The sequence below is a fragment of the Adiantum capillus-veneris genome, chromosome 21, assembly GCF_014529385.1.
Source record: "Adiantum capillus-veneris isolate H3 chromosome 21, ASM1452938v2, whole genome shotgun sequence".
Taxonomy (NCBI): domain Eukaryota; kingdom Viridiplantae; phylum Streptophyta; class Polypodiopsida; order Polypodiales; family Pteridaceae; genus Adiantum; species Adiantum capillus-veneris.
The window spans coordinates 82,204,760-82,348,938 of NC_140951.1; the positions used below are offsets into that span (position 1 = coordinate 82,204,760).

General features: G+C 43.6%; 2 protein-coding genes and 2 pseudogenes across 8 annotated transcripts; 1 reads left to right on the forward strand and 3 right to left on the reverse strand.

The window, feature by feature from the left end:
- Window positions 1-6,510: 6,510 nt before the first annotated feature.
- LOC147431241 (uncharacterized) lies at window positions 6,511-7,094 on the reverse strand (annotated as a pseudogene).
- Window positions 7,095-8,403: 1,309 nt separating this feature from the next.
- On the forward strand, window positions 8,404-9,210 carry LOC147431242 (uncharacterized). The gene is made up of 3 exons (XM_086493644.1): window positions 8,404-8,485; window positions 8,600-8,803; window positions 8,870-9,210. The coding sequence occupies exons 1-3, from the start codon at window positions 8,404-8,406 to the stop codon at window positions 9,208-9,210; spliced, it is 627 nt and encodes a 208-aa protein (XP_086349770.1).
- Window positions 9,211-25,723: 16,513 nt separating this feature from the next.
- Window positions 25,724-44,324, reverse strand: LOC147431243 (GDSL esterase/lipase At1g09390-like; annotated as a pseudogene).
- A 7,337-nt stretch (window positions 44,325-51,661) lies between these two features.
- EMB2757 (Transducin/WD40 repeat-like superfamily protein) lies at window positions 51,662-118,404 on the reverse strand. 7 transcript variants are annotated; one of them, XM_086493852.1, is made up of 14 exons: window positions 118,080-118,381; window positions 117,744-117,824; window positions 117,143-117,211; window positions 77,966-78,022; window positions 77,683-77,828; window positions 77,544-77,605; window positions 77,017-77,107; window positions 76,440-76,506; window positions 76,272-76,354; window positions 76,105-76,196; window positions 54,386-54,492; window positions 54,248-54,311; window positions 52,105-52,269; window positions 51,662-51,968 (listed from the first exon to the last, which is right to left on the reverse strand). In XM_086493852.1, exons 1-13 carry the CDS (start codon window positions 118,184-118,186, stop codon window positions 52,153-52,155), a joined length of 1,143 nt encoding a protein of 380 aa, XP_086349978.1. In that variant the 5' UTR covers window positions 118,187-118,381; the 3' UTR covers window positions 51,662-51,968; window positions 52,105-52,152. The 7 variants fall into 7 exon arrangements, with proteins under 7 accessions (XP_086349978.1, XP_086349982.1, XP_086349981.1 ...); XM_086493853.1 differs by having other exon boundaries at window positions 51,703-51,968; window positions 52,075-52,269; window positions 77,692-77,828; window positions 118,080-118,380; XM_086493851.1 differs by having other exon boundaries at window positions 51,703-51,968; window positions 52,075-52,269; window positions 118,080-118,379.
- Window positions 118,405-144,179: the final 25,775 nt, after the last annotated feature.

Sequence of the window (144,179 nt, forward strand, 5' to 3'; positions counted from 1 at the left end):
AATCCAGTTCGGCATTTCTTTTCCATCTAGTGTCGACAGTTTTACTGCTCCGCTGGACGATATTTCTTGGATCAAATAAGGCCCCATTCCCCTTTTCTTTAGCTTTTTGGCATGCTATTTAAGGGTGTATACTAAGACATAGTCGCCCGTTTTAAAGTCCTTGTTCTTGACATGTTTGTCAAAAAACTCTTTCTGTTGTCTTTTTTTTGCATATATGGCCGCTACAGCATTGAGTCATAACTCATCTAATTTTTCAAGGTCCTCTAACCGTTCTGAAAGTTCATGCCCCGTCCAGTCCAATTGTTTGTATACCCTTAGTGTGGGGATCAAAAATTCAATAGGCAATATTGCATTTAACCCATATACCATATTAAATGGTGTAGCATTGGGTGTTGTTTCATATGCAACTCGATAAGCCCACAATGCCGAATAAAGCATCTGATCCCAATCTGTTCTTGTTTCACTAACCAGTTTCGTAAGAACCGTGCACAATATTTTGTTGGTCGCTTCCGCTTGGCCATTGGCTTGTGGATGATAGGGTGCAGATTTGCGATGAATTACCATAAACTCATTTAAGAGATGTTGGATAACTTCATTTACAAAGTGTGTCCCTCTATCACTCACCAGCTCGATTGGAAGGCCATAACGTGTAAACACATATTCATATAAGAATTGTGCCGTGGTTCTAGCATCTGCTTTTGTTGTGGCTTTTGCTTCCACCCATTTGGTCATGTAATCCGTGGCCACTATGATATATTGTGCTTGTGAACGATACGCTGGTGGAGTGATAGGACCAAAAAAGTCCAATCTCCATTTAGCGAATGCTCGAGCACTCATCATTGGTCTTAAGGGCATTTCGTCTCTTTTAACTGGTACCTTAGTGCATTGACATTCATCACACCTTTTCACGAATTCTGTTGCATCTTGAATCATGGTCGACCACCATATACCTGCAACCATAATGATTTTCACGGTTCTCTCTGCTGAAAAATGACCTCCTGCTATGCCTGCATGAGCTTGTTCCAATAATGAGGAACTAACCTCAACTAGTCATCAGTTTCTCTTTTATACAATTGGTCACTAATGAGGGTATACCTATTCGCCTCAATTTGTAAATCCTTTTGTCTGGCTTTGGACCAATCTCCTGGTAACTCCTTATTAGTCAAATATTCCACAATAGCATGACTCCATGCGGGTTCTACTGTCACTTGGTATAATGTGGCATAATCCACAGTGATATTGGATGTGCAAAAGTCGCATTTCCTGATGTAATTTGCTACATCTCCTGCCATTCCTGGCCAATACACTCCAAGTCTTCTTAATTGTTCATACATCATTTGATTTCCTCTATGGAATCCCCCTGTTTGTGTGTGGGCCTCCTCTAGATACGCTTCATACTCCTATGGGCCTATACACAACCTTAGAATCCCATCGTTTCCATGATGGTACATTCTTCCCGCAAGCATTGTATAATTTCGTGCTTGTCTAACGTCTTCCACCGTGTGTTTGTCGTCAAGATTCATTCCATATGTAAGCAGCAGAATAATTTTCTCTGACCATTTCGGTACCTTCTCTATATTAAACAGGTATGCGTCTGGGAGATCATCATCTACTCCGGTAGCTTTTTCGCCATGTAGTAATCGAGAAAGGTGGTCTGCTCTTTGATGAGTTTTTCCTTTCTTAACTACTACCGTAAAATCAAACTCCAGCAACACAATGAACCATCTTACAATTCGTCCCGTGTTACAAGGTTTGTTTACGAAGTACAAGAGTGCCTGATGATCCACAAAGAATGTGAATTTGTTCGTGAGTAAGTATGCCGAAATTTCTTTACCGCATATATCATACCCAATCCTTCTCTTTCAATGGTAGTATAATTCTTTTCTACACTGTTGAGTTGTCTACTAGCATAACTGATTGGAAAATCCGTCTAACCCTCATCTAGTTGTGCTAATATATAGCCTATTGCAAATGTCGAAGCATCTACATGTACATGGAAGATCTTTGACCAATCTGGTGCTTTTAGAATTAGTGCAGATACCAGTGCATCTTTTAGTTTCTGGAATGACTCCTCACATTCATTTGTCCAAATGAAGAGCGTGATTAGACTATACAAGGGTTTTGCTATTACAGCGTACATGTAGATAAAACGTCGATAGTATCCACAATGTCCCATAAATACTTGTACCTCTCGTACAGTGTTTGGTCTTGGCAATTCTATGATCACCTTTACCTTGTCTTCATCAATGGTAATTCCATTAGCCGACACTATGTGGCCTAAGATTTTACCTTGTCGTACCATGAATACACATTTTTCTGGGTTGAGGCAAATCCTATACGTTCTGCATTTTTCGAATATCTTTCTCAGATGATCTATATGGTCTTCTCTCAATAGAGAATAGACACACAAGTCGTCCATGTAAATATCCAAGAATTTTCGCAAGTATTCTTTAAAAGCGTGTGTCATTAATCTCTGAAACGTGGTTGGATCATTGGTCAAGCCAAATGGCATTACCCTAAACGCATATATGCCCCATTCTGTTGCAAATGCTGTTTTGTATTGATCTTCTAGTTTGACCCCCAATTGGTTATAACCAGAGAATCCGTCCATAAAGCTATAGGCTTCCTTGCCTGCTACTCGTTCCAGGACGTGTTCAATGATAGGAAGAGGGTAGTTTTCCCTTATTGTTGCTGCGTTTACCTTCTTGAGATTTACACACACTCATAATTTCCCGTTTTTCTTGGGTACCACCACTATCGAGGACACCCAGTCCGTGTGTTCTATCTCATAAATAAATTCATCCTCCATAAGTTTGTCTATATCCTCTTTTATCCTTTTGGCGAATGTCTCATTATAGGTGTATGGATGTTGTTTGTTACGCTTTACATCAAACTTCAGAGGGATTGAATGTTCACAAATGTTAGGATCCACTCCCTTCAAATCTTTGTACGACCATGCAAATACATCTCGAAATTCCTTAAGTGTTTTGATCAGTAAGTCCTCTTCTTCTCTACCTAGATTTGTGGCAATGTAAGCAGGTCGAGGATTTTCTCCTGGCTCTGCTAAGTCTATTTTCTTGGCGTTCTCTGGCCCATCATAGGACTCGTTTGATTTAGGCTCCCTCATTGGTTGCTGAACCACCAATCTTCTTTCTTGAATGGTGTACTTACAATAGTGAGGAGGTACATCTATCTTTTTACTCCCATCACTAGCGCTCGTTCCATCGCTACTTTCCATTTCAGTTGTCCATACATTTTTAATTTTTTGTTTCAACTCATTGTATCTCGTTTTCCGTTCAATTTTCGTCATAATTGGACTACCATAGACATTCAGTTTTTCTGTTGCAACTCTTTTTTTTTGCTTTGCTGGTTTTCTTAGGTTTCAACAGTCTGGACTTAAATCCTGAGTCTTCAACAACCTTAAGAAATCTTCCTGACACTTTATCCTCAGCACAATCAACAGCATGAATATTCATAAGGAAATGTGTCTTACCCTTAAACTCCGGCATGGGTTTCAGCCTGGTTGGTGGACTGATATGGTGTCGTTTACTCTTGTATCTTTTTTGGCGTCTCCCACTTTGGTTTGGGAAATTGTAGAAGACGTCATTGTCTTGATCTTGATTGTCGTCTCCTTCCGTATTTTTCGACTTCTCGTCATCCGCGTTATCCTTGTTTTCACTTTGATCAGAAGAATCATAAAATTCTTCTCCTTCCTGCTTGATTTCTTTAGTGGGGATGTCCACATAGCCCACTATCTTAATCTCAAGTTTCGTTTCTATTTTATGGATCCTCATATTCTCAGTATGTCCATCGTTCTCGTCCTCCTCCACAATTTTGCTCAACATGTAGTATGGTATGATATCGTAGCCATTCTCATCACAAAATTTGGTGGGAGTGACTTCATTGACGCATACATCGAATGTAGCCAAAATTTGAGACCATTCTAGGGGTTCGAGCTTCTCTTCAGGAAAAGGTTCTCGTATATAGGCATCATCTTCCAAGACCCTCTCTAGTGTCCTTTCATTGTAGTCAAATTCACTACATTGAGATTCCCCGCACATCCATATCCTTAGTCCTTGGATAAATATAAGTATAAGTCTGGACTGAGTTGGCAGTTCTTTCACGGGGCAGAACTTAACATATCTTTTTAATCGGAGGGCCGCCTTTCACACAGACTCTCCATCTTTCTATTTAAATTTATGGATTTGCGAGACTGTATTATGAGTTATTCCCCTTTGTGAGAATTCCTCAATAAACTCGTCAAACACTTCCTCCATCGATTCAAAGTCTCTCCGCTCCACCGAGTCAAACCATGTAGCAGCATCATCCTCTAAGGTTAAACCGAATCCTGCAAATTGGGTAGGAAAGTCTAACACCTCTTCAGTTCTAATTACCCGCACAAAGGCTGCTACATGATCTCTCGGATCCTTGCTTCCCGTATATTTCTTGTTTACCCATTTTTGCACTTGAGAAGGTCTAATTCTATGATGGTCTACAAATCTCATCATGGGATCTCCCCGTCCTAGTCGATATATCTCCTCTGGTCTTCTATAGTGGCTAGGTTCCTCTCCCAATGGTGCTCCTAATCCATAATTTCTAACAGTTCTCGTGAGAGATGGTTCATCTCTCCGAACTCGTTCTCCCTATCTTCCTTTTAGCGATTATAGCATTTTTGCTCTCTCTCTCTCTCTCTCTCTCTCTCTCTCTCTCTCTCTCTCTCTCTCTCTCTCTCTCTCTCTCTCTCTCTCTCTCTCTCTCTCTCTCTCTCTCCCTCTCTCCGTTGACATACTTGAGTTGCATCGAGAGCTACCCATGGATGGTCGAGCTTTGCCGTAAGCAGACAAGTCCTCCTCCCTTCATAAAAATATACTCAATGTTCAAGTTTTTGTTAATGTCTCTGTCATGTGCATGGGCATTTATACGTGCACTCACTATAGTAACCGATAAATTGGGAGAGAAGGGACACCAACACAGGTGCCCAATGCTCAACAATTTTTCAAACACTTTAAGGAAGGGTATAGGAGTGTCTCTTTATAATTTTAATTTTAAAAATACACTTGTTTGTTTCCAAAATACACTAATGCTATTGTGGTAAGCTGCGGTAAGTAAAAGTTTGTTATTATAGTACACCTATTGTGTTCTTGGTAGCCTCGGGGAGAGGAAAAATGTGTAATCTTCAGCATCTCAAGGCTCGACTTAAGCTTGAGGCCGTTTTGTAATTTCCTTGAGATTTAAATACATTCACTTACTATTGTGATTTTGGCCAAAAAAATTATTTGAAAATACATTTGCACAAATTCTAAAAGATATCAATATTGGTCTTAAAAAAACCCCTTTGAAAAAACAAAGGCAAATTTATCTTTAAAAAATAGATTTTCATTAAATAATAAAATATCCACAACAATTGTCCTTTTTGTGCTATGTTCTTGGTAGCCTCGGGGAGAGGACAATTGTGTAATCTTTAGCATCTCAAGGCTCAGCTTAAGCTTGAGGCCGTTTTGTAATTTCTTTGAGAATTAAATACATTCACTTACTATTGTGAGTTTGGTCAAAAAAAATTATTTGAAAATACATTTGCACAAATTTTTAAAAGATATCAATACTGATCTTAAAAAAAACCTTCAAAAAAACAAAGACAAATCTATCTTTAAAAATTAGTTTTTCATTAAATAATAAAATATCCACAACAATTGTCCTTTTTTTGTTATGTTCTTGGCAGCCTCGGGGAGAGGACAAATGTGTAATCTTCGGCATCTCAAGGCTCGGCTTAAGCTTGAGGCCGTTTTGTAATTTCTTTGAGATTTAAATACATTCACTTACTGTTGTGAGTTTGGCCAAAAAAAATTATTTGAAAATACATTTGCACAATTTTTTAAAAGATATCACTATTTATCTTTTAAAAATCCCTTCAAAAAAACAAAGGTAAATTTATCTTTACAAATTAAATTTTCATTAAATAATAAAATATCCACAACAATTATCCTTTTTTTGTTCTGTTCTTGGTAGCCTCTGGGAGAGGACAAATGTGTAATCTTCAGGACCTCAAGGCTCGGCTTAAGCTTGAGGCCGTTTTGTAATTTCTTTGAGATTTAAATACATTCACTTACTATTGTGAGTTTGACAAAAAAGATTATTTGAAAATACATTTGAATAAATTTTTGAAAGATATCAATATTGTATTTTAAAAAACCCTTCAAAAAACAAAGAAAACTTTATCTTTAAAAATTAGATTTTCATTAAATAATAAAATATCCACAACAATTGTCCTTTTTTTGTTATGAGCACTTAAGTTGAACCATTTACTTTATGTAAAGTAAAAATCCTTTTGAATTTACATTTTCCATAGTCTTTTTGTTATGTGTACTTAAATGGGTTCAATTACTTTGTGTAAAGTAGAAAGTTTTTGTCCTGCAGAAGCCATAGGAGAGGTTGGTGGAGAAAACGTGCACTTTTGTGCCCGTTGATTTTGGACGGCCAAGATGAATGCCAGCTGGATTCAGAGCATTAAGGTTAGGGCTTTTGCCTGTAGAAGGTCTTTTCGGTGAAGGCCGCTGCAGCCCGTGCATGAGAGGAGGGTTGTCTGCAGCACATGCATGATAGGAGGGTTGTCTGCAGCACATGGGCACACTTGGAATCCGTGCCAAAACTAAGGTGCACGTACTGTTGTTCTACAGGTGAAGGCAAGCGCCGTTCTTGCTCTAAAGACGCCCATTTTGCCCGCGTGCTGTGAATGACTCTTCCAACTCGTACGCTAGCCCGGCATGCCTTGCTTTTCTCTGACAAAGGGTATCTTCTGTGTGTTGCACCTTGCAAGGCATTCAATGCCTAATGGGAATCTCCTCAAAACGGCTCTCTTTTCTGCGTTGCTGCACATTGAATGTGATGGGAGGTCAGTGCAATGCAGAAACGTGCTCGTTTTGGCCTTGTGGTGAGCAAGACAGTGAGAAGACTGAGCATTTAGTGGACGGCACACTGCAAGGCCTCTTATGGAGTTGTATAAGAGCAGTCGTTGTTCTCTCTTTGTGCATCTTAAAAACTCTGAGGATATTCAATAGTAATATTATCTTTGCTTCCCAATGACTTCCAAACAACATAGTGGCAGTTCATTTGCTCCTGAAGCACAAGGATGGTACATAAGCAGTGGAGATTTTGATGGTGCTGATAGCATGGATTTTAAAGGCGGTGAGAGTTATTGAAGGCTTTTGTGTTGCTGTAGTTTCTCGTTTTGCTTTGGCAAACTATGAAAGAATTTGTATCATAAAATCTATTCTTGAGTTGTATCATGAATGCGCTACTCGTTCCGAAATTGGTGAATATTGTTGTTCGATGATCCTTATTTTGATTACTATGTTGAAAATCCGATCTTTGTTTTGGGCATTGTCTTGTTGTTGTGTTGTCCTATTGTTGAATCCTTGCATGATCTTCGCTTTTTTGTTGTGAGGAGGTGAGTTGCTTTATATGTAGCCATCACAATGCTTGAAGTGGAAATTTTGATTGTTGGCCTCGGCTCTAAAACTTATCGATGAGCATTCCAATCAGAGCAAATAGAAACAAGTGCTGGAATTCTTCCAATAGATGTAGATTGTGAGAGGTTGGATCGAGCTCTTTCTATGTGTTGACAATTTTATAAGCGAAGGACAGCTTTGGTAGGTCGCTTAGTTTATTCTTTAAGTGCCTAGCCTTGAATGCACTTTGTCTAGCCTTGATCCACTTCATATTGTCGATTTGATTTCTCTCACATTTTTATCTTTTGCGTTGTGTCTTTACCCATCACGATGCCAGTAAAAAAACCAACAGCAAGTCGAATTGCGACTCACACATCGACGAAAGACTGCCAAGATGTGGCAATAGGTTGATAGCATCACTGCTCTAATTAGCTAAGTAGCTCAAGAAGTAGAACAAGAATTAGCTTTAGTGACTAATTAGGAAAAGTTAGCCCTATTTCTTTTGAGAATAGCGATAGAGGACATCGCATGTTTGACAAGGGGTAGTGGCTATCGATGGTTCCATTTGGCATAAATGCACTTTTCTTCGCATGTTTGAGTGCTCGTTACCATTCTATAGACCATCTATGAAGAGGTTGTGGTTATCATATTGTGTGTGGAACTTCCTTGCATCATAACCAAGTTGCTTGCATTTGCACAAGGTTTAAAACCCCGATGTTGTTGATTGCATAATGCAAGAACATCAGAGTTCTTGTCTTGTGCTATTTCATGACATCTATGATGCTTAATACGTGCTCATTCTTGTCAAATAACCATTGAATCTCTCTCTCTCTCTCTCTCTCTCTCTCTCTCTCTCTCTCTCTCTCTCTCTCTCTCTCTCTCTCTCTCTCTCTCTCTCTCTCTCTAACAAACATAGACACACATAGACCTGTATCACAAGAACATTCACCACTCTCATATGATTATCCATCTTGCTATAATTTCAAGCACCTCTCTACCTTCTAGGTGCTTTAATATCCAAGAAGTAATCATACGAAAAGGTTGTCATGCTAGACAATTTCTATCGCAAATAAGTGCTTGCGTTTCTAGCTATCGTGACCAAAATTTTTGTTATATGTGAAAGGCATTACGTCCTCATAATTGATGTTCTACAGAGCTCCGAAGGTTGACAGAAGGTACTCCAATCTCGAGTGCTAAATGTATCAACGCGTCCCCAACTGCATGCACATCATCTCCGCCTCGCAAAAGATCGAAGCAAGAGGTGCATAAGCCCCACAAGCCTATTGCACGTGCATTGTTTCATTTGAACGACTCAATGAACTATGGACGTGAGCCTTCATTTTTTCAAAAGTGTGTTTGTTTGAGAGCCATTTTATCGACTGGTAGAGTTGTCTGCTTATGTTGCTATCTTTTGGATTATGTAGGCAAGCAAGCTGTAGTGGACCCCATTAATGTCAAGAAGGAAGCATATCTTGAAACAACTGTTCCGCCTCATGCGTTGAACAAGGGAAGAGCTCTCCATATTGAGCCTTTGTCTATTGAGCAAGGAACAATTGTCCCAAACCGTATTGAGGGGATACCACTTAACATTACTAATGATCCAAGACCGATTGAAGTCGAGCCTTCTGTTCAAGATTCTGACCTATATGGACTAGGTGAATCATCTCAACTAGATAGCAAGCCTATTGATCTTAGCATTGTTCCATTTTCTCAAAGTCTTCTCCCACAATTCTTGATTACTGACATCTCTGATTCAAGCCCATGATTCTGTATTGAGGGAAAAATATTGAATCTGTATGGGACCTACAAAGTTGGCCTTGACCAACTGAAATACAATCGTTACTTGAAGGTCTACTTGGTTGATGAAGAATGCACCGACACTATTACAGTGGTGGTGAATGATCCATACATAGAGCTCTACGTCGACAAGCTTCATCTCGGTGAATTTGTCCACATTGATAGCCCAATTGTCAGGTGCAAAAATAGAGCTGATGGGGGATCAGCACTGTATTCCTTGTACATTGATGCTACAACTATTGTAAGCTCAAGAGAACCTTTCCCAGTGTCTCTTACCTCCGCCCCTGACTGCAAGATACGTGCATTTCTTGATGACATAGGTTCACAACAATCTTCAACTGGACGTTCTCAGTTAAGCACACTTGCTTTTGTTATTTTACAAAAGCACAACTCACAGTCAAGATTTGGTGGGTCTGTTGGTGACCTTTTGGCTGCAAATGGTCCTCTCCCATCAGATAGGGCATTTGTAAGAATTGACCTATCTTACAAACACACACATATACAAATACCCACATCCATATCTACATAGATATGTGTGCAAACATAGACACACACACCTAAAAACAAACAAACACACGCACACAATTTTCGCTAGCCATGGAGAATCCTACTGGTTTGAGTATTCCAAAAGAGATAGACCTTGACATGATATTTATGCAGACATATTTTTAATCAATAATTATTTCTAGCACTCTATAGTGTATTGCAAACAAACTAAGCTTTGAATCATTTAGGCTTATGATGCAACAATGCCTGTTCGAGAACTACTTAACGAATTTTATCACGCATTCTTCAGATTCATTGTTCTTTGGATCACAATTGGAGTCATTAAGTGAAAGAGCTGCACAATTGAATGCTTTATACGAAACTTGCAAAACATCGATGAGTCTCACAATGGAAGTCATAAATATGTTTTCTCACAAATTTGAAAAAGCACTTGTTGTAATCCTTCACAATACTACAAGTGGCCACAACAAACAAGAAGTAATTGGAAAATCAATTGAACAATTTAAAAAAGGACTCCCAATTATAGATGCATCTACTATGGGCTTAATCTATTATCCTTTCACGACTTTGCAATCACGTTATAAGCGTGTCCATTGGACAACTAGAGAGTGTGATGGATTAACCTGCTTGTGGAGAGAGAACATGGATAAACCGGCTACTCAAATCGCAAATCTACTAATTGAAAAGGAACCACTTTGTGTCCATACACACTCTGCAATTACAACAAAACTAAAGCAACTAAGACATATAAAGCTAACAGAGACTGCCTCATTGAAGCAACATCCTTCCATTCATCCACAACAAAAAACCAAGATTATGTACAAATTCCTCAAGAGGCTGAATGACACACCTACATATCCATGCAAAAAAATGTGGCCGGTTGTTTTTTTGCTCACAATTCACTCCTCCACTATCCTCACATACTGGAGGTGGAAAACAGAAAAGATGATGCTCTCTATTCTGTTGTCGTGCATGAAACGCAAATCAAAAAAATCTAGGGTGCCGTTTGAGAGCTTGCACACATTGGGCTTTAACGACCCTGTGTTACGCTTAGTCTCCATTCACATACCAGTTGCAAAGATTTGATAGCTAACTTATGATGGCCAATATGGTTTGCGAGGGAGTGTCGTCAACGTTCTTGCACACATTAAAAAAACACAACAAGTCCTTCCTCGTTTTATCCAGGATGAGGCTTCAGTCTTGATAGGCCTCAAACGCAAGCTCGATTACACACATTGCTACTTTTCTGGCCTTGTTAGACCATTGCTGACACTAAAGGCCACACACACTCTTCTTGATATCTCTCTGTATAAAAAGGAAAACATAACCATAAACAATAAATGGCTTGCACACTTTCAAGAAATCTTGCACTCATCACTTCCCCTAGACACAAGCACATATGAGATAGAGGACGAGGAAAGTATTGACACTGATGTGCTCTTGCACAACATCACTAGTGTTGAGCAAGTTTTCGATTATAACGATTAAATTTTGCATGTCGCACCATCAGAGGGGAACACTCCACTTGGTTTGTTTGCTGATGAGTTTTATGAGGAGCTTAGTTTTCCTACCATCTTCTTTGGAGAGCCTAGAAAATACCACCAACACGTATCTAAAAGTTACCAAATGGGAGCTAATGCACAAAGATAGACGTTTTGCCCTCAACATCAAAAACTTATTTTTCAGATCAGTGAAAATCATGACACAAAAAATACTATCCTCCATTTGGATACACCTCCGCAAAGCAAAACTTGAGGGAGCAACCTTGTCTGCTGGACAGGTTTGTTAGAACACAAACATAGAGAAAGTAGTCTCATCACAACTAGGCTATAGAGACTTCGAACCGGTTCGTACCTTGCCGGATTATAAAGAGAAATTTAAAAAAAAAAGGTTTTTGGTATGATTCGACAACTAGGACCCCCAACTTTCTTTGTGACGTTCTCTTCGACTGAAAAACGTTGGAAAAACCTTCTTAATGCCTTGCAACAAATAGTCCCGCTGAAACAAAATAGCAATGAAAGTGACAACTGCTTCCATAGACGTTTGGTACGAGCAGATCCAGTAACAACAGCTCGCTTCTACCTTAACCGCTTCACAGCCATGAAAAGAATACTGCTTAATGATAGCACATTATGTGGGAAAATCCTTGATTATTTCTTTGTGACAGAGTTCCAAAGTTGTGGAAGCCAACATGATCATGGTCTTTTATGGGTTGAAGAAGCTCCTTTATTAGAACATGACACAGATGATACTATTGCGAAGTTTGTGGACAAGTACATAAGTACAGACAGCTCCAATATTCCATCAGAGCTTCGTGAAATACAAACACATCGCCATAGAAAAACTTGCCTCAAGAAAGGAAATTGTTGTCGTGTTGCTTTTCCAAGGTTCCCCATGCCATTCACAATCATTATCAGACCCACTACCAATGACTACAAAAATCCAATGAGAAGCAAGAAAAATTTTTAATGCATTAAGAACAGTCTTGATACACTTCCCACTGAAACTACCGTTTCATTTCAAGAATGGATACGAAGCCTGCATTTGACATTCGAAGAATATACTTTGACAATAACAAACTCACTATTCACAACAACAATCTTCTTGAAACGAGATATAAAGGATATTATACAAACAATTTCAATCCTACGGTTTCAACACTATGGGACGCAAACACCGATATTCAGTTCGTCTTGAATGCACATGGTGCAACAAGTTATTGCACCTCATACATGACAAAAATTGACAACACATTGATAGGAGCAATAAAATCTCAATTTGATATTTGTGTTGCCAATAACGCAACAACAATTGAGCGGCTACGTATGGTCGGCAACACTATTCTCAACACACAACAAATTAGTGCACAACAAGCATCTTACACAGCGCTATCATTACCACTCCATTCTACAACTTGTGACTTTGTATACATAAGTACTAACCCTCCTGATCAAGGTGCATTACTTCTCAAAAGAAAAGCATCTCTACAAAAACTAGACTCATCTGATACAAACATATTCTTCCAAAACATTATTGATAAATATGCTGAAAGATCACAAAGTCTCCATCATCTATGTTTGGCTGAATATGCATCAAAAATTAAACAGGAGGGAACAACATACAAATAATTGCGCAAGGCTAAGATCACAAGATTCGTGAAATATAACATTCTTAAAAACCCAGAAGATCACTATAGAGAACAATGCTTGCTATATCTCCCTTGGATCAGTAACGAAAACCAACATTTGACAGAATCCTCTGCATGGAGTGATGTATATAACCAGTATCTACAAGTCATAAAATCAAATGAAATCAACTTCAATAAATCCCCAAGCCCAATAGAAAAATTTCAGATGCATTGCATCTCCTCCCCAATCACAACTAGTACGACCAACAACGACTCACATGTTTCTAATCACGCTGACATTCTTAATGACTTGCACATTAATATGCACTCTAAAAACCCTTTCCACTTGCAACATTTCAAGTGCACTCCATGAAAAATGGCTACTTCCATGCAGGCATCGACAAATTAAATGACCAACAACGACACATATTTGACGACATAATGTTGAAAAAACGAATTTAACCCAACAAACAAATATACCTCTTTCTCACAGGAGATGTAGGAACAGGAAAAACATTCACATTACTATTGTTAGTAGAAGGACTGCAGAGATTTTACAACCATAGAAGTCCCCCAAATCCAGAATCTCCAATAGCATTGCTCATGGCGTACATAGGAAAGGCAGCTTTTAGTATTGGTGGCACCCAATCCACTCGGCGCTTCACTTGCCTCTAATTACTTCTACACAAACAAGGTTGAGTGCCGAAAAGTTGGATGCCCTTTCTCTCCTTTACAACGACTTGAGAATTGTAGTTTTTTGATGAGGTGTCTTTGATAGGCTCAAGCGTGTTCTCCATGGTCGACTCACGCTTGCGAGCAATCAAGTGCGTTCACGATAAATCATTCGGTGGGCTGGATGTCATTCTTTGGGTGATCTATGTCAGGCAAGCTCTGTTAAGGATAGTTGGATCTTCACGCAAAAACATACACTTTTAGAAGAAATTTCTCCATCGTACTGGCACACTCATCCACAATGCTATGAACTTACACTGACAATGCGACCAAACGATCCAATGTTCATAGACATTCTTAATAGACTTCAAGTTGCACAACATACTTCTGAGGATTTGGAATATCTTAACAACAATTACTATAGACCCGTTCCAATCAGCCATCAAGTTTCTCATCTATTTTACTCCAATAAAGAAAAGGACACTCATAATCTTGCTCTTTTCAATCAAATGGAGGGAACACCCCAAACTTTCATCACTATTGATAAAAGAAATAACTCATGCAACAAAACAATTAACATTTTTGTAGATCCCAAATTCACTGGAGGATTGCATTCCACACTAAGCCTGAAAACAGGTATTGTTGTCGAGCTATGCACAGAAAACTTGGATATTCTTGATGGACTGGTTAATGGAGCAGAAGGGGAGTACAAAAACTTTACAAAAGCAAGGAAAAAAACAATAATCTAGGTTCATTTCTCTAACCCTATCATTGCAAAGAAAAAACTCTATGAAAATCAAACATTGTATTCATCAACCATTAACAAACAATGGACCCCAATAAAACGTGTTGTTCGTGAATTCCAAGTCGAAAAAAACTACTAAAATGTCATCTCCAGATACCAATTCCCATTGCAACCAGCTAGTGCTCGATGGTTCCCAAGGTCTTACATTGTAAACACTAGCCTTCAATCCTGAACACATACGAACACATGGTCTTGCATACACAACATTTTCACGTGTTCGAGACCCAACTAATCTTTACCTACTCAAAAGAATAAAACCTTCCCATATCAAAGCCGACCAAACTGTACTAGAAGAATTGGATCGCCTAAAAGTACAAGCTAAATGGATCTCCACCCAAAAGTCATTACAACCTTATTCAAACACACATATCATCATTCAATCTCTCAATGTTGTGTCCTTTAATAAACACATAAGAGACAACACATCAATAGTAACCATTAAAAACCAGAATTTGATGTGTTGTCTATTAATAAAACCTTCCCATATCAAAGCCGACCAAACTGTACTAGAAGAATTGGATCGCCTAAAAGTACAAGCTAAATGGATCTCCACCCAAAAGTCATTACAACCTTACTCAAACACACATATCATCATTCAATCTCTCAATGTTGTGTCCTTTAATAAACACATAAGAAAGATTGCAACAAATTCCATCCTAATGACATCACATGTACTTTGTTTGCAAGAGACAATACTAACAAAAACAATACCACATGCAATACCAGGCTTTCTACAACACCAATTTAATGGAAAAGTGGGTGTTTCAATTCTCCACCAAGAAGAAACACTAATCCACTTTGACAATGGGAATATCTCTCATCCAAGAATTGAGACGTTGCATACAATGATCAAGTTTACAAACAACAAAATCATCAAAATAGTTTCCCTCTGCAATTCTCCTTAAACACGACTAACAAATTTAATAGACGCATTGTGAACAAGTAAGTCTGTAAATACTTAACATCCAATTCTAGAAGTTATGTGCATGAAAGCACTCATGTAAGTTATGTGGCTCTTGCAAGCGGTATTTCATTCTACAAAGTCTGCATCAAACTGGTGGTACGTCATAGAGGTAGCCCCTCATAGTGCATGGGCGTATGAGGGCTACCATGTGCCAATCACAGTGGCATCAGTGGAGGAGATCGAAGAGGATGCTCAGTCAGAAGCCGCTGAGGTGGAGCCAGACGAGCATCAAGCTGCTACTCTCCATGGAGTGCATGCAGAGGATCTACAAAATGAAACAGAGGATGTATGCCTAAATGGAGAGCTCTATATAGACATAGGGAGTTATGTTGAGCTATGCGAGGATGATAGAGAGACCTCTTAAAGCCATAAATATTGTATTTGAACAATTTTGCTTTGTTTTATAATATATATTGTACTCGCGTGGCTTTTTGTCCATTCTTGTCTATATGCTATACTTGAGAAATTTAAATTGTGTTTAATCATCATCGCTTCCACTCCACGCCGAAGGAATCCTCAAAGGACAAGCAGATCTTGCTCTTCTAATGAATAAGCAGGAAGCGTGCATCGCTACTCGCTAAGGTTTAATTTGAAGGCGGCTTGAACTCCTCGTCGCAGGAACCCCTCCCCCTTTATGAGTCCTCTCTCTCTCTCTCTACACAGGAATCCCTCCCCCTTTATGAGTCCTCTCTCTCTCTCTCTCTATCTATCTATATATATATATATAGAGAGAGAGAGAGAGAGCATCCCCACAGCAACAGCCGTCGCCACCACTAGAGCATCGGTGTCTAGGAGAGTGTGAAGATCGTCTCATCGACATCGAAGTCTCAGAGTGCGTTGAATGCTCCAAAACAGAGGGAGATGCTAAAGGAGTGGAACGACGTGATGGTGCTCTAGAGCGATGATGCTTCTCGTACCACCTCCTCTGCTGGGAAGACAAAGAAGAAAAAAACTCATCATCATCCATACCTGCATTAAACACACGAACATTTAATCTTAATATTGAATGGAGAAGAAAATATAGACAAGTTATAATCTATACTATAGATAATAGGGAGGGGGATTCTTGTGTGTGTGTGTGTGTGTGTGTGTGTGTGTGTGTGTGTGTGTGTGTGTGTGTGTGTGTGTGTGTGTGTGTGTGTGTGTGTACATACCTGCTGGGGTGACAAAGAAGAAAAAAACTCATCATCATCCATACCTGCATTAAACACACGAACATTTAATCTTAATATTGAATGGAGAAGAAAATATAGACAAGTTATAATCTATACTATAGATAATAGGGAGAGGGATTCTTGTGTGTGTGTGTATATATATATACACACACACACAAGAATCCCTCTCCCTATTATCTATAGTATAGATTATAACTTGTCTATATTTTCTTCTCCATTCAATATTAAGATTAAATGTTCGTGTGTTTAATGCAGGTATGGATGATGATGAGTTTTTTTCTTCTTTGTCACCCCAGCAGAGGAGGTGGTACGAGGAGCTTCATCGCTCTGGAGCACCATCACGTCGTTCCACTCCTTTAGCATCTCCCTCTGTTTTGGAGCATTCAGCGCACTCTAAGACTTCGGTGTCGATGAGACGATCTTCACACTCTCCTAGATACCGACGCTCTAGTGGTGGCGGCGGTTGTTGCTGTGGGGATGTTGTCGCTGATGCCTTGACACCACCTCGTGTTCGACGAGGCTCCTTACCTTCCCCTTCTTTGCGCATCCCCACACCAGCCACGACATCACCATCTATGCCAGGTTTTACACGGCTATCGGTCGTTCCTAGCTACACACCACTAGCTACTCCTCTTGGAGTCCCCCCAGTCGACACTCCTCGCTTCGGGGCCCAGACTCCAGTGGAGACACCATTTGTTGGTACCCCCATCGAGACGCCGCTAGAGACACCACTCGAGATCCCTGTCGAGACACCCAGGTTCACACGTCACAGGTGAGAGGACTTACCATACTTGATCAACATCAGCGGCGGCATCATCTTGGATGACGAAGGCAAGAAGGTGATCTCGCGCATGCGCGGTCTTTTCTCTCAGGTGTTTCGATACTATATACTAAACACCTGGAGTGAAGTGCCAAATGAATTAAAAGAGAGAGTCATCAGCATGGTGCATGACGAGTTTCCCATGTTAAGTCGGGATGAGCGCTTGTGCGAATATTGCTAGCACAAGCGTTATGAAGTACAAAAAGTAATAAAGCATGGGTGGAACAGACCAGATTGGCTGGCCAAAGAAGATTGGAAGAATGCGAAACAAGCAGCGCTTGAGAATCCTGACAAGTGGAAGCAACAAAAGGAGGCAGCCAAAGCGCGAGTAGAGGCAGGGAGCTCGCACCACTTGGGGAGTGGTGGGTGGGCATCATTTGAGGCCAATTTTGTAAGTGTTTTTGCATTGCCCTTTAGGTTTGGTAGTTATGTCTAAATGTACTTTTAAATTCTAACATAATGTATTCTTTGTATGTTTTGAACAGTGGTCGATGATAGGATGTGACCCCACACCGTACGAGCGCGAGTACTTGGCTAGAAAGGGCTTAAACGCCCTGATGGACATTCTCAGTTCTCGCGGCGGCATGGTTAATATTTCACTTTACTCTTTTACATTTGTTCTATTTTAATGATAAGCTAAGAAAATAGATTGTAATTATATGTTTATACTTACAGAAAGTCTTATTGTTTTTTTTTTGCAGAATCCGACAGATACGCCGCTTGGACCCGATGAGACGTCTGATTAGACGACGTCAATGATAGCACTAGTTTTCTTTTGTCATAGCATGTATAATGAGATGACGTGTGTACGTCTTTTGGTAACTATTGAAAAACGATGTATTTTCTCAATAATGACAATTGTGTTGTAACTAATACATTTGCAAAGCTTAACAATCAAGTGATTTTGCCTATGTTGTGTATAATTTTTTCATTGATTCACTTTCGTCAATTCACTTTCATCCAATTACTTTTGTCAGTTTTGTATCTTTATTCTGCAAACAATACTATGCATGATGGAGTTAATGGTTATATTGTCTTCTGGGTGACTACTTTGGGTCTATACCTTGCACTTTCTTTCAAAGGTGAATGTGTGCTTATCTTGGATTCATTTGGGTATACTTTATTCTAGAAACATTCAGTATGGTTGATGGGTGAATGTCATGCCACCCAAAAAAAATTATTCTCGGTCGTCGCTATAAGCGTCTCTATATAAGGTTCTGTAATGTCACTTATACAACGTCGCTATAAACGTCGCTACAGAAGGACTGCAATTGTCGTTATAGGTGTCGCTATATGCATCGCTATTTAGTGACGCATATAGCAACGCTTTTAGCGACTCTGAGGAGTGAAAAAACCCAGTGTATTTTCGTCGCTAAAAGTGTCACAAGTGCACATAACCTCTTGTAGTGAACTATTTGTCCAAACTCTCATAAAGTCCCAATGTGTATATATACAACTATTTTCATTTTATTTGTAACCTTTTTAAATAGTTGATCTTCTGCACATTAAATTATCGAGGTAAAGTATATTTCATTTCAATTTTATTTTATTTTGTATACTCTTTCAAAAAACAATTGATGTTCCATATGTTTTATGCAGGTCAAAAATAAAGGTGCTCATTTGGGCCACCCCAAATTGGGTGGCCTAAATGAGCACCTTTATTTTTGAATAGACGTTTAGCGGTAATAGCCGCGATAATAGTTGCGGCAATGCATGCAGTAATAGTCACGGGTATATTCCCACGTCTATTACCGCGTATATTGTTGTTAAACCACTACCGCGTCAGTTACCGCTGTTATTATCGCACACACAATTTTTTCTCTTTCTATTTTCCTTTTGTTAGTCTGCGGCAATGCTAGCGATTTTGTAGTGATCACCATCAATGGCTCTCTCTCTCTCTCTCTCTCTCTCTCTCTCTCTCTCTCTCTCTCTCTCTCTCTCTCTCTCTCTCTCTCTCTCTCTCTCTCTCTCCGATGCCTCCTCTCAACTACCCTCCCCCCCCATAATGGCTCTTCAGCTCCCCTGCCTTTTGTTCCTTGATATCCTCGAGGAGATCCTCTGCCACATTTGCAGCCAAGCCATGTATTCAATATATGTTGGAGATGTGCACCATGAGAGAGATGATGAGCATGTTGGTATACCTCCTGATGGCCAGGTCGGTCAACAATAGCAAGCTTGGGGCTTCACATAGGGAGTGAGGTGCCTCACACACACACACACACACACACACAATTTAAAACGTCACTGGGATAAACCAAAGAGATTGGTGTGCCTTCGACATGTGTGTGTGTGTGTGTGTGTGTGTGTGTGTGTGTGTGTGTGTGTGTGTGTGTGTGTGTGTGTGTGTGTGTGTGTGTGTGTGTGTGTGTGTGTGTGTGTGTGTGTGTGTGTGTGTGTGAGAGAGAGAGAGAGAGAGAGATATATGAAATGAAATGAAATGTTATATTAAATGTATTCAAATGGCCAAAATGACGTATGAGACCAAACTGATAAAATCTTGGATCTAATACAATGTCTAGTTACAAATAAAAAAGAAGCAAATTAAAAGCTGAAATGAAAATTAGTGCCTTTGTCTCCTTTACAAGCTGGCACTCATCTAGCTTGATGACAAACTTCAGGACGTCGTTGCACTCTTCAACAGTGACGTCAAACAACTGCACAATGTATGACTGCGGTGAGATGATATCATAAAAAATATTTTTCTAATCATCATAGACCATTTCTTCTCCTTTTGGCGATATGTATGTCGATTCAATGTGGAAAGGACTTCCTAGCTTTTGAAGCACCTCCTCATTGACTTCCTGTCTTGTTTTTTGAATAGAGAAAGGGTTTGGAAGAAGCGTGTGCTTGATGCGGAACTTTTTGACATGTCTTTGCACAGACCTGAGTAAGAGGAGTTAGGAATCAAAACCCCTTTCTAGTGGAACAGCATTGCAAATGATGAAAAACCCTTTTCTAGTGGGACAACACTGCAAACAATGCTACATACTTGAAAATGGCAGCATGTCCCTTATTGGATATACCAACTTGATCCAAAATTGATTGAACATCCCCGTGCAAGGAGTTGGTTCTCCTGTAAAAGATCGTCAAGCTGTTTAGCAACGATCTTACCATAGAGCTTATCATCCAAGAGGCCAGCTACGTTTTTGCGATTCAATATAAGCCTGTAATGGGCCGAGGAGGTGGTTGTGCTACGCTCCACTTCCTTGTCATGGTGAAGCAAAGATTTGCACAAGCATGTTAGTAGTAAGAGATGTGAGAGTTTATGAACATAAACCTAAAAAGGATAGATGCAGTCACTTGATGGCTTGCACTCTTTTCTTAGTTCCTCCCGAGCCAACTTTCAAGTCCTCGACGTCTCTTAGTTTTCTTTCTCTTTGGCGAAGACCTAGCGCTGTTTTTTTTTCTCTGAATTGTTGTGTAAGCTCTTTGTTGGTCTCCTTTCTCTCTTCAACTTGTTGAGCACATTGCACGACTTTCTGGTGTAAGTGGACATTCTCGCTGTATAGAATATCTCTCTCTTGTTGTAGAACGTCATTTCTTGTAGCCAACTGCTTAGTGTAGCCATACAAGCCATGGTGGCCATCTCCAACATAGTTCACTAACGATGTAATATCCCTAAAAAGTGGAGTGGATTTTGTGATGGGATGCTTTAAATACATTCTGTCGTCCAGTCTTTGTTCACATTTTTCATGTCCTGTGATCTTAAGTTCTCCTTCGAAGCTTCAGAAAGCGTCTGCTGTTTGTTTTTCTTGCAGACAGGTTCATACTCTCGTGAGAGCTCTATGTGCATGTGATATACATCTCTCCTATTCCTCGTAGAAGTTCTTCGTGGAGAAGCTACAAGTGTTGACTGAGACATGACTGATCGAAACTGTGTGCAGAAGGAGGTGGGGGCGATTGAAGAATGGCAATTTGAATATCGTGCGCGCACGAGAGAGAACGCAGGAGGGAATGGGGGGAAGAAGGAAGCGAGGAAACAAAGCTTAGTTTTCAAAATTGTAGAAGATTGAGATATTCGACATTGAATTCAGTAGCCGCTGCGCACAGTGAAGTGTTATCATGATTCGAACACTTTTTGGGTTTTTTAATAAACGTACCTTACATGAATAAGATATCCAAATTTTAGAAAACATGTATGAAAAAGGATTAAAATGAATTTCGTATTATCTCTCTCTATGCTGACATGGCATTTCTTACAAGGTCCAAATTTGAGTCCAAACTTTTCCTAATGCATAGTTCTCACAAATCGCAAGACCACTACATGACCTAATAAAGAAAAACATTAGGTATACATGGTCTACCAAGGAGAACAATGCTTCTGAAAAGCATAAAGAGAAGATTATCTCTCAACCTATGCTTATACTATCGGATCTCTCAAAGCCATTTGAGGTCCAATGCAACGTTTGTTGTGATTGCCTTGGAGCTATTTTGCTTCAAGAAGGGCACGCCATAGCCTACGAAAGTCAAAGGCTCGACCCAGTTGAGCAAGCTCTTAGCAGTTCTACATGCTCTAGACTCGTGGAAGCACTATTTATTGGGGACTCCTTTCATTCTGCAAACGGATCACCAAAGCCTTAAGTACTTCATGACGCAGATCAAGCTCTCCAACAAACAAATGAGGTGGGCAAATTTCTTTTGCAATTTCATTTTCATATTGCTCACATTGTTGGCAAGCATAACCAAGTGGCCCATGCACTCTCAAGACGACCGAGAGTGAATGCGGTATCCATAGCAACTCACAATTATCTATATTCTATGATAGATGAGTACGCTATCGATCCCGATTTTAGAGATGTGATTTCAGCCCTTGCACTAGGGAAGAAGGAAGAACCATTTACCCTACAAGATGGTTATCTTCTCTATGGCAATACACTATGTGTTACTAACTCACTACGTGAGAAAGCAATGTATGAATCTCATGCTCCTCCTTATTCGGGGCATAGAGGGATTTAATCTACCCTAAAAGGGATAGAAACATATTTCTATTGGCCTGCCATGAAAGCAAACATACAAGAGTATGTTTCAAAATGTGTGGTATGTCAAAAGATGAAGTTTGATAGAGGGAAGCAACCTCGATTTCTTCAATCCCTAATTCACCATGGGAGAGCATATCCATGGATTCTATCTTTGGACTACCCAAGTCTATCCATGGGAATACAAGAATATGGACGATAGTAGAGAGGTTTAGCAAACAAGCACATTCCATACCTGTCAAAAAGACTATCAAGGCCCATCAAAAGGCAACCCTCTTTATATCACAAATCTTCAAGTACCACGGCTTGCCAATGTCTTTAGTGTCGGATAGAGATCCTAGAATGACCAATAATTTTTGGAAGGGTCTTGTTTGAGAATTTAGGTACAAGGTTAAACTTCTCTTTGGCCTAATCAACCCCAAATGGATGGCCAAAGTGAAATAGCTAACCTAACAATTCTTGATCTACTAAAAGCTTATGTCACAGAAGTATATCAGAAGTCCCAATGGGAGAAGTACTTACCTTTAGTGGAGTATGCTTACAATAACACTGTACATACTTCCACGGGAAAAGCACCTTTTGAGGTGATAGAGGGAAGATCTACTCAAGGTACACAAACATAAGTTCTGCTAGATTTCTCATGCCTCTAATGGGATTTTTACCCAAGTTACTAAAAACATCACATTATGCCTTGACCTTGTCCTTTTAGAGTTTGAGACAGTGTGTGTTTTTAAACAAAACTTTGCTCAATTTTTCTTAAAATTCATTGTAACCCCTTTTGGCTACTTAAAAACTTCACTAATGTCACTCTTAACTTCCCCAGGCAAATATTTCACCTCGGATCTGCACACATCACGATGTTATGAAAACATACCCCTTAATGGAGATAAAGGATTGAAGAATGTTTTGAAGAAAATGATTAAAATTGCGTTTGAAAATGCTCGTTCAAAAGGTTTTACCTATATCTCTCTGGTAAATAAGCCTATCAGCCTATAATTTATAATTAGCCTATTTTGAATACAAGTGGTTTCTCAAAATTTTAAAAGATAAATAAACCTGTCATAGACTCTCTATGTTTAAACATACATACAGATATATGGATGATATTTTGAGCATCAATTACAAATCCTTCTTTGAAGAGTTAGACTGCATTTACCCTAATTGCCTTTTGATTGAGCCTACGTGATTTAATATGCCTTGTGGATTCCTCTCCACCTCTTTATAATTCCTCAATATCAATATTATGTTACACAATCCCTGTAATGGTGACTTTGACTATTGGTCCTTCTAGAAAAGGGACCAACTTGGCATTTCTTCTATAGAATTTGTCAAAAGGAAAAGTAATAGACCTTGGAAGTTGGGTAGATTGTGCTGATCAAATCCTCCATACGGCGCATTCACCTGTGGGACCTTCTATATAAGAAGGTGAGGGTTGCTTTGGCCCCTCACTTAGCCTTGGAGCTACATTGTTTGTGTGTGTATGGGATAATAGTGAGAGAGGGCTTTTTCGTCTGTCTGCTTACTGTGGTGCTATGGAGTTGGTTGAACGTGGTGCAACTTCTCAGGTTGGTAAACTATCGAGCATGCTCTGTTTTGCAAAATTAGGTTGTTCTTTTTACTTTACATTTGCCAAAAAACGTGGGGCCTTGATAAAAAAATTCATTGTTTACTTAGAATATTAAGGTTGGCCTCTCTAAAACACACAGTCTTATGGTTTTTGGTCTTCACTGTCGTAGATATTTCATCATTGTGGCCATGGTTGGCATATACTTTGTAAAAATTGTTCTAAACCAAGTATTGTGGCCATCTTTTGATACCTGGCATTGGGTCGGATCCCATATACTTTACATATGAGCTTAGTAAAAATAAGGCCTAAATATTGGTTCATGTTTTTTCATATTGACTCACCGTTTTAAAGCTACAAACTATGGTTTACACTGCTAGTGTCACTATGGGGTAGGATGCACTTAACAACGGGGGTTCATCTACTTACTCATACGAGGTGGTCCAATACACTGGGTTTTAAAAAAAGGGGGTAAGTTTGATTTACCCCGTGTGTCTTTGGACTATACAATGGATTTTTGTGCAGATTTTTTGAGTGAAGTGTATTAACGACATTGTATAAGAGGGTACCCAATCAAATGGGCTTGAGTTGCATTTTGACATCTAGTTTTTATTGGGTTGTTGGCATAATGATAGTGTCACTTTTTTGACCCTACGGCACACGTTTACTATTGATTGGGTGTTATACTACAGGTAAATAATGTTGTGGAATGGCTTTAGTATTTTGAAATGAATGATGTTATTATTACCTCGACTAGTTATGAGGTAGCACATTGAAGGTTGACCCAACATGCCGTTAAGAAAAAGGGAGTTTTTTCCCTTGGTTTTTTATGTTCTGTGCAGAATATGGTGATGTGATACAAAAAAATTGTGTTGGAAATAAATAATAGAATGTCATCTTGTCCATTTTATCGGATTTTTTTTTTTTTTGAACTAGGACAGAAGAAACCAACGCCACATTGGTGATTTTAAAACTTTAAGAAAAATTGGGAACTAAATTAGGGACTATGACATTTGGATCGGAAGGATGGTGGCCTTCCGATCATAATGATATGTACCTAAATACCTACTTAAGTTTTTTCTATAAAAATCGGGTACATAATTACCTTATCTATAATAAAATAACATACTTGGATCTTAAAGGAGTGATGAACTTTTTTTATCTCAAGTTACACAATGAACACAAAATAAAACAAAAACACCTTACATGTGGCATAACTGGATTTCATGACTACTTTGGACAATGGTTAAGCTAGAAAGGTTGTACGATGGACATGGATAACAATTGATATAGTCCATTGACACCTGTAAAATGTATTCAAGGCTAACATATTTGTTGTCTTGTTTGAAAGGATGCAGGTGAGGACTCTTATCCTTTCTTGGAATCTTTTTGGCTTTGCTACTGTCTATCCTTCATATGCCAAACTATTCTTACTTTTTGTAGCAGACAACACAAAAAATCCTTTTTACTTTTACACTAGAATGAGACCTCATTCTTATTATAATGTACAAAAATAATTCTAAGGTTGAGTTGTTTTTGTGCTACCCCTATTCACTTGTCTAAAGCCAGCTGTCTTTTGAACTGTTTAGTTCTTTAAATATGCTTATGTATTTAAGTAAAACAACTACACACATACACACACACACACACACATATCTTCCTCTCTCTCCCCTTCTCTCTCTCTCTCTCTCTCTCTCTCTCTCTCTCCGCGCTTGTATTACCCTCCTCCCCTCCCCTCTCTCTCTTTTTTTTTTGGAAAATTATATCCGAGCTTAAGATGGTATTTGTTGAAAACTATTTGAATTTCACGTCACATAAGTTCTACATGCTACCTTAAATGACATGGAAAGAAAAGGAGTTTGGCATCTCTATTAGGAGCTACAAGCTACAAAAGCATTAGAGGGGTTAAGATAAGTTCTTGTTTGAAAGGTAAGCCCAGAGATTTCAGAATTGAATTTATGAGTAAAATGTATGCCATCACAATTAAGAAAAACATTGGGATCCGAGCAAAGTGTAGATGTAATTGTGGTGGATGTGACACTGCAAGACAAAGCTGTCTTATATCTATATGGCACAGTAGGTGATCCAACACCACAACATGCATCCAAAGTATCTATAAATCCAAGAGACACACTATGAGTATATGAGCCATAATAGTCGAGGAAAGTAAATGTAGCATTCAGGTGAAGGCTGCGAAGGTCATTGACGAGGATCAACAACTGCATACCGTGCGACAGAGTTGCTGTCGATAATGTAGCCATTGTTGAGCCATTGCTATCCTTGGGGCTTGTGGTGTAAACATTCAATATGGAAGGGGAGCAACCAAGGGGGGTGATGCTGATGTAGAGGAAGTGCCTAGCCCCATTGGCATAGAGAACCTTGGTGGCATCTTTGATTTTGTAGATGACTGCAGGGATGAAGGTGGCCATGAATTTAGCATGTAAATAGAGAAGCGGGTTTTGGAGAGCTCCGATTTAGTCGTTCCCGCCAATCTCGATGACATAGATCCCATTACTGTAAGCATCTGCATTGTGAGGATGGAGATCCGTGAGTGCAAGAGAGGGAAGGAGAGAAGGGGGAAGGAGAAGCAGTACACAATATTGGGTGGAGCACATGAGAGCAATGCCTCTCCACTTCCTATTGATATTATAACCAAATGAATAAGAGTAAGTGGACGAGCACCGGGCCATAACCGGCCACAGGGCCCGAAATCTACATTACTGGCCACAGGGCCTGAAACCTAACAATTTCCCACTTGAAGGCCCAAGTGGCTAAATAATGTAGGGGCTATTATGTACAATTGTACAAATGTGAATCATGACCATAGCTTCAACCTACACCCATCATCTCTATGCAATGTGCAAACCGCTCTGAGGCTAAGCTCTTTGTTAGAGCATCCGCTGCGTTTTCAGCCATGTGAACTTTGACTAACTCAATGTGTTTGCTAGCCAAAATATCCCATACTACATGATACCTGACCTCTATCTGTTTTGACTTGGAGTAAAACACGGGGTCTTTTCTAAGGCAATCACACTCTGATTGTCGCAATCTAGCACTAGAGTCTGGTGTATACCAAGGTATCCCACTAGATGAGATAACCACACATCTTTCTTACTGGAACTACAAATTGCAACATACTCTGTCTCAGTGTTGGAAGACAAAGTGCAATTGTGGAAACATGGTCTCCAAGTAATTGCCGCTCTAGCAAACAAGAAAACATAGCCAGATGTGGATCGTTAAGTGTCCACGCAACCCGCATGATCTAAATTAGTGTATCCAACTATGGATGCATCACTGTTCCCAAAGCGTAATCACTTGCTAGCTGAGCACTTGGTGTATCTCAAGATGTGCTTCATTGTTTCCCAATGCTTTCTGCCTGGATTTTCCATATACCTGTTGACCACTCCCGCTGCATATGCAATGTTTGGCCGTGTCCTAACCATGGAGAACTTGAGACTGCCAACTATCAAAGAATAACACACCTTTTCCTTCTTTGCCTTTTTAGCATCCGATTTGGGACAATCATGCTTTGCTAAGTTTTTTGTATGTAGCCATTGGGGTACTCAATGCTTTCCCTCCTTGCATATTAAAACATTGCAAGACCTTGTGAACATATTCTTCCTGCGAAAGTTCAAGTATACCACGTTTGTGATTTCTCTTGACACGCATACCAAGAAAATGATGTGCATCACCCAAATCTTTCATAGCAAATTGCTTGCTTAAGGCATCCTTGAGAAGTACAAGACTAAAACGCTACAAGACTTTCATTCCCTTTTGACTCATATGACCTAGCCGGCTATGCCACAACTCTATAAAAGGTAGCTCGACTACACAAATAGAATTCTCTTTCATGGAAGAGACATAAAGTGAGTACAATGAGCCAGACTTACTCAGTGCCATTACACATAGAAAACTGGATGTTGCCCACACTGCATATATCAAGCTCATAAGAATTGCCTAGCTTCATTGTGCCATGTGTGGCAGTGTATGTAGAAAACCACTCCTTGTGAGGAGTCACGTGAAAGCTAGCACCTGAGTCCACAATCCAATTCTGCGCATAACATTTGTCAAGAGCTAACAATGCATCAAGACTCAAATTAGATGTGAAAATCAACACATCATTTGGCACGTCGAAAACTGTCTAAATGGTTGGAAACTCAACCACATTAATCTCTTCAATTTTCATGCTGCTTTTAGGTTTTTTAGACTTTGCTTTCTCTTTGCCCTTATCACACTCCAACGTGCGATAATCTTTCTTCAAGTGTCCCTTTTTATGGCGGTAATAACACTTAACATTTCTCATGTCTTTGCCGCGACTCTTTTGCTACGACCTTGCCTACGATCCTGAGAAGACCGTGGCTCCGACCACGCTGCCTTTGCTTGTCACAATTGCCACTAGCCACATACGCATCACCATGTCCACTCACATCAAGAGATTGACGTCAAATCTCCTCAGTGAGCAACACACTAGAAACATTGCTGACAACTAGCTTGCCATTAGGTGCAAAATTTCTTACAATTGTGTTGAAGGTATCCCATGACGATGGTAGCGAACATAGCAAGAAAATGACCTTCATTTCATCACTGAAATTGAGACCTTTTGAAATAATCTGTGAAAAGATGTTGTTGAACTCAATCAAGTGAGAACTAACATTAGTGCCTTCTTTCATGTTCATGTGCATAAGCTTTTTCATCAAGAAAACCCTGTTCAAAGCATTGTTGCTATCCCATGTTGCACATAGGGCATCCCATAAATCTTTGACATTAGTCTTATCCATTATGATAAAGTAAATAGATTCACCAAGGTGCAGGCGAATGGTCACCATAGCACGCTCGTTTAAGTCTTCCCACTAATCTTCAGTGTACGCATTATCTCTTGTTTTACATTAGGGTGCTACCAAGCCTTTGTTGATCAAAACATCTTGCATACGATGCCGCCAAATAACAAAGTTTGTGCCATCAAATGTTTTTATGTAGTAATCTTCTCTTTCCAAAGCACTACTCGTAGCCATGACTCAAGAATGTGGCCAAAAACTTTATGGCAAATTTCTTGGGATAATTTCGGTAGAGTTTCCCGTATAACAGAAGGAAAAACTCAAACCAAAAGTAGTAAAATCACCTTGTAAGAACAGTCAAATGTGCCAAGAACACATAAAATGGACTCGCAAAAGAATCCGGCATAGTCTCCTTTGTACACGGAGCAAATCCGATAGGACAAAAGTAAGCGCATAAACTGCTCAAAATAAACATTGGACATGAACTGCTCAAAACCAACTACCCTGTGACCGCCAACTCGACGTCAAAAGCAAAAGAAACGTCCAGATACATATCCTATGGCGAGGTACTGTAAGAGGAAACTCCAGTAACCTATATCACCGAAGGTATCTCAACATTTGAGAATATCCCAGTTTAAAGAAAACCTCACGCAATGACCCTCCAAAGGCTAAAGCAAACTCAAAATGACTAGGGTAGAGGAGCCAGTAGGGGGACGGGGTCCAGAAGATGGACAAAAGTTAGGACCATTCAAAGGCGCGAAAAGGTAATAGCTTGCATTATTAAAGGTACAGTTTACAACGTAGCATCATGAATGCAACACACGCCTGCCTGGACCCTAACTGGACCCCAGCTACACCTCCACTTGCGAAATCCCAAAGCGCTACAGCATGTTTATTGTTCCTCTTCTGGTATACAATCTTCCTTCATTGCGAGCGTGACCTGCACATGATAACACACCATAAACCTCAGTACTCATGACTAGGCAAACAAGAGCGTGAAAATTAACTAGCATGCGGCCTGGCTATGAACAACCCATTATAACAACACGCATAACCAGCAAAAACAGAAAGGTTTCCCTGAAATACACCCACTCATCTCTTCACACAACAAGCCTCTTTCCACACCAATCCACAACAGATCTTAATTCAATCAACTGATGCAGCACAACAAGCCAATGCCCACGCTTTACTTCAACAACAGCTTTACTTCAACAACGGAAAGCCTCCTTAAAGGTGCAAGAGAAACACCATGCTGCAGTAAACCAAAAACAACCTGGCGTGTCAAAACAGGACAACCAGATGTTCTTTCTCACAAATGGCGAGCACTGCCCCTTGCGAGGGCAAGGCCTGTCTAATCAAAAGACACCCACAACTAGAGGGTTTACTATGCACAAGTCTCCTTCTTCATAAAAATGGTGGAAGGGTTTGTTGTTGTGGAAAGTTACACGTCTTGCCTGTTTTCACTTTAAAAATACCCAGAAACACTACAAGAGGTTGTGTACTCTTGTGACGCTTATAGCGACAGAAATACATTGGGTTTTTTAATCCCCCGGCGTCGCAAAAAGCGTCGCTAACAAGGTCGATAAGAGAACGTCGCTATAGAAATCGCTATTATGTGTCGCTATGAGCGTCGCTATATAGCAACGCGTATAGCGATGCTCATAGCGACGCATATAGCGACGTTGCAGGGCCGTAAATATCGACGCTTATAGCGACGCTGTAGTGCACAATCTAGCGACGCCCGATATTAAAAAAATTTGGTGGCAAAGCATTCAATGCTCTGCCACCCATCAACCACATTGAATGTTTCATTGGTCAATTTACCTTTGAAAAAAAGTACAAAGGTAAATATAGACCCAAAATAGTCAGCCACAAGACAATATAATCATTAACTCCATCACCCATAGTACGTATTGTTTACAAAATAAAGATACAAAAATGACAAGCGTGAATTGATGGAAGTAAATAAATGACAATTGTACACAGCAGCAAAATCACTTGATTGTTAATCATTGCAAATGTAATAGATACAAACCATTGTCATTATTTAAAAAATATACATGGTTTTCAAAAATACATAGTTACATGGTCTCATGATACATAAGCTAGGACAAAAAGAAACTAATGCTATCTAGCTATGGCTAAACTGAAGTCGTCTAATCAGACGTCTCATCGCGTCCAAGCGGCGTATCTGTCGGATTCTGCAAAAAAAAACAATAAGATAGCTTTTTGTAAGTATAATTAAACATATAGCGAGCGACGTTTATAAAACAATACAATAAATAGAAAAGAATAAACCCTAATACTAACCATGCCGCCGCGAGAAGTCAGGATGTCTATAAGGGCGTTTAAGCCCTTCCTGCCTGCGTACTCACGCTCGTACGAAGTGGGATCACGTCCTGTAAATGACCACTGCCAAAACATACAAAGAATCCATTATGCTAGAATTTCAAATCCCATAAACCCTAAACTATCGAACATAGATGCGAAAACACTTACAAATTTGGCCTCAAATGATGCCCACCCGCCCAAGTGGTGCGAGCTCCTTGCCTCTACTCGCGCTCTGGCTGCCTCCTTTTGTTGCTTCCACTTGTCGGGATTCTCGCACGCTTCTCTCTTCACATGCTTCCAATCTTCTTTGGCCAGCCAATCTGGTATGTTCCATCCATGCTTGATTGCTTTTTGCACTTCGAAACGCTTATGCTTGCAGTATTCGCGCATTCGAACCTTCATCACATCTTCATTGAAGCGGTCATCCCGTGTTGGAACGGGAAACTCGTCATGAAGCATGCTGATGACTGTGTCTTTTAATTCTGTCGGTATTTCACTCCAGGTGTTTAGTATGTAGTGTCTAAACACCTGAGAGCAAAGACCGCGCATGCGCGAAATCACCTTCTTGCCGTCATCATCCAAGATGATGCCGCCGCTAAAGTCGACGGAGTAAGGCAAGCCCTCTCGTCGCTGACGCGTGAACCTGGGTGTCTCGAGAGGGGTCTCTTGTGGCGTGTCAACGGGGGTACAAACGCCAGGTGTCTCCACTAGAGTCTGAGCCCCGAAGCGAGGAGTGTCTACTAGAGTGACTCCTGGAGGAGTAGCTAGTGGTGTGTAGCTGTGGGGAACGGCACTCAGCCGCGCAAAACCTGGTGTCGATGGCGATGCCGTGGCTGGTGTCGGGATGGGCAAAGAAAGGGAGGGTAAAGAGCCTCGTCGAACACGAGGCGGTGTCGAAGCATCGGTGGCGCCACCCCCACAACAACCACCACCACCACCACCGCCACCACTAGAGCACCGGTGCCTAGACGAGTGTGAAGATCGTCTCGTCGACACCGAAGCTTCGGAGCGCGCTGAGGACTCCGAAACAGAGGGAGATGCGGATGGAGTAGGAACGCGCGATGGTGCGCCTGAGCGATGACGCTCCACGTACCACTGTCTCTGCTGGGGTGACAAAGAAGAAAGAAACTCATCATCATCCATACATGCATTAAACACACGAACATTTAAACTTAATATTGAATGAATGGAGTAGAAAACATGGACAAGTAGATAGAGAGAGAGAGAGAGAGAGAGAGAGAGAGAGAGAGAGAGAGATATAAATACAATGACACAATGACGCAAATACTTAAAGAGCTAGAGAATCATACAAGAACACTCCAGTGCTTGTAGCTTTGGAATGTTCAAAGGCTAGCAGCAACAGAAAGCGTTTTTCTTCTATTCAACTTGAGTGATGAAAGAGGCAAGTGCATAACTCTGAATTTACAAAACAATATTTATGGCTTTAAGAGATCTCTCTCTCATCCTCGCATAGCTCAACATAACTTCCTATATCTATATAGAGCTCTCCGTTTAAACAGATGTCCTTTGTTTCATTTTGTAGATCCTCTGCATGCACCCCATAGAGAGTAGCAGGTTGATGTTCGTCTGGCACCACCTCCACGGCTTCTGACTGAGCATCTTCTCCGATCTCCTCCATTGATGCCGCTGTGATTGGCACATGGTAGCCTTCATACGTCCGTGCACTACGAGGGGCTACCTCTATGACGTACCACCAATTTGATGCAGACTTTGTGGGATGAAATATCACCTGCCACAGCCACATAACTTACATGAGAGCTTCCAAGCACATAAATTCTAAAACACACGTTAACTATTTACATACTTACTTGTTCACAATGCTCGGGTAGTACAAAAGTGTCTCTTAGGTCAGTCCATTTCTTAGTTAAATCCACCTCAAGAAAACCAGACTCTCCTCTACGCACAGTAGCGTTGCGACCCTCCATGATTATCTTGAACCATTGCACGTCGAACAAGTCGACAAAAAATCCTCTATAATCGATCCTCAAAATCTCTTGTAGCGTGCCGAAGTAAGTGAGTTCCGCCACCACAGGATCTGCATCAGAGGACCGTCGTCGACTAGACTATTCAAATTTTGCCATGATTCCACAATCTTGAGTAAAACGTTTTTTGTCGATCCGTTCCACCCTAAAATGTCAACCTTTACACCATGCTGCTGTGTATGACTTATACTACAACCAACAAAGATTATGAGTGGCCGTTCAAACATTTATAAAGTTACTGTCGTACATTGAAAACTTACCTTGGTCACGCAACCCCTAGAGTACTCCCACTCTTCCTCAGTCACTTCTTCACCGCATTGTTGTGCGCTTTTCAGTTGGTTGTGCAACCATCTTAAGCTCATGAATGTTGGTAGGCTCTCCAGACCCGTCAGATAGTGCATCGGTGGTCGTCTTCCCCGTCTCCACTCGATTCTTGCCCTTTGTTGCTCTTGCTTTGCATCCTCATATTGTGAGATCCACTTTTGCATGACTGGATTGTGAAGCATGCAAAATCGGTTGATTTTAGCCTCTAGATCTTTCGTCATCTTCTTCTCAATACCGAGATTGCACATGACAATTCCAGATATGCGCTCATCATCTATGGTTCTCCATAGCGTGTCCCGGGCTTTATCAAATCCGTCTAGCCACTCTCCAATGTACACTAGGGACTCTGATACCAGCCAACCTTCTGCCATGCTACCCTCCGGACGTTCCTTCTGACGCACATATCCCTTAAGCGTTTTCATGAAACTTTCTAAAAAGAACATCCATCTGGAATGTATTGTGTCGACTATTTCCACCTCATCAACTATGTGAACAAGAAGATGCACCTGAATGGTTAGCATGGTAGTAGGAAAATGTTTCTCAAACATACACACAACCTCCGCAGCGTTTAGTTTGGCGAATGGTATGGAGTCTACGTGATCTCCTTTTGTGAGATCCATTGTACCAACTTCGCAAGTTTGTAGATTGTGTTACGGATGTCAAGAGACAGACATCCCTCAATGGAAACCGGTAAAATAAACTGTAAAACACGTGCAGCAATGATATTAAAGTACGCCCACACACGAATTTGTTACACAATTCTCACTATGATATACTCCACTATGAACATACCTGACACATTTTATGCCAATCGTGTGACTTCAAACCGGTAAGCTTACCTTCTTTAGTAAAACACGTTCGGAGCGAGTGCATTACGCCAGTGGGGGCCCGCAAAGATCGAATGGTCTCTTTTACTTTGCGTTCTTGGGCTCCTGTGAAAATCCATGGTGCTTTAGGGAGTTTTATCGATCCATCGGACGCTGTTTGAGGCCAATATTCCTCCATACAATCCACATTTCTAAGGTCAACTCTGGCTCCCAAAGTATCTTTCTTGGCGGTCAGATGGTCCCAGAGTAGATTACCCACATTCTTGAATATGTGCATTGGATCGAGCAAGTGATTGATCATGAGTCGGGGCCAGTATGGTAACTCGTACCATAGAGATAGTCTCTTCATCCCTGGGGGCAATCCTTCATCACACATCTCCTTCTGCTCTAACCATGCTTGTGCAGACATCCTCGGTGGCTCTCTTCCCAAAAAGCCGTCGCGTAACACATGATTCTCTGGAAGATACGCTTGATGACATTGGTAGATATGCTTCTTCAATGAGGTCGCCCTACGTGCATTCAGTCTAGGTCCACATGTGACACATGCTCTGTATCCGCTTGTTTGAAGCCCTGCATGTATACACATGATAATAGATCAACTTGAGAAAAAGCAAGATTTACAGTGTCTAAATGAGGAGTGTAAATAGACCTGAGCATTCTGTTAGTCCGAGATAGTCATGCATGGTCCACATTAGAATGCCTCTGATCAAAGCATTCCATCGACTTGTGTGTCGGCTCATATCCACCACCTCTATGCCAATCCACAATTGTTGTAGCTCTTCCAATAGTGGACAAAGATACACATCCATATTCTTCACTTTATATCGCCCCGGCACAATCAAGCTTAGCCATAGGTGCCCCTTCTTCGTAGTCAACCACGGGGGAATGTTGTAGTTGACGATGACAACAGGCCATACACTGTAAGATGTTGATCTTTGACCAAATGGATTTACACCATCCATAGCCAGGCCTAAGCGCAAATTTCAAGCTTCCCTGGCAAAATCCGTCCATGTTCCATCTATATGTTTCCAAGCTGCACAATCTGCAGGAATCCGTAGCACACCATCCAAAGATTTATTCTCCTCATGCCATGATGCTAGGGCAGCCATGGACTTACATTCGAAGAAATTCTTGATGCGAGGAAGCAGAGAAAAATGTCGCAAAACCTTTTGCAAAATTTTTGTTCCGTGGAGATCTACTCGATATCTTTCGGAATCACATTTCGGACACTTCTCTATATCTATGTATTCCCCTCTGAAAAGAATGCAGTCATTAGGACAAGCGTGGATCGAATTATAATCCATCCCCAAGTTTCGCAAAATCTTTCTTGATTCCTCTCAAGAATCTGGCATCACATTATCAACTGGTAGTATGTGCTCTTTGAGCAATCTACACAACATAAAAATACGGTACAATTGTGTAAAAATCTATCAGATCATTATACATTTAGAGTTTTATTAAAGTAAACTAATTATTGTAATAGATCACCTGAAAAGCGTTGTGACGCTAGTGTCACTCCATCCAAACTTTGTCTACATGTTGAGAAACACGTGCTCCATTATACAATGGCGTGGCGGCTTCACTTTTCATATCATCATAGACAAGCCTTTCTGAATCCATGATTGTCTCGATCATTTCATCAATTTCGGGCTCAAACATTGCCTCGTTGGGAATGTGGTCTGCATGATCATCCCCCGGGCTGTCAGAGGCTACATTTTGTGGCCTCACATATGCTGCTTGGCCAAAGCGCCTGCGAACATGTCTATTGGGTTGCAAGATTGCTGCCTGTTGGCCAGCGTCAGAGTCCGACGAGTTATAATTGGCAATAACTCGATCTATAATAGATGGATCGTACTCGCCAAATTCGTGAACGTGCTACAAAGAAACGCATCTTGTCCGTCGCACAGCATGATTGCAATGGTTACAGGGACATAAGATCCTCGTTGAGAGATAGGTGTTTCGGTTGGACGGCCCCACATCCTCGTCACTACTCATAATGAGGGCAAAAATCTTATAACCTGGACAACAAATTTAATCTTCTATTGACATTCTTCGTCTTTTATCTCTCTCTCTCTCTCTCTCTCTCTCTCTCTCTCTCTCTCTCTCTCTCTCTCTCTCTCTCTCTCTCTCTTTGTTCACACTGTAAACTACCTCACATTCTCTAGTCATGTCCAATCCCCGCACACCTCAGTCTAGAGGTGCACGGAGATCAGAACCACCGGGTTATAATCTCGTCTTTATTGGTCAATGCCTATATTTGTGGGTACAAGAAATCTACACACCCACGTCTACATGATACTACATGTAGTGGACAAAACCCCTTTGCCTCTTCTCTAGCTGTATCATTTCACAGCATCTTAACATCTTTTCATAGTAGATCTTTGTTTGTAGCATGCAGGTACGTCATTCTTGCAATGTAGCTGATGTCTGCTCAAGGCACTTAATTCTTATTCTAGATTTGACGGGATGTGGTGTGTGTGTGTGTGTGTGTGACCCTTGGAATCGTCATCTTGCATCACTAATTTTTGTGTATGCTCAATTTGCTCTTCCATTAGCTAAACATGACGGCTTATTGTATGGCCGGTAGCAGCAGTCGAACATGCAGGTGGAATTGCTGGTCCGCATGGACTGTCGAGGCTGTGAGCGCAAGAAATTTTCTCGCCATTTCTTCTAATCCTATCTTAAACGATTTCCTCGTCATTTCTTCTAACCTTAATTAAATAACCTAAATCTAATTTAATATAACATATATAAATCTAAAATAATAAACCTAAATCTAATCTAATATAACGTAAATCTAAATCTAACGTAAATAAACATAAATCTAATCTAACGTAAATCTAACTAAAAATGAACCTAAATCTAATCTAATCTAATTTAATTTAAATAAACCTAGATCTAATTTAACGTAATTAAGTTTACTAAAACCCTAATCTTTAACGTCTTTTGGGATAGTTTCTTACGGCGTTCAAACTCTCTTCTTCTTGTGTGTGTGTGTGGGTGTGTGTGTGCCAATAAAAAGAGAAAAATGGTATAACCTTTCTATCACTCAAGTGTGGTAGATTGGTTATGTCATTTTCCTCTTGAATAACAAGTCTTGGTTTCAACTCCTCATCGGCTAGATTTTTAGGTCTCTTTAACTAGTTTCCTACGACGTTAAATTAAACTCTCTTCTTCTCGAGTGTGTGTGCACGCCAATAAAAATAGGAGAAAATTGGTATAACTATTCTATCACCGAAGTGTGATAGATTGGTTATGCCATTTTCCTTATGAATAACATGTCTTGAGTTCAACTCCTGTCGACTAGATCTTTAAGGTCTCTTGGGATACTTTCCTACGATGTTAAAACTCTCTTCTTCTTCTTCTTTTATCTCTCTCTCTCTTTGTTTTATATATATCTCTCTCTTTCTCTCTTTTCCTCTCTCAATGTATGTGCATTCTTTGATTATGCATGTGTGTGTGCGGTTTTTTGGTTTATGCATGCTCTCTCTCTCTCTTTTCCTCTCTCAATGTGTGTGTTTTCTTTGATTATGCATGTGTATGTGCGCATTTTTGGTTTATGCAAGCTCTCTCTCTTTTCCTCTCTCAATGTGTGTGTGCTTTCTTTGTGTATGCATATGTGTGTGCGTTTTTTGTTTATGCTTGTGCTCTCTCTCTCTCTCTCTCTCTCTCTCTCTCTCTCTCTCTCTCTCTCTCTCTCAAAAACACAATGTGTGTGTGTGTGTGTATGTGTGTGTGTATGAGTGAAAGAGAGGGAGAGAGAAAGAGGGGAAGGGACCATGAGAGTGAGGAGAGGGAAGGAGCATACCTGGCTCTCCTTCCTCTCCTCGTGTGTGTGTGTGTGTGTGTGTGTGTGTGTGTGTGTGTGTGTGTGTGTGTGTGTGTGTGTGTGTGTGTGTGTGTGTGAGAGAGAGAGAGAGAGAGAGAGAGAAGGAGAGAGAAAGACGGGAAGGGAACATGAGAGTGAGGAGAGGGAAGGAGCATACGTGGCTCTCCTTCCTCTCTTCGTGTGTGTGTGTGTGTGGAGAAGAAAGAAAGAGAGAGAGAGAGAGAGAGAGAGAGAGAGAGAGAGAGAGAGAGAGAGAGAGAGAGAGAGGAAGAGCATTACCTTGCTTGCTTGAGCGCGCGTCGAAAACTCAGATCTGAGATCTGAGTTTTCAGACGCCCTCGGTTATTTTTTTTAGCTCTGCCGACATCGCTATGACCGTCGCTATGTCAAGAGTAACATAGCGACGCTAATAGCGACGCCGGCAATTTTCATATTTGAGCGTCGCAGTATGAGCGTCGCTAATGTTAAGCATGGCTTGTAGTGAAAGAAAGCTCCCTTCATAAATCCCAAAGCTCCGTCCATATTCACTCCCCAAACTTCCACATTATTACAAAAGCAATTGCCTAGCCCGGAGAAGTCCATTTAACCTGCACCCAAGAAGAAGTTTTCAGGCAAAGACTATTCCCATCTCCTCGAAAGCTACAAGGACTAAAATCTTCAATCGTAAGAGTTCTTTGCATCAAATCACTTGCTACACCACTTTTTGTCAATGCATTAGCATATTCTGTGTCTGTTTACTACAAATACCATACATCTAATGGCTTTTTCATTTCAGGAACAGCATGGCAAAGAGAAGAGGTAGAGCACAAGCTAATAGAGGTGCAACAGACAAGCCATCAAGGTCAAATCCACAAGGTATATGCACGAAGACACCATCTCATCCCATCAAAAAAAATAAAGCGAACCAACAAGTCTACAACAGAAGTCCTCCACTTGCAGTGGTAGCCAAACCAACATTCCCTAAACCTAGGACTTCACCAATTGTTATGGACCCTCCAGATCACAACACTTGTGAAGATTTTCCACTAGCAACAACAAAATCTCGCTTTCAGCATACGTGGAAAAAAGAAGACATGGCTAAAGCCCTTCAAGCATGGGAGAATGGCCTCTCCTTAGTCAAGTGCTCCATGCAATTTGGAATGAGCAAAACGGCAATTTCAAAAAAGGAAGAACTCTCAAGAAGAGAAAAGGACCACAAACAATTTTGACAGAGGAAGAGGAGACTGCTTTACTTCAGTGGATATTTGCGAAGCGCGATTCAGGTCACGGCGTCTCAGTGTTGGATGTTAAGTTGAAAGTGGCAGAAATTTGTCAAACAAGGTATACACTCTTTTCCAATGGAATCCCTAGCAAAAGTTGGTGGGCCGGCTTTCAAAAGCGGCATCCAAGTCTAGTTTTCTGTGTTGGAGAGAGCTTGGATCAGTCAAGGGCAACTCGCTTTCGACCCGACATTGTAAAATCTTTGCATGACAACCTTCGCTCATCATATCAGAAGCACAAGTATCCACCTTCTAACATATGGAGGATCAAAAGACAAAGGTATGACGATTCTAGCAAGAAAGGGGATTAAATCTGTGTATAATGTTACATGTGATTCACATGAGTGGATGACGGTTTTATGTTGTGTGAACATCGCTGTTCATGCTATTCCATCATATTACATATTCAAAGGTAGCCGAATTTTGGGAAACTACATTCACAATTGTGAACAGGGAGCAACAATGGCAATGCAAAAGAAGGCATGGATGACGATTGAGTTGTTTTAAGCATGGATCGAGCACTTCGACAAAGCTATCACAAAGCTTGTTGGTAAGGAAAATCGGCATCTTCTAATTTTGGATGGCCATGGTAGTCATGTGTCCCTCGAGGTTGTTGAAAAGGCTCGAGACTCAAGTATAGATATTATTACCCTACCAGCACACACATCACACAAGCTTCAACCTTTGGATGTATCCATATTCAAATCCTTGAAGACTCACTCTCGCAAAGAGCAGGACACTTGGCATCTGCGGACTCTTTCAAGGCAGGCAAGCAAGTTAGAGCTGGCCACAATTGTAGCAAAATCCATTCACTCCGCTTTAACAGAGGACAATATTAAAGCGGGTTTCAAAGCAACCGGAATTTGGCCATTTAACCCTGATGCAGTAAAATTTGACAACATGCCATGTAATCATATCAGCGTTGTGGAGGATGCAGCAGTTGAAGAAGAAGATTTGTCATAGGTACCAAGCACACCTTTACCACCAAGTGGAGGGGATGAAGCCATTCATACACTCAGCATGATGGCCAGGCAACTCTTAAACGAAGATACACTTCTTGAAAATACACCTACAGTCAAGGGGGTCACATACACCCGGCTGATGGAAGAAGATGATGATACATGCAAATTTTTTGACAGTCCTGAACAACAAGGAACATCTTTTAACCCAGCATGTGACTCTCTTCCTCCATCCCTTCCAACAACCAACCACTGCCCCATAGGGAGCAAAGAAGAGAAGCAAACATATATCTCTTGCAACCCATTGTGAGAAACAACAACAATGAGAACACAAATCAGATTGGCAATTCTACCCTCAGCATGCAATGAGACATATTTGGAAATGAGCACACAAATCTCAACATCAGCCAGCAAAGTGATTCAATTCAGCCTGCCAGCCTTGTCAACATTCTACGAGTGCCAATGATGGAAGTTTCTATATGACAAGTAAATAGAGAGCCCTTTGTAGATTATACCAGCAGTTTGATTCTTACTTCCAATCAGTATATTGAGAGCATGAAAGCCAAAACAGCAAAAAAGGATGAAATAGCAAAGGCAAGAGAGGAGAAGAAGGTGGATAAAGGTGGGTCACTTCCATTCATAGCAATTTATCATGTTTTGTACATGTTTTGTCCCCTGTACTTCCCACATTTCGACAAGCATTTCTTTCCTCATATCTATCATTTAGGCGGCGCTGTACTAAGGTTTTGTCGACAGTCTCCCCAAACTTACCAAATATAATCCCCAAGCTACATCAATCTTACCTTTTATGTCTTAATCCACAAGCCTTTCATCTATTTTGGACACTCATGATTTTTGTCTTTGTGCGTTTCAATTATTCTTTATTACCTGTTAACCACACAATCCATCAAGTACATTATTCACAAGTAACATAGAAGGTCCACACAACCCCTAAAATAGAAGGTAAGCAGCCATTGCATTATACAAACTGCACTGAAATTAACCCTATGTTTTTATCAATTGACATATAAATTCAACACAAGCACTATCGTAGAATATCAACAACCCTTCCAATATGCAATATGCATCACGATGACACCTCTATTTGCCCCTATCATGAATACTAAGTGAGCTTGGAAGCTCACCAATGTCCATGGCATATCTACATGTCACAGGAGATCTTGATCTTTGACTACTACCTGCTACCAAATTCACACCAAACAAACTCATCAGCAGGCAGTAAACAAGGACAGAAGTTTGCATACTTAGAAACCCTTACATTTCGCACCTGTATAGGTGATACACCAACTCCTCTCTTCGCTGCGGGCCTCTCTTCAAGAACATCCTCGATGCCAAAAGCTCCATCGCAGGTGTTCAACTCATCCTAAGTTCTCCCTCTTGCTGCAGCCAGGTGCGTGACCTCCTTCGATATCATGCCTATCTCCGTAACTTGTTCTCTGACGAGTACATTGCCACAATCCAAAGCCAGGCGGGGGCTGAGTGCAGGGCAAAGAATTGGTGGCAAGAAGGAGCAGAAGTGTTTGTGCGCTCCGCAAGGAGCATATCTGCATAGGGACATGGAGGTGGAGCTGCCCTCCTCTCGAAACGCCATGCCTTCTGCTATCCACCGGGCATGCAAACCTCATGCTCAATAAGCGGGCACTGTCTTGCGGTAGCAGCAAGATGGTCGGATGCAGTGGCTCAGCCATTGAGCAGAAAGGGGTTGGGAGAATGCACCCTGCAGAGCAACTCGCGACTGTGGGTGGAGGCTTCATGATGCTAGTGCTGAAGCTGATGCGAGGTCGCTTGCCCTGCTGGTGCAGTTAAATGTGGAGGCTTGGGAGTCCACATGATGGATTGTGCATGGCATCGTATGGGTTGTCTTAGCATTAACTTTAGGCGAGTGGTCGTCCCATCATTGGAGACCCAGTACCTCACGAGCAAACCCGTTGATGACACGTTTTGGGGTAGATAGGTATTCTCATTGGATGCTCTTTTTGATACACACAGAATAGTATATCTCTTTAAAATCTGACCTGAGCTACTTCAAATGGTATCATTCCACTGCCACGTGCTCCAGCAGACCTTGCCGAGCTGGCCAGTACCTCCCCACTCAAAAATTCAATTGATTCATGGAATAAAATTCCCTCCCAAGTTACCCATCCCCCTACTGGCTCCTCTACCCTAGCCACAGTCTTAGAAAGGGTTCTTCATGTACGAGTCTCAGAAACTGTCAAAAAAACTACCAAAATAGCAAAAAATTGCTCCACACAAAGTACAATAAGCAATAACCGCAAAACATATATGAGTGAATGCGTACGAACATGCGCCAAGAACTGTTGCGTGCAGTAAAAAAGGGTCCCAATAGGAATATCTGATCTCAAAAGAGCTCAATAGCACTAAGTGTGCTCAAACAAACATGCATCTGTCAACGCATCTGTCCGTAGAGAAACTACTGTCAAAATGACTGCCAAAATCGCCAGTGAATGAGCTGTGTATGTAAACGTCTAAAAAACTTCGAGAAATTGCTATATGTGGGCTCGAAAGCCCCCTGTAAACTTTCATGTTCGTGTAGAATGAGGAATGTTGGTGCCGATTTTCACCACCGGACGAAAATGCGGTAGTCGAATAACCGCCAAAGAAGTAAAAGCTGAAAAAAGTGCCGTAGAGTGTAATCCGTGCGCTCGGTCCCGATGTCAAGTGTCACTCTTCTATGATAGAAGCACCTCACCCATGCATGTCACAAGCACAGCCGTCCACGGGAAAACGCTTGTCCGCAGGAATGCTAGTGTCGCGATCAATTGTCAAAAATCTATCACGTAATGAGAGGTGTGGTCGATGCCAAAATCGATGTGTCGTGCCATCAAAGAATGCTGAAAACCGAGTCGATGTTACAGACTAGCCAAGAGCCGATCCGCTCTCGCCGACATCGTCCGTGAATCGCCGATGTTGAGGCCACCTCCTGTCGCCGCCGGACGGGAGTCTTCGATGCTGAGAACTGAGATCGAGGCGATGTCGATGCGGAGAAGTGTATACACACTGTGGGTGCCGATGTTGGAGAACGGATGTTGTATATCTGGAGGCCAAAGTTTGAGATGTAGTGTTGATGTCAGACCCAAAAGTTTCTCTTTCTCTCGATGCCAAGAGAGCGATGTCGACGTCGGAGCCAAAGGTACCCACACACACAACTGCTCTCACTACTTGTTGAGAAAATCTCTCTCTCTCTCTCTCTCTCTCACTCATAATCTCTTTATCTTACACTGAATACTCTGTAGTGTTTTTGATTTGCAGCAACCTTCAAGATCATAGTGTTGCTGGAAAATTGCCAACGATTTGTGCTATCTTTTCTTCTTGAGAGCCTTTGAGTTAAATTTAACGCTATGCGTTTTTTTTGCCACTTGTAGCACTGCCTGCTGGAGATTCTTGCTCCCGACGTTGATTAGTTGAGCCACTTGAGGGTTAGAGGATTTAAAAATGCTGTTGTTGCAAAGCTCTGTAGCGTAATGCAACTAAGGTAAGCAAGCGTTGAAAAATAACACTATTTATGCTTGCTTTAGTAGTGATAGTGAGCAAAAAACTCCATCTCTAGCTCTGTAACGCTATCCTTTTGCAAAATCCACCCTTTTGCCAAGGCTGTAAAAAGTTGAGCTCCTTCTTTCACACTGTGCAAATCTTCACCTGTGTGTAAGGCATTGAACCTTAGATCAAACGAGCCTTGTGCACACGCCATTATTGGACTCGGGAGAGCCACCGTGCTCTAATACCACTTGTGAGGACGGAGATCCGTGAGTGCAAGAGAGGGAAGGAGAGAAGGGTGGAGGAGAAGCATTACACAGTATTGGGTGGAGCAAAAGAGAGCAATGCCTCTCAACTCCTTATTGACATCATAACCATATAAATAAGAGTAAAAGGACGGGTGCCCGGCCTTAACCTGCCAGGGGCTGAAACCTAACATGTTTTTGGGTTTTGAGGGTTAGGGCTTGATGCCTTGAGAGCAAGATCCTAGGCCACTTGCGAATCCAAAGAGTAGGGAGTGAACGGAAATATGAATTTGGTGGTTGCATACTTGGCGGCATTGTTCGTTGCTGCCCTCTACACTGCGTAGTTCACCCTCGTGGTGAAGCTGAATCGTTTTGCAGGGCTGCTCTTGGTAATGTCTCGCCATAGGGCCGATGTGCCATCCTCAAGAAGAAGGCGTTGCCCGAGAGCAAGCCATTACCCATGTTGGAGAGATAGTTGCCGAACACGAACACATCAGGATAGTAGAGCATCGTTGTTCCCAACTGCATGAGCTACGGCGTGATGACGAGCAACACTACCGCCGCCGCTAGAACAACATGCACCATATACTTAGACACAACTACTTGTATTATCTTGCCCTTATCCCCCCCCCCCCCCCCCCCCCTTCTCTCTCTCTCTCTCTCTCTAGCTCATGTGCAAGTGGTCAATACTAGTGCCCACTTGCACATGAGCTAGAGAGAGAGAGAGAGAGAGAGAGAGAGTGTTTTTATTATTGTCCTCGAAGGTCAAATGTGACCTATGGGACCAAAGTTACATGTGATGTAGTATGTGTGTGACTGATGAGTGACTCTCAATGCTCCAAAATTGTGGTGATGAGAGTCGCAATGGAGAGCCCACGTTGTGGTTGGGAGAGAAAAGTATGTAGGTCTAAGTGATGGCTAAAAATGTGAGGGAAGCAAGTTCGGATGTGACCAAAAGCTGAGCATCAAGTAGTGTGTGATACTCAGACTCTCGAACTTGCATTGAGCATAATGTACACAATCGATTTGACTCTTCTTCATTGCCCCAACATCCTATCTGACATCCAAGGGAGTGGGAGCTAAGCCAAATGGCTGCGATAGTGCATATCGCTGACAAAGGAGTAGGCTCAAGCATGTAAGTGTGAGTACGATTTTCCCTTCAGTGGAGAACATGGTTTTGTAGTTGAAGGAAATATGGGTGGTGTAATGTATGAAGCGTGACCTATTGAATTCCTCCCAAGCCGTAATACATTGGGGTTGTGGAGAAGCTTCATTCACTTCTGAGTCAAATGAGGCATCATGTAGCAAGTGTAATGCATCCCATCTCCCAAACCACTTCTTTATGTCTTGCATCCATCCTGTGCTCAAGATCTTGCTTTTATGCATCTTTTGAACTTTTTTTCTTGCTTCTCATGCAATTGTAGGAAGTCGATGTGAGGGGTTTTGATGCATCTTTATCATGTACTCCACAACCTTTTCCATGCCCATAACCTCAATTTGAAGAGATCCCGACTCAAAAAGTAGGGACATATATGGTGTTTGTGTCTTAACTTGGAGAAAGTTTGTAAGAAAACGCTTTCGGACATTCTCAAACTCATGTAATGTATGAATCGTGACCCACCAGATTCCTCCCAAGCCGTAATACATTGGGATTGTAGAAAAGCTTCATTCACTTATGAGTCAATTGAGGCATCATGTAGCAAGTGTAATGCATCACATCTCCCAAACCACTTCTTTATGTCTCGCATCCATCCCGTGCTCAAGATCTTGCTTTTATGCATCTTTTGAACTTTTTTGCTTGCTTCCCATGCAATTGTAGGAAGTCGATGTGAGGGGTTTTGACGCATCTTTATCATGTACTCCACAACCCTTTCCATGCCCATAACCTCAATTTGGAGAGATCCCAACTCAAGAAGTTGGAGCATATATGGTATTTGTGTCTTAAATTGGAGAAAGTTTGTAAGAAAACACTTTTGGGCATTTTCAAACTCTTTCCAAGTAGACTTTGAGATGCTCCAACCCCACACTTCAACTCCATAAAGAAGAACTGTTGTCACCAATGTGAAAAAGGTTTTTCTTGAGAACCCAACACTTGATGTTTCCCGCATTATACATGTTCTCAAATGCATAGTATGCTCTCTTTCCCGCTTCCAAACAAATCATAGCACATTCATGTCACTTGTGATTGGTCGGAACCTTAAGTCCAAGGTACTTAAATCTCTCAACAACTTCAAGTGTCTCATTGTTGTAGACAATGCATAGCTTCTCCTTGTGGTTGGTTTTCACACGCATAACCTTTGTTTTGGATTCATTCATAATCAGCCCACTATGCAAGCAAAAGTTCTCAAGGACAACCATAATCTTTTGTGCATCTTTTAAAGTATGCGCTAGAAGCACTACATCATTTGCATACAACAAAAGCATGATTAACGCATTGCAAATAGTGACCTCTTCAATGCCTTCTTCTTGCATAAAGTCAAGTACCATTTATTCCAATTGATCAATGCATATACCAAAGAGAGTTGGTGACAATGGACATCCTTGTTTAACCCCAATAATGCTTACAAATTTTGTTTAAATTCCTCTTTCCATGCGCAATTGACACATCACCTTTTCATAGATTCGAGAAACCGCAAGCATAAACTCACTTGGCACTTGGAGTTCTTCCATCCTTCTCCACAAATTGTTACAAGGAATCATATCAAAGGTTTTCTTAAAGTCCACAAAACAACAATACAATCGCTTGCCTTTCAGCCGACTTTCCTCAATGAGAACAGGAAGAGTGACAAGATGATCAATGGTGCTATGGCATCGACAAAAACCCGCTTGTCCTTTTGTACACTTGTCATTCTCTTCAACCCAATCACTCAATTTCATTTTTATTATGCACTTAAATAACATTGCTATAAGAGACCCAATCATTATCGTTCGGTAGTTGTTTACATTCATTAGATCCCCTCCTATATGCAAAGGCTTGACCCAATTAGTACTCCAATCATAAGGCATACCATGTTGAAGTGCAGGTTGAACATATCACATATCCACTCATGTGTGAAATATCCTATCCATTTGATCATCTCCAGCTTGATACCTTGAAGATCTCTCGCTTTGTGAGTGGCCTACTTTTCAGGCCCATCGCATACATCCTCAATAGTAAAAAAAGAGGGCATACATGGGAGTGAACCATAAAATGGTATTTTTTCAGCATTTGGTTGCTCATATCCACAATGTGTGTACATATCCACAAGACTCAAGTTACCAAAATTCTCAACCCGCTTGCCCCTCAGATTTCTCCAAAATCTTTCCCCACCTTCATATAAATTTGAAGGTGTTCCACCAAAGAGAATATAGACGGGATTATGGTAGTTATTGTTCAGAGTGAGGTGGTGAAGGAGTGAAAGTGCTGCAAGACGTGGGGAAGGTGGTGGACCTACAAGAGCTTTTTGTAATAGCTACTACCATGAAGGGTTTAGTCTAGATAGTGTGATAGTGGACTTGTCCAAGGTGGTACCTCTGATTATACCTCCATTCTCTAATTCCATGATAGTTTCCCATGTCATATGGTACTCTTTTAGATTTGCCAAAAATCCTCAATTATCGGTACCTTAAGGGGAGGTTCCTACAATATTCTCAAGTGAAGATTGGTGTGGGTGTGGTGTGTGTGTGTGTGTGTGTGTGTGTGTGTGTGTGTGTGTGTGTGTACACTTGCCAAGACAAGTCAAAAGGGAAGAGGGGGCAGGTTATGCAAGATAAGCAAGGATGGGAGGGGGGACAAGTGTTAGCATATACACTTAATTGAATTTAAAGTGTTCACCTTTACCTTTCCATTTGAGAATTTTGGCAAGTGGGGGATTAGCAAAAAGGGAAGGGCTCTTGGGATTTGATTTTCTATCTCTCTCTCTCTCTTCCCCTCTCACATGGGAGCTCAAGAGAAGTTGTCTATGAATGCAAATCCAAGCAAGTGAAAGTTCTCTTTTTTCTATATTATTCTAGGTATCCTAAGAGCTTTATACGAAATTCTAATTTTTGATGAAGAAATACTTCTTTTTACCCTCATCTTGATCTTTTTGATGAATAAATACTTCTTTTCACCCTCATCTACCTCTTACCCCACAGTTCTTTCTCATCGTTGTGATGTTTAGGGCTTGGGAACGAGGGTTACACCATGGAATCATAAAGTTCATCATCTTCTTGGTTCAAGAAAAGCTTTGCAAGAGCACAATTTTGTATTGTATCAAAGCTCTCATTGAGAGAGTTATAATACAAAGACCTTTTGGAGGGGGGACCAGCTCCAAAAAAATCCGGTCCTCAATAAGTTTTCAATCTTAATTGTGTGACTCTCTTCAAGTTATGTGCAATAATTGATACTCTAGTGTGTAAAATGTGCAATGAAATTAGCCCAATACAACCTAAAGTTCTCTTCTACAGAATCGTCTTAAAGAAAAACTCTCCTTTCATAATTTGATTCCATTGTGTTTGTAACAAAATCCTAGACTCTTTGACAATAATGAACATCAATGTGATTAATCTACCCATGAGAACGATTACATGTTAATGCACTAGCACTCTAGGAATCTAATCAAATAGTGGTAGGAGGCGAAGTTATAATGGCAAGATAATCCAAAATCTTATAAAACTGAGCATTTTGTGATACGAGTATTACCAAGGAGAAAGGAATTACCAGAAGCACATCTCTATGTGGAAAAACAAAAAGCCTAAACGAAATGAATGTAATTAACAAGAATATCATCATTATTGTAGTAAAGACCATAGTTAATAGCTCCATGCGCATACCAAAGTACTTAATGACCTCCTTGCTAATGAGAGGGGTGAAGCTAACAGTAAAATTGACTCAAGATAGTCATGTCTTAGCATCAAGCCAAGGGTTAAACCAAGAACAATAGAGAGCCAATACGTAGCCCACACTGCATAACATCCATCATTAAAAGGTGTCATCACCATCCTTCGATACTTGGAACTTGGATCCGTAGGACACAGAATGGGAGACCTTCCATACCACTAGACATTTGCAACAAATTTTGAAGACACTTCCTTTGAGGTCTGAAAATATTGTTAGGAGAATATCCTATTTCTAAATCAAGAAAATAATGCAGCAAACTAGAATTTGTTATACCAAAGGTAAACATGAGTTGAGTTTTCACCCAACCAATAAGATCCTCCTTTGAACTTGAGACAATGATATCATCCATGTACAAGATATTGATACCAAATATCACCATCTTCAAAAGCATTTTAAAGTGAATAGTGTCCCTGTGCTAGATTTTCCATAAAGTGTATATTAATAATGAAAGAAACAAATATCACCATCTTTGAAAGTAATGTAAAGGAAATAATGTCCCTTTCCTAGATTTTCCATGAATTGCATATTATAAAAAAAGAAACAAGTTTTGAGTTAAAGATCTCATGACTCAACATAATTTTAACACTATAACAAAGGATGGTCACACTATTACTATTGGTAGAGGACAAGCCTATTATGGAAACGAGAAAAAGTTGTCATTCTATATTTTTGGTCGATGGGTACCTTCTAGACATCCCTCCTTCCAACATAGCCCTTCAAGCATTTGATGTCATTTTGGTTCCTACTCACCGACCTTTATATGGATAGAGAGTGGATCTCTAAAGAAACGCTTGCCATGCATCATTATTGTGTTGAAGATGATGTGCAAGTCATGATATCATGAAGAGAAAGTGAAAAACAATTCTTAGAGTTCAAATTAGTTTGGCTTGAGGTAAAATACAAGATTGTCATATGCATATAAGCTTGTTGGGCTATGAACATCTTAGTTCTTTTATGGTGCACCATGAGTCTAAGATTTTATATCTTGACTCTCTGATTTCAAATTTGAGCAAGGAAAGTGATCAATGTGTTCAATTTATGATGTGTCTAAATAAACTCTTTGATTGACACAAAGAGGAGTTGACACGTGACACATACGGCGCAACCCTTGTTTATCGATATTTCCTTTGATCCTAAGTAATCTTGGCATCTAGAAGCTCTTGAGCTTCCATTCTTGTACATATATCTAGTTGGAGATGGATTTTTTATCAATCCGACATTATGCGCTTCATTAACCTTAATTCACCCCTTAAATGCAATAAGAGGACATGCCCATGACAATGTTTTACATCACCTTGAAGTGAATCCTCCAACTTGAGAAGAATATCCAACTAGTTCTCAATGAAGAATGTATTTTCTAGTAGTGTTTCTGATAACTAAGGCAAGCATATGGTGAGTTGGAACATTTCCTCGCAACTTAAAATGTTAAGAGTTGTATTTGCTACCTCTTTCAATGGTCTCACCTCTTTTGGATCATATTGAGCAAAGCACTTCTAGGTTAAAAAACACAGGCACATTTGAATAAATATCAAAGTTGAAGAACTTTCAACGACAATTTTGTTCATGGAAGTAGAGATAATGTATCAAGTGCAATACATTATTACCAACTAGGAAGCCTCCAGTCAAATATGCAAGAACAATGAAAGAGTGATTGCTTTCTAACCAAAAAGATTATTTTCAAATTAAAATTCCAACTTATCATACGATGCAAGAGATGGCAATGATAGGTCAGAAGATTGCAACACCTCCATAATGTTTAGCTAGTTGTATGCTTTTCTCCAAGACAAACATCACAAACGTTAATTGGACACAATCATTCTTTGAAAATTTCACGATTGGGTAATCGTTACTTTTACATATCTTCATCACACATAAAATTACAGCTTAGAATCTAGATAAATATAATCATAGTGCATAGTTTAAAATAATTTCATGAGCAAGCTATACCTTTTCTATCTAGTTCACACTAATTTATAACCAATCTAGGACAATATGTCTTGTTTCCTAAAAGTAGTGGTTTTCATCTCAAAAGAAAAAAATGTCAAATCATCATTTAACTTTAGCCCATCCTATCAAATGCTCAAAGTAATTAAATCGGTCTCATGATAGAAAATGATCAAACCATCGAAGAAAATCCTTGCAAAGTTGGGCACCTTAGTCCAAGAGAGCGGCATAACAACTGTTCAAAGAAATGATACCTCTCAATTGCAAAACATAGAAAAATGTACGATGGCAATGTTTGATAATTGCACAAGCTTTATATTCTTGGACATGGTTTGGAATGCAATTAACCCATGTAGGTTTTTTTGTTTTTGGAGTCGGGCAGGGCAAGCCCGGCCGCTCCCCTTATCCACCGTAAAAGTCGACAAGAAGAACGACCAGGACTATGCCCCGAGAAACCGATGTAGGTCACACCATATATATGTTGGGTGTTGTATGCACTATGGAAAATCATAGAATTTGACCTTTATACCGACTATAAATCTAACATTTGACTAAAAATCAATCACGACATCCAAAATTTTTGTATGTGCTAGTAACATAACATAACTAGTTTATATAGTGGCATATACATTTGGCATCTAAATGTCTTCGTACCCACAAGCGATGGGATTTCTAGGGTTTAGATCATCCAAGAATACAGTACATATAAAATTTGTATTCACGTATAGTGGCATTTCAGACTTTTGAGCATCCAAGAAGATAATACATACACGATTATTCTAAACTATGCACTTGAATGGCTTTAGTCTAAATGCTGAAATTCCTATGAAGATGTTTCGTGTGAAACATCGCTAGAATAGATAAGGGTTCTATCAAGATTGAGAATTTCCTCCTCTAATGATTTTGAGATTTCTATTTTTATTGTACTTAAAAGTGTCATTATTTAAGTTATTATACAGCAAGCCTAGTAACAGAGCTTTACAAAGTAGTTGAAAATTAATTAGGGTTATACCAAGTGAAAGGATACGACTTAATAACAAAATAGAAGATCAGACCGCTATCATTGTGCAAGAACAAAAGGTGACTGCTACAAAACATACATTGGAGGGAAACTATCCTTTAGAAAAAGCCCTCATTTCATCACTAGCGCAATTGTTCCTCTTTAGGTCACTTCTTTTTGCTGAACTTGTGAGACCTTTCCCTAATAAATTTTCATATCTGTTAGCAAACCACAATTATTTACCTGCAAAATGGACAAATATCAATAATGATATGAGGAATTTACATGGATAATGGAAAAAGGAAAAATTTGAGCAATCACAAAATGTCACAAAAATTTGAGCACTCACAAAATGTTACAGCTCCCCACCGTCCGCTACCTGGAAATAATTTCTCCGGCTGAGGTTATAGATGAAGGTCAAGATAAGTCAAGCTGAGATTGAAAGATCCTCCTGAGGGGGATAGATGGACCATAATGCAATCGTCCCGTCCTTCGAAGCAGAGGTAAGTAACTTGCAGTCGTCTGAAAAACAAACTGAATTGACCTACTCCACACACAAATCATACTATATTGGTTAGTTTGAAAGACTGGCCATTTTTTGACAATATGACTAGTGTAGAGCGAATTATGCTGTGACTAGTGGATATCCTCTTGGAAAAGCAATGACTCTTTAACCCTTGTTAACATCCAATTGCACGATTGGATGACTAGTGCACATCCTCTTAAAAAAGCATGACTCATTAACCCTTGTTAACAATTAACTGCATAAAGACATCCAATTGAAACATCTAATTAACAATTAGCTGGATTTGCAAGCATAGGCCACAAAATTTCTTGGGAGCACATCCAAGGCTCAATTTGACTGGGAGGACTCCCTGTTATCTTGCACACCACTCAATGCATTGCTCTACCTCTAACTAAAGTCTTGGTTTCTCCTCATCAAGATGAGAAAACTGAACTATTGGGCTGGGGGCTCTGCTAGTGAATGAGGTCATTGCCATGGGAGCATTTCCAGCACGCCTCACTCTGGGTCTGTTGAGTTGGGAGTATGAAGGTGCAGACTCCACAGAGCCTCACAGCCTTCATTCACCCCACCACCTCGTAGCCTTCATTCACCCCAGAGGGCATGAAGTAGGGAAAGGACGCTTCCCCGTAATCACTGTGACCACATGGCGACCGGCGGAGGCCAGGCGTCACGGCAGGAGCAGTGAGTACGGGATCGTCCTTTTGCAGCGGTTTAAGAGTTGGGGGGAGGGGGGCTGGCAGCTGTGACCCGTCACAGGTGAACAGTGGATTGGGTCACAGGTGAACAGTGGATCGGGGCTGTGTCAGGCAGGCAGTCCAATTATATTCCCAATGCTGATGTGGCAGTAATATATAGAGTGAAGCACGGCATTCCGGCTGCTCAGTTGTCAGCGAACAGTGGATTGGGGCTGTGTCAGACAGGCAGTCCAATGATATTGAAAATGCTGATGTGGCAGTAATATATAGAGTGAAGCACGGCATTCTGGCTGCTCAGTTGTCAGCAGGAGCTAACATTCCAGGAGCTGACTTGCATAGCATTGATTGGCCTGCAGTGCAGGACACTTGACGTTCCAAGTGCTGACTTGGCGACCATCTGACGACCGATGGCGCGACTCCTGCCAGGAATACAGAGGGCACTCGATGCTGGCGAGGGAATGGCCAAGAGGAGGCTCGCTCCCAACCTTGGCGGAATACAGAGCAGCATGCAACACTGTGTGGGGTGATTTGGCTTTACAAGTACTGGTGGAGTCGGAATTTCTCAATCAACTGTCACTCTCCTTCACTGTGACTCTCAAAGTTGCTTGTCCACCCTTGTATCAGGCTCAGACGTAACACATTGAGGTGGACGTAAGAAGACATATGGAAGCAGGTTCTGGCTGGAGACTTTCAGATTCCATATTACCTCACAGAGAACGTCGCGGTAAAAGTCTTCACCAAATTTGCCAACCGGTTCATAACCTAGTGGTTAAGGTGGCTGGTGGGTGTGTAAAGACTACCCAGCGGCATCCTCCCAATTTCACTTGTTCCTCCCAAAAAAAAACACCAAAATCAGTTCCTCAGCGAGCATTGGCAATCTTCGAATTCTTTCAGTGTGTTCAACATCAGGAGGCGCTAGAGTTCAGCTTTACGTTTGAGTGCTACCTTTTTGTATGGCTTTGGGTATAAGCTGGCCACACATTATGTAGGGCAAGTAAGCTAGATGGGTCTTGGGGGCAGACAGCCCTCAGTTCAAAACAGCGAAGAACATCCCTCTCAGGCCCCCTTGTTTTGTGTGCATGGCAGGAGGGGGAGAGCACACTTTTGGATGCCTGAGGCACAAATCTAAAATTTTCAGAAAGAGCAATGCTCAAAGAAACAGAAAAAGGAACAGAAAAACCTACGTCAACAACATTGTCAACATATTTTAGGCTCTGACAATAACCCACGTAATGTTCATCCCTCCCCTCATTTGCCAAAATGATTATACAAATAAAAGCCCGTTCAAAGAAAATCATTACCAAATCTGAATGGTACTTTAATTTTGCTAGTGCACGACTTCGCCGGTAATCATAGATTCGCACTCTGGCAGCAAAGTCAAGGCAGTTACATCATGCAGCCTTGTTTCAAGTCTCTAAATCTGCTCTCTCAATGCTTACCGACAATCCCAACCAGCCGTCGCAACAATTTTGTCATCTTTTCTTATGGAGATGTCTGCAGTGCCAGGATTTCCAAGTGCTACCTCTTTGCGCATCTGGAAAGAATTCTACAAAAATAGAGAAAGAACCACAAGACCAAGTGTGATTAGCAAATAACACTTAGGAGGGGATTAATCATATGCTTGAAAACTCGCATGCACATATGCATAAATGCTTGAAGGGGCACTTGACTACATGCACGAAAATGCTCCAATAGTGCACTCGCCTACCTGCACGTTTGCATGTGCATGCACATCAGCGCACATGCAGTGACAAGTCACGTAGTGATGAGAAGAAGATATGGAGGCATATGCTTTAAAAACGAACATGCACACATGCATTAGCAGGCATGTGCTAACGAAGACGCGCACACTCTACAATGCACTGTCCACTTCAGAAATGCTCGAGTGAAAGAAAGGGTTTGCTCATTTGCTCCACAGTGCAAAGTGCTATCAAAGGTTCACTAGCAGCAGTGAACAAGTTTAGCTAGCAAGCTTCACATATTTCGCTTTGTTAACCTTCATGTGATACTCAGGTTGCAAAATGCTTTGTTATAGCCCAAATACCTAAACAGAACCATGTTTTCCACACAGAAAGAAAGAAATAGAGACAAAGCAAGCAATAAAGCATCACAAATAGGAAGCAAGACCAAGCTTGCAAAGCCGACACGTATGATCGTGTACTATCAGTAGACGTACGAAGACGTGCAGTACTAATCGAACTACAAGAATTATAACATATTGCGAATGTTACATAGGATAAAAATCAGAAGACTTGTTATTTTAGCCCAAAGTATAGTATACCTTCATAAGTTCAGAAAAGTCTGAACTCACGAATTATAAGAGGGAATAAAGCACTCATAGAACTATAAAAGCAAGGGACACAAGAAAAGAAAAGAAAAACAAAAACAAACAAACTAACTAACTAAATCACTTTGTTTGCTACTAAATAAAACAAAACATTATTAACTTAAAAATGTTTTTAGAAAAGACATGTGTAAAATAAGTTGACGCGACTTACTTGGCTTAAAACAAGTACTCAACTTTAAGCAAAAAAGAATAAAACATTTTAAAAACTTAATCCTAGAAATCAAACTTCACACAACTTCTAATGGAACACATTCTTAAGTCGTCAGGAAAGCTAAATACGAAATCGAAAAACGAATACTACTACAAACCTACGAAGAGCAAAGAACCAAACTTGACAATATGTGATCTCAACTTCGCTGCTGTCCAAACAGGAAGAATAAGATTATCACCTTTATCATGCATAGCTTGGACAACAGCTATGACATCCCTACTCACGTCGTCAGTGCCCAAAGTATAGTCTCTCAAGAATAGACATGAGGGAAAAGAGCTTATTGAAATAAAGGGCTAAAAAGGTTAGAGCCCAAGCACATGGAAAAAGGCCAACAATGCACATATTGTCTGACCTTGTTTGATATTGATTGAACGTGTTTGAATCTGGTTGCTTTTGTCTGAACCCATTTGACTTGTTTGAACATGTTTAGACTGATGGAATACCCGCTTTGAGTGGAGGAAACAACCCGCCTTAAGCAGATGGACAAGGTTCTTTCCTTCTTCGAGGAGATGGACCCGTGTCCTACAATGTTGTAACCGCTTTCTGTGCGATTGGACAAGAGTCTAAGTTCCATACAATGGACCTCCTCTAAGCAGATGGACTTCATGTATTCATGTTTACGTGTGTGCATTTGTGAGTTGTGCATATGTGGCATAAGCACAACATAGTATTACATCTGTGAAGCATACTTTCTGGATATTAAACTCCACTACATCAAGAGATTCCAACATGGATGAGATAAACTATCACGTGAATGTTCGAGCATACGCTTGCTACCGCTTACGCCCCCCCTAGCTGCCCCTCGCCCCCACCTGTCCTCGCGCGAGGCAGCCCAGCCCACCCACCCCCCCTGCTGCGCGCTGCTGTACCCGTCCGCTGCCCCCTCTCGCGTTGCACCACCCCCGCCCGCTGCCCTCTCGCGCCGCCACTCCCCCGCCCGGTGCCTCTTCAGTTCCCGCCCCCTTGCCCGCTTTATCCGCTCCCCCCCCCCCCCCCCCCCCGTCTTCCTCTTTCCCGAAGACTCCTGCAATTGGCTCTGGCAGCATTGTTTCTTTGGACAGTGCTCGGCGCGCTCGGTTGCAGAGTCTTTTCTCCGTCCGCTTCTTCACCACAGCAGTAGACACAGATGGAGGCTCCAGCTCCGCCATAGAGGGACTCGTCCGAAGCCCCCGAGCCCGACCCTGCTGAGCCCACCATTCGACTTGCTCTTTCACCGACAGAGCAAGTGAGCCTAGCCACAGAGGTAGAGCGCTTGCAGGCGACTTCAGTCATCTGCAAGATTCTCGGCACCCGACCTAGCAGAGGAGAGCTACGTGACCTTCTCCAGGCCCGCCTTCTCGCAGAGGTGGGCAAGATCTTGGAGTACAGATACTCGGACGAGGTTACTATCAGATCGAGTTTGAGACCTCCGAGATGGCGTCCAAGGTCATCGCCATGAGTCCATTGACCATCCAAGCAGCACGAGCCGACTTTCGACAGTGGAGACATGGTTTCGACCCTACTTCGGATGTTCTAGTAGAGGAGGCAGGCATCCCCATCTCCGTCTGCTTTTCGCGTTTGCGGAGGGACCACTTTTGTCCAGGATCGGCTCAGCCATTGGGACTGTCCTGGAGACACCTCGCACGGCAGCCTCAGTGGTTGCCAAGGCGGCTGGCATTCCCTCACTTCGAGTTTTGGTCAGAGACACTCACACGCTCCCGAAGGTTATTTTTGTGCCTCGGGTGAGTGGGGGTTGGTTTAGATAGAGTGTGGAGTATTCGGGCCTCCCGAACCAGTGCTTCATTTGTCGATAGATGGGCCATCTCGCGAAGGCCTGTCCATGGAGGAGGCCTCGACCTACACCACAGACTCAGCCCCAGCCTGCAAGGGCTCGCCAGCAGCCACAAACAGAGACACAACGCACACATGCAGAGCCACCCTCTGAAACTAGGGCTCCAGCGGAGGAGGGATGGTAGAGTCCGTGGTCGACGACGACAGGGGCCACAGCGACAGCCTAGCACTCAGAGTGGTCCTCGGGCGCCTACTCAGCAGCAGTTCCCACGGGGAACCGGTTTGGTCCTCTTGAGCAGGATGAGGTTCCTGCTCCAACCCCCACCCCAGCTTCACCCTCGACAGCCCCTCCCCCCCACAGAGTTCCCCCCCTCTTCATCATCTTGGCCCCCACCTCTTGCTCCCGCCGCCTCTTCCCCCCGCCCCTCTTCTCCACCGCTCCCCCCTGCTCCTTCCCCCCCCCCCCCCCCCCCCCCCCCCCCCCCTCCCGCTTCAGTTCCACAGTCGACCCAAGGGGCAGGGCCTTCTCCGGCTGCTAGGAGAACTCTTGGCAGCGCCTTTGCCACAAGTCGCTTGGCAAGAGAGGGACAGCCTTTCTTGCAGCCCCCTCTACAGGTATAGACGTCTCCCCTTGCAGCTATCCCTCGTGGTCTGACGAGCATTGACATCCGGCGCCGATGGGACTTCTTCGACTACGACTTTACTAGTTTTCTCGGCGACCCCTCAGCAAACTATGAGGCAGCCTGCTTCAGGGTCCATGTTCTGTTCCTTGCAGCTAGGGGGACAGAGGCCTTGGACTCGGCAATTGGCTTCTCCTTTTCCCTTTGCGGCAGGGACCAGACTGAGTGGACTCTCGACTCAGTGTTGGGATGGTTGCACACACAGGTCCTAGAGTTCTCTCACCACATGGGAGAACTAGGAGTTACAGACATGCTTCAGACTTTGTGGCCATTGGCCAAGTTTGCGGTGACACCTCCAGATACAGCGCTGCCTTATGGGAGGAGAGATTGATCTCCTTATGCTTCAGGAGCACCATCTGTGTGAGAGCCGCATTAGACGTTGTGGTCAGCTCTTGCGTGGATGATATGATACTTTTTGGTCAGCTGCTTTTGGACCTGGAGGCATCCAGGGTGGGGTATGTATGACTATTGCGGACTCTTTGCAGCAGGCTGTTGTGGGCAGAGGGATTATTGTGCCAAGCATGGCTCAGTGGATTACTTTGCAGGTTCAGGGTTGCCTAGTGGGCTTCCTGAACATCTATGCGCCCAATGTGGCGAGTGCTCGAGCAAAGTTTTGGTCACAGATAGTTGAGTCTCTGCCACAGGCAGAACACTGTTGCATAGGAGGGGACTTCAACATGTTGGAGGACCCTTCTGACAGGATTGGTGGTAGCCATGCTACTGTGCATGGAGTTGAGCTGGCAACGGTTTTGTATGACTCGGAGGGTCTTGGATGTTTGGCAGCACTCTAGTTTTGTGAGGCCCCCAGACAGCCTTGCCTTCTCTCGTTCTGACCGCAGAGTGGGAGGAGTGAATCTATCGCGGATAGATCGCTTCTACACTAGTGACCATTTCAGTGACTTGGGAGGGACAGTTGGCATTTTGGCAGGGACTTCCTTCTCAGACCATGCACCAGTGATCCTCACAGTGGCAGACAGGCAGAGGAGTGGGAGCACGATGCTTCACATCCTAGAGAGGGTCTTGTTGGACTCTGCACTCAGAGAGCGAGTAGAGGCTCTTTGGACAGAGCTTGGACAGATAGGATTCTCCTGCTGATAGAGTGGCCTCAGGATTAGCTCAGATTAGCCGTTTCTTTCTCCAGGAGTCTCTGGCTCGCCGAGCTGCAGTGAGAGAGGAGGAGCAACGTCTCAGACGGGGCATTGCTTCATTACAGAGAAACACGAGCAACATCCAGACAGTCCTTGGTTGGAGGAGCAGCTACAGCAGGTCGACAAGAGCTTGTTAGCACAGAGGAGAGGCGACATGAGTTTGCTTTCCACCAACAGGCATCTCAGTGGACCCAGATGGGTGACAGAGTGACTATTGCTTTCTTTGAGGCAGTGGGACCTCGGCATTCGCTTGCCAAGGTCAGTCAGTGCGGAGGCCCGACGGGTCAGTTGCTTCTGAGCCCAAGGATATGCGTGCAGTTGCTACTGACTTTTACCATGAGTTACTGTCTGCAGAGCCCCAGTCAGAGTATCAAGATGCATGCAAGGAGCAGGTTTGGGCACAGATGCCTTGTCTTGTGACTGAGGAGATGCGTCAAAGGCTTGAGCTGCCACTTCAGCTTGAGGATCTGCACACGGCTCTTAGGGCCCTCCCCCGTGGTAGCTGTCCAAGTGAGGATGGGTTGACTCCCGGTTTTTTCTTGGAGTATTGGGACCTGCTTGGCCCAGATCTCTGTAGTGCTTTTCAGTACATTTTGCACACAGAGTGATGCTTGACAGCATGAGTGAGGGCTTGATCTACCTCATTCCCAAGGAGGGTGGCTCCTTGGATGAGATTCGACAGTGGCGCCCCATCACCATTCTCAACTCAGCCTACAAAATTCTTGCCAAGGCTCTCAGATTGAGGATTCAGCCACTTCTAGAGAGCCTTATACATGGGACTCAGACAGGTTTTGTCAAGGAATGCAGTATCCTTGACAACATCTTTACTTTTTGGGAGGCTTCTGCCCTAGCACGGCTCCGTGGTGAGGACCTAGTGATTCTTCTTCTCGATTTTGAGAAGGCATACGACAGAGTTGACTGGGACTTTCTAGAGGGCACTCTACGCAGGATGGGCTTCTCAGATGCTTGGATGAGAGGGGTGTCAGCTTTGTACAGACAGGCTCACAGTCAGGTACTTTTGGCAGGAGGTAGAGGTGATCGCTTCATGCTCGCACGTTCGGTCACACAGGGCTATCCTCTTGCCCCCTTCCTCTCTCTGTTCTATGCGGAGGCGATGAGCAGGTTTTTGGTGCCGCAGCAGGTTGGTCTACGAGGCTTAACACTCCCTATTCGGGGAGATGAGCTACTGGATGCTGAGTTTGCCGACGACTCAGCCTTGTACTTAGCTGGCCAGGAGGCCAACCTTCACAGGTGTGAGCAGGCTCTGGAGACCTTCTGTTGTGCATCGGGCGCACTGATCAACTGGAGAAAGACAGTGGCTTTCTCGATTGGTAGTGCTCTTGTGCCCGATTGGATGCCAGGAGAGGGTTTTAGGTGGATTCCCCTAGGGACTGCAGTTTGGTACTTGGGCTGTCAGGTTGGTTTGGACTTGTCTTTCGAGCAGCAGATTGCTCCCCTCCTCCTATCTATCAGGAGGAAGTTGTTACATTGGAGCTCAGCACGACTTTCTTTGGCTGGCAGAGTAGTAGTGGCCAACCAAGTGTTGTTGGCGACTATGTGGTACATCACTTCTTGCTGGATCTTGTATCAGCCAAGTAGAGAGGCTGATCAGGAACTTCCTTTGGTCAGGACATGACACTCAGATAGCCCGAGCCAAAGTGGCTTGGCAGGTCATCACTCTTCCTTATTCACAGGGAGGACTTGGGATCATTGACCCAGCACAGCAGAGCAGAGCCCTTCTTGGGAAGTTCATCGTCATAGGACTTCTTCCAAGTGAGGAGCCCTGAAGGAGTTCTTGCTACAATGGCTTCGTGCTAGGGTGCCTCAGGCAAGAGGCCCCTGGCAACCTTCGACCAGATGGATCTTCACAGAGATGCGTAGAGTTGGTTTGAGTAGGAGACTGGAGGACCGCTTCGCTGTGAGTTTGCTTCGTTCTTGGGAGCTCTTGCGGCGAGGCCTGGAGCAGAGACAGCCTACTTGCACGGAGGAGCGCCTACGGCAGCCCCTTGTCTGGAACCCCATGGTTAGCACTCAGAGAGGCCACTTAGTTGGTAGTCGGCCTCATGTTTCCTGGGGTCCCATGGCAACGGGTCCAGCGTGTTCTTTAAGTGACTGGTTAGAGTTCACAGGCTTGTCAAAGGAGGTGCAGGGTTTCCAGCTACAGGGCATGAGAGGGGTGCAGAGCATGTGCCAGGACAGGACATCTCAGAGGCAGTTCCTGCTGAGTGGCTCACGCCTCTGAGCCAGTAGCACCCAGATGGATGGGAGCCTTCACACGACTGGAGGTTCTCATCTCAGTCAGGGCCTGCTAAGAGACTGTTCCATCCCTTTTCTTCGAGCTTCAGGGTGGGGGACGCTTACAGCGAGTTGCAGTAGAGGCCCCGCAGGTGGCAGTGTGCTGTTTTCAGAGGATCCGAGTAGTGGGCATCCGTGGGAGGACTTGTATCATCGATCCTGACCCAGTAGCTATTGAGACTGGACACTGGAGGCGGTGGGCTTGGGAGTCCTGTCCACTGGCACGAGTATAGTAGGATCCTGGTGAGTGGCTTTGGAGGGACCCTTTCTCTTCTACAGACCACCCAGGTGTCCTGTTTTTCAGTACACTATTCGACTGGGACGTCATATACTAGCAGCACACAGAGAGGCCTGCCTCACTGCAGCACCTCATTGGCAGGAGGAGGGTCTCACAACGGAGTTCTTGGCAGCCTTCTGGGAGAGGTTATAGGACTCCAAACAGCCGAGGCGAGTCACGTTGTTTCAGTGGCTAGTAGCACACAGAGCTACAGCAGTTGGGAGTTGGCTAGTGCATAGTAGTCTCTCGGCCGCATGTGCAGCTTGTGACCATCTTGTGGAGAGTCAGCGTCACTGTCATTGGGACTGTCCCTCGGCCCAGCAAGTGTGGCTACGAGTTTTTCAGCTGATGCCTGCTCTCTCCACAACTGGACAGTACTTGGGGAGCAGCGGCTTGGTCCACCCTCACGGGCCCGGCACTTCAGTTTGAGCTATCTTCCACCAGTAGGATGATAGTGATGCAGGAGGGGCGACCTACACTCCAGCCTGCTACAGAGCTTACTCCACAGGAGTGGTGCAGTGAGAGAGAGGAGTGTTGGGAGCTCATCAGTGGCCTGACACTCTCGTTCATCTGGCGGGCCCGTTGCTTCCGCATCTTTGAGGCTCGCCCTATGCCACCAGCAAAGATTGTTCGCGATTTTTGGCTAGAGCTGATCCACACTCTCAGAGGACAGCTCGAGGGACTACAGGGCAGCTCCGACCGCATGCGGGAGCGCAGAGAGGCTTTCCTTCGACTCTGGCGTCCTGGGCCTTTCTACACCATGGTCGAGGGTGTACTCGTGATTTTTGGCTAGAGCTGATCCACACTCTAAGAGGACAGCTCGAGGGACTACAGGGCAGCTCCGACCACATGCGGGAGAGCAGAGAGGCTTTCCTTCGACTCTGGCGTCCTGGGCCTTTCTACACCATGGTCGAGGGTGTACTCCGATGGCACTACCAACCACCTGTGTGGCTTTTCCCTCTCCCCATTTCTTGATTTAGCCCCATTGTACATATGCTGGTTTTTTCATTGGGAGAGTCTCCCACCATGGTTGTTGTAGCCCTCTCTTGAAGAGGTGGTTGTAGCCCTATGGGCAGTTTCAGTAACTAATAGAAGGATCTTTTTCTCGAAAAAAAAAAAACTATCACGTGAACATCTAACTGTATGTGCATGTGGACAAGCTAACTCCTACTTCTAGGGTTTAAGACAACCTAGGAAGTGTCATGTGCACCTCTATGAGCCTATATCCGGAGTGTTCGCATAGTCAAGCATCAATATCCAAGCCTAGGTAGTATCTACATGTGAAGCACCTCTTATTAGTGATGTTTAATTATAAATAAGTGACCAGCCCAATAGAAGTCGTCAGGCTTTTAATAGCCTTGCCCGACCCAGCATTAATTACATATATAAGTGACCCTAGGGTCACCCTCGGAGCATCAAAGTTCGTACCACCAATACTCTACGGGCAGCATGGTAGTAGATTCGGCCATCGCCCTCAAAGACCAGCAAAATCAACTTGGCATTTTGCATTTCCTCAACCATCCCTCGCCATCTGCACCACCACAGAATTCAGCCCTCATTCAGCACCAACGTTTTCAGTTTCCAGCCCTAATTTTGCCCTATATCGCAGATCTAGCCAGTCACATCAGTGTTTTCAGATTTCCGACATCGTCATCAACATGCTTGACATCGGCAATAGCAGATTAGCCCATAGCCTCCTCAAAGTTGCAGATCCAAGCAGAGTACCCTAGCATTTTGCGTTTTCAGCCCTTAACCTCGGAAGGCTTAAGCCTCTGTAGGAGAAAAGCGCTTTGAGGAAATAGAGCCAGCTCAGCCCAAGGGTTTCATACCCTGAGTTTGGGAATAGATCCATGGATCTACGAGTGGTAAACTCTTGAGTTGAAATCTACTCCAAACTCAAAGTTTTGTACCCTAAGTTTGGGATTAGATCCACGGTTTTGAGAGTGGTAAACTCTTGAGTTGAGATCCGGATGTTGAGATTCCCAAGGACCTTGTGCCCAGATCAGCCTGGTCTCATACCCTGAGTTTGGGAGTAGATCCACACATCTGAGAGTGGTAAACTCTTGAGTTGGGATCTACTCCCAAACTCAAGGTTTCAATATTGGCTTCAGTATTAGATGATAAATTCTATTTATCCGAGTATTTCTTATTGTTATGCGCTCCCGTTTGTGACAAGCAGAGTAGAAGTCATGGGGACTTAAATAGCCTTTCCCGACCCAAGGGGTAAACCCTTGGAGCATTAGAAGCCAGTACCACCAATACTCTATGGGTATGCCAGCCCATCGGTACCCTCAACCCCTAGCATTTTTTAGCATGGTAGCAGCATCAGCCATCCTGGCCCTCAAAGTGTCATAAACTAATGACGTGGCAACAGACAGTGGGGACAAATGACGTGACAGCGGATTTTCGGGATTTGCGTTGGCATACTGACGTTGCAGACAGTACGGATTTCAGCGTTCTGCACTGACAGCTGCCGACGTGGTAGGCTGTACGAATTTCCGCAAATTACTCGGACTGCTTTTACTGCAGATTCTTGGAAACAGTTGCTTTTGAGTTTACCTCATTTTGGGACTCGGCTTTTGGCATCCCTTGTAAGAATAAAAGAGCCTAAAGGGCCTCACTTCTCAAGGAATCTGGACGCAAAGTCTTAGAGCGAGGACCCTGCGGGAGTTGTACTTTGCTCAAAGATTAATAAAAGAGAAATACCGAAAGGGGCGCCAGTCTTTGGGGCCAATCTCTCTAGGCACGGAACTACGTTGGGCCATGTCGACCAAATTGAATTGTGATTTTAAAGTTGTGAAGTATTTTAAGTGATTCTCTCTCGTGTTGTGACAGATTCTGACTTGGGGTGTCCAAGTTGGTTACGGTGGTATCAGAGCATCAGGCATGTGCTTTTCTCAAAGCTTACCGGTCCTACTAAAAAGCAGACAGACCACTTGGGCACAATTTTGGAAATTGTTATTGAAGAATCTTTGGGTCCCGACTCTTGACATATTAGCCACCCCCACCCTTACTTCATCGCGCATCGGAAATTGTTACTGAAGAATCTTTGGGTCCCAACTCTGGACATATTAGCCAACCCCACCCTTACTTCATCGCACAAGCACGCTCCCGTCTTCATCGCTCTATCTTACAGGGCATAAAGCCATACAGAATCCCAGATTACACATGGGTTCTCTTGAAGAATCTGATGGAGATAACACCTCTCAACGGGAAGGCGAATAGTTGAAATCCGACGTGGGAACTAAAGAAAAGAATGAAAATTTGGGCAAATGTTTTGGTAAAGTTTACCAAAGCAAAATACAAGCGTCCACTGTAGGTTGACATGGGTGTGAAAAGATTGATGAAGTACTCCAGAGACCCGAGATTTGCGAAACACCTGAAGATTACCCGATTGATGAGATTCACTCAAGATGGCGTGAGGCCATTCATTCCCCTCTCAGGACGAGACGAAACCTGAAAAGACAGACAAGTGCAAAAAAGCGGAAGCTTTACTCGCAGGAAGAGCTGGAATAGAACTGTTGACCAGAAGATGAACCCGATACTGGAAAGGACATTGAAAGAGATACTGATGTACTGACAATCTGGTTGTTTGTGACAGTTAACCAGAAATATGATTGAGGAACTCGCTTCTGTATGGATTGGGAAGCACGGAGCTGGACATCCACTCTTTTGCAACGAGGTGAGCCATCTCCTTGCCTGTTTGCAGGTGAAATCAAGGATGAGATGGTGACATCGAGAGCGACGGAAGCTCAGGAATGAATCGAATATCCTTTCGATTCAAGATAAGAATGATGAATTTGAATGGATGATGACGCATGTTGAATGATTCTAGTGCATCAAGATTCCCATATGAATGAGATGACTGGATACTGTGGTGAGCGCATTAAGAGTTCCTGCGGGATGAGATGGCTACACAGGGATCTAGGTGCATCAAGACTTCTTGACGGATGAGATGACTAGATGATTGAAACACTGTGTTAAGTATGAACTAAGTATGTGAATGAAGAACTTTGAAATAGGAATTTCTGAAGCTGATTTTTTATTTATGAGATTAATGTTGTCTGGAAGAACTTGCTAACATGTGCAGATAATAGGTGAAATCGATGATAATGGATGACGAATTTGAGCAATGACCGCTCTAGAATGAACGAGATAAGTATCATGAATTTTTTGAATGAAACTAATGTTTTATGGAAGGTCCTGCTATGTGTGAACAAATAACAAGATTAAGAATGAGATTATGATGATTTTGGAGCAGTGATAGCTCTCGAATTAATCTGATAACGAAGCATGGATCACAACTAATTCAATCGAATGAATGATTAAACCACTCTATACAGTATGAACTTGGTGATGGATTGGGACCCCCGAAAAAGAACTCTCGCACACACCAGTGCTTGAGGCGACAGATTCTTGAACACGATAGTGTTTGAGGCGACATTCTCGCACACGATAGTGCTTGAGGCGACAGATTCTTGCACACGATAGTGCTTGAGGCGAATGACTACTTGCACACGACAGTGCATGAGTCAAAAAATCTCTATAGACATGATTGCAATATGGGATTAGTTAACCCAACATCGGTGAGGTGGGGAATTGATCTAAATGTGGTTACTAAATACGTTGCTGGCAGTCATGGTCTGAGATTTGGAATGAATGTTTATGTGATTGATTTGTTATGTGATGTCATGTGCAGTGATGTGACTGTCGTCTTCGTACAAGTGCTAGATGTGTCGTATCTAGTGCGTCGATACTTGAGTCAGTATCTACTGAACTGGTTTATGGCCTCTGGCTGTTTTGTAGGCGTAATCGAGGGCGATTCCAATTCTTTCAAGAGGGGGCCCCTGTATGTCACAAATTGATGGCGTGGCAACAAATAGGGCGGACAGATAACATGGCAGCAGGTGTTACGGATTTCCAGAATTTGCGCTGGCATGTTGACGTGGCAGACAGTACGGATTTCCGCGTTCTACGTTGACAGTTGCTGACGTGGCAAGCTGTACGGATTTTCGCAAATTACGCTGACTGTTTTTACTGCAGATTTTTGGAAACAATTGCTTTTGGAACTTTTACTTTTAGTTTAAATGATTTTGGGGCTTTGCTTTTGGCATCCCTTGTAAGAATAAAAGAGCCTTAAGGGCCTCACTTCTCAGAGCATCTAGACGCAGAGTCTAAGAGCGAGGACCCTGCGGGAGTTGTACTTTGCTCAAAGATTAATATAACTGAAAGGGGCGCCAGTCTTTGGGGCCAATCTCTCTGGGCACCGAACTACGCCGGGCCGTGTCGACCAAATTGAACTGTGATTTTAAAGTTGTGAAGTATTTTAAGTGATTCTCTCTCGTGTCGCGACAGATTCTAGACTTGGGGTGTCCAAGTTGGTTACACAAAGACCAGCAAGATGTTACAGACTTGGACACTCCAAGCAAGAATCAATAGTAACACAAAAAATCTGCAAATAGCTGAACTTGACGAGAGAGAGAGAGAGAGAGAGAGAGAGAGAGAGAGAGAGAGAGAGAGAGAGAGAGAGATGGCATGGCGGAGTTCTGAGCCAAGACGCAATTGGCCCCAAAGACTGGCCATATTTCTTTATTATTACCCTTCGCAAAGTACAACTCCCGAGGGTCCTTTTGTCCAAGACTCTACGTCCAGATGCTCTCCAAAGTGAGGCCCACTAGGCACTTATAAACGTACAAGGGATGCCCAAAAGCAGAGCCCCAAAGCACTTAATCCAAAAGCTTTTGCACCCAAAAGCATGCGCAAATGTGCCAACCTTTCAGCCTAGCGCAAAACACGGAAACCCGTACAACGTGCCATGTCAACATGTCAGCGCAATTTACGAGAATCAATCCAGACGTCAAGCTTTTGTACGTAGGGTTTAGGCCCCTCGGTCAGTGCTCTATAGTTTTACAAGTTGTCACGGGGTTAGGTTTTTAAATCCCAACCCCTTAGGCCTCTCGGCCACTTCTACAACGTTCAAATCTTCTTGTCCCCTCAGCTAGTTTCCTTCCAGTTAGGCACGCCATGTCACCAACTTGTGACTTTCCCCTCTTTTGAAAGAATTGTAATCATCCTTGCTTACGCCTGCAAAACAACGAAAGGATAGAACTTTCTTCAATAGACATTGACTTTATGTACCCATGCACTAGACTCCACAAATCCAGCAAAAAGACATCGATCACTAATCAATCATATTTCTATCGAGTGTCTCAATACCAATTTTTTTTATACTCCTATCGAGTGTCTCAATACCAATCATGATCATCGTAATCTATTTAGTAATCACAACTAGTTTTTGCAGATTTCTTAATCCTAAATCTTGTTACTATCAAATTCATTAACTGTCTTTTCACATTTTAAGCAAACCATGCCCAACATGACTATCCCCACGAGACAGTACATTCACTAAGCATGCAATCCACAGAATCACACACGTAGTTCACACTGAAAACCGTGTTTCAATCATTCAATCTAGCCATTTCATCCCATCCAAACTCTTGATGCACCTAGATCACTGTGCAGCCATCTCATCCTTTTGGAACTCTTGGTGCACTCACAACAATATCCAATCATCTCATTTAGATAGAAATCTTGATCACTAGAATCTCATTCAATCCTCATTCACTTAGCCATCACATCCAGATCTCGTTGATCTCTAACAGATGTCTAGATGCACTAAGGTCAAATTATTCATCGGACAAAATGTTGCAAACATTTCATCTTTCTCTACATGTCTCTAACAATACTCACATGAAAGAGCACGTCTTCAATCCAATCAATGTACATCTGTTCATAAAGTCATTCCGCAAAATACTATCAGCCTAACAGTATCCCTCAAATCTCAAAGAGAAATCAATGGCCTTATTCAATCTAGGCAATCTGTGACAAAGGAGTGGAGTGGCTCCTTCCTTGTGCAGTCTGCACTGCACCAGTCTCCAGATTCAACCTGTTGATTTTTCGATAACTTTTGGCATAGACACTTCTAGTATTCCAAAAGCTTCAAGGTACAACTCAAAACTTAAGATAATTTGCGATGTTCTCCACCTCCATCCACTTTGCATCGAGGGATAGAAAGTGCCCTTGACCAAATTATCCGGTGGACCTAGCTTACCTTTCTGTTCTTTTCTTGTGCCCTGTAAACTGTTGGTAGCCCCACTGGTCTCCCCTGTCCACTAGCACCTCAATCTGAATCGTCAAAGTTCTTTGATGAACCATCAGCTGATTCCCTTGCTTCTTCGGAACCCTCGGATGTACTATCACTTGATTCCCTTACTTTTTCGGAGTCCTCTAATAAACTATCATCCGGTTCCCTTGGTTCTTTTTGTCCCTTGGAATCAAACCAAAACCTTGCTTGGCATGTCCCATGAGTCTTTGAATGGAGTCAGACTTCAATTGCAGGCAATACTGTCGATTCTCTTTGGCAAACCACAGTAAAACCGCTCCATCTAGTCCTTCAAAGTGACCCTCCAAAACGAGGACACTAGCAAAAAATAGGTAATCCAAAACCTTTGGCAGTAGTCATCCAAAGTCTCTTACTTAGTCATTCTCAAATAATGCCAAGCCGCGATAACATCTTCTTCATATTCTTCCATTATCCAGGCAAAACTAAAAACTCTCTAGAATTTAACCCACTTCTTAGCTACTTCTCTATGCAACAACAACATAGACCACCATGTCTGTGCATTTCCTTTCAAGTAAGATGCTACCCTTTGTACCTTGGAGCATTGCAAGAAACAACCTCCTGAGAAGGCCACGTCAAACTATTGTATGAATTCAAGGGCTCGATGGGTGTCTTGGTAGCCTGAAAACGTGTCGAACTTGACTGCTTAACCCCAATCCTTGAACTCCTTGGTCTTCTTGTCTTGTTGTTCATTGCCTGAACTGTCAACAGAGGATGAAGTCTCCTTTGTTGACCTGCTACATGGATCCCTACGTATTCTAGACTTTTTCAAAATTGTGTTTTTCTTGCTTTTGTGGCTTTTTCATTGCTTTTTCTTATACTCTCTCGAACTAGAGGACGACTAGCTGTCGAAATACTTTGCAAACAAAGAGAAATTTCGATCATCCTCGAAACGAACACGTTTCTTGGATCTACTTACCACCTCGAGAGTCGAATCGCTACCCAAATAACCAGGGAAATCCGCTGATTTCCTCTTCTTCTGGGAGTGCTTTATCGACTAGCTTGTCTTTTTTGCCAAGTGCTTAGTCAAACTCTACGAGTACAGGTTCTGCTTTTTTGCACTCCGCTTTTCTTTAAGCTTCCTTACCGTCTTCAGAGAGAATCGGCAGCCTCTCGCCATCTTGAGTGAATCTCATCAATCGGATAATTCTTCAAATGATACCTACTCGCTCTAAAACAAATAAAGCATCCCAATACCTCAAAAGATGCCTTTCTTATGCCTTCCAACTTTTTAATCTTAAAATTGTGGATACCTAATGGCATTAAGCACCTACTTGTGCAAGGAAATGCAATTACAAAGTCCATCCAAATGCTAGCCCATTTGCAATCCACAATTTGTAACGGATGTCAGAGTCCTCCATGTTTTTGTCCCTACTAGTCTAGGATCATGAAATAATAAACTCCATCCATATGCTAGCTCGTTTGCGATCCAGAAATTGTAGCAAATGTTAAATTCCAACATGTTTTGTTGCTCAATGTTAATTCTTTAACACTTGCACACACTCCATACGCCTTTCTCACCGGAAACTTTTGTGTGCGGCCCATTGAGATACTAGTTCACTAAGACCAAAGTCATATGTATGCCAAGGTGTAACGGAAGGGTACCAAAGAACAGATTAAACAAACTTTAGACGCTTCAAAACAATTGAATTGAAAGAGATGTAGGACACACGAGACACAGCGTGGCGGAGTCCCACCCCAAGCGAGCACTCGCCCCAAACAATAGCGCCCCTTTCAGTATTTCTTTATATTGCTTGAACAGTATACAGCTTTGTGGCTCTGCTCTGCTTCTCCACCTGGTAGAATGCCCGAGAGCGGGCCCTAGGCCCTTCAAAAGCAGTTTACATGAAAAACAAGGAGTCTAAAAGCGTCTCGTCCAAAAGCATTCGCCTTGGGGGTTGTCTGTATAGCGTTGCCACGTCAGCAGCTGTCAACGCAAAACGCGGTGCAGATTGCAGACTGTCTAACAGTGGTCTACCATGTCATCGGTTGGTTGCGCAAGTGGGTCCTGCTTTATTTTATGTTTTAGGCCCCATAGGATGGGATCTCATAAGTTAGCTGGGGGTTAGGGTTTTCATCCTAACTCTTCTTTCTGGGCCACTCGGTGAGGATCAATGGTTTGGTGAAAACTTCGTCTTCTTCTAATTTTGTTGGGGTTTAGGTTCCTCGGCCGAGATCTGCAGGTGGCTAAGGTTAGGCTCACGGAGCCCTAACCCGCTAGTTCTCTAGTGGCTTGACACATCAGTAATTTGTGACATCCCCCCTTCTTGAAAGAAGAGTGCTCGTCCGCAATTACATCTATAAAACAACTCAAGTTAGCTCAAAAAATTTCGAGGGACATTCAGCTTTCTCATTCCATATCAAAGCTCTTGATATTCTGGCGTATCAAAATTAGATCACACCCCGACTGTGATGTTCTGTAACGGGTGTCTCCATGCACTAAAATTACATACCCATGCGATCTCACCCAATTAGGAACATTCAGTGATTGGCACATCACGATGCAACACAAATGCTTACATATGCATGTTACAAGGCACGAAAACATATAGTCACTCATGAACACTCCCCTCACAAATAACCATCCTGGTCTGGACCATGAGCTGTTCAACGACTCCCTCATCACTCCTCCCACAAAAAACCTAAAGAAGTCCGGGCCATGAGATATAGAGGCCTTTTACAACTAAACGCTCCCCAAACCACAACTTGCGTCACTTGGAGGTGTCGAGAGCAACCACTGCTCAGACTTTTTCAATACTTACCCCGTAAATAACCATCCAGGTCTGAGCCATGAGCAAAAAAAACACCACTTTTTCGAACATTCAATACTGAGTACTCCCCCTGCAAATAACCACAAGCGTCCACGCCATGAATATGTGCAGGCATTATCAAGTATCAATTCTCTTCAGTACCCCTCCTGGGAGTAAATCACCAACCATTGAAACCAATATCAAAACTAGAGTCAAGCAATTCTCAAATCGGCACCAAGACAGGTTCTAAACAGATAACATCCATTTCAATCAAATTCTAAAGAAGATTTCAAGCGAAGTTCAAAAAGTATCTACATACAAAGCTTAGAAAATTCATTCGGAGTTTTGTTTGGACAATTGAACTTTAAGGACAACTTGCTCGTCCTTCTAAATCAAAGTAATCGTACGGTTCCGAATCTGGAGTGTCGCCTCATTCATGTCGTGCCAAGGCATGCCCAAAAGAGTGTCACAATTGCCCAACTTCATGATATGAAACTCTACTTTTCCATGATATCCTTGGATGGTTAATAGAAGAGCACCACTGAAAGGTACCATCTTTTGAGTTTTCCTAGTGGCTAGCTCAAAGTTCATCTGCTTGAGGAAGTTGGGATAGATGAAGTTCTCAGTAGCTCCCGGGTCAAAAAAGATTAGAGCTTTCAAGCCGTTGATTTTTTCATATGCTTTGCACAATTCATTAAGACTTTCAAGATTAATGCCATAAATATCAAGTACAAGCCCAATTGCAAGTCTAGCTTGCTTACCCGGAGGTGGTCATGAGGCTCTATCAGCTATTGGAGCAGGGGCCCACTCAACGGGACTATCGGTTTGTAGGGGACAATTAATGAAATTATGCCCAGATTGAAAGCATCCAAAGCATCAGCCTTCTTGTAATAAAGTGTCTCGCTGTTGAGGCATCAAATGAGGCCCTTGAGGTTGAATTTCACGAGAATCCTAAGAAGTTTGTTCATTGTGGTCGAGGATTCTAATTTGTTGCCGAGGTTTCTTTTGAAGTAAACTCTAGCTTTCCTTCCATAAGCTTGTAACCGACCAAGCATGGTCCAGAAGTTCTTGCATTGTTGATACTTGCTAGGAAAGACAATACTCATGTAACGGTGATGGCAGTCCAATTGTGTTTCGCTCGCATTGATCCTCCAAGAGAATCATCTTGAAGAAAGACACCGGAAGGTAGACATTGAGAAACCTTTGGTTGTAGTCTTCCATGGTCTCTATGGCAAGCATTTTCATGTTTCCCACAAAATCTGGACTTCGGACAAGGAGGTCATGTAAATGCGTGCAAAAGTAGACTTGAGAGCCTGCCAAGTCCTTCGAGCATGCAATTGGGTAACGATTGAACTCCACCACTGCATAGCATTATCTTTAAGAAATCCTGCAGCCCGAGAGATTTTTGATTCCTCAATCTAGTTCCCCAAAGCATAGATGTTGTCAAATTGTTGAAGGAATGTAAGGCCTTCATTCGATCTTTCACTCCAAAAAAAGTGAAAATTTTTATTGTCATCCCACCATCCTTGAAATCTTTTGGTTGGTTCAGTGCAAAACCTGGATGTGGATAGTAGGGGTATCCATACGAGCTCCAACCACTATACTCAGGTGGCGGTGGTGGTGGGGGTGGCGGTGGCAATGGCGGTTGCACTGGATCAAGGTCAGGCCACTGTACCATATTCCTAAAAACACCCCCAATTGGAACAAAAGGCTGAGGGGATTGTCGGTTAGAGGCTCTTGCACTTTCTAGCGTAGGAGGAGGTAGTACCACTTGTGGCATCAAAGGGGGCAACATGTAATTCAAAACCTGTTGAAGACTTTTGCAACATTGGGAGATTCTGTTGAAGATGCCGCGAAAGGATGTCACGGAGCTCGTCGAGAAGAAACTACAGGTACTCTTTAGAATCCAGAAACGCCATGGTGCTCTGTCGATTCTTGGTAGGACTGGTATGCTTTCAAAAAAGCACACGATTGGAGCTCTAATACCACTATAACGGAAGGGCAACACGTGCTAATGGAAAAGAACAGACTTAACAAAGTTTAGATGCTTCAAAACAATTGATTTGAAAGAGATGCACGGTACACAATACACGGAGTGGCAAAGTTCCATCCCAAGAGAGCACTCGTCCCAAATGATGGCACCCCTTTCGGTATTTCTTTATATTGCTTGAACAGTGTACAACTTTGTGGATCTGCTCTGCTTCTCCACCCGGTAGAATGCCATAGAGAGAGCCCACAATACATATTTAAAGGCCCTCGGTCCTTCATTTACATGAAAAGCATGCAATCTAAAAACATCTAGTCCAAAGCACTCGCCCTAGGGCAGTCCGTACAGCGCTGCCACGTCAGCAGCTGTCAACGCAAAACACGGTGCAGATTGCGGGCTGTCCGTGCAGTGGTCTGCCACGTCATCAGTTGGTTACACAAGTGGGTTCTCCTTATTTTACGTTTTGGGCCCCATCAGATGGGGTCCCTTAAGTTAGCTGGTGGTTAGGAGGATTTTAACCTTTTTTAATAATTGGGCCACTCAGCTAGGATCAATAGGTTGGTGAAAACTTCGTCTTCTTTTGATTTTAGGCCCTTCGGCCGGGATCGGCAGATTGTTGGCTAGGGTTAGGCTTAGGGAGGCCTAACCCGCTGGGTCTTCACTGTCTTGACACATCAGCAGTTTGTGACACAAGGTGTCCTACACTAAGTAGACATCCCTATCATCCAGCACATATACTTTGCCGTGTTTGAAAAGTAGAGTCGAGAACATCATTTTATCTACAACAAGCGTTTGGGCCACCATAGGTTCCTAGTTAACAAACCAAAAGTGAGCTTTCCACTTAACTCCACCAAAGTGAGAATCATGTTCTCAATGCCTTCTAAAAGAAAGGTAGAAGTTAGTTGAGATCTTTGGAAGAAGAGAGGCTTGAGCATAGCAATGTGACTAAGAGAGTTTACAATCTACTTGGTACTAGGTAGCCTTCCAGTTCAAACTCTTGTGCGAGTTAAGCCATCAAACCATTTAGATATTTTAGAAAAGGATGAAGGGAGCACCATAAAGTTAGTGGCAGCAAATCTTCAAGGCACGAACGACAATTAAAAGCTCCTTTATGTTGAAACACCATCTTCTAATCTGCGAGCATAGGGCTCTTGAAGGCTACAGGCCTACCATCTTGTAAACGATGGATGGCATTGATAGGCAAATCAACGGCATCCTGTCCATGGGTAAATTGAGATTCCCTATCTGGTGAATTGACCAACATCTAACAAGCTGTTTCAATGTCTGAAACGACTGATCCAACCCAACCAATAAAGCAGGTTTCATCAATTTTGGCATTATCTTTGATAAACTTTTGTAAGAGGCCACTGAAGCCCAAAAGAGATTTCACTTGCCTTCATGAGTGCACTAGACCTACAGGTACCTTTACCAGGTCAATCGAGAAACCATCTTCATGTACCTTGCACACGACACAACCCCTTCTCACCAATAACATGAAGGTAAAGGCATTGCCAGAGGCTTCTAGATTTACAGGGCTGGAAAGCATTACCCATCCATAGAAAGTTGCAGGCATTCCATCTGAGCTTAGGAAACATTGCAGGCAATCAATAAAGAAAGAAACATTGAAGAATCATGAGTAACTTTAGAGGGACTGCCCATCTGACCTCTAAGTAACTGTCATCTGCTTTGCCACGGGCCACCTTCTGTCGACCCCTTCCCTCCCCTGCGAAGCTCCACCCTTACCACCCTCTTGACACGAATCTGCAGAAAGTCCCGTCTCCGGCACTCCTGCTTGTTGCCAACCCTGAAACCCTTTGAGCACCCAATGCCCTGACTCTCATGCAATTTGGTTAGCAGCGGAACTTTAATTTAAGTGTCCGATTGTATATTGTTTATGACAGGTTTTGTGTACCCCTCTGATGTGTTCAAGAAGCATGTGTTGTAGAGTTTTGACCATTAAAATCTTTAACATCTACTGTTATAGCAACATTTTGCTTACTTTTGCGTCTTTTTTTCTTACGGCGTGTGTAAAGCATAGTTTTGGTGATAAAAAGTGTTTACATTACCATTATAGCAACATTTTTCTTGCTTTTACTTCATCCTTTCCGAACTTTGAAACTCCTGAGCACTGTGACAAGAATTTAGTCCCAGCAAGAAGAAGTTCAGCCCCCTGCATTTGCGTGTCTGCACAGTAAATATGGCACCGTTTTGTTTTTGTTTTTTGGCCAATAAACAAAGGGAAACTTTCCTTTGAGGCTTTCAATGATTGATACAGCTATGTTTTCTCAAACAACAAACAACCTTCGTTTGAGGCCAAGTCATGCCTGGGTACATTTAATCTTAGAATGATTTGACACACTTTGCAGACTTGACACAATCACTCTGCTTGTTAAATTTAGCATTACAGAGTATATTAAATCCAGACAAACTCTCATAAAATTGTGTAGGCACAAAATAACACCACCAGCCAACTCATGTTGGCTCATCTAAAACAAAGAAATTATAAGAAGAACCTGCTGATAGTCGAGAGAAAAAAGAATTAATCGCTCATCTGCTGATCCTGACACTCCGCCTTGGCAAGGGCCATCTAGTGCTATGCTCAACACTATTGAAAAACAATCAACAATCAAACAAGGTACTCTATGCAGAATTTAAAGCGCAAAAATTGTTGGACACGGACCTGGCTCCTGATGAAGGCATGTTGTTAGACAAGGTATCTTAGGATTCCTTGCATCCCACATTGCCAAGCTTCCATCCTCATACCTTCAAAAACAGAAACAGCATTTTTTAGCCTTAAAATTGTTTTTGAAGAACCACAGGTGCTTTCAAGGCCTGCATAGGAACTTACCCAGCAACGACATGTAGAAACCCTTCTCCATTTATTTGGTTGAATGCTTGAAGGGCCATGCACATTCCTGCATTTAAATGCACAACAAAAACACTTCTTGCTGAACAATGAGACTGTACAAGACTAAAGGAACACGCCTTTTGTACAAGGCCTAAAGCCACAGAATACAGAGCAGGACCTATGTGTTGATGGTGGTATAGCCTTAGCATCCTTGCTACAAACTCCGACAGAAAAATGCACAGAAATGATTAGGATACTGGCTAGGGTTGAGCTCCGTTCGCCAAATGCAGGCTAGTTCTTGAACAGGAGTCTCAATTTAAGTGAAGAAATTGCATCTGAAGCAGCTGTCAAGGGTTCTACAAGGTAAAAGGAATCAGTAGATAGACCCCGAGCTCTGCAGCCCGTCAAGGTATCGCAAGATGTGACAATTCAGTTAGCAGTCACAAGGTCTGACACCGCACTCGTTAGATACTTAATCAGACTACCCAAATTTGTACAATCCAGTCCAAAAATTATGGCATTGCTTCACATCAGGTTTGCTTTTCGATAACATATGAGCTGATAAATAGCAACCTACCAGAAGCCTTTTTATGAGGTAGCAACTCCACCGATGTATCCCGGCCAAATTGCATGGCTAGATTACCAGCATCTATGTCCCATACATCCACCTTTGCAACACAAGCTCAAGGTCAAAATTACTCCATATTTAATTGACTTAGCACATAGACACTATATGTTTTGCTCAGTCGCATCAAGTTCCACTAAAATGTTGCTTCATTAACTTACACAAAATGTGTATCGGTTCACATTCCTCTCCCAGATGTGTGTGTACACTGTTGTCAATAGCTCTCTCAATGTGTGTGTGTGTGTGCACGCGCGTGCGCACGTGCACTCTAAAGGCTTAGGTTGACCAAGAGGTATCAAAGTCTTGTAAGCCATCAAATTTGACATTACCTCTTCATGTAGTGTGTGCCTACGTGCTCACATGCACATGGGGTGTACCTTTCGTTGTTGGAGGTAAAATTGGAGCAAGGAAGGGAAGGGGGGAGGGGGGGGGGGGGGGGGGGGGGGGGGGGGGGGGGGGGGGGGGGGGATCTATATTACCATAGAGGGATCTTTTCCTGCTAGCGCCACATAATTCTTTCTTTCTACATTCGAGAGAGACCCTGCTTTGGTTAAAGCCATACCTACAAATAAGTAACTATAGATTCTCCAAGTCCATTCTAGAATTACAATTACTCACCTATCTCACCATTATTATCATCTGAAGAATCAGTCGATGCATCTATCATTTCACTCGCTGATGAATCCGTTGCACATGAAGCAGGTCTGCATATTGAAAGCTTACAAAAGTGGTAAGCCTCTGTGTCGATAATCAACAAAGGCTCCCTGCAGAGATGAGTACTTCAGAATACATGTTGACCACTATGAGAGTCAAGAATCAACTTTCCAAAATTCCCATGCCTCAAGGAAATTGCAACTTTTGTCAATAGAAGCATGAAAAATAGACTCTAAATTGTACCAACCTTGATAAGCGTCCTTCTGCAAGTTCCCAAACCTTCAATGTGCCATCACGGCCCTGACTAAATCATAACACCTTAACCATAAGAGTCTCTCTCTCTCTCTCTCTCTCTCTCTCTCTCTCTCTCTCTCTCTCTCTCTCTCTCTCTCTCTCTCATTGGGGTACCAACAGAGATGATTTGGGCCATATATACTCTCTACGAGAGGGTGACAGGTCGGGTTCGTTGCCCAGGCGGTTTTTCAGAGACCATTGCTAGCACCATTGGTGTTAAGCAAGGATGCCCACTCTCCCCGACACTCTTTGGGCTCTACATCGACGAGATCTCCGACTACATACTGCGAGCAGGGGGAGAGGGGAGCGACTTGGCAGGTACTCCGGTCCACATCATGTTATATGCTGATGATATTGTGTTGATTTCAGAGTCACCCGAGGGCTTGCAGCGCCATCTTGAGGCCTTGGACGAATTCAGCACACAAAAGGGGTTGACTGTGAACCTTGGCAAAACCAAGGTCATGATCTTTCACACATCCAGTGCAGTGAGGAGCGCTGCCACCTTCACAGCAGCAGGAGGACAAGTTGATGTAGTCACCTCCTATGTCTACCTTGGCATCACATTCACCAGCCTACCAGGACCCTTCACTATGAGGCAGGCTGCTGCTGACAGGCTCACCCGAGGATATGCAACTCTGACCATGCTAGAGCGGAGGTGCCACCAGGCACACTTTCAGGAGCCCCGCACGAAGGGGTGGCTTTTCGACACCTTAGTCACCCCGGCCCTGATGTACTCGGCGGCAGTATGGGCACCAGGATTGACAGCTGACCAGTGGACACAGCTTGAGAGGCCACAGGTATGTATGATCTCACGCTTGCTCCGCAGCAAGAAGACAGTGCCACATGACATTATTAGAGCCGAGCTCGCCACACCACCTATGGTTGTAGAGGCACTATTCCAGACAGTCTGCTTCCTCCAGAGGATGAGAGAGCTACCTCCTGACAGACTTACTCGTAGAGCATTTGAGGCAGCTATACAGCTATCAGAGAGTGGGCATGAGAGAGCATGGTACTCACAGGTCAGAGCATGGTTTGAGGGACACGGTCTTGACATGGAGAGCCTACCACCATTCCAGTACGACCCCCACTCACCATATATTCACCTCTCTCGCAGTGAGAGGAACTTGGTATTGAGACAGGATCTGTGGCAGCTATACACTAGGAGAGTCTGGGAGTCACTTGGCTTGGGGACGAGGATGTCAGATTACAGAGACCAGTTTCTCACCATATTGTCTGGGGGGTTCATACAGAGACCACGCTATATGGACACATATATGCCACATAGCTCACGGGTGGCGATTGGTCAGCTGAGAGTGGCTTCACACAGGTTAGAGATTGAGATCGGGAGACACACTGGTGTTCCCAGGGAGGAGCGAGTCTGCAGAGCCTGCACAGAGGAGGTAGAGAGTGAGGAGCACTTTGTATGTAGATGCAGAGCATACACTGAGATCAGAGGCAGGTATGAGGCCTTATTCAGAGGACAGCCCACTCTCCGAGAGATCATGGACTCTCGAGATCAGAGACAGCTCGGACGTTTCTTACTAGAGATACAGAGCCATCGGGACACACTACTACAGCCACACACAGCTACACAGACAAAGGGGAGACAGTCGCAGCTCAAAGACTTCTTTCAGAGGATTGCCGCCCCTCCCTCACCAGACACTCAGAGGGGAGTGACACTTCCACAGGCGGAGGTGAACCGAGCTAGACGGCGACCACGAGTCACAGGCTACAGGGGCGCGAGCTCCCACCACCGACAGATCGAGGAGATCCGAGCCCGGGAGCGCTGTGCCACTGAGGAGCGAGTAGCTCAGATGAGGGCCGACCCGACAGCTTTCATCCGGGTAGCCTTGGCACCAGCCCCGCCCATGTACCACATCTTACATCCCCCCATTAGTACAGGATGGAGCTAGATAGCTTGATGCATTCTCATGATTGTACTACCTTGAGCATATAGACATGCATATACCCCTAGAGAGATAGAGCTCCATCCCTCCTCAGATACTCCACTACCTACATTCAGTTCAATTTTGTATCAGTTTTGTTTCATTTGTCTTTCCGATAGACGGATGACATACACACCATGTACATCTGTTTTGTCTCATAGGCCGATTTCGGCCTGACATAGACGTTAAAAATCTTTCTTTCTTTCTTTCTCTCTCTCTCTCTCTCTCTCTCTCTCTCTCTCTCTCTCTCTCTCTCTCTCTCTCTCTCTCTCTCTCTCTCTCTATATATATATATATATATATATATATATATATATATATATATATATATATATATATATATATATATATATATATATATATATATATATATGATCATGATGGCTTAGTGGCTGAGCATTTCATGCATGCCAGAGATTTACTAGCAGAGCTTCTGGCAGTTATGTTTAACCGTGCCATGTGTGAGGGCTTGCCTGATACCTGGAGCCTATCTACTATTGTAACTATCTTCAAGTTGGGAGACCTATGGAGCCTGGGAACTATCGCACCATCATGATTGGACACACACTGGCACGGTTGTACGCATCAATTCTTGAGCAGCAGCTGAGTAGATGGGCAGAGAGGGAGGGGATGCGCGCAGCCGGGCAGGCAGGTTTCAGGAGGGGTTTTTCTACTCTTGACCATATCTTGACACTCAGAGCCATCATTGAGGAGGGTAGATCGCGTGGGAGATGGATCTATTGCAGCTTTGTGGATTTCCATAAAGCATTAGACACATACCCAGAGCGAGATTGATGTGCAGATTACAGCAGATGGGAGTACCCACAGAGCTCATTTGGGGGGCCATGGCATTATACAGGTCAATAGTGGGGCATGTACGCACCCCAGAGGGTCTATCCACACCGGTTTACTCCACTGTTGGGGTGAAGCAGGGCTGCCCGCTCTCTCCTACTCTATTTGGTATGTATGTAGATGAGGTTTGAGAGAGATGGTGATAGAGGTGCACAACTGGTGGGGACATGGATTCCACTATTGTTATATGCTGATGATATTGTTTTGATCTCTGAATCTCCGGAGGGGATGCAACGTAACCTGGATGCTTTGGATAGGTTTGCCCAAGAAAGTGGTTTGTCCGTCAACCTTGGTAAAACCAAGGTCATGGTATTTAATACCACCCCACAGTGGATCAGGAGGTCAGCGCCCGCTTTCACATACGGACAGGAGAAGGTGGAGTATACAGATGCTTACACTTACCTTGGAGTGGTTTTCAGTGGGCCAGCATTTTCACTGAGGAGGGCAGCAGAGACTCGTTTGACCAGAGCCCATGCAGCATTGGGTAAATTGGAAAGGATGTGTTCACAGGTCCAGTTTCAGGAGCCTCGGACGAAGCTTTGGCTCTTTGACACTTTGGTGGCTTCTGTATTGCTCTATGGAGCTGAGATTTGGGGACCTTCACTGGACCATCACGGGAGGACAGGCCGAAGTGATGGATGGGGGGACATGGAGAAGCCTCTGGTCTCTATGATCTCACGGCTCATTAGGGCCAAGACTTCAGTACCACGTGCTATTATACGAGCAGAGCTAGCTGCCTCCCCACCGGTGGTTGAGGCGCTCACAAGATCGGTATCCTTCATACACCGCATGTGGGAACTCCCCAGAGACAGATATGCACGCCTTGCACTTGAGTCCTCTCGACAGTTAGCCGTTCAAGGAGATACAACATGCTGGTATGGGGAGATGACGTCATGGTTTCAGGCGCATGGGTTCAGCATAGACAGATTGCCTCCTTTCCAGTACTCACTGGATGCGCCTTCTTTGACTCTTACACAGTCCGAGATCACCAGGCTCATTCGCCAGGACTTGACCCAGCTAGACACCAAGAGGACATGGATACAGCCAGTACAAGAGCTAGGCACGAAGATGGCTTTTTACAGAGAGCATCTCCTCCAGCTTACGGAGGATGGTTTTGTGACGAGGCCCAAATACATGGACACTCACCTGTCTCACAGGGTGCACTGTGCTATTGGCCAGATACGCACATCTTCACACCAGCTGCGGATCGAGACTGGGAGATACAGCGGAGTACCAGCAGAGGCCAGGACATGCCCCCTGTGTGACATCGAGCCTGAGACAGTTGCACTACACATGCCACTACCCCACCTACTACGAGATACGAGGCCGCTTCCATTGCTTGTTCAGAGAGGGCTTTGGACCATTCTCTAGAATCATGCGGTACAAGGATCAAAGATGCTTGGGTTTGTTTTTGCTCGAGCTACGCAGACACACAGAGAGCTTGATGAGAGGAAAGATTAGCCAATCTCAAAGACAGATCACAGACTTCTTTAGAGCTGCCACTGGACACCAGGAGTTACTACCACAGCAGAGCTCGTCCCTTTACACCAGAGGCATACTGATCGAACAAGCGACTGAGCTGGGGAGATCGAGACGCACGACTGCAGAGGACTACACAACATCGACAAAGGCTGCATCAGAGGATCCAGGTCACTTTGGCTCGACATGCACAACGCCCGGTCAGACTACTGACCATGGAGGAGATTGATGAGATCCGCCAGCGACCGATGCTGGATCTCCTATGATCTACCTATCCTAGCTAGCTGTTTTAGCTGCTTAGCTTAGTCCACACCCAGCAGTCTAGGATTCCATAATATGTTATTTTGTCATTTTGTCATCTTGTTACTCTGACTTTGTATCAGATCCACCACATTGTAACTTTCTGGTCTCATAGGTCACTTTGGCCTTTTGAAGACGTTAATATAACATTTCATTTCATTTCTTCTCTCTCTCTCTCTCTCTCTCTCTCTCTCTCTCTCTCTCTCTCTCTCTCTCTCTCTCTCTCTCTCTCTCTCTCTCTCTCTCTCGCGCAAGGTTCTGTCTCGCAGGCTCTCTCGCGTAAGGTTCTCTCGGGCATCACGAGACAGCGCACAAGGAGATTCTCTCTCTTTGCAGGTGACGCAAGAGGTGAGTTGAATTCTCTCTCTCTCTCTCGCATAAGGTTCTGTCTCGCAGCAGGTGCAAGGCATGCAGGGCAGCAAGAGGTAGCACGCAGGGCAATTCTGCCTGTGTGGTAGGGTTTCGGGCATCAGGAGACAGCGCGCAAGGAGATTCTCTCTCTGCAGGTGACGCAACAGATGCAAGGCACGCAGGGCAGCAAGAGGTGACGCAGGTGACGCAGCAAGTACAAGGCGCGCAGAGACTGCAGCAGGTTCAGCGCGCAGGCTGAAGAGGGCGCAGGTGCAGGACACGCAGAGGCTGCAGCAGGCGAGCTTCTCCCACAGAGGGGGCTGCGCGTGGATTGAGCCAGCGCCCAACAGGGGCCTGTCAAAGCCATGAGCTGACTCTGCTGGGGGGGGGGGGGCTTTGTTTTCTCCGCCTGGACTCTGCCGAGCCAGAGCATCGAGCTGTTTTGGAGGTTGTGATGATTCCTTGAGTGGACCAGGGGGTTTGTCGAGCTGAGGAGGATACACCCTCGCTCACCTATCCTTGTTTTTGGATAGGTTTCTAGTGTGCCCTGTCCGCATGGACTCAGCCGAGCCAGAGCATCGAGCTATATCCGCATCGCCAATGGAGGCCATGAGCGCTTCACCAATGGAGGCCATGATCATTTCGCCGATATGTAAGCCCCATACGAAGGCAACTTTTGCGCTTACAAACAAGCGGATAACACAAATGGAAAGGGAGATGAAAGAATGGAAAGCAGAGACGGAGGGATGGTGGAAAGAGAAGGCCAACCTTCTTCAAATGTTTCTTACTGAAAGCGCACAATGGAAGAAGGAGAAAGAGGACTTGCATGCAGAGCTACAACCATTTAAGGCGGATTCACAGGCACTTAGAGAAGAGGTCACAACCCTCAAGTGAGAACTTGTGGATAGAGTAAGCAGTAGACTGGAAGAAGGGGAATTTCAGCCCTCGGTGATAGACGAGATCAAGGTCATCAAGGAGCAGGTACGAATAATCACAGAGGAGGAGAAATAGGTGGTGGTAAAGACGTCTTCGTGGATGGATGTGATCACGAAGACACAGAAGAAGGCGGATGAGGCCGAGAAATGGATAGAAGTCGCTAAGAAAGGGAAAGGGAAAGAAACCACATCCGTCCCCACTCCTACAATCATCAACATGACTCTAGAAGAAGAGCAACGAAGGAAAACTAGAGCATTGCATATAAGAGTAACCGGTCTAAAAGACCGAGATGATGTGGAAGGGGAAGTAGAAGAACTTCTCCGCATGATGGGTAGTGAGGCTACTCATACAAAGGCATGGAGGGTAGGGAAGAAGACACAAGGCAATGGGGAGACTTCAAAAGGGAGAGCTTTAATCATCCGTTTCCCATCCATGGAGGCAAAGAAGGACTTCTTGAAGAAGCGCCCTACACTAAAGAAAACGGGCATATTCCTTGGAGATGACCTCACTCTCACACAGCTGGCGCATATGAGAGAGGTAATGCCAAAGATTCAAGCGGCAAGGGAGAAGGGAAAGACAGCCTTCTACAGAGATGGCCGAGTGGTGATTATAGAGCGGCGCTCCACATGACGGTGCAAGACCTATGGGACCACACTCAAAGTTGTCACTTGGAATTGCAATGGATCTATGCGCCTTGATGTGGGTGCCTTTGAGGATAGTTTTACGGGAAGAGACATTGTCTACTCTGAGACACATCAGGCACCGGGGCAATCTATGCCTCATATTAGTGGATATAGATGGGAGACAGCCTGTAGACAGGAGACACGATCAGAGCACAAAGAGCGGGGCTCAGGAGGAGTGGCAGTGTTATTCAGGGAGGAGTTGCAGCCATTGATACATATAGCCCGCAGGGATGAGCAAGCTAGGTACATGTGGGTGAGACTGAGAGCAGAGACAGGCAGATATCTTTACATTGCTATTTGCTACTTTCCCCCGAGTACGTCAGTTTATGCACCACCCAGAGGACAGTCCCCCTTCTCTATTCTGGATGATGACATATGGGAGTTCTCTAGAGATGGTGACATCATCATTCTAGGGGATTTCAATGCTAGGACTGCCCATCATCAGACAGTATTTTATGATACTTCAGAGGAGATGCTGAGAGAGTTGGATGTTGCAGACACGGGCCTATCCAGACTATCACAAGATGGAGAACACACTGAGTATGGACGACACTTGATAGACATGGGGATTGCACATGGATTGGCCATCTTGAATGGCCTACGGAGATTTCCCGTTGCCGGGGGTTTTACGTGCTTTCCACACAGACATGGAGCCAGCACAATGGATTATGTCACGGCACAGCTGAGCGTGATCTCTAGTATCTAGGACATTACGGTGGGACCCAGACCTGTTGGTGTGGTAGTGGATCATGCTCTTCTGTCGCTGACCATTTCTTTTCAGTTTAGTGTAGCACACAGGTGACGGGCAGCAGCCCCTACTCGCTACACCTTTACACGAGAGACAGACTCTGTATACATAGATGGGATCCACAGACGCCTGTGCACAGAGGATCCAGGGCGACCTCTGGAGGAGCTTACTACTATACTGACACAGACACTACATGATGCAGCAGCAGAGGCATACCCACATACCTAGCGTGAGCAGAGCTAGACTTCAAAAGGAGGTGCTTTTGGGGGACATCACTCACAGGCAGTCACAAATTGACTTCTGACACCTAGTGCGGCGGAAGAAGAGGGCTTTTTTGGCTCGCCTAGAGCAGGATCGATTCCAGCTTTTCTTGAGTCAGGACTCACGTGAGGCATGGAGGCTCTTTCATGAGCACTCCCCCCCCCCCCCCCTGCCATCACTTCTACAGAGGCTTGGGGCCAGTATGCATCATCTTTGTACACAGTTCCTGAGCAGCCCCCCCTTCCCAACCCCCCCGATCATGCCCACAGACATGTTCTTTTTTCACCGATGAGATGGTGAGGAAGGCCATTGACAGGATGAGGATTGGGAGGGCATATGATCATGATGGCCTAGTGGCTAAGCATTTCACGCATGCCAGAGATTTACTAGCAGAGCTTCTACCAGTTATGTTTAACCGTGCCATGTGTGAGGGCTTGCTTGATACTTGGAGCCTATCTACTATTGTACCTATCTTCAAGTCAGAAGACCCCATGGAGCCTCGGAACTATCGCACTATCATGATTGGACACACATTGGCACGGTTGTACGCATCTATTCTTGAGCAGCAGCTGAGTAGATGGGCAGAGAGGGGATACGCGCAGCCGGGCAGGCAGGTTTCAGGAGGGGTTTTTCTACTCTTGACCATATCTTGACACTCAGAGCCATCATTGAGGAGGGCAGAGCGCATGGGAGACGGATCTATTGTACCTTTGTGGATTTCCGCAAAGTATTTGCCACAGTGCCCAGAGCTAGATTGATGCGCAGATTACAACAGATGGGAGTACCCAAAGAGCTCATTTGGGGGGTCATGGCATTATACAGGTCAGTAGTGGGGCATGTACGCACCCCAGAGGGTCTATCCACACCGGTTTACTCCACTATTGGGGTGAAGCAGGGCTGCCCGCTCTCTCCTACTCTATTTGGTATGTATGTAGATGAGGTTTCTGACTACATTGAGAGAGATGGTGATAGAAGTGCACAACTGGCAGGGACATGGATTCCACTATTGTTATATGCTGATGATATTGTGTTGATCTCCGACTCTCCGGAGGGGATACGTCACTTGGATGCTTTGCATAGGTTTGCCCAAGAAAGTGGTTTGTCCGTAAACCTTGGTAAAACCAAGGTCATGGTATTTAATACCACCCCACAGTGGATTAGGAGGTCAGCACCCGCCTTCACATACGGAGAGGAGAAGGTGGAGTATACAGATGCTTACACTTACCTTGGAGTGGTTTTTAGTGGGCCAGCATTTTCATTAAGGAGGGCAGCAGAGACTAGATTGACCAGAGCCCATGCAGCATTGGGTAGATTGGAAAGGATGTGTTCATAGGTTCAATTTCAGGAGCCTCGGACGAAGCTCTGGCTCTTTGACACTCTGGTGGCTTCTGCATTGCTTTATGGAGCTGAGATTTGGGGACCTTCACTGGATCATCGTGGGAGGACAAGCCGCAGTGATGGATGGGGGGACATGGAGAAGCCTCTGGTCTCTATGATCTCGCGGCTCATTAGAGCCAAGGCTTCAGTACCACGTGCTATTGTACGAGCAGAGCTAGCTGCCTCCCCACTGGTGGTTGAGGCACTCACCAGATCTGTCTCCTTCATACACCGCATATGGGAACTTCCAGAGACAGATATGCACGCCTTGCGCTTGAGTCCTCTCGACAGTTAGCCATGCAGGGAGATACAGCATACTGGTACGGGGAGATGACATCATGGTTTCAGGCGCATGGGTTCAGCATAGACAGATTGCCCCCCTTCCAATACTCACTAGATGCGCCCTCTCTGACTCTTACACAGTCCGAGATAACCAGGCTCATTCGCCAGGATTTGACTCAGCTAGACACCAAGAGGACATGGATACAGCCAGCACAGGAGCTAGGCACGAAGATGGCTTTCTACAGAGAGCATCTCCTCCAGCTTACGGAGGATGGTTTTGTGACGAGGCCCAGATACATGGACACCCACTTGTCTCATGGAATACGATGTGCTTCTCTCTCTCTCTCTCTCTCTCTCTCTCTCTCTCTCTCTCTCTCTCTCTCTCTCTCTCTCTCTCTCTCTCTCTCTCTCTCTCTCTCTCTCTCTACTATGCAAAAGGGTGTGGTAGGGTGGTGCATGTGGTGTACAATGTATAGTGTGGGTCCTCGTGTCGAGGTGTGCTCACGCATCATCAGGCTCATTTCAGTTTGTACCCTTTTTTTTTTTTTTTCCGATGCCTAGAGCATCAACACATGTATATGATATTGTCTCATAGGTCGAGTTCGGCCTTTCGAAGACGTTAATAAAGCTCTCTCTCTCTCTCTCTCTCTCTCTCTCTCTCTCTCTCTCTCTCTCTCTCTCTCTCTCTCTCTCTCTCTCTCTCTCTCTCTCTCTCTCTCTCTATTTGGTATGTATGTGGATGAGGTTTCTGACTACATTGAGAGAGATGGTGATAGAGGTGCACAGCTGGCAGGGACATGGATTCCAATATTGTTATATGCTGATGATATTGTGTTGGTCTCCGACTCTCCGGAGGGGATGCAATGTCACTTGGATGCTTTGCATAGGTTTGCCCAGGAAAGTGGTTTGTCTGTCAACCTTGGTAAAACCAAGGTCATGGTATTTAATACCACCCCACAGTGGATCAGGAGGTCCCCGCTAGCATTCACATACGGCCAGCAGAAGGTGGAGTATACAGATGCTTACACTTACCTTGGAGTGGTGTTTAGTGGGCCAGCATTTTCATTGAGGGCAGCAGAGACTAGATTGACCAGAGCCCATGCAGCATTGGGTAGATTGGAAAGGATGTGTTCACAGGTTCAGTTCCAGGAGCCTCGAACGAAGCTCTGGCTCTTTGACACTTTGGCGGCTTCTGCATTCCTTAATGGAGCTGAGATTTGGGGACCTTCACTGGATCATCACGGGAGGACAGGCCGCAGTGATGGATGGGGGGACATGGAGAAGCCTCTGGTCTCTATGATCTCGCGGCTCATTAGAGCCAAGGCTTCAGTACTACATGCTATTGTACGAGCAGAGCTAGCTGCCCCCCCACTAGTGGTTGAGGCGCTCAACAGATCTGTCTCCTTCATTCACCGCATGTGGGAACTTCCCAGAGACAGATATGCACGCCTTGCACTTGAGTCCTCTCGACAGCTAGCCATGCAGGGAGATAACAGCATGCTGGTATGGGGAGATGACATCATGGTTTCAGCATAGACAAATATGCACGCCTTGCACTTGAGTTCTCTCAACAATTGGCCATGCAGGGAGATACAGCATGCTGGTATGGGGAGATGACATCATGGGTTCAGCATAGACAGATAGCCTCCCTTCCAGTACTAACTGGATGCGCCCTCTCTGACTCTACACAGTCCGAGATCGCCAGGCTCATTCGCCAGGACTTGACTCAGCTAGACACCAAGAGGACATGGATACAGCCAGCGCAGGAGCTGGGCACGAAGATGGCTTTCTACAGAGAGCATCTCCTTCAGCTTACGGAAGATGGTTTTGTGACGAGGCCCAGATACATGGACACCCACTTGTCTCATGGGATACGATGTGCTATTGGCCACATGACGAGTAGAGAACCCATATGCGCACAAAAGAGCGGAGTTGACAGGGTATATGTACCGAGGGGTGCCCTCCCCTTAAGTATCAAGCGAGTTGAGGAGCTCGTGAGCTCATGTGGCTATGGCGGATGCGCCTGCGCAGTGGCACGAGGGGCAGTGACGCCGTCTGTTTTGGCGCAATGGGCGGCCATAGGTGGTTGGGGGCGACGCCCCCTGGCGGGTCTAACAGATGACGTGGCGCCGGTATGGGGTTGATTCTCGCACCCATAAGGGCCCCAACATTTTTGAGAGGGGACATGGGAGCATTGATGGCGCCGTCCGTGCCCCGACTAAGAGGGGGATCCCGCGCAGTTGGTGACTTGGGCTTCAAGTAAACCGGGCCCAAAATAGAAAGTGGATGGTCACATGCAATGGCCGAGAATAGAAGAGGGGGGTGCTAAATTAGGAGAGACTCGCGCCCAAGGGGGGCCCCGTTTTTGCAAGCTTGGGGAGTGAGCTTTTGGAGGGCGGCGGAGGAGGAAGAAGGGCAAGCGGTTTTTGGAAGTTTTGAGAAGGGAGCTCTTGGAGAGTTGAACAAGAAGAGGTGTTGGCCGTTTTTTGCTCGAGCGAGAAGCTCTCAGCCAAGAGGAAGCGAACTCGGAGGGGTGTGCCCGAGATCCCAAGGCGAGGAGCGTTCTTGGTCTTTTGGAGTGGAAGGAGGCAGAGTTCAAGGGTGGAGCTTCAAAAGAAGCTGTTGAAACCGACTTGCATGGTTTTTTTATGGTCGCTCTCAACGAGGAGAGCCGCACGGAGGCGAGGCCGTCGATTGCCAAGATTTTTTTCGTGCTCGTCGACGTAGAATCGACGGATTGGTTATAGTAGGTTTTGACGATGGTGTAGATGAAGTTATTTTGCCATAATTGAAGCAGATCATATCGATTTCTAGTGTCGTTTCTTCCTCTTTCCCCCCTTCCTCCCTTTGCTCTGTTCCGACAATCTGGTGCCGGTGTTGGAGATGTGTGTACCTCCCCACGCCTCTGTGTGTGTGAGAGAGAAAGAGAGAGCGGTGTGTGCTGTGGTACGGTCGTAAACGAGCAGGATCGGTGTGGTCTGATGTCCATTGTGTGAGTTTTGAAGGTGAACTCTAGTGGATCGAAGAGGCAAACTGTTTGGGTTCCGAGTGTGTTCCCCTTTCCCCCATCCATCTTCTAGTGCCCCCATGGAGGAGCGTTGATGCTCCGATTTGAAGGTTAAAGCGGTGTTTGAAAGCTGACAAGCGGTTGACGGATGGTTGAAATATTTGGCGGTTGTGTTTGAAGCCAAGCTTTGGCCCCATATTCACAGGTGTTGAAGACCTTGAAGATTGGTTAGTAGATTTTGAATTATGGATGCTATCGCTGAGTATGTTGACGGATGTGGAAAAGTTGCAGATGGTGCCACTGCTGATGCGCGGACAGGCAAAGATTTGGTACGATGATTTGAAGTCTGATGGTCGAGGTTCATGGCAGGAATTGCAAAGGCAGGTTCTTGAGCGGTTTCGAGAAGTGATCACCCCGACGGAGGCTGGTGCTAAACTGAAAGCGGTACGCTAAGACGTAAGTAAGGATTTTTCTATTTTTCTTGAGCAGTTTGAAGCATGTTGGAAACAGTTAGAGGTTGCCACTGGGGTGAGAGGAAATCAATTTTTGAAGCTGTCAAAGTTTCTTGAGTGCTTGCATCCGAGGATCAGAGATAAGGTGGAAGATGGTGCTGATATCTATGAAGACGTGGTGTATTTGGCCAAGATGAAGAGCAGAAAGGTGAAGTGAAAGCTGGAGCTGGGTTGCTGAAGCCTGCAGATTATTTGCCTGTTGCAAAGCTAGCAGAGTATTCTATGGTCCAATCAACGACAGTGCCAATTGTGCAAGATGCAAAGCCTGTTGAGGTAAAGCCAACATTTGATTATGTTCCTTGGAAGTTTCCAGTTTATGATGTGCATGTGCCAGCGATGGACGAGCTTGTCAAAGAAGATAAGCCCCTTGTTGAAGTGAGCCAGTGTGCCAAAGAGGAAGCAGATGTTGGGTTTCCAGAGCAATTTAAAGAGGTAGAGCCTGATCTTGTAGAAAGCTTGTATCAGAAGGTAGCAGATTGGAATCAAGTTGCAGAAACTGAGGGTTAAGAAGGAGATGAAGAAAGTGTGCAAAGCCTGAAGGATGGTTAAACTTTTGTGGAGCAGCAGGCCGTTGAGGATGTTGATACTGAGTCAGTGTATGATGTTGATGAAGATGGAGATGGCAATTCCGACTTCTGGGAGACAAGCGAGGAAGATGGACCAAATGAGCCCACATCCTATGATGAGGAGACCGAGTCTGATAAGCCGGTGATGGTAAAGGTAAAGCTGCCTGATTATGTGTCTAATGATGTGGTCGTAGCCAATGTGGAAGAAGACAGGTTGAAGTGCCCAAGCAAGTGAGAGGGGATATGCTATCAAAGGTAACATGCAGTGCTCTATTAGCGGCCATGTTGATGAAAGTAGCGGTGGAAATTGCTGGGGCGGTACAATTGGTTCAAAGCTATGCAAAGGAGGATAAGTTTGAGTCTATGGATGGCCAAGCTGGCCTAACAAATCGGCAAGGGATGATGATGAAGCGGAAATCGAGAGGATTGGGCATATTTCTGAAGCTCATGAGGTGATGGATGCTGACCAAAGAGAGGAGCAGCTGGAGGTGCCTATGGGTTGCCATGATGATGCTATAGGTGCAGGCCTTTTGGATCAAGTATGTAGTGGAAGTGAAGCTGATTGGGGCTTTGATGAAGCCGAGGAAGCCATGGATGAAAAGATGCAAGTGCTTGTGGATAAGGCTTTGACCAGAGTGCAGGTGATGCAAGGGTTAATCTCTCTACATGTGGAGTGTCCAGTGCAAGAGGCGTGCCATATGGCAAAAAAAGGAGATGTCGAAGGTGAGTCCAACCTATCCAAAGAGGTATGCAATACATGGTTAAAGTGTATGCTTGTAAGTGCATCAGTGAGGTATGTTATCTGCCAGATATAGAGTTCCATGGAGATGAACTCTGCTTTACATGGTTGGGAGGGGTGATCAGAATTGTTGGTGTCACAAGACGGGCACCACCTGCCAATAGAAAAGAACAGACTGAACAGACTTTTAGCACTTCAATAAAAGCAGAATTGAGAGAGAGAGAGAGAGACGACACACGACACGGAGTGGCGAAATTCCACCCCAGAGAGTATTGGCCCCAAAACTTGGCGCCCCTTTCGGTATTTCTTTATATTGCATCAACTTAGTACAAGCTGGTACTCCAGACTCTGCACCTTCGCCAGGAAGCATGCCAGAGAATGAGCCCTAGCCTCATATTTAAAGGCCCTTGGCCTGAAAAGCACTTAAAAAGCCTTTAAAACTCAAAAGCTTCTGGTCCAAAAAGCAATGCCAAAAGCTGCCAGCGTAATTTACGGAAATCCGTACAGCCTACCACGTCATTAGCCAGCGCAAAATGCGGAATTCCGTACAGCTTGCCACGTCATCATGACAACGCAATTTTCAAAAATCTCCCTGCTACCCTTAGGGTTAGGGTTAGGGGTTTTGCAGTTTTAGGATTTTTGGCATCAAAATTAGGGTTTGCAGGTTTTAGGGTTAGGATTTCCAAAATTAGGGTTTCAACAGCTAGGGTTTGTGGCAGAAATTAGGGTTAGGGTTTCTGCTCTCGGGTAGCCACGTCATCACTTTGTGACAGTTTAGGCCCCTCGGCCACATCTGTAAGTTGGCTCCATTCTTTAGGCTTCGACACGTTAGCAGTTTGTTACAGTTGGTAGATGCAGATGGTGTGATTGAAGTGCCAGGTGCATTGGTTGGTACAGGTGGTATGCTTACAGAGCCAGGTATACTGATGAGGCAGATGAAGTGCTAAGGTGATTGTTGAGGCACAGGCTATGGCGGATGATGATCTGCAGGACTCATAGCGTGCAGCAGAAGAAATGCGAGAGAGAGAGAGAGAGAGAGAGAGAGAGAGAGAGAGAGAGAGACTCGATACTCAGTAGCAAAAATCACACGCTATATTCGTTAAAAATCCTTTGTAAACATACCTTATATAAAGCCAAAACTTGTATCATGCAAACTAATCTTGGACCAACTCTTATCAGCATGCTGTAAGAAGTATTCCCAGAGGCTTGGAATCCTAACTGGAAACCTAACAATCCCCCCCTCAAGCACGAACTAGACAGACCCTGTCATGATACCTCGAGTTTTTGGTGTACTCGTCAACCGTGACTTTTAGGTTCTCTCACAACCAAGGATTTTTGGTGTATCCATAACCTGGTGCTATGATAATAACCCCCCCTCGAACAGATAGGGTGTAGGTCAAAAGATTAGCTAGCAATAGATGGAGTTTTTGGTTCACTTCCAAACCTTGGGTTTAAGGTGTACCCAGTAACCTCATGAGAAGTGGTAACAAAATAGGACTTGAGAACAAAAACTGATAATTTGGGAGGTCTTCCCACTCATGTGTGGCAGTGTCTATAGCCTGTACAATTTATTTTGACTAAAAACAAAAAACCATGAAAAGAGTTGAACTAAAAAGCTTCATTGTCACCAAAATATATTGGAGGTTAGGTATTTCCCTCAATCATATGAATTTGATGTTTACCCTTTTGAAAGCATCTATTTGACGGATGATTTTGTCAGGTTGAAGGCCTATGGTGGGTGCCACCTTGAAGATGCCATGGCGAGCAAAAAGGCGTGCAACAGAGAGAGAGAGAGAGAGAGAGAGAGAGAGAGAGAGAGAGAGAGAGAGAGAGCAGGTCGACACAATACACAAAAAACACTATATTGTATTATGCTATTATGATTAAAAGCCTCTTTTCATATATAGGGTGAACTTGCCATCCAAAGTTCTACATTTGACGGATGATTTTGTCGGGTTGAAGGCCTATGGTGGGTGCCACCTTGAAGATGCCATGGCGAGCAAAAAGGCGTGCAGCACAGAGAGAGAGAGAGAGAGAGAGAGAGAGAGAGAGAGAGAGAGAGAGAGAGAGAGAGAGAGAGAGAGAGAGCAGGTCGACACGATACACAAAAAACACTATATTGTATTATGCTATTATGATTAAAAGCCTCTTTACATATATAGGGTGAACTTGCCATCCAAAGTTCTACAAATAACTGACTCTTAAATGCATGTCTTATGAGCGGTGTTCCCACAGGGAGATGACAACTATCACCAGGGCTTGCATACCCAACAACCCCCCCCTCAAGCCCAAACTAGACAGACCCTCTCATGATACCTCGAGTTTTTGGTATACTCGACAACCGTGAGTTTTAGGTTCTCTCACAACCAAGGATTTTTGGTGTATCCATAACCTGGTGCTAGGTCAGTAGCCCCGCCCTTGAACAGATAGGGTGTAGGTCAAAAATTAGCTATCAATAAATGGAGTTTGTGGTTCACTGCCAAACCTTGGGTTTAAGGTGCACCCAATAACCTCATGAGAAACATGACAAAAATGGGTTGAGAACATATATATTTCTGGAAGGTCTTACCACTCATATGTGGCAGTGTCTATAACCCGTACAAATTTTTATCATGGCAGTAACGTAACTGAAAAAGGATTTTGGAAGATAATTGACAATGGACCGACAAAACAAATCTATGATACTGAACATGTAAAAATAGCTTTGAAATTTATGTCGATATACCAAGTTTGATACTACTTTGATCACTTCAAGTGAGAAGCAAAATCTATTCTCCAAGGAGCGTCCATATTCGTCTCTCGTGCTATTTTTCATACATTTGGTTGCATTGAGCGTTACTCCAAAACGTTTGTGCATAATGTCGGCATCATCAAGAGGATCCAAGCGTTGCATAGATCCAAAATCAAATGTTTTCTTTCCTTGAAATACTTCAAACTCGGAATTTGTTTGAACGTGATTCCCCTTAGCTCGGTGGCAATATAGTATTACACCAAAAACGGTAAAAATTTTGATGCAATCTAGTTCCTTCTTCTTCTTGCTTTGGAGGAGCAATATCTGCCGCTTGATTCGCACCATCTCCAATACCTCTTGGAGTCAACGTTGCATGTGAAGATCCTCTTGAACAAGGTCAAGGCTCAAAATAGAGTGTAGATTGTTTTAATAATAGTGTGAAAATAACCTCGATTGGTTTCTGCAACGACCTGTATTTTGCATCGTGCTCTGCCCGCCTTGTCTTGTTGCAGCTTGTCAATGTGCAGTTCAGCGCTTATCTCTGCAAGGAAGCACCTACGTTCTGAGATGCTACAGATGCAGACCTCTTGCTATAGCGCTTCCTTGCTAGGCCTTCCCAGGCTCTAATGGGCATGCAATCTCCTCGAGCTCGCATCCGGCCTGCTGTGAGCCGACTTGAGTGCAGTTTGAGGCAAACAAAAAAGTAGGACGAAAAGGGAAGAAAAGGAATGAGCTTCGGCCAAGAATGAGATCTCCTCTTGACTATAACAAGCCCGAGCTGCTGCAAATGCTGTTAGCAAAAGAAGGATGCCTTCATAGATGTGGCTGCCGAGTCACCTCTTCTGACACACCCTATGGTGGGTGCCACGTGGGTGCCACCTTGAAGATGCCATGGCGAGCAAAAAGGCGTGCAGCAGAGAAACGAGAGAGAGAGAGAGAGAGCAGGTCGACGCGATACACAAAAAACACTATATTGCATTATGTTGTTATGATTAAAAGCCTCTTTACATATATAGGGTGAACTTGCCATGCAAAGTTCTACAAATAACTGACTCTTAAATGCATGTCTTATGAGCGGTGTTCCCACAGGGAGATGACAATTGATCACCAGGGCTTGCATACCCAACAGATTTGTTTTACCATAGTGAACACAAGGATACTTCTTGAAACAGTCTTTTGTCTGATAATTGTTGCGCCCACAAATAGAACAAAATCTGGTACCACTAAACGGTCGACATGAAGCTAAAGTAGCAGCACAATTAGTGATTGCATAGGGACTGGAAGTATCAGAAGAGCTTATGGGGGATATGCATTGGAGACTGTATATGCACTAGGAATAATAAGAGAATTGGTACTAGGTACCCTTCGTTCTTCTTCCTGCAAAGAATTGATGATACCATCCAAGGAGGGCAGCGGATCTTTGTCCTTTAAAACAATAACAATCTGATGAAATTTGTCAGGCAAACTTTTTAACAAAATGGCTATGAGATCTTCTTCTGGTACTGGGGCTTCGACATAAACAAGTTGAGTTTTAATACTCTTCAGCCGGTTAACTAAAGATGTAATATTTTCATCAGCACGCATAGCAAGAGAATACAACTCCATCTTTAGACTCATCATTAAATATTTAGCTTTAGCACCAAAAACCTTCTCTAACTGTATCCAGGCAACGCTGGCAGATTGCATGTCATCCAGATAATGAATAAAATCATCTTCGAGAGATGTCAGAATAATACCTAACGCTTGCTCGTCCTTGCGTTGTTGCTCGGCAGATAATGCTCTGGTAACTCAAGCAGATGTACTGATTCGTCGGCTGATAGCGGCTTGACGACATTCCACAAATTTTTCCGCATCAGATATCCTTTTACTTTAATTTGCCAGGTGTGGAAGCCGGATCCATTAAATTTATCGACTTTCGACGCCATGTTGAAGTCTTTAGAAGGTGAAGGGTTCGGCCAGAGTCGACTTGTAGCAGAATTCCAATCAACTTTCGAAGTTCCGAAGCAAGGGTGTTGATGCTTTAGAAAATGGCTAATACCATTTTATGTCAATTTACTGCTTTGAGTTCGTGGCAAACGTGTTCAAAATCGCACGCCAACATTACTGAACACCGAGCACAGATTCCACAGAAGGTGTAGCATGAAAGATCCTTACGAGGGTGGGAATGCCCACTTGCTTGAATAATTTAAGTTGACCACTATTTCAAAAGTGGTGTAACACAAAAAGAAAAAGCGTTGCGTTCTCTGTAGCAAAAGTCGACGACAACGCCGTGGATGGTTTCGCTCACAGCGGGCTCAAGAGGCCGAGTTGACAGAGGCTACAGTGTCGGAAGTCGCTTCTCGAGCCAGGGCGAACAGCTTGATGTCGGTTTGCTGCAGATCGGCGACTTCGTGTTTCCCTCTACCGGTAGCAGTTCCCACGCACTGAGTCGAGGCCAAGAGCATACGCTCTGATACCAATTGTTGAGGCACAGGCTATGGCCGATGATGATCTGCGGGACTCATGGCGTGCAGCAGAAGAAACGAGAGAGAGAGAGAGAGAGAGAGAGAGAGAGAGAGAGAGAGACTCGATACTCGGTAGCAAAAATCACACGCTATATTCATGAAAAATCCTTTGTAAACATACCTTATATAAAGCCAAAAACTTGTATCATGCAAACTAATCTTGGACTAACTCTTATCTCCATGATGTAAGAAGTATTCCCACGGGCTTGGAATCCTAATTGGAAACCTAACAGTGATTTGGGCATATTGTGTGCATGGCTGGTTGTGGACATGGGTGAAACATTATTGGAGGGTGCTACAGATGGATGGAAAGAGTCAATGCTAGGTTTTTGATCCAAGCGGAAGCCATGTGATGCAAGGGGTGGGGCAACCCACTCGAGGTTTGGTAGTAGTTGGCAGGAGTAGGGCCTTGTACATATGGTAGGCTTTTTGTGGTTTCCTCACAGTGTTGGATAGTGTTTACCGTTTTTTTGCAGTTGGTAGAAGAATAAAGGTAGCTTTTAGTTGAACATGAATGTTCAACAGGGAGGTGGGGCAATGATGGTGCAGCCAAAGTGTGTAGACCCTAGAAGAGGACACAGGCAATGGCGTGTATGCTTATGGATGCATGGCAGAGAGCTTAAGCAGATGGGAAGAGTTTGTGCGGGCAAGTAGCAACAGGGATGTATGCTTTATGTGGTTTTCTAGGCTAGAAAGGCTCCAGATAGAGCCTGACAAGGTGGCAGATGAAGGGTGATCAAAGTGCTATTTTTTGGCCCAGATGTGTAGAGCTTAAGGTGCCGAAGGAGAAGGTCCAGACGGCTCATCAAATGGAGTTACGAAGCCCAAGATATTTGAGTTTGAAGGTGCAGTGTGTTACAGATTCTTGCCGGGCAGGGCAACTGGGGACAGGTGGCCCAAGTGTATGTCAATGTATAGGCGTGTAGTGCTCGATTTATGGAGCATGCCCGTCTTTTCAGATTGCAGATTGGAGCTATGGATTACTGGATATCGCCATTTGAAGTTTTGTCGAGGGCTTGGTTGGTGCCCACCTTATCGCATGGGGATTCATGCAATCTGGTAGTTTTTGGACTTCGACAAAGTTCTAGAGCGAGGTATGCATCATACGGACTCAGCGGGAAGTGACTGCACATCAAACAAACCCCGGATCGGTCAAATATTGGAGTTTGAAGTTGGCGACAATTGTTAGCAGTATGGTATCTGGGGTTTCTTGCCAGTTTTGATGCGCGTCGTTCGAGACCATCGGACAACCGAAGTGGAGAGAGAGCAAGGAGAGTTGAACCGGAAAACATTTCTCCCGATGGGAATTTACGGCTTGCCAATCGGATCACCGAGCAGTACGTAGCAATTGTATGAAGTTGAAAGAAAAAAAGAGTTTTTTACTATGGGCAACTTTGGCCTTGGAAGACTAAGGAGGGGGGAGCCTTGTGAGCCACCACGTGGCGAGAAGAGAACCCATATGCGCACGAAAGAGCGGAGTTGACAGGGTATATGTATCGATGGGTGCCCTCCCGTTAAGCATCAAGCAAGTTGAGGAGCTCGTGAGCTCATGTGGCTATGGTAGATGCTCCTGTGAACGTAGCGGGTGGCGGACCTGCCTACGTAGTGGCGCGAGGGGCAGTGACGCCGTTGGTTTTGGCGCAATGAGCCGCCGTAGGCGGCTGGGGGCGACGCCCCCTGGCAGGTCTACCAAATGACGTGGCGCCCGGTATGGGGTTGATTCCCACGCCCGTAAGGGCCCCGACATTTTTGAGAGGGGACATGGGAGCACCGACGACGCCGTCAGTGCCCCGACTAAGAGATCCCGCGCGGTTGGTGACTTGGGCTTCAAGTAAACCGGGCCCGAAATAGAAAGTGGGTAGTCACATGCAATGGCCGAAAATAGAGGGGGGTGCTAATTAGGAGACTCTCACGCCCAAGGGGGGGCCCGTTTTTTGCAGGCTTGGGGTGTGAGCTTTTGGAAGGCAGCGGAGGAGGAAGAAGGGCAGGCAGTTTTTGGCAGTTTTGAGAAGGGGGCTCTTGGAGAGTCGAACAAGACGAGGTGTTGGCCGTTTTTTGCTCGAACGAGAAGCTCTCGGCCGAGAGGAAGCGAACTCGGAGGAGTGTGCCCGAGATTCCAAGGCGAGGAGCGTTCTTGGTCTTTTGGAGCGGAAGGAGGCAGAGTTCGAGGGTGGAGCTTCAAAAGAAGCTGTTGAAGCCGACTTGCATGGTTTTTTTCTGGTCGCCCTCAACGAGGAGAGCCGCACGGAGGCGAGGCCGTCGATTGCCAAGATTTTTTTCGTGCTCATCGATGTAGAATCGACGGATTGGTTATAGTAGGTTTTGACGATGGTGTAGATGAAGTTTTTTTGCCATAATTGAAGCAGATCATATTGATTTCTGGTGTCGTTTCTTCCTCTTTCCCCCCTTCTTCCCTTTGCTCTGTTCCGACAATCTGGTGCCGGTGTTGGAGATGTGTGTACCTCCCCGGGCCTCTATGTGTGTGAGAGAGAAAGAGAGAGCGGTGTGTGCTATGGTACGGTCGTAAACGAGCCGAATCGATGTGGTATGATGTCCATTGTGTGAGTTTTGAAGGTGAACTCTAGTGGATCAGGGTGCACTGACTATCCTAGGCTATAGAGAGGCAAACTGTTTGGGTTCCGGGTGTGTTCCCCTTTCCCCCCATCCAACGTTGCTTTGTGCAAGGAAATCCATGTCGGCGTTGCATTTGTGCATGTGAGTGCATCCGGGGACGCCTAAAAAGTATATGGGTAAGCATTTATGTCATAAGACAGGTACCACGTGCCAATAGAAAAGAACAGACTAAACAGACTTTTAGCACTTTAATAACAACTGAACTGAGAGAGAGAGGGAGAGAGACGACACGCGACACGGAGTGGCGGAATTGCACCCCAGAGAGTATTGGCCCCAAACCTTGGCGCCCCTTTCGGTATTTCTTTATATTGCATCAACACAATACAAGCCGGTACTCCAAACTCTGCACCTTCTCTAGGAAGCATGCCAGAGAATGAGCCCTAGCCTCATATTTAAAGACCCTAGGTCCCAAAAGCAGTTTTACATGAAAAGCCTTCAAACTCAAAAGCTTCTGGTCCAAAAGCAATGCCAAAAAGCTGCGAGCATAATTTACGAAAATCCGTACAGCTGCCACGTCAGCAATCAACGCAAAACACGAAAATCCGTATAGCTTGCCACGTCAACACTGTCAGCGTAATTTTCAAAAACTGTCACATCATGAGCTGCTACGCGAGTCCTTCTTTATTTTAATCCTTTATGTCACTTGGGGCCCCATCGGACAGGGTCCCCATAAGTTGGTAGGACTTCTTCTTCTGTTACTTGTTCTTCTTAGGGTTTAGGCCCCTCGGCCGGCATCTGTAAGTTGGCTCCATTCTTCAAGGCTTTGACACGTCAGTAGTTTGTGACATCTCCCCTTCTTGAAAGAGAGTTCGTCCATGATTGCAGTATCTCTACAAAACAACTGAAGTTAGCTCAAAAATTTCCGAGGGACATTCCAAGGGACAAATCAGTTTGCTCTTTTTGTTAAGGAGTTAGCTTCTCCTTTTGGCTCTTTTGATCAAGGAGTTGGCTTCTCCTTTCGGCTCTTTTGATGAAGGAGTTGGCTTCTCCTTTCGTCCAGATCGAAACTCTTGATATTCCGGCGTAGTAAAATTAGCCATCACACCCAGACCACACTGATCTTCCACGAGTATCTTGATGCACTAAAATTACATATCCAGGCAAATATCGTCCAATTAGGAATATTCAGTGGTTGGCACATCACAATGCAACACAAATGTTTACATATGCATGTTACAAGACACAACAAACAACGCCGCTGAGCACTCCCCCAGATAAACGGTCTGCGGTATGAAGCTACTCAACGACTACCTCATCACTCCCCTCGCAAATAACCTAAAAAGGTCCGGGCCATGAGCTAAGAGGACTGTACAACCAAACGCTCCCCAGACCGCAATCTGCGTCGCTTGGAGGTTCAAGCATACAACCAAACGCTCCCCAGGCATCGGCCCGCGTCGTTCGGAGGTTTTCTAGCATACAACGGAACGCTCCCAGGCATCGGCTTGCGTCATTCCGAGGTTTTCAAACATACAACGAAACACTCCCCAAGTATCGGCCAGCATCGTTCCGAGGTTCAAACAATACCAAAACAATATTTCTCACTTCTCCACCCGAGAGTTAAATCACAAGTCAATGAAACCAGTATTAAAGCCAGAGTCAAACATTTCAAATCGGCACAAAAACAGGTTCAAAACAGATACCATCCATTTCAAACAAATTCCAGCAAGATAACCAAACAAGTTCTCAGACAGATTTCAAACTTAAAAAGAAATCTCGACATGAGTCAAGCTCGAAAAGTCGCCTGACTTTCCATCCTGAAACCTACACCAAAAATTAGGGTTAGGTTCATTCCATAAGGTCGTAGCCGAGCACAGCATAGTCTATCAGCATTGTAGTCCCAAGATAGCAATCGCACTAGACCTCCAAGGTCATCTGCTCGTGAAGAGACATCTACTGAGAGATGTCGAGAAATTTCAAGTTGTAATCTGCTAGGGTTTCCATGGCAAGCATTTCACGATACCCCACTCTCCCAGAAGTTGCACTCCGAAGGAAGATATCAGAAATCATATAACTTCGGGCAAAAAAAATTCTTGAAAGCTTGCCAAGTCCTTGGAAGTGTGCGGCTTGGTAGCTATAGACATCAACATCTACATGGCACTGCTTGTGAGAAAAACGCTGACTCGAAACAATTCTTGGATCCTTCTCTTGCAAGTGATCTTTTTGGCTTATACCCAGTAAGACATGAGCGGTGAAGACGGGAGCACGCTCGATGCGCGATGAAGTAAGGGTGGGACTGTGGGAGTGACTAATAAGTCGAGGGTCGAAGGCCGAAGATACCTCAAATAAATTCCAAAAGTCTCTGGTTTGCTCTGTCTGCTTTTTGGTGGGACCGGTATGCTTTAAGAAAAGCACACGCTTGATGCTCTAATACCACTGTCACAAGACAGGCACCACGTGCCAATAGAAAAAACAGACTAAACAGACTTTTAGCACTTCAATAACAACTGAACTGAGAGAGAGAGAGAGAGAGAGAGAGAGAGAGAGAGAGAGACGACACTTCAATAACAACTGAACTGAGAGAGAGAGAGAGAGAGACGACACGCGACACAGAGTGGCGGAATTCCGTCCCAAAGAGTCTTGGCCCCAAACCTTGGCGTCCCTTTCGGTATTTCTTTATATTGCATCAACACAGTACAAGCCGATACTCCAGACTCTGCACCTTCTCCAGGAAGCATGCCAGAGAATGAGCCCTAGCCTCATTTTAAAGGCCCTAGGCCCCAAAAGCAGTTTTACATGAAAAGCCTTCAAACTCAAAAGCTTCTGGTCCAAAAGCAATGCAAAAAGCTGCGAGTGTAATTTACAAAAATCCGTACAGCTGTCGCGTCAGCAATCAGCGCAAAACGCGAAAATCCGTACAGCCTGCCACGTCAGCACTATTAGCGTAATTTTCGGAAACTGCCACGTGATGAGCTGCTACACAGGTCCAGCTTTATTTTAATCCTTTATGCCACTTGGGGCCCCATCGGACAGGGTCTCCATAAGTTGGTAGGACTTCTTCTTTTGTTACTTGTTCTTCTTAGGGTTTCCCCTCGGTCGGCATCTGTAAGTTGGCTCCATTCTTCAGGGCTTTGACACATCAGCAGTTTGTGACAATTTAATTGATTGACAAAGTTTTTGAGTTGTTTGCAGCGATTTTATGAATTTTCAAAGATGTCTGGCCGCCCACATGCAATGGGCAGCCCGCTTATACAGAGGAAACTTGCTCCTAAGAACACGTTTTTCCAATGTGTAGGATTGGAAGAGTAGGTTCTCTCTACAAAGTTCTCTCCAAGGAGTTGCTTTCCGAGTTCCGATCTTGACTGATGACACTTTTCATGTTTAGATTGTTTGATCTATGAGTGTTTGCAAGTGTTCTCCACTTGCACGAGGGAGTAGGAGCAAAAGAAGGCGGGTGCCTCTGCTTGAGAAAAGTGATCTATGGAAACAGAGCAAGCTCAGCAAAAGGGTTTCCGTATAGCATAATAAAGCACTTTTTTCTCTCTTTTTAGGAAATTTGTCAGCTCTGAGAAAAAGAAAAATGGGGACCTTGGGGGGGGCTGATTTGTGGGGGGCCTGCTATTGTTGCGGGTCCTCCAGGCCTATAAAAGCAATCGTCTAGGGCCCCACTTTCACACACAAAGATTCTGCAGATTGAGTTCGCATGATTGCATGAGCACCTAGTCTCTAACTTCAGCCCTCTTGACTTCTCGTATCAGAAGAGATCTAAGCAATAAAGAAATACCTGAACAAGGGCACTAACAATGGAAATTCAAGGTCACGAACCATGTAAAGGGGTATCCTGCTCCGACATCTTCTCTCTCTCTCTCTTCACTCGGTGTTACAACTCACTTGTTCAAGTTGTTTGAAGTGATAAAGTATTCGAAAGTGTTGCAAATTGTAGTTGTCTCTGTATTTCGACCCGATCCCTTGCCAAAAGTGATTACATCGCATGCAAAACCGCTATGCATAGACATATCCAAAAGCAATGGCATAGGGACTCTTATTGTGTAGTACATCACTGCATGTCCGCTCGTGGCCCATACATGCAACACAAGTGCCAGCATGGAGTCCAACATGTGCAAGCATCCATATGAAGTAACATATCCAACAGCTAAATCAGAGGCTCCAAATGCACAACCTAAACTGTAACTGAAAAGCACGAGAATGTGTTGCCGAGACCAGTGCCTTGACTGGTGTGGACAATGTGGAGAGTTATGCACCCTTAGAAAGGATCTTCCGTCCAATGCAAAAAACAGTGTACTCAAAGCAGACTGGCTCCCCATTAGTCTGCTCAGAAGGCCACTGCCAGACCAACTCCGTCAAGGGGGCTCCATCCCAAATCCACAATATCTAGAGAGCAACCTCCTCTGTGGGGAAAATCGAATCAACAAATGAGTGCTTGCCAAGGGAACCCACTCTTCAAATAGGCTGCTAGTGAACATCGAAACGCTAATGAAGTGGTAACATACCCTGAAAGATGAGCCGTCAGCAATGTCCATGATGACCAGTCTGAGCAACATCAAAAACAAGAGGCTGCCAAGGGAACCCACTCTTCAAATAGGCTGCCATTGAACATCGAAACGCTAATGAAGTGGCAACACACCCTGAAAGATGAGCCGTTAGAAATGTCCATAATGACCAATCTGAGCAACGTCAAAAGCAAGAGTCCCATGACAAGCAATGATCAGCCGGCCAAAAGGGGCAAAAAAACCCCACCACCCCTCATGAGAAGGCAAGGGAATCAATTGTCACAAAGTGATGATGTGGCATGACCAACTACAAGAGAAATGGTTGAGTGGACAACAGAAATTGAACCGACCAACTTGAAGAACTTATGAAACACCGGCCATGGGGCCCAAAACCCTAAAAGACAGAAGCTTGGACTCTAGGAGAGATTTTTGTAAATCAGGTTGGCATGCTGACGAGGCACTTGTACGGATTTTCACATTTTGCGTTGCTGGTGCCACGTGGTAGGCTCACGGCTGATGAGATGGCACCTTTAGCGCTAGCTTTTGGGATCAAATGCTTTTGGGTGAATAATGCTTTTGGGACTCTACTTTTGGACATCTCTTGTATTTTTTATAAGAGCCCCTGGGGCTTCACTCTGCAAAGCATCTGGACGCAGAGTCTGAGAGCAGAGGACCGTCACTTTGCAGTGTCAATTATAAGAAATACCGAAAGGGGCCCCAACCTTTGGGGCCAGTGCATTTCACATTTCAATCAAGCGAAGCATGCTTGTGACCATCCCCACAAGACTATACATCCACATAACATGTAGTTCACAAATCACACACTTTATTCACATTGAACACTCGTGTTTCAATCATTCAATCTAACCATCTCATTCCGTCCAGAACTCTTGATGCATCTAGATCACTATGTAGCCATCTCATCCTTCCGAAACTCTTGATGCACTTGCAACAGTATCCAGTCATCTCATCCAGATAGACATCTTGATGCACTAGAATTTCATTCACTTAGGCATCACATCCAAATCTAACCGATCTCAATCTCTAATAGATGTTGAGATGCAGCAAGTTCAAAGTTCAAATCACATTCATTCTTCATTCACTTAGCCATCACATCTAGATCTCACCGATCTCTAACAGATGTCTAGATGCACTAAGTTCCAATCAGATAAAATGTTGCAAACATTTCATCTTTCTTTTCATATCTCTAACAATACACACATGAAAGAGCATATGTTTTCAATTCAATCAAGGAAATTTCCAATTCAGTGCACACAATTCATAAAGTCATTCCGCAAAAACTATCAGCCAGTCGATACCCTAAAATCTCAAAGAGAATATGGGAGCGTAGAGAGGCTTTCCTTCGACTTTGGCGCCCTGGGCCTTTCTTCACCATGGTTCAGGGTGTGCTAAGATGGCACTACCGCCCACCTGTGTGGCCTTTCCCTCCTCCCATCTCTTGATTTAGCCTCATTGTACATATGTTGTTTATCATTGGGAGAGTCTCCCCCCTTATGTTTGTTGTAGCCCTCTCTTGCAAAGGTGGTTGTAGCCCCATGGGCAGTTTCAGTAACTAATAAAAGGATCTTTTTCTCGGAAAAAGAAAAAAAAAATCTCAAAGAGAAATTAGTAACTTTATTCAAACTAGGCAATCTATGACAAAGGAGTGGTGTGGCTCCCCTCTTGTGCATTCCGCACCGCACCAGATTCAAGCTTGTTGATTCATCGGTAACTTTTGGCATAGACACTGCTAATAGCCCAAAAGATTCAAGGTATAGCTCTCTCTGAAGAGAATTTGCAAGGTTCTCTTCCTCCATCCACTTTGCATCAAGGGCCAAAAAGTACCCTTGACCAAATTATATGGTGGACCTAGCTCACTTTTCTATTCTTTTCTTGTGCCCATTGACCTGTTGGTAGCCCTACTGGCCTCCTTGTCCTTGGCACCTCAATCTCAATCTGTGGAATTCTTTGATCTACCAGCTGATTTCCTTTCCTTTCTTTGCTTGTGCCCTGGGACCTGTGGGTAGCCTCGCTAGCCTTCCATGTCCATTGGCACGTCAGTCTCAATTGCTGGAACCTTGAGATGCACTGTCATCTGATCCCCTTTCTTCTCCAAAATCCTCTCATGAAATTGCATCCGGTCCCCTTAGTTCGTCGGAACCCTCCGACGCGCTACCATTTGATTCTCTTATTGTTCCAGAATCCTGTCATGAGTTGTCATCCGGTTCCCCTGATTCATTCTTTCAATTGCCGGAACGTTGAGATTGACTATCATCTAATCCCCTTTCTTCTCCGAAATCCTCTCATGAACTTGCATCTAGTTCCCTTGGTTTGTCGAAACCCTCCGATGCGCTACCATTTGATTCTCTTACTATTCAAGAATCCAGTGATGAGTTGTCATCCCGTTCCCCTGATTCATTCTCTTCATTGAAAGACTCTTGCCCCGATGAGGTGCATACTATCCTGTCTATAGGATAAGTCACTGAGCCGGCATGCATTCCAAATCCTTGCTTAGGATGTCCCATAAGTCTCTGAATAGAGTCAGACTTTTGGTTTAGACAATACTCTCGAATCTTTTTTGGCAAACCACAGCAAAACCGCTCAATTTGGTCCCTCAAAGTAATCTTCCGAGACAAAGATACTGGCAAATAAGTCTTAAGTATCTTGAAAACCTCTGGCAATAGTCATCCAATGTATCTTTCATAGTCATTCTCAAGTGATGCCAAGCCGTGATGACATCTCTTTCATATTCGTCTGGTATCCAAGTTGACGTGAAAACTTTCTTGAATTTTAACCACATCACAGGTGCTTCTCTGTGTAACAACAAAGTAGACCACCATGTCTGTGCAGCTCCTTTCAAGTAAGATGCCGCCCTTCGCACCTTGGAGTGTTCTATGGACCGACCTCCAGAGAAGGCGACGTCAAACTGCTCTTCAAACTCAAGCGCTCGATGGGTGTCTTGGTAGCCTGAAAACGTCTCAAACCTGATGGCCTAACCCCCTTCCTTGAACTCCTTGGTCTTCTTGCTCATCTGCTCACTGTTAGAAGAGGACAAGCTCTCCTCCTCCAAACTGCTAGATGGCCTTCCATGCCTTCTTGACTTTTTCAGAAAACTGCTTTTCTTACTTTTTCTCCGCTTCACCTTTTCTCATCCTCTCTGGAACTAGAGGACGACAAGCTGTTGAAACTCTCTGAAGACGAGGAAAAATCTGAGTCATCCTCGAAACGAGCATGCTTCTTGGATCTCCTTGCCACCTCAAAACTCGACTTCCGGCCCGGATAACCGGGAAAGTCCGTCGAATCCTCTTCTTTTAAGAGTGCTTCAAACTTTCATTCTCTAATTCATCTTCTTGTCAAGAGCTCTGTCCAGCTCTTTCAGTGAGTACAGTTTACACTTTTCTACACTCGTCTATCCTTGTTGCTTTCTTCCCGACCGGAGAAGAGAATCAATGGCCTCACGCCATCTCGAGTGAATCTCATCAATCGGGTAATTCTTCAGGTGTTTCGCAAATCTCAGGTCTCTGGAGTACTTGATCAGCCTTTTCACACGTGTGTAAACCTACAGTTGACATTTGTACTACGCTCTAGCAAACTTCCCCGCCGAAAATTTGTGTGATTCTTCATTCTTTTCTTCAGTTCCCGCACCGGATATCAACTTTTCGTCGCCACCCCCCTCAAAGGTGTTCTCTGTTAGATTCTCCACGAGAACCCATGTGTAGTCCTCATGGGTTCTATATGGCTTATGCCCCTTAAGACAAAGCAATGAAGACATGAGTGTAACCGATGCGCGATGGATGAAGGGTGGGAGTGGCTAATAAGTCCGGGTCTAATGAAATCCAATCTGTTTGTTTACTCGATCTATTTGAAAGAGGTACATGATATACACAGAACGAATATGTCTGAACTTGATAAAGAATGCCAAGATTTTCTCCACACTCATGCCAATTGCTTTTCTGAGGGCCTGCCAGGCGAGTTGCCACCATCTCGTCCTAAGGATCATACCATTGATCTGATATCTGGAAGCACACCACCAAACCGGCCACCTTACTGTGTGAGCCGAGCCCAAAATGAAGAGATTATGAACCAAGTGAAAGACCTCTTGAAAAAGGGTCTTATCCAGCCGAGTACTTCACCCTACTGCTCTCCGGTATTGTTGGTTGTAAAGAAAGACAGATCTTAGAGAATGTGCATTGATTATAGAGCTCTCAATAAAATCACCATCAAGAACAGATTTTTGATTCCGAGGATCGATGATATTCTTGACCGATTATAGGGATCCTCTTGTTTCAGCAGGATCGATTTGAACCCAATTTATGAGAAAGAGCTTCTGGCGGTTATCCATGCTCTTACTCAGTGGCGACATTACCTACTCGGAGCCGATTTTACGGTCTTCACTGATCATCAGAGTTTACGCTACTTCTTGACACAGAAGCAGCTTTCGGAAAAGCAGATGCAGTGGGCTAACATCTTGTCACAGTTTCACTTCCAGTTTGTCCATGTACAGGGACAGAAGAACTTGGTGGCAGATGCTTTGTCCCGAAAGCCGTTAGTCTTTGCTATTTCCGCAATTCATCATAGAAGCTTCGAGGACATGGTCGATCAGTACGCCATAGATTTAAATTTTTCTAATGTATTCACTCGAATACAGAATGGGGAGATAGTAGCGGGATATTCCATACGGGATGGCTACTTGATGAAGAAAAAGATGTACGCTACACAGCCGTTGAGGGAAAAGGTTTTAACCGAATGCCATTGTCCACCTTTTACGGGTCACGGCATTGACACCACCTTGAAAGGTATGGAGCGTTACTTCTTTTGGCCGAGATTCAAGAAGGATGTGAACGTCTTAGTACGCAGTTGCTTGGTATGCCAGAAGGTCAAGTTTGACAGGCATAAAGCACAAGGATTGTTACAGCCTTTACCCATTCCCACGCGCCCATGGGAAAGTATTGCTATGCATTTCATTTTTTATCTCCCGAAGACACAGAGTGGGCATGATGGCATTTGGACTGTCATCGACAGATTTAGCAAGCAAGCTCACTTCGTTCCAGTGAAGAAAACAGTCAAGCCGGATCATTTAGCGAGACTGTTCATTTCAAAGATTTTCAAATTACATGGCATGCCTGAGACAGTAGTCTCTAACAGAAATCCCCGATTCACAAGTTCGTTTTGGAAGGCTATTTGGGAGAACATTGGCACACGGTTGCAGCTCTCGTCATCTTTCCACCCGCAGACAGATGAGTAATCTGAAATTGCAAATTCAATCGTACTGGATTCATTGAAGTCTTACAATTCTGATCAGTAGACTCAATGGGAAAAAAATTGCCCTTGGTGGAATTTGCCTACAATAACACGATCCACTCTTCGATGGAGAAGGCGCCATTTGAGATTATTGAAGGTGCTACAAAGGTTCCACCTTCCTTAGCACGAAAGATTAGATTTTTGAAGCCGACCAGTACACGAGGGACTTGGACACTTCTTTTGCCAAGGTCCGGGAGGCTTTAGCGAAATCTCAGGAAAGACACAAGAAGACAGCATATCGACACCCTCGCAATTTGAAATTAAAGGAAGACGATTGGGTGCTCTTACGTTTCGAGAAGGCACATCTAAGAAAGAAAAAGGGAAAGGAGCGGCTTTTTGCAAAGCTTAGCATGAGATACTATGGACCTTTCCAGATAAAAGAAAAGATAAATAATGTCTCCTTTAGACTGAAGCTGCCCGATACTTGGAGAATTCACAATGCTTTTCATGTGAGTCTCTTGAAGCCTTTTAAAGGCGATGTGCCCGATGATGAGGGAGCCAGATGAGCAACCCGAAGTAGAGGAAAGCAAGGAGATCCTTGTTCCATAACAGATTATTGGCACATAAGGATAGAAAGATTAAAGAAAAAGCGATTAGGCGGTTCTTGGTTAAATTCAAGAACTATCCTACAAAAGATGCGAAGTGGATGGTGGAGAAGGACCTAGCAGATACTCCTCAGATTTCGAAACTTTACCTTGAAGCATTCGGTTTAGTATAGTCTACTCCGATAGAACCCCGATTTCAGCATGGGTGAATCTAGTGCAGTGGGCTTGCACAATAGGGGAGTTGCTCCGCTCCTTTGTCAACACATTGCCCCGATTTTTGATATAGAGTCACTGATGTCCCTTTGGGTTTCAGGGATATTGCTGGGCTGACAGTATTTGTTGTATTAACTTATGAACTGGAATGTCAAGTGATGTGACTGTCGATTGGTACATGTACTAGATGTGTCATGTCTAGTGCGTCGGTATTAACAGTCAGTGTCTACTAAGACAGTGTATGGCCTCTCTGTTTTGCAGGAGTAATCGAGGGCGATTACAATTCTTTCAAGAGGGGGGTATGTCACAAACTGATGACGTGGCAGCTTGCAAGAACCCCAAAATTGCGCCGACATGTTGACTATACAAACAGTCCACGTGGCAGCTGTATGGACGCCACAAATTGCATTGATTGCAAGCGTGGCAGTTTTCCGCAAATTGCGTTGACATGGCTGACGTGGCATTCCGTACGGATCAGCGTAAATTGCATTGGCTGATTTTGTTGACAGTTTTTGGGACAATTGCTTTCGAGTGAAGCTTTTTAATTAATGCTTTTGGGGCTCTGCTTTTGGGCATCCCTTGTACCAATAAATAAGTGGGCTAGGCCTCATTTCTCAGAGCATATGGACGCAGAGTCTGAGAGTGAGCGCTTGCCTACTCTCTTGTACTTTGAACACAGATTATTATAAAGAGAAATACAGAAAGGGGCGCCAATACCTCTGGGCACGGAACTACGCCGGGCCATGTCTTTTGTGAGCTGTTTTAAAGTGAATCTCTACTGTGTCGCGGTAGAATCTAGACTTGGGGTGTCCAAGTTTGTTACAGCATGTCCCTTGTACTCTCTATAAGTGCCCCAAGGACCATTCTTTCACGCATCTGGACGCAGAGCTGGAAGATTGGTTCCAACGGGAGTTGTATCCTTTGCAAATCAATGAATAAAGAAATACCAAAAGAGGTGCTAGTCTCTAGGACCAATACGTCTAAGGATGGAACTTCGCCACTCCAGGTGTTCTTGTGTGGATTCTTTATTTCTCTATTATCTCAGTTGTTTTTTTTGAAGTACTGAAAGTGTTGCCAAGTCTGTAGTTTGCGATTATCTTTGTGGTTCCATCCAATCACCCATTGGAAGTGATTACAGTTTCCTAGACCTAACCCTAGCCGACTTGCAGATCCCGGCCTAGGGACCTGGGACCTAAACCCTAAGAGAAGAAGTAGCAAAAGAAGTTTTACCAACTTATAAAGTCTTGATGAGTGGCGTATTTTAAAAAAGGGGTTAGGATTTCTAATAACTTGAAGATTCCCGTTCGATGGGGCCTAAACTTTTAAAGACAAACACAGACAAACAGTGCTGACATGGCAGATTTCCGGATTTTGCGTTAACAGTGCGGATGTGGCAGCTGTGCGGATTTCCTCATTTTGTGCTGGCAGCTTTTTGACAGTTTTGGCACTAAGCTTTTGGAGGCCAGATGCTTTTAGAGTTGGTGCTTTTCATGTACTTTTAGAGAGGCCAAGGGCCTTTAAATACGTGGGTTGAGCTCTTCCTCTGGCATTCAAGCGGGAGGTGAAGCAGAGCAGAGTCCCAGAGTTGTACCTTGTTGAAGTGATATAAAGAAATACCGAAAGCGGCGCCATCGTTTGGGGCCACTGCGTCTTGGGGTGAAGACGGGCACCACATGCCAATAGTAAAGAACAGACTGAACAAACTTTTAGCACTTCAATAATAACTGAACTGAGAGAGAGAGAGAGAGAGACAACACGCGACACGGAGTGGCGGAATTCCACCCCAGAGAGTATTGGCCCCAAACCTTGGCGCCCCTTTCGGTATTTCTTTATATTTCATCAACACAGTACAAGTAGGTACTCCAGACTCTGTTCCTTCTCCAGGAAGCATGCCAAAGAATGAGCCCTAACCTCATATTTAAAGGCCTTTGGCCTGAAAAGCAGTAATAGTGAAAAGCCTTCAAAACTCAAAAGCTTCTGGTCCAAAAAGCAATGCCAAAAGCTATCAGTGTAATTTACAAAAATCCGTACAGCCTGCCACGTCATCAACCAACGCAAAACGCAAAATTCCGTACAACATGCCACGTCATCATGTCAGTGCAATTTTTGAAAATCTGCCATGTCATCAATTTTTGTGTGTGTGCGGGTCCTGCTTTATTTTTAATCCTTTGTGTCACTTGGGGCCCCATCGGACGGGGTCCCCATAAGTTGGTAGGACTTCTTCTTCTATTACTTGTTCTTCTTAGGGTTTAGGCCCCTCGGGTGGCATCTGTAAGTTGGCTCCATGCTTTAGGATTTGACACGTCAGCAGTTTGTTATATCTCCCCTTCTTGAAAGAGAGTAATCGTCCGCGATTACAGCATAACTGCAAAACAACTCAAGTTAGCTCAAAAAAAAATCGAGGGACATTCCAAGGGACAATCAGTGTGCTCTTTCTATTAAGGAGTTAGCTTCTCCTTTCTTCTCTTTTGATCAAGGAGTTAGCTTCTCCTTTCGTCCAGATCGGAACTCTTGATATTCCGGCGTAGTAAAATTAGCCATCACACCCAAACCATACTGATCTTCCACAGGTGTCTTGATGCACTAAAAAATTACACACCCAGGCAATCTCATCCAATTAGGAATATTCAGTAGCTAGCACATCACAATGCAACACAAATGCTTACATATGCATGTTACAAGACATAGAAACATAAAGCCGCCAATGAACACTCCTCCCGCATAACCTAACAAGGTCCGGGCCGGGAAATATTCAACGACTCCCTCATCACTCCTCCCGCATAACCTAAAAAGGTCCGGGCCGGGAGATATAGAGTCCTTTTACAACCAAACGCCCCCCAGACCGCAGCCTGCATCGTTTGAAGGTGCTGAGAGTAACCACTGTTCAGACTTCTTAATACTCCTCCCGCATAACCATCTAGGTCCGGGCTGGGAGTCACAACAACAATTATTTTACAAGAATACAACCAAACGCTCCCCAAGCATCAGCCTGCGTTGTTCGAAGGTTTTCTAGCATACAACAAAACGCTCCCCAGGCATCGGCCTGCGTCGTTCCGAGGTTCAAACAATACCAAAATAGTATTTCTCACTTCTCCACCCGGGAGTAAAATCATCAATCATTGAAACCAATATTAAAACCAGAGTAAAACAATTCAAATCGGCACCAAAATAAGTTCAAAACAGATACCATCCATTTCAAACAAATTCAAAACATAATCACCAAACAAGATCAAATAGAACTCAAACTTAAAAAGCAATCTCGACATCAGTTGAGCTCGAAAAGTCGACTGACTTTCCATCTTGAAACCTGCATCAAAAATTAGGGTTAGGTTCCTTCCATAAGGTCGCGGCCGAGCACAGCATGGTCCATCAGCTCTTGAACAAACAGTGTTTCTTTGGCGGCGATGGTAGTCCCAAGATAGCAATTGCACTGGACCTCCAAGGTCATCTGCTCGTGCAGAGACATCTACTGGGAGATGTTGAGAAACTTCAAGTTATAATCTGCTAGGGTTTCCATAAGCATTTCAGGATACCCCACTCTGCCAGAAGTTGCATTCCGAAGGAAGATGTCAGAAACCATATAACTTCGGACAAAATGTTTTTCTTGAAAGCTTGCCAAGTCCTTAAAGTATGCTGTTTGGTAGCTATCAACATCTGCATGGCACTGCCTCTGAGAAAAACAGTAGCTCGAAACAAATCTTGGATCCTTCTCTTGAAAGTGATCTTAACCGTTGATGCCTTGTAAGACATGAGCGGTGAAGACGGAAACGCGCCCGATGCGCGATGAAGTAAGGGTGGTAGTGGCTAACAAGTCCGAGGTCGGAGCATGAAGCCAAAATTTCCAATGAACTTTTGGAAGTGCAATCTTGCTCTGTCTGCTCCTTGGTAGAACCGGTATGCTTTCAGAAAAGCACACGCCTGATGCTCTGATACCACTGTCACAAGACGGACACCACGTGCCAATAGGAAAGAACGGACTGAACAAACTTTTAGCACTTCAATAACAACTGAACTGAGAGAGAGAGAGAGAGAGAGAGAACACGCGACACGGAGTGGCGGAATTCCACCCCAGAGAGAATTGGCCCCAAACCTTGGCGCCCTTTCGGTATTTCTTTATATTGCATCAACACAGTACAAGCCAGTACTCCAGACTCTGCACCTTCTCCAGGAAGCATGCCAGAGAATGAGCCCTAACCTCATATTTAAAGGCCCTTGGCTTGAAAAGCGGGTGTAGTGAAAAGCCTTCAAAACTCAAAAGCTTCTGGTCCAAAAAGCAATGCCAAAAGCTGCCAACGTAATTTACGAAAATCCGTACAGCCTGCCACGTCATCGGCCAGTACAGTAGGCAACGTCATCATGTCAGCGCAATTTTTGAAAATCTGCCACGTCATCAGTTTTTGTGTGTGTGTGCGGGTCCTGCTTTATTTTAATCCTTTTGTCACTTGGGGCCCCATCGGACGGGGTCCCCATAAGTTGGTAGGACTTCTTCTTCTGTTACTTGTTCTTCTTAGGGTTTAGGCCCCTCGGCCGGCATCTGTAAGTTGGCTCCATTCTTTACACTTTGACACATCACCAGTTTTTTTACACGAAACTCTGCCACTAAGCACCTTGTGTGTCAGTCTTTTCCGTTGGCATGTGGCGCCCGCCCGTTACATGAGACGTCTTCCATTTGTTGGCAATATGAGTCTTTGGAACTGACACTGACGCCCTTTTCTTAATTATGTGTCGCGACAAAGTCCCTATGTGCTGATCAAATCGATTTACTTTTCCACTTCAAGCATGCGGTATTGTCACATGACACATCCAACCCTGTGTGTCCGTGGACAAGCTACAGCATGACCAAGGTTCGGTTCAGTCAAGTCCGTCTAGAATAGGAAGTGATCTGTCACTTTTGTGAGTCTGTTCACACACCGTGCATGTCTAGACACTTCGATTAGATGCATATCCTCTGGTTGCACACGGCATGACCATCAGATTCCAGTCAGATCCCATTAGTAGTATTTTTACAGTGCATATACCTATTTTCCCTATTTTTGACATTTTCCACTTATTATTTTTAAGTGACTTTTGTTCGAAAGTAGGTAGGGCAATTTTGCTAAGTTTGTATATAAGCAAACCTAGCGCTAGCACTTTCTGGCAGCAAGAGCATACGCTCAACCGGCAACTTCTCGGCAAAACCCCCAAGAGACCTAGCGTTTTTGCATCACAGCATAAGGTTGGCGTTTTTGGACCAGATCAGCCAGCATTTTTGCATTGGCAACAGCTTGGCAACAGCAAGAAGCAGAAGACTCCCAGAGTTAGCAGATTCTCCACAGCAAGACCATTTTCAGCCCAAGCGTTTTTGCATCTGCAAGACACTTCAGCGTTTTCGTAGATCTTCGCGACGGAATCCCCACAAGCATCAGCGTTTTCAGTTTTCAGCATTAAGAACCCGCAAAAGAACCCCCAAACCTCTCAGATCTCACCTTCCCGCAGTAGATCCTCGTCGCACGGTCCGATCCAGCGTCGTTCACAATTTCAGCCCGGAAAATGCAGATTTCAGCATCTGTGTTTTCAGCGCGTCGTTGTCGCATCGTCATCATCGACATAGAGTCAGAATTCAGCAGATAAAGATTTGCACATTTCAGCCCTTAGCATTGTCAGATTTCAGCCCGTCTCGTCGTCATCCTCATCGTCGTCGACATCGTCGGCAAGTCCAAGCATTGTAGAGATTTGTGCAATCAATAGTGACCGCTCTCGCCATAGAGAGTGGGGCCCTTGGCGGAGGGTTTGACAACGTCTCTTGTATCGTATTCTCTTCTCTCTATCTCTCAGTCTCATGCACCTTCATTCACAGTGTTCATTCACTTTGTTTGTGTCCATTGCACTCTCTCACTAAAGGAACGGAAGGCTCTCCCTTCCGTAAGTAAAAGGAAACCTTGAGCACAATTTGGAGCACTCATCTTGAGCAAAGTTCAACATTTATTCCGTTGCACCTTACAAGTATTGGGAACAATTTCAATGGCCACATTGTCGAATATTTAGTAAGACTTGTTAATGTAACAAGTACTATAAACAACACTGACAGATGGTTGTTTAGCTTTTCAGGCTACAATTTTGCATACCTATAGCGCACATAGCAAGGCTATGTCATGTTAATGAACATGTTTCATTATTTTTACCTAGATGTGGTTTAAGTTCACATTCTATTATGGTTCAAATCTTTTAGCAAGGCTAATTAGTAATTGTCAGTATAGCCTATTTTGGTTATGGTTCAAGCAAGGCAGTATTTAGCTCTTTGTGTAAGATCTGTGTACACATCTATTCCCTCCATCTTCATGTTGGCTATGAGCATAAACTGAGCCCGCAGCATGGGCAAGCACCCAATACTCCAATCATGGAAATGCAAGCTCATATAAGTTTTAACCAATGCATGCTCTTCTCCTCCCAACTTCTCTCTATATAGCCCCTAGCCTAGATACCCCTGAGCCGCATGCTTAGCCTAGGGCCATGCCCCACTAGTCCTACCATTGTCCTTACAAAGGCCTTGCAAGCAAGGCGTCGCCATTGGGCGAACAGCCTCTAGACGGCAAGCAACGCAGGTAGGGGAACTCTATGCTTGGCATTGCTAGGACACTCTCTCTCTCTCTCTCTCTCTCTCTCTCTCTCTCTCTCTCTCTCTCTCTCTCTCTCTCTCTCTCTCTCTCTCTCTCTTTTCAAAATATCAAGTTGTTACCTCAAAATTTTGTTGCCCAAGGTTTTACCAGCACCAATACCAATGACACCAGAAGCCGGAGTTTGGACCCTGTGCAGCCACCATCAAACAAAGCCATTTTATTGAAGCAAAGCTTGCTACAAGCAGCTTCATAAATCACAAGGAAAACTTTAAAACTTATATGCAATGGATGTTCAAACTTTCCAAATATAAAGGGCTTCAATTTTTGTACACTTGTACAATTATCGGTTGATGGAAAGGGTGAAACTAAATGTTCACAGAAACCTATAAAGAGTTACAATGCACCTGTTGGCTTTAGTTTCAACCTGTAAAATAAATTTGTAACCGTACATTTTTCCACAGTTTAGTTACCATTTTCAAAAAAACCTATAAAATTTTGGGGAAGACCTGTAAATTTTCAATAGCCCAATTTTTTTCTCTTTTGAGAAAAATGTTTTTCAGGAACACTTAACTAAATAAGTGCATGCTACAATACCCTGTGTGAATGTGATGGTTTAGCTCACATTCCGCATAGTAAAGCTTATGCAAGTCTATTGGGCATAAAACATCTTTGTTGCGAAAAGAAGCTCAGGACAATTCTCCTAATTATGATCAAAGATACCTCGCGGAAATGTGAGGGCGGCGTTTCACCATGTCCCACAATTTAAGCTCGCCGTCTGAATCTCTGGAGCAATTAAACAGCCTAGCCATGAGCACAGTAACAAGCTTGAGATTCTCCTCTCTCTCTCTCTCTATTTTTATATGTTTTGTTGTTAAGAATGGATGCGGCAATGGCAAGCCAAGTGCAAAAAGGAACGTTTCTTACAAGTCCAAAGCTCAGAGAACTAGAATGTAAGAGCGATTAGACAATCAGTGGGGAAATTGCAACGACATGTACCTTCAAAGACATATATGTGAAGAGTGCCAAAGCTATTCGTTTGAGTGAAAAAATGTGTACCCAGATACGAGTAATGAGGAATCGTGGAAGGCGAGGGCAGTGACTGAAGCTCTGTGTCCACGTAGAACACTAACGGGATCAGGGGGACGGCCCTGGCTTCTAACCATCGCTGCAACACACGACTAGTCACGGATTAATTTGCTCGCGCAAGTCTTTTACACTCAACGCATCGTCTAGTGAAACGTCCGACACACTCGTGCACTCGTGCCGCCATGCCTCTCTCTTGAAATTGTTCCAAAGTGATACACTAGGCCTGCCACAGCACTAAAGGGCACGGGTACAAAGAGATGGGATCGGCGGTGCAGGTTTGAAAGGGGGGATCTCGAGGAGGATCGAGGGCGGTAAAAAATGGGCGTCCAGCGCAGGCACGGAGACTCGAACCCCCGCCACCACCATAAATGCCCCGTGCCCTTTAGTGCTGAGGCTAGGCCTGTACAATTTTATGTAAGCACCGAAGCAAAACAATTGATAAAATCACAAGGCCTACCCTTGAGAGGAGGTAGGTGATACCAATTTTGGAAAAGAAAGTATAATGGGAATATGGTGTTGATGTCAACTTTGATTGAAGCGAGAAAAAGAGCATAAGAAAAATGAAGCACAAATGAAAAGTTTCTTTAACGCGAGTTCTCTCTCACTCTGCATGGCGGAATGTGAATGAAAAGCTGCCAGTGAGTTTAGGTATGCCTGCCTGTGAGTTGAAGCCTGCAGGCATAGGCACGACGGATCTAAGGCATACGGAGATCTCTCTCTCTCTCTCTCTCTCTCTCTCTCTCTCTCTCTCTCTCTCTCTCTCTCTCTCTCTCTCTCTCTCTCTCTCTCTCTCTCAGGAAGCTCATCGATAAAACAGTGCACCTACTACAAACAAGTGCAGAGAGCTAGCCCATGTTGCATCTACAATAACAATGTTCTTTTGTAGCCCTGCTTATTGTTGACGACTCCATAGCTGCAAACTATGTAGCACGTGAGAGGCAGGTGGGTACGGTCAGGTGTAGGTAAGGGGGGAGGGGATGCCAGGTGGGGAGCCACAGAGACGAGCCAGTAGTATGTGTGTGAATCTCTTAATGTATTGGTTTTTTTAAATGTAGAGCCAATAGTGTATGTGTGAATAGTAGTGGAAGGTAAATATCACTGTTGCAATTTAAACAAGAGCAGTAATTCTCGATTTCTAAGGGTTGTGTCCTGTTGGATTGGTGCAAGACATAGAGCACTACAAAAATTGAAAGACGGCAAAATTTGTAGTGTATACAACCAAACTAGACTTCATTCAATGCAAACCTTTGCACTATATGCCATATGCCCACATGCGTCCAGTGGGACACAATTTTAAGTCCAAGTTCAAAGGCTTGCCATGATTCAATACTGAAGTGCTTGTAAAATTATACAAATTTTCTTCCAATGCAAGATCGGAATTGAGTAGGGACTTGTGAATCTTAGCCACAATTTGTTGTTAGAAATGTGTGAAAACTTGCACATTTCTCGTTTTTATTTCTTTTTCAATAATTTTAAGTTTCTTAAATTATTTCTTTAAATTTGTTGTATGTAGGGTAAATTGCAAAGCGAACAGTGGGCCGAATGTTGTGGAAGCATGTGTGGGTTTGCACCCAAGGGAGGGAGAGCATGGAGAGTAGGGCGGAGGTGGTGGCCACCACGGTGGTGCAGTAATAATGAAGGCCGATTTGATTTGTAGTGTTGCGAGGGATGGTATTGGAGTAGAGATGGTGGGGACTAGGAAATGGTGTAGTGGCGGCCCTAGGTCGCTACCAGTCTATTGCAACGAAATGGTAAACTATGTACTAGGTAGACTACAATTGAATAACGACGTAGTGGACTGGAGGTAGATACCCTACAAGCTGAGCTGGAGCAGCAGATGGTGACGACCAACAGTAGACAAGGGGGAGGAGTGCATTAGCAATGTTGAATCCGATCAACACACAAGGATGCACATAGAGGGTTATGGCTACATTAGACACAAGAGGTGGTTAAGCTGCATTAGACAAGGTAGAACGGGAAATTCCAGCCAACACAAGACGTCATATTCGTCGGCAATTACAATAGACAACCTTGCGTTATGGGAGCTTCGGCCATCCGGCCATACCAATACTTGCGCTTAGACTCTCTCATGGAAGCCCTTTATCGGCTTTGCTTTATTTTCCAGTCTCGACCTCAGCAGCCCCAAATCCTTTTGCTTGGCCTCTCTAGTGCCACATTCTCTTGCAATATGGCCTTCAAGCCTCTCGATCTTGCTCACCTTCAGTTCCTAGAGCTCATCTCCAACCGCCTTTGGCAGTGTGGACTCCTCTTCAAAGCTCGCATTACCAAACCCCTACTCAACCACAATACCCACCTTCTAAATGCTTTTGGCAGGCCTTCAAGGCTAACCGCCTTCTCTCCTTTGCGCTCTCCAAGCAACCCAGCTATGATAGGTCAAGGAAAAAGGGGCAACCTCACGACTGTAGCCAACCGTAACCAGTCCTTCAAGTACAAAAAGATAATCTTGAGCTCCTTAAATTGGAGCACTCATTTTGCGTACACACTGTCACCTCCGTAAGTGATGATTATAATCAATCTTCAACATCTTTAAGCTCTCTGACTAGCTGAGCTGGAAAAATATCTTCAACTTGTTAAAATCCACATCTGACACATACATTTCAATGACATCTGTTGTGCCTGCATTTAGTACATACTCAACCACCCCACCACATGCTTGCTAGCTTGCATGTATGGGCTTCTGGCATGTCCTTGAAGAAACGACAAGGTTTGGCTGCATCATCATTTCCCACCCCCTAGACAAGTTATTATGAAATTCTAATTATCAGCAATGTGAAACTATGAAGCAAGGCTAAGCAGGGGGGGTTTTATAAAATGTAAAGCTGGAGTAAAAATTAAAGGAAAAAGAAAATGAGCGTGCAGCTGAAAAGAGTGGCATTGCTGCATGCTGTGGAGTGGAGTACATGGCTCGCAGTGGAGGGCGGCGCTACAGTGGGCTCGAAGGAAAAGAAGAGGTGGGCTTCAGTTCTGCAATATGGAAGGGGGCAGCCATGGTTGATTGAGGAGAGAAGCGGGGATGACAAGTTGCTTGCATATAAGTGAGGGTGGGCAATAGCATCAGGTGAGGTCCGTGCTGTAAAAGGTGAAGGGCATTGGGGTGTTACAGAGAATAGGTCCACAACCTCCACCATTTGTATGTTAATAAAGTAACGAATTGCAAGCAGAGAAGTAAGGCACCATGAGCCCGAGAGGAGTAGAGGGCGCTCTGGGGGGGGGGGGGTATTGTGGATGGCAAACATGGAAAAAAGGTGTTGTGATTACTGCGAGGGGTTAAGGTCCTTGAATTCCCTCCAAATGTATTTTATCTACCCAGCCACCCAATCTGTGCAATGATGCCAAAGACATGATGTTGAATGCCTCTTCTCAAGACCACAATTTCAATGCCTTATCATTTTCTTGACACTGTTTTGCAACAATGAATGCCCACTATCTTATTTCAACCAATTAGCATTTTTGGCCTAGCAAAAAATGTTTAAAAATACAACTCAAACTTTTTTCTATTTTAGTCAGCAAAAAGAGAAGGCATCTCTATAGCCTTTGCCCTTTGGGCAAGCCAAAAAAGGAAAATAAGCAATGCCCTCGCACATTCCCTTTTGCTCTTCCTTTTTCTATTCTGGACCTGCCTTTCTATCACCCAAGTGTGGTAGATTGGTTATGCCATTTCCCTCTTGATTAACAAGTCTTGAGTTCAACTCTCCTCGTCGGATAGATCTTTGAGGTCTCTTGGGATAGTTTCCTACGACATTAAAATACTCTTTTTCTTCTTCTTCTTTTTCTTCTTCTTCTTCTTCTTCTTCTTCTTCTTCTTCTTCTTCTCTCTCTCTCTCTCTCTCTCTCTCTCTCTCTCTCTCTCTCTCTCTCTCTCTCTCTCTCTCTCTCTCTCTCTCTCTCTCTCTCTCTCTCTCTCTCTCTCTCTCTCTAGGCGAGGTGGAGTCGAAGAAAAGACACAGCAGGTGTGTGTGCGAGGGCAGGTAGGAGGGAGAGGTGGCACCCACTGTGGGTGATGTGTGCATTGTCACGGTGCAACAAGGTGCAAATTTTTAATGGTGGGGGTGGGAGGAGGTTGTTATTAAAGTATAGCAGGAGAATTTCCTTATTGATGTAATATATTTTTGCTTAAGTCATTATGTCATTACGCTCCCTTCTGCTTATATGGATAGGTGATATTCAAGTGCCCTTGTTGGAACTTCTTTAAAGAAATCAATATCAACAAATCAAGCAATAACTTTGCAAAGATGAGCAAAGCACAACATATGGTACACATGGTAAGGGTGCAATCAAAAGATAGATTGGCCTTGAATGGAAACTCACTTGTCAAGACAAAGGTCCTAGTTGGTGGGCATGACCTAGAGGCACAACCAGACCGAACGACTACATGGGGGCTCTCCCTTGTGGGGGGGAGGGGGTGGGGGGGGGGGGGGAGAGAGAGAGAGAGAGAGAGAGAGAGAGAGAGAGAGAGAGAGAGAGAGAGAGAGAGAGAGAGAGAGAGAGAGAGAGAGAGATTTGGTCGTCATATGAAAGGATTGTGGCCTTCTAGTGGTGACAAAGTGTGGTTGACATAAGCCAAGGATTTTGTATGCACATGCAAAGGAGGCAAGAAGCATCCCTAGCACATAGAAGGAGAGGCCAAAGTCGCCTTTGAATGAACTAGATCTTGACATCTATTCCACAGTTAGACTCAAAGTGACAGAGGTCAGATCATAAAATGGCATGGAATTCAAACGAAATGTAAACAAAATCACCAAACAGACAAATTCATATGAACTTGGTACTAAGCTTCAGACAAATGATTGAATTGAAATGAATAGACAAGCTCATATTATGAGACACTCAGTAAGAGAGCTCAAAATAAATATCAGGTGGAATTGAATAGAATCTGTCAGGTTTATATTCAAATGCACAATTCAATTATACAACAAAGATTTGGATGAACAACTAGGAGTGGTTCTAGCTCAAAATGATACAATGGCATGACAATTCAACTAAGTGTCTGAGTGTATAAGGCCTAGGGATACAAAAGACAAGAGTCCCAAAATGAAAGTAGTGGGCCCTATTTATAGGTGCCATCACTAGGGGTTTGACTAATTGTTCCTTGGTGTACAACATAGGACTTTTGTGGTGCCTTTGTAAGAAAATGTTCTTCGTTGGAGACTGGTCCCGCCAACTACATCCTCTTCCCATTTCTTGAATTTGGGTAGATCCAAATTTTTAGGTATATAGAGGGCTTCATCTATCGCATTTTCCCTTTCTCTCGTCTAGTGCCTTCTTTACTACAAGTCTCTAAACTGTAAACCGGTATATCTTGAACAAAGTAGGTGGGCCACAAATTTTTGGTTGATTCCAGCCTGTCTAGTAACCATTTGATGTTGAGTAGTGTTGGAGGCTATATTTTACTTCATGATTATTGTAAATAGGCTCTTGCTCAAGGTGTTCCCTTCAGGTGGTTATCATCTCTATTTCATAGGGTGTGAGCTAGTGCCATTTCTTTGTGTCAGGATCATACATCCTTTTATTTTCCTTTGTCAGTCTAGCTCTAACGAGGAGCTTGCACCATGGAAAATATTAGGTTGCATCTTGGTGAGTTTAGATTCTTCACAATTCTGGACAAGACCAATGCTAAAGAACTATGGGAATCTTTATTCTCGGCATGGGATGGTAAAAGTGCATCAAACAAAGTGTTTCTGATAAAGAAGCTTATGCATCTGGTAGCAATGTCAATTCACACATGAATGAGTTTAATAGTGTGTTTACTCAGTTGACATCAAAGGGACTTAATTTTGATGATCAAATGAAAGCATTTTTTTGCTATGTTCTTTGCTTGCATCAGGGAATACATTTAACACTGCCATAGTAACTATGTCCCAAAGGGCAAGCTTCTTTTTAGTGATGTTACTAGCGCTTTGCTCATGGAAGAGATTGGACATCAATGTCTCGACACTAGTGGGCATGGTGATGCATATATGGCAAGTGGAAGTAGCCAAGAGGTCATAGCCGCAATAGTCACTATCGTTCTTAGGATCACAAGAATGTACATAGCAAGAGCCGTGGATGTGACACGAGGAACATTGACTACTACCATTGTCACAAGAAAGGACACATGAAAAAGGATTGTTGCTTGTTGCAAAGAGAGAGAGTTAAAGCCATTGTTGTAAGTTTTTCACCTCCTAAAAGTAGTGTGAAGGTAGAGAAGCTCATTGTGGTTGAGTCTCCACATGTTTGATGTTGTTCCTGACATGCCACAATCGTTAGATATACTAGTCTTCACTTCTTATTTGAGTTGACAGGCATTGTTAGTTCTTGACGAGTGTTAGGTGCAGAATTGGATTATTGACTCAGGTGCCAGTTTTCATATTACTCCTCACAAGGAGTGGTTCTCCAATTATGCTTCTACACATGCTTCATTTAAGTTGGGTGATTCTCATCAGCTTGAAATATGTGTCATTAGAGATGTGAAATTGCGTATGTGCAACGATACTGAGTTCATGTTGCAAGGTGTTAGACATGTGCAAAAGCTAACTAAGAGCTTGGTTTCAACAGGGCAGCTTGATGAGCTTGGATACACTACAATGTTTAATGGTTCTTGGATGATCAGAAAAGGTAACTTGGTCATGCTCCAAGGCCAAAATTCTGGCTCATTATATTCTTTGTATGTATCTTCAATGAAAGGGAACTCTATCTAGGTACCTGAGCTGCCTTCTACTGAGTTGTGGCATAGCCGGCTTGGTCATATGAGTTAGAAGGGAATGAAGTAGCGGCAACGTTTTGGTTATATTCCGGTGCTAAATTATTTTGGTTTTAGTTTGTGTGAGCATTGCATGTACCGGAAATAGACTAGACTTACCTCATCATCATTGGATAGGAAGTAAAGAAATCCTCTAGATTTGGTTCATAGTGATCTACGCGGGCCTATGCCGCATAAGTCTTTGGGGGGGCATTATATTTCTTGACATTCATAGATGACTCTACTTGAAAGGTGTGGGTCTACCTCTTGAAAAAGAAAGGTGAAGTCTTTAGTGTCTTTAAGAAGTTTCAAGCTATGGTCGATAACCAATCAGGCAAGAAGTTGAAGGCTTTGCACAGTGATGATGGAGGAGAGTACATCCCACTGAGTTCAAGGACTTCTGTAGAAAACGAGGCATTAAGAGGCAATTTACTATGCCATACACACATGCTAAGAATGGACTTGTTGAGTGCACTATCTATGGAAAATTTACCTCAAGAGATTTGGGGAGAGGCTATTATGATAGAAGTGCATATAGTCAATAGGTCACCTAGTACATCATTGAACTACAAGACTCCATAAGAGATGTGAATAGGCAAGAAGCCTAATTATGCTAGATTATGTGTATTTGGGTGTGAGGCTTTTGAAACCCCAAGTCTCATAAATGCATCTTCATTGGCTATGGTGCAGATAGACAAATGGGTTATTGTCTTTGGCACCCAAAATCTCGGAGAGTTATTCGCATCTCACAAGTGATCTTTAATGAATGAAAGATGTACATGCAAGCCGTGAAAGAGGTTGAATATAGAAAAGTAAGATTTGCGTATGTAGCTGCAAGTCTAATTACACAAACAACTCAGTCTACTAGTGATATACCGGAAAGAGTGTGTGTGCATAGTGTGGTGCGGGGAAGGGGAGAGGAGAAGAGAACTGTGTGGGTGGAGCAGCCCTCACAAAAATAATAAGGGACTCCTCTTTTTTTTGTGAGGGTTGCTCCACCTACACATTTCTTTTCTTCTCTCCCCCTCCCCGCACTTCATCGTGCACATATGCATTTATGCAAATGCACTCTTTCAAGTGGTATCAGAGTCATAGGGGCGATCGCGGCGGTGACGAATCCCCCCCCCCCCCCCCCCCCCCCCCCCCCCGCCCCCCAACCCCATGAAGATCTCTCTGTGGTAGCTATGACAGCTTGAGGATCAAGCTTGGGCTGAATCTGGCACAAGGAGAAGGCAGATCTAAAGCTTGATAGAGCTTAAGCTTTGAGTGGATCTCAGATTGAAGACCGACATGCGCAACCCCTCTTGGGCTTGGAGGTTTTGGAGTCTTTGCAGAAAAATCAAACAAGCTGAGAATCAAGCAAGCCTTGGGGGAGGGGAGAGGAATCGAGAACAGTTTGTAGCTCACAATCAAAGACCTACACAAATAGGGGATCAATAGAGATTTGAGAAATCAAATTGGACCTAAGTCAGCATCTGCATAGTGTGCAAAGACAAGGGCAATAAGAGGCTTCAAATTCAAAGCAGCAGTTTCAACAAAATAGGAGATCTTGAAGAAGTGGAGGAGAATCGAGCAAAGAGGGCATGAATTGTGTGAAAGCTTGCAGTATAGCAACGGACAATGTAATAGAATTGGGCAAGGCAAAGTCAAGCAGTAGCGCTTGTGAGCTTGACAACAAAAGGGGGGGGGGGGGGGGGGGGGGGGAATTTGCAACAAAGAGTCTTGAGAGAATTACATTCTCTGTAGGGCATCATCAGGTTTTGTGTGCTTGTGTGTATACACGCGCGCGCGTGCACACACACACACACACTGGGAGCAAAGGAGCTCACGGGTAGCAGGGGGTCTATGGCATTTGGGTAACAACAATCAAACAAGCACTGAGTAGCAAAATGAGCTACAAATCAAAAGCTATCCAATAGCACTAGTCAAACTGGCGCTACAACAACTACATCGAGGGGAGCCAGGTGCAAATTGGATCATTGTGTAGCACTATGAATTGAGCAGTAGTGAGAAATTCAAGTATAGAAGCTATAGAAAATCAAGCAGGGCTTGCAACAAAGATGAATTGGGTAGTAGCGTTAGCCATGAGAGCAAGCAACAAGCAGGTGAAGCAATTGTGTTTGTAATTCAAAGCAAGGGCATCGTTGAATCAAAGCTAAAGGTAGCACTGCACTTTTTGCAAGAAAATAGTAGCGTTGCACTGCAGATAGAGGGAGATAGAGAAAGGAAAGCGTGTGTGTGTAAGGGCGTGTTCTCTCTCTCTCTCACACACACACACACAAAGAGAGAGAGATAGAGAGAGATTCCTCTTCTGGGAGCTCTCTTGGTCATGAGGAAAAGAAAGAGGGTGTGTGCATTCTCAATGCACATGTGCACACACAGGCTTCATGTGCAAGCTACGATGAGTAAGCCTGGGCATCCCCCATCATTGGATCACATCCTCAGTAGCGGCGGTCACACCTCAACACACCATAGGTTCCTTTTTTTGGTAACACTTTCTTCTCGGCTTTGCATTGGCTTGGAATTGGTTTCAAGCATTGACAACTACAACATCGATGCGCTTTTGTCCGATGAGATGAAAGGCGGCATCAATCATTTTTCTCAGCTTCAACATAGTGAGAGTGGTTTTGCTCTCCTCCAACGTAGCCTTGCCATCGACTTCCTCCCATGTCCATTCTAGAGCACTTTTGATTTGATGGTTTCTCCCTGATTTTTTGGCTTTGACACAGTAGGAAACAATTGAGAAAGAGCGGCATTGGCTTTCCTCTAGTCCTCATGTGGAAGTGGCTTGGTTATGTAGTGTCTCCTTGGCAATTAAACTTTGATGTTTCTCTTCTTCCCCCTTTGGTAACACACTATAGACGCATACGACTCTGATGGACCATTCCGATGAGGATTTCCCACGAGCGGTTTGGCTATTTGAATGGCATTTACGACCACAAGTGGTGGGTTGTTCTGTTACCATATACATGTGGTAGTGATGTGTGTGAACACACTAGGACCGCCGGGGCATTTTTTCCCTCTTTAGGAGGGTTTTCCCCCCGTGCATTGTATATACGCCCATCACTCTAGGGCTATCTATCTTTCCATTGCACACTAAGTAACACACTCTCTATTGTGTGCCTTGAGCTTCCTTCGTCTTCTCCAAGTTGTGCGTGTTTCTCTGCAACCCTAATTCCAACAATTGGTATCAGAGCAGGTCACGTCCTCCCGGGCTTAGTCGTCAGCTGCTCTAGTACACGCCTGCTCACTTTCTCCGATTTCAGTGAGCTTTGGCGAGCGTTCGCAGGTCGACAAATATTTTGGGAGAACTCAAAGAGCTTGGTCTGCTCAGAATTTTGATTTGGGCTCATTTCGGCCTCCGTTTCCACTACAAGTAGTACTGCACAGGCTATTTCGTCATTTTGTGCAAAATTTCTGTCAGTGCTATTTTCTGCATAACAGGTGCCTTATATTCTTCTACGGTTTGTGCTATATAACATAGGTTGTTCCCGCTCCATTTCTCCTATTTTCGAGCAGTTTTCACATCAGGTGCAGCATTTACCATGGCTGACAACAACAACACAGATGTGTTTAAGATGTTTGCTGCTGAGGACAGGTTGGATGGGGACAACTACCCTCTGTGGGCTTATATGATGCAACATGTTCTTGTGTCAAAGGGTGTCTGGAACATCGTGCAGGGCATTGATGTACGCCCTGGTTCTGAGGATGTAGGCGATGTTGAGGATGTTGCAGGTCTTGCTACAAGGATTACAGCTGTTAGAGTTGTTTTGCCTACGGCAGAACAAGCTCGTTGGGATGTTAAGGATGCGCAGGCTCATGCATTGATTGCGTTGTCTGTGAAGCGCACCATTGTTCCTCACATCCGTTCAGCAAAATCTGCAAAACAGGCTTGGGATATTTTAGCAGGTCTTTATGCAAGCCGCAATGAGGCTAAAATTGCTTTGCTGCGTAAAGAGCTGGAGTCGAAGATTATGCATGAGGAAGATGATATGGACACTTTCCTTGCTAGTGTCAAGGATATCAATGAGCAGCTTATTTCTGCAGGTGAAGTCATTTCAGACAGTTCCCTTTGTGCAGACTGTTCTTGATGCCTTACGAGATTCCTACCAGACTTTTGCTAGTACTTGGAGACTGATGACCTAAGGAAATCCTGAAGTTGTCAAGTTTGATGCATTATGCACATTGCTATTGCAAGAGTCACGTTCTAGAAAAAACAGGACTAGGCAGCATGCAGTTGAACAGGCTTTTATTGCTTCTCAAAGAAAGGGTGGTAACAGTAATGCAGCCACTTCTTATGGTTCTGCTGCGAGTGGCAAAAATTCTGTTCCTAATGCTTCTGTTGGCAATACTTCGTCTGGCAATTCTGGTGATAAGGGCAAAAAGAAGATGCGCTGCCATTATTGTAAGGCCAATGATCACTTGATCAAGTCGTGTCCTAAGTTGAAGGCCAAAGAGGCTAAGAAGAAAGAGGGTGGTTCCACTGCAAATGCTGGTTCCACTACAAATGCAGCCATTGTTGAGTCTTCTGTGAAAGGAGACTGTGTTGCTGATGTTGATGTAGAATGGGCTTTTAGCGCAGAGTGCACTTACAATCCTGCTATCCATGATGCATGCTTGTCAGTTGCTGCAGATTCACATGTGTGGTATTTTGACAGTGGTGCTACAAAGCACATTACCTCACATCGTGAATTGTTTACCTCTCTCGAGTCTGTCCCTCATGGGAATTCAGTCATTTGTGCCAACAATGCCTCTTATCCAGTTCAGGGAGTTGGAAAGATTGTGCTTACTGCTGCTAATGGCAGTTCTTTCACACTTGTTGATGCACTTTATGTACCTGGGATCAAGAAGAATCTCTTGTCTGTATCCGCACTTGCTAGACTTGGACTTGTAGTCAAATTTGTGGATGACAGATGTACAGTTCATGATCTCAGTTTTGGTGATGAAATTGTTGCATCTGGCCTTTTGTGCCGTGGGTTGTATAAGCTCACTTTGTATGACAAGTGTGGACAAAACTTTGCAAATGCCGTTGCAGATTCAAGGGCTATTTCAGATGCAAAACTTTGGCATGCACGTTTTGGCCATCTGAATTTTGCCAGTTGCTGCGTTTGCAGAAATCTGATATGATTGCTTCTTTGCCACCTCTTGAAGCACCTGTCAAACATGTTTGTGAAGGTTGTATTTTGGGTAAGATGCAGCATTCTAAGTTTCCAAAGGATGGTTCAGTTCGGGCCACATGCAGGTTGCAGCTTGTGCATAGTGATGTTTGTGGGCCCATACAAACTCCGTCCTTGGGCAATTACCTGTACTTCATGACTTTCATTGATGACTACTCGAGGCATGCATGGGTATTTCACCTTAAAGCGAAGTCCGAAGTTTTTATGTGCTTCAAACAATTTCTGGCTATGGCTGAAAATGTCTCAAAATGTACTATGGGCACCCTCCGTTGCGATCGAGGGGGGGAGTATATGTCTCATGAATTTAATGCATTTCTGGCTAGTCGTGGGATAAAACACCAATGTACAGTGCCTTATACACCTCAGCAAAATGGTGTTGCTGAGAGGAAAAACAAGTCACTGACGGAAATGGCACGATGTATGGTCAAAAGTCAAGCTTTGCCGCATTCTTTTCGGCTTGAGGCCATCATGTGTGCCACTTATGTACTTAACAGGTGTCCTACGAAAGCTTTGCAATCTATTACTCCATATGAAGCATGGCATGATAGAAAGCCTTCTATTGAGCACATGCGTGTTTTTGGCTGTTTGGCATATGCTTTGGTGCCACAAGTGCAGCGCAGAAAATTGGATGATAAGGCTGTCAAATATATTTTTGTTGGTTATAGTGCTGAAAGCAAAGGTTACAGGTTGTATCATCCGCAAAAAAAACGTATTCTGGTTTCTCGGGATGTAGTGTTTGTGGAAGATTCTGTTCAGCCCTTGCTGTCATGTACTAGAGATAGTAATGTAAGCTCACAGGACATTTATGACACTTTGTTGCCTCTTTTCAGTGGTGGAAATACGAATGTAAGTTACAACGAGGCAAATGTACAGCCTATGGGGGTTTCTGAAAATGTTTTAGATCAGCCTATTACTGATGCAGATGTACATGATGTACTTGATGAGGAAAGGGCTGAAAATGAGCAGGCTAGAGGTATGCCAAAATGGATTGTGCACACTTTGCATGACAGTAAATTGGATGCACCTTTGTCTAGTCGTACTCGTTCAGGCTCTCGCCATGCATCTTATGCATCAGATTGTTATGCTTTGGCTGTATCTAGTTTACATGATGTTGAGGAGCCTCTGTCTTTTGATGAAGCACAGAATTCAGAAAATTGGATGGCTGCCATGCAATCAGAATATGATGCACTTATAGAAAATGACACATGGACTTTATGTGATTTGCCTCCTGGCAAAAAGGCCATTGGTACGAAGTGGGTTTACAAGTTGAAACGCAAACCGGATGGTGAGATCGATCGTCATAAGGCTCGACTTGTTGCAAAGGGGTATGCACAACAAAAAGGCATAGATTATGAAGAGACTTTTGCTCCCACTTGTCGTATGACTACTGTGCGTTTTCTATGTGCATTGGCGGCTCATTTTGGTTGGGATGTACATCAATCAGACATTGTTACTGCTTTCTTGAATGGTGACATATTTGAGGAAGTTTATGTAACGCAGCCTCGCGGTTTTGTCATAAAAGGACAAGAGGACAAAGTTTGCAAATGTAACAAGGCTTTGTATGGGTTGAAGCAATCTCCTCGTGCTTGGTATGAGAAAGCTGACACTCATTTGGTCAAACAAGGCTTTTGTAACAATCCAACAGAAAGCACATTGTATGTAAAGCGTGAGGGTGATGTACTTCTCATTGTGGTTCTTTATGTTGATGATTTGCTGATCACTGGACCAAATGAGAGACATATTGCTGAATTTAAGGCTGATTTGAATGCTACTTTCAAGATGAAAGATTTGGGGCTGTTGCATCATTACTTGGGTATACAGTTTAAGCAGTGTGATGGTGGTATTGCCTTGTGTCAGAAAAGTTACATAGAGACATTGCTATGTAAGTTTGGACTTGAGGATTGCAAACCTATTGCCACTCCCTTGGAAACAGGTTTGAAGTTGAGGCTACATGATGCTGGCGATCCTTCTGATGTCACTCTTTACCAAACTGTTGTTGGCTGCCTCATTTATGTATGCAACACGAGGCCGGATATTCAGTTTGCAGTCTCACAGGTCAGTAGATTTATGCATAGCCCAGGGTCTAAGCATTGGCAGGCTGTCAAGAGGATTTTCCGCTACCTTAGTGGCACTTTACATCTTGGCTTGTTTTATCCCTACGGGGGATCATTGCCGCTAGACTTACATGCTTTTTCAGACTCATATTGGGCTGGTTGTTTTGACACGCGAATGTCCAAAAGTGGTTTTTGTTTCATGCTTGGCAGTTCATGTATATCATGGTTGAGCAAGAAGCAACCTACTGTGGCCACTTCGAGTTGTGAGGCTGAGTACAGGGCAGTCTTCACAGCTACGGTTGAGTGTGTATGGCTTAGATGCCTTATGGCTGATTTGGGTGTTGGACAGGACACTGCCAACACTATCTACACTGACAGTTAGAGCGCATTGGCAGTTGCAAGGAACCCAGTTTTTCATGCTCGCACAAAGCACATTGAGGTGCATTACCACTATCTCAGGGAGAGGCTCTCAGCAGGAGAGATCACCTTGGCTTATGTGCCAACACAGGACAACCTTGCAGATCTTTTCACAAAGGCATTGTCTTGTGAGAAGCTTGAAGCTTTCCACAAAGCTTTGGGCTTACTCCCCTTTGTGGACTGATCCTGTTCTCAGGGCATGGCACTTCCCTTTACTCACGTGCCAGCTCTCGTTCACTGCATCACTCCAGGGGGGATTTGTTACCATATACATGTGGTAGTGATGTGTGTAAACAGACTAGGACCGCCGGGGCATTTTTTCCCTCTTTAGGAGGTTTTTTCCCCCGTGCATTGTATATACGCCCATCACTCTAGGGCTATCTATCTTTCCATTGCACACTAAGTAACACACTCTCTATTGTGTGCCTTGAGCTTCCTTCGTCGTATCCAAGCTGTGCGTGTTTCTCTGCAACCCTAATTCCAACATGTTCTATGTGTCTAGGTTTTGGTTGACATGCTTTCCGATCGATGAGGTAGTGTGCCAAATCCCAAGCTATTGTGCTCAGAGGTTGTGCATTCCTTGCAGTGCAGACTATGCGATAGAGATAGTGCTCATGTATAACTCACTCCAGAGATAGTGCTCATGTATGACTCACTCCAGAGATAGTGCTCATGTATGACTCACTCTAGAGAGTAGTTTGAGCACGGTTTTGTGTGATTATGCTATGTATGCCTATGTGGATACAATGTGAGCTAGGTATAGCTTGCAAGTAGTAGATTCACATGTTTACAGGGATTTTGGATAGGTACAATCGTCCATAGTGCCACTCATTCAAGAGTGAACTAGTTTGCCAAGCTTTTGGTAGGTTATGTATACCATATGTGGATTTGCACTTTATGCTCGGTTGAGTTGTTTGTCCCAGATTTGGCTCACTTGGTTTAGTGACGTTGTTTATGCCTCTAGATTGTGGAGCCATTTTATGAATATGTGAGCATTGGTTTTGATGCAAGTGATCATGGTTTTCATGATTGTATAGTGGTCAAGTGATTTCTCACTTTGCTGTCAGTTTTGCAAGGTTTATGGTTGAGATTTTCCTTGAGGTTTTGCTCAGATTACAAGGGAGACTTTGCCAGATTTCTCCAAGGATTTCTCTCCATAGTTTGATTTCTTGGCATCCATATAGCAAAGATCTGTGATAGTTTAGAGTCAACAGTGATGACTCGTGCGAGACAACGATCTCGTAGTTGCCGATATATGTGATGTTGGTATTGTGGTTGCACAAGGTACATTAGGAACCGTTGTTTCACACGTATGAGGCAACAACAGAGATGTATGCATGATGCATATGAGGTTTTGACACATGCTAGAGTGAAGACTTCATATGCCAGTGACATTAATGTCACATTTACCTTTAGCATTCCTCTTGCTTACATGTCCCTCCTATTTATATGTCTTTGAGAAGTGACACTCCATTGATTGTTAGACGAGGATGAAGTTTTCCACGTCACACCACATCATGAGTGGTTTAGCACTTTCTCTAGTGGGAGCTTTGAACTGTGTACACTTGGCTGATGGTGTGGCATTTATTTGCTTGTCATTGCCCAATGGTGTATCATATACACTATGATGTGTGCACTATGTTCCTCAACTAAGATAGAGCTTTATCCCAGTGAGATAATTAGTAGATTTTGAGTCTCAGATACTACTTAGAGAGAAATATTTCCAGGTGCATTGCAGATCACTAGTGATTGCCAGTGGAGCCCGCATTGTCTTGGTATATCCTATGCATGTATCTGAGGTACGAGATGGCATAGTCTCAATTTTGTTACTAGCAGGCATTGAGCGAGAGATGAAATGTGTCTCCTTTGCAAGGGAGCTCCAATATTCTCAGGAGACTGAGCATTTAGTTGTGTAGGACATGCCAATAGACTATGTAGAGATAGAAGTAGAGTGGCAGTGCTCTATTGAGACACATAGGTGTCATTGGAGTTTGTGCAGATAGAGGTGGAGAGGGTTTTCTCCTTAGAGACACATAGGTGTCATTGGAGTTTGTGCAGATAGAGGTGGAGAGGGTTTTCTCCTTAGAGACACAGGTAGAGATGATAGACATGGAGTTCTTTGATATGCTCATGCTAGAGGCTGATGAGTTGATGCTAGGACACATAGTTTTGCCTATGGATGAGAGGGACATAGCCATCCTAGTGTTAGTGATGACACATCCATTCATGATGAGTACTCTTGATGATGTAGTGCATGGAGATAGCATAGGGGAGGCTAGTAAAGCCAGGGTTGCGTAGATTTTGTTAGTGTTTGTGCATCTCATGTACAACCTACTAGTGTCAATGTCCGGCCTAGCAGCTACAATGGAAGCATTTGTAGCAAGGATTATCAGTCGTATAATGACTGACACTATCATGATGCACTGTGGGGCTATACAGACCATACAAAGTTGTCTGCAATATTTACGTGCAAGCTCTAGCATGGATACACACAGTCGTCTATCACTAGAGCCAATAACCTGCATGTAGATTGAGTGAGCGATCCAATGAGTGTAGGTTGAGAGAGTCTCTCACGTATTTTCTTGTACATATTAGAAGTTTAGCTAGTAGGACCCAACCATCGGCGCATCACCTTTAAGTGGGAGGTGTTGGTTGTGGTATCAGAGTGTGTGCATGAATGTGTGTATGTGCGTTACAGTGCGTGGAAGGGGAGAGGAGAAGAGAACTATGTGGGTGGAATAGCGCTCGTAGGAAAAGAGGAGCCCCTTAATATTTTTGGTATATGAAAAATACGAAAGAGTATGTACACACAGTGGGTGGGCGACCGGCCATGGCCACCAAATACCTACAACTAGTAATGCTCTAGAGAGAGCTAGTGATGCTCTTAAGAGAGCAAAGTACAACAATCACGCACTGAGGAGAACTACACGTGTCTCTCATGCCCATGAGCAGTTTCAACCAGGATTAGACTATCTATAGGTCACTGACTACAGAGAGCCTACCTGCTACCAAGAGGCTATTGAGATGGAAGATCTTATGAAGAGGAAGCAAGAAATGCAATTTGAGTATAACTTGATTATGGAAAATGAGATTTGGGAATTAACAAAGTTTCTAGAGGGAAAACAAGAGTTGCCTTGCAAATGGGTGTACAAGAAAAAGTACACTGCAAATGATCTCGAGCCTATGTACAAGGATAGATTGGTTGTTGAGGGTTTCAAGAAAAAAAAAGGCGTGGATTTTAATGAGAATTTTTCTCTAGTGGTTGACTACATTGCACCTTGTGCTTGGATTAGTAGCCATTGAGGACATGAAACTTGTCCACATGGACATGAAGAAAACTTTCCTTTATGGGGATTTAGAATAAGATGTCTACATGAAACAACTAGAGGGTTTTGCAATCAAACTTGAGAAGCCTACAAGGGAAAAATTGGTGTGTAGATCGCGCAAAAACATTGTATGGCCAAAAACAAGGCTAATGACATTGGTACATGAAGTTTGACAAGTAAATTAATCCCAAGGGTATGAAAGGAGCCGATAAGATCAATCCTTATATACCTGAAAGTTGAACAATGGTTGACTTATCATCTTGATACTTTATGTTGGTGATGTGCTCATTGCTTGGAAGTCTAAAGACAAGATTCCCATCTTGAAGAAGTCACTTAGCATGTAGTTGTGAGATGCAAGTCACTTTCTTGGTTTGTGTATCAAGAGGGATAGAAAACGTGGAATATTGGAGTTGTCTCACAAAAAGTATATCCACAAAGTCTTGCAACATTTTGGAAGGAAGGCTACATTGAGTACCCCAATGCAAGCATATGTGAAACTTAGCAAGAATGATTCTCCCAAATTGATGTTGAGAATATGGCCAAGGTGCCATATTCTTTAGCACTTAACAACCTTATGGAGCCATGGTAGCCACTAGACCGAACATTGCTTTTGTAGTGGGAGTGGTTAGTAGATTCATGGAAAATCCCAGCAGAAAGCACTAGCAAGTAGTGAAGCACATCTTAAGATATCTGAAAGGTACAATAGACAAGTGATTATGCTTTGGGAATAATGATATATCCATTGTAAGTTACACGGATGCGGATTATGCAAGTTGTGTGGATAGTAGAAGATCTATAGCTGGCTATGTTTTCCTATGTGTTGAAGCAGCAGTGTCATAAAAATCATGTCTCCCAAATTGTACGTCATCTTCCACCACAAAGGTACAATATGTGGTAGTTTTTAATGCTAGAAGAAAGCGTGTGGTTAACTTGCATAATGGGAGATCTTGGCATTACTTATACTCCATTAGCATTGTGATAGTCAGAGTGCGATTGCATTAGCAAAGAGCCCCGTGTTTCACTCCAAGTCAATACACGTAGAAGTTTGTTATCATGTGATACACAACATATTGGCTAGCAAGCACATTGAGCTAGTCAAGGTTCATACGAATGACAACCCTATAAATGCTCTCACGCAGAGCCTACCCTCAAAGTGGTTTGCACATTGCATGGAGATGATGGGTCCATGGTGAAGCCACAAGATTGCTTCAGGATTGTACATGTGTACATACATAGGCCACTTGGGCCATGTTGGCATTCAAGTGGGAGATTGTTGGGGTTCATGCCAACTAGCCATCGATGAACACCCATCTCACTGAGACTCACCATACTACTAACCTTACCTTTGTTCTTTGGTCACATAGAAAATAAGGAGCCGTTGGATTATTCCAATCCTCACCGAGAGCTCCACCCAAATATCTTTGCATTTTCCTTCTTTGCACAACACGTCAAGAATGCACGCATCCGTGCACTCACACTTCACAATCTAAGCACCATCTTATATAGTAGTGTGGTGACTCAGACTCGTGAGGTCAAAATCCAACACTTGTTTAAAGCATGGTACTCATGGAAATTCATATGTTGGACAACTTGTGTACCCACTCATCCAAAATTCATGGCCATAGCATTGCAGTTGAAGGAATCATAAGGCTAGTCTAAATCATCTGCATCAACAACAAAGAAACACTCTCTCATAACTAACCTAGAAGGGCAATCTAAGCTAGCCACCAAGAAGAGAAGGTTTCAAAGGAGTTCTTGGACTTGGACATGTTGAAAAGCAAAGTAATAAAAACATGGGGAACATCTGCAAGCATACCACCATAGTACCCTTGTCAGATATTACTCCAAAAATAGCTATTGAACAGTATCAAGATCCAAGCAAGCCAAGCCAGATCAAAGAAACAAAGTGACCCAAACGAATAAAAACTAGCACCCGTATAGCACAAGCTACCAAAATCATTACAACTATTTCTAAACAACTACTTGATAGGGTGCAACTGCCATAGAAACAACCACTTGTGGGAAAATTATAGCTGGACACTTCCAATCAACACCACCATAGTACCCTTGCCAAATATTACTCCAAAAACAACTATTGAACTATATCAAGTGTTGGGATTCTGGCCAACTGGCCGGACATCCCACTTACTACTTACCCATCTACTAACTTAACCATTATACACTTATTCTTTAATACAACAGAATAAGGAGATGCAACAAACAGGATAACGTTGATGTGCGCTCCATCCAAAGCAGCTCTCTCTCTCTCTCTCTCTCTCTCTCTCTCTCTCTCTCTCTCTCTCTCTCTCTCTCTCTCTCTCTCTCTCTCTCTCTCTCTCTCTCTCTCTCTCTCGCACTTGCACTCGCACACGCTTCTCGGGGTACATTTAACTGGTATCAGAGCAGGGTTTGTGCTTACCGTTTTCGCGTCCGCGCGCACGCTTTCAAAAGTGCAAACAGGTTTCCAATTTTGCAATCGGCAAATTCAGCGTTCCGAGAGTGTTTCCACTAGGCCCCTTTTGAAGTTGTTCGTGCAGTCGAAAGCTTCATCCGAGCTACGCTTCAGGAGTTGTATTTTTCAATTCCACTTTTTCTACAGATACAGATACAGGTACATGACACAGGTGCAAGTTGTTCAGAGACTATTTTGGGATTGTATATAGCCGTTTTGTGGCTATTATGTGCTATTGAAACGATGTTTATGGGCTCATTAGTACAATCAATAAGAAGCTCAAATTTTTCACCTTGGTGATTTGCAGGTGTTTGAATGACAGCATACTGTTGTCTTGCTCTTGGGTTATCAATTGCAGCATGTAGAGTTGCTCTTTCCTCTTCTTCTTCTCCCAACGTTGGTTCTCCTATGATAGCATTGACTCTGGCAGCCATTTCGCGCCCTCGACCTCGTTCTCCATTTCTTCCTCCACGATTTATTATTTGGCCTCGTCCTCTAGCTCCATTAAGTGTATTTGTTGCGGAGACTCGCCTAGGACATACATTCCTTAAATGTCCTAGCTCGTTGCATTCATAGCATCTAAGATCTGCATTTTGAGCTCCATTTGCTGAAGCTGCAACTATTGGATGAGTTTGGTGAATTGGGTGAAATTGCCTTTGGTTCCACATCATAGGCCGTCCTCTCCTTCCAGCATTCCTTAAATTTCCATTTCGTACCCTTTGAGAGTTTGACATCTCTTTAGCTAAGGGTTTAGCTCTTAAAAGAGCATCTTGCAAATTTACAGGCCTCATAGCTTCTAGACGTGTATTTAAAGGAGCATTTAGTCCTTGGCAAAAACGGGCTACTTGTTGATCTGCGGTCATTGGCGGAGCATAGCGCCTAAGAGTTACAAATTTGGAGTAGTATTCTTCCACTGTAAGATGAAACTGACGTAAGTTGAAGAATTCATTCATCTTAAGGGATTCGTGTGCAGGTGGAAGATAACGTCCTTTGACAGCATACTTAATGTCTTCCCAAGTTTGAGTGTTTTGAGCTACTTGATTATCTTTGCAGTGTTGTTTCCACCAAAGCTTGGCATCCCCCGTGAGACGAAACATAGCCAAAATTGCTTGGTTATCGGGAGTAGTACCAGCAACAGCAAAATAATCCTCCATCTCTTCGAGCCACACTTCTGTATCGCGCTCAACTAGGGCTCCTTCCCCTTTGAAAGAGGGAAGTTTAGCTTGCTTGAGAAGTAGCTTTTTCTCTTGAAGAGATGTGTACACCGCACTCTGTGCAATATAGATTAAGTGAAACTTTATTGGATACTCTAACTTTAATCCACTTTAAGGCAAGACTTGATCAGACAATAATACAAACAAAAGATAATATTAATCCAAACTTTATTAATATACACATTATTTTCTACCAAGGTTGGTAGTCTTTAGGTACAAGGATTGTAATGTCTCTATATTTTGAGTTTAGTGACTACAAAAGGATAGGCTAAAGGATCAAAATAATAAGTTTCTTTTGACCCTTGAAAGCTACGAGATACACATATGGGTCGAATCCTACCACCATGGATAACTTTTGTAACTTGGTTATAGAACCATTGAGTCTGAGATATCTTTTCTCCTCCCAAGGTAATGGTAGCATCCGGATTCTTAGTACCAAGGAAAAGATAAACTTCAATGACTTTTAACTCCTCTGCCCAACGAAGTTTCTTGAGATTGGTATCCATGCACCATATCTTGTCAGCATCGATGGTATAGATTCCTCCAGATGGACTCCAATTGATACCCCATCCTCTATGCACCCTTGGAATAGGTGGTGCAAACACCCTATCCAAAATCATCATCACCCTTTTTCGAAATTGATAATTTGGTGATTGGCATGCATTTTCAAACATGATGGTGAACACCTGGAATTTCTGGTAGGCTGAATGAACATTTTCCTGTACCAGGAAAGTTCAGTCTTCAATACCATATAAAAATTCAAATCAAATTTTCTAGGTTCTTCTATTATTTCAAACATTCGCATCCTTCAATATCCAAACATCAATCTAAAAATCTCCCCAAGCTTTAACCTATGCTCTGATACCAGTGTGAGGTCCCTGCCTTTTTTTGAGAGGAGCGGAGTACCTTTGATAGGTCTCCAATCCTGAAAAAGAAAAACCAATGGACATTGCCTTAGCTACTACGTAGCCATGGGCATGAACCGTTAGTGAAGGATTGGTCCTATCTCGCTATGGCGGAGCGTGACCACCATAACCCTATCTAAAAACTATCTATAATCAATTATACCTAAAAGTATAAATCTTAGAGTGACCAACCTGTGCGCTTTTTTCCCCATGTTTTAGAAGCACAGCCGCCAAGGTTTGTCTCTTTTAAGATTTATGACTTAAAGAAAATCAATTTCTAGCGTTGGAAAGTTACCCGACTCATCGGGTCCACCCGTCCATAGAATGATACCGTCGGGGTATCATTCTCTCACTTTCCACACCACACTCACCCTTCTTTTGTTATCTAATTACTACCACACTGTTTAAACATACATGTTCCTTTACTTTATTTATGATACTGGTTCGTTAAAAGAGCCCTTCAAATAGTATTACAAACAATAGTCAAACAAGAAGTCGTCCAATTTTAAACCAACAACCCTTGGATTAGGTTCACTCAAGAATCTCTACTGGCGCTATTATGTCCGATCGGTATATACATTATTTATAAAATCCTTGTCCTCATGAGCGTCCCATACCGCTCGAGAAGTACTCGTTGTGCTAATCTGGACGTACTCCCGTCACAGCAACAACGGTGCCAATTTGGGCGTCATCTTCACGCCACGGCAAAACAAAACCGCAGTAGCCAGCTGGGCTAATCTGGGTGTACTCCCACCACAGCATCAGCGGTGCCATCCTGGGCGTCATCTCACGCCTCGGCAACTACCACATAATACCAGCGCTAATAAGTAGAGAGACTTGAGAGAAACCATACCGAAGGTTTTGGACAAACAGTCTTTTCTATAGAAACCAGTTTAACCAAACAATCTTTCCTACTTGTCAAACATATGCCGAGTTTCTTGGGGTTAAGCCCCGTGGTTTCGGTCCGTGTTTTATTTTCATAAGGTAAATAATATATTCCTATGGTCTCGCATATGCAATGATGCATAACTTGAAACTGCAATACTAACCTGTACCATAGCTCCGATTGGTGGAGACATAACATGTTCCACAGGAGTTCCACCGATACTTGTACCAGCTTCATGATCATTAGCGCCTTGGGTTCGAGCACGCTTTGGAGCCATTTTTTTTGTACTACACTTATATTATACACTTAGAACTTTAAATTGGTCAATTTCCCTAGTAATCTCCTTGTTTTCAAAGAGAGTCTATAATTTGAATCCTCGGCAACTCGGATTCACACTTAGTGTTGTTTTTCTACATCTAATTTCTATACATCAAATATTTGCTAATCGTAATTAATCAAAAGTTAAGTGTGTAAACTACGAATGAAAGTTTAGGACTGCATTACTTTTATGCATGACATTTCTAACTTCCATTTCTATACTTCAACTAAATCAATTTTTAGTATTATTCAAAATTCTACTTAATCTAATTGACAATAAACTTGGTGAATGAGAATTTCATCATGTATAATAAGAATATGATGAGTTCTCTTATGTATTAACTTTCAATTAACTATGCATAAGTTAATAGTGAAGATGTACTAACTAGAGAGAGTAGATATACTTAAAGAGATTAGAGTAAGAGAAAACATACACACACATTTTTTTAAAAGTTAATTGAATCTTACTAATCCATTAGAAAGATTAGAGTAAAACAGAACACACACACATCCTTTTCTAAAGCTAATTGAATCTCACCAATCTATTAGAGAGATTAGAGTAAGAGATAGCACACACACACACATATCCTTCTTAAAACTAATTGAATCTTACTAATCCATTAGAGATTAGAGTAATAGATAGCACACACACACACATAGCTAATTGAATCTTACTAATCTATTAGAGAGATTAAAGTAGGAGATAGCACACACACACACACACATATCCTTCTTAAATCTAATTGAATCTTACTAATCCATTAGAGATTAGAGTAATAGATAGCACACACACACACATAGCTAATTTAATCTTACTAATCTATTAGAGAGATTAAAGTAAGAGATAGCACACACACACACATAGCTGATTGAATCTTACTAATCTATTAGAGAGATTAGAGTAGGAGATAGCACACATACATCATTCATAAAGTTAATTGAATGCTTAATTAATACGTACCTTATTAGTCCACTAGAGTTTTTGCTCTCTTAGTGGTTTGTGGACGCCTTCTCTCTAAGAGAAGTGGCAGTACTTCATGAACGCTATAGAGGCAATCTCTATGTTTAAAGTGTGAGCATGGATGCTCTATTTATAGCAGAAAACAAAACGTCCAACTTTTTTTCCAAAAAAAAAATATTTTTTAAATTTTTTTAATTAAAAAAAAATTTCCCCAAAAAATCATACCCGCGTTTTTGGTACCCTTGTGGTATCCATCAGCTTGACCACTTTGTCATTATCATCAAAAGATAAGGCCACACATGCCCCCCCTCATTAAGATTAGTCAAGACTAACCTCTCCTTTTCATGTGATAGTGTGTCCCACTTTGTCCCCTCCTATGTGAGTCCAGGTGAGTCCATGTGCCTTCATTTGTCATCCCTGTGTATTCTTTTGTCTTTATAATTATTTTCTTTATTTCCTTAATGATAATTTACTTTACATTTTTAAGTTAAACTTTACAGTAGTAAAAGAAAATTCTACAATCAGTAACTAAGTCTTACAATAAGTTAATTAGTGATTCATATAGCTAAACATGTCAAAATTTTGTAGCGTACATTTTAAATTCTAGGTTTTCTCAACCTACGATTCATAATTTGAACTTGAATATCTCAAATAATGAGTGATGGTTAAAGAAAATTCAACTGCATAATAGAACTTCTGTGAAATTCGAAAGTAGAGACCTTACAAATGTGCTAGAGTCTTCAAATGCTCCTATTGTAGAGACTCTTCCAACGGTTGTTATGCCACTTACCTCTGCCGTATTGGTCTTCACAACAGATATACCTATCGAGGCTCTTGTTACAGAAGATGCGCAATACACACAGAACCGGATAGTAGATTCTCGTACGAGTTTCCATGTGACACCACACAGAGAGTGGTTCTCTACTTATTCTCAGTCTTGTGGCAAAGTGAGACTTGGTGATGCTTATGAACTAGACATTGAGGGTGTCGGAAATGTCAAATTGCATCTAAGGAATGGCACGCACTTTATTTTATGTAATGTCAGACATGTGCCCAAGTTGACTAAAAGCTTGATTTCTGTTGGTCAGCTTGATGATTTGGGCTACAACACCACATTTGGAAATGGTTCGTGGATAGTACACAAAGGTAATCTTGTTGTACTCAGAGGTCAAAAGCATGGTACCTTGTATTCCATCCATGTTTCAGATGTTGGTCATGATTATATATCTATAGCCGAGCTGCCGTCTACTGAGTTGTGGCATTGCTGGCTAGGTCATATTAGCCAAAAAGGAATGAGAACTTTGACTCGTTTTGGCTACTTACCTCTCTTGTCTTTTGTTGACTTTTTTGTTTGTAAGCACTGTATCTATGGCAAATAGACTAGGTCCGTGCACTTACCATTGGGTCAAAAGCGAGCTGAACCTCTAGATTTAGTACATAGTGATGTTTGTGGTCCTATGTCAACCAAATCTCTAGGGGGGGCCAGCTATTTTGTGATATTCATAGATGAATCTACTCAAAAGGTGTGGGCATATTCTTTGAAACATAAGGATCAAGTTCTTCCCGTGTTCTAGAAATTTTTAGCACTCGTTGAGAATCAGTCTGGCAAGAAACTCAAGAG

Excerpts from the sequence above, each read along its gene's own strand:
- LOC147431242 (XM_086493644.1), top strand. The coding sequence starts at position 8,404 with ATGATTATCCATCTTGCTATAATTTCAAGCACCTCTCTACCTTCTAGG. Across the intron at positions 8,486-8,599 it reads AGAAGTAATCATACGAAAAG|AGCTCCGAAGGTTGACAGAA; the intron begins GTTGTCATGCTA and ends GATGTTCTACAG. Across the intron at positions 8,804-8,869 it reads ATTTTTTCAAAAGTGTGTTT|GCAAGCAAGCTGTAGTGGAC; the intron begins GTTTGAGAGCCA and ends TGGATTATGTAG.
- EMB2757 (XM_086493852.1), bottom strand. The coding sequence starts at position 118,186 with ATGGTTAGAAGCCAGGGCCGTCCCCCTGATCCCGTTAGTGTTCTACGT. Across the intron at positions 76,355-76,439 it reads TTTCTACATGTCGTTGCTGG|GTATGAGGATGGAAGCTTGG; the intron begins GTAAGTTCCTAT and ends CTGTTTTTGAAG. Across the intron at positions 54,493-76,104 it reads TTTCTCTCGACTATCAGCAG|AATTCTTTCCAGATGCGCAA; the intron begins GTTCTTCTTATA and ends CTATTTTTGTAG.